This window comes from Haemaphysalis longicornis, unplaced genomic scaffold (assembly GCF_048455015.1).
Source record: "Haemaphysalis longicornis isolate Haplotype H1 unplaced genomic scaffold, Haemaphysalis longicornis Haplotype H1 scaffold_7, whole genome shotgun sequence".
In the NCBI taxonomy this organism is placed as follows: domain Eukaryota; kingdom Metazoa; phylum Arthropoda; class Arachnida; order Ixodida; family Ixodidae; genus Haemaphysalis; species Haemaphysalis longicornis.
The window spans coordinates 146,135,259-146,272,167 of NW_027526422.1; the positions used below are offsets into that span (position 1 = coordinate 146,135,259).

Sequence of the window (136,909 nt, forward strand, 5' to 3'; positions counted from 1 at the left end):
AAAGCCATTGTCACTCTCCCTTTCTTTACCGATGAGGAAACCCCACCACTTCGCCAGCAACCAACAGGCGCATGAGTGCATTGCTAATTATGTTTCCTCGCGGACATTTGTGATGTTCTCGTTAAATAGGTTCTTTGTCTTGTTTTCGGGTCATTTCGCTTCAGACCCGGATAGCTGATGAAAGCTCTGATGTATTGTCTTGCCTGGTTGACCAGTAGCAGGCAAGCTTGTTTTATTGCTTTTTATATTAGCTGTTCGGGAATGTCAGGCTGTATTCTTCTAATCTACGCAGACGCAGGCAACGTAATACATTGCTAGTTCAGTTGAAAGTATAAATTTATTATCAGCGATCAGGTGCTGCTTAGAGATGTTGGCCTTTGAGTGAGCAATGGCGGCCTGCAGCGAGTGTTTTTTATTATGCGGCTTTTTGTTGGCCGCTCTCTGAACGATGCTCCAGACATAGTAGTCGAATGGTGAGTTGGGCTAGTTGGGGAAATTGCATTTCGAAAACTTCAGAAAGCGCAACGCTAAAAAAACACAAACAGAGGGATCACAGGGCGAGCGCTTACTCACAACTAAAGTTTAATTACAAAAGACGAAGAACAAATACCCTCCCAGTCACCAGACCACGCATGCGCCTCCTACAATCCGATTGGAACAACCCAAAAACCACAAACAACCATAAAAAACCACAAAAACCAAACCAAACACCTACATCATCAACGGCCACAGAGTGTACAACTGCCACAGGGTTACCCAAGCAATGTTTTGAGGTGGGCGTATGAAAAAATGATTAGAGAACTAAAAAGAAGGAAGGATTACGTTGGTACGGTTGTAGTATTGGACGGTAGGAATAAGAGGCCGGCAATATTTCCCTATTTGCACAAGATGTCACATGCGTAGAAAAAAGCTGGTTCCAGGTACAATGTGATGGTTCTGTTTACAGCACAAAACAAAGTTGGCAGGCTTTGTTCTTTGGTTGAAAAAAGATTGTCCAGTGATCATCGCGCAGGCAGGAATGAATGCAGTGTGAAACATGAAACGCGGTATGTAAAGTGCAGTGTTGGCTGTGTTCATGTGCTTCTACTGTCTTGCGGTAAGGTGTACGTCGGACAAACGGGCAGATGCGTAAACGTGCGCCTCAGAGAGCATGAACTGTCCCTCAAAGGAGCTATACCGTCACATCTTGTGGAATATTGCAGCAAATGCCGGCACCGCGGTGGTTGCAGGCCGCTTTTTCGTGATACAAAGATTGTGATGAAGCATATGCAGCCGTTGACGACGGAAGTAGCTGAGGCTTTCGAGATAACCCAGAGAGTGGATGATTGTGTCAGTCAAGCATCTGTTGCTTTACACGAGAAAGAGATTCCGTACCTGGGTAGTCATTGAGTTGTACACCCTGTGGCAGTTGAAGATGTAGGTGTTTGGTTTTGATTTTGTGGGTTTTTTATGTTTTTCTGCGGTGTTCGGGTTGTTCCCATCTGATTGCAGGAGACGCATGCGTGTTCTGATGACTGGGGGGGTATTTGTTCTTGGTTTTCTGATTAAACTTTAGTTGTGCGCAAGCGCTCGTCCTGCGTTTCCTTTGTTTGTATCGCGCTTTTTTAGTGTTGCGCTTTCTGAAGGTTTCCAAATATAGTAGTCGAGCGAATTTAAATCTGGAGAACTATGTGGCCGCAAGTCAGCGAGCCACTCTTGGGTGACGCAGGTGATGTGGGCAAGAGCCGAATCTTGCTGAAAGACATAAGGTCTTCCCTTCGAAATACTCTTTTTATTCACGGCTTTACAAAAGTGGGAAGCACATCCACGTACCTGGCAGCATTAACGCAAAGTGCTTCTGCAAAAAAAATTGTGGTGGCATGACGCCCCGTTGCTGATGACGGATAACACCATCACAGTGCTTAAGCACCTCATTAGTGCTTAAGCAAATCCACCTGTTGGTACTGCGGTAAACGTTTTGGTCTTAGGCAAAGTTCTTTTCATCTGGAGAAGAAATCACAGCATTCCAGGCTCCTCGGGTCTTTTCGGTTTGTTTAGCAAGCGCTTAGGCTGCAGCAGACAATTCTCCCGAGATTTATCGGATATGAATTGCCGCCTCTTCATGACATAGTAATGGTAGCTCAAGTCCTCTTTTACAGCGAGCCTTACAGTGGATTCCCCCACATGAAGTTCCTTTGCAATGACCCGCATTGGCTTCCCTGGGTCATCACTCACGATGACTTGCAGCCACCAGAAAAAAATCAGTGGTTCTGACGACGTCTGACCGCTGACTCTGTTTTTCCTTTTCGCCACAGATGCCATGTCGCCGCCCCAGCACATCTGATTGGTCCGCACTTTGTAAACGAAAGACTTTGCTATGTTGAGAAAGGTGGCACTTTCCAAGTCGCTGTGGTGCGTGGCCAGGGCGACGATGACTGCATGGCGCTCCACTTCCTGCTCCAACTTGTACACTTCCATCTTTGAATAAACTGCGTAGTATAAATGACAAGGGGTCGCGAACAAGTAGCAGCACACATACATATGATGGGCATGTTGGAGTGTATGGCGATAAAATATAGCGCTCTAAATTACCTCGCGCATCCTGTCCTTCATAGGCGTCAACATTGATGAGAAAAACGAAAACATTAGGCATATTTGAGACGAAAGATAAATTCATAACGGGCACCAACAGGGTTCTTTTTATTACAGGGGCAATGAAAAAATACTAGTTTGTTTTATTCAAGAGATTGGGTGTTTCATAGTGCCTTTAGCACTTGTCCGGCAGGAAACGGTGTTTTATTCACTTAAAAAATTGAGCAGTTCAAGCAAAAATTTCATTTCTCCTGCTGCATCGTGCATTTCATGACGTCAAATAGGACGTATTCGGTGCAGATACCTAAAACACAGTTTAGTATGTTGACTGAGAAAGCTGCTAATGGGGAAATGTCTTATTACCTTGGTAACAGCCCTCCTAGATGCTGCAGCGACACCACTCAATGATTACTGTGGGTGCTTTTTTTCTTCTCACCGGACTTGTGGCTGGCATATTTTTGTTGGAGTTGATAATAATCGTTTTGTGAAACATTGGGTACGACTTGATGGGCAGAATTGTGTAAGTGGCAGTTTCACATATGTCAGATGGCCAGTGTCGTGTCACACAAACCTAACGAACCCAACGGCTGTGCAGCATCTGCCAGAATACACACCACACACAGCACTTCTATGTTCAAGTGTTCGTTTGTAATTTTGATTGTTTACCCCACCATTCATGCTTCTATAAAAAGAATAGGCCCAGAATCCGAGCACACAAACCTCTTTTTGTGACTTTATAATCCCTCCTAAGTTTGTACTTGTTTTTGTTGGCCTAAGCAAACTGCAAAAAAGCAGCCCTTAATAGGTCATAAATTCAGTGCACAAAAGAAGCGGGTGAGTTGCATGGCCATTCGCTTCTTCCTAATTGCATAGCTAATTTGAGTGAAGTTAGCGTTACAAGTAGTGTCAGTGTTATTATAACGAGTTATTCTTTCAAATGAAGCAACCTCGCATTTTGTATTCATGACCCTTTTAAAATAGATGAGCGCATTGTTTTTTTAGTTCTAATAGTTTTCTCTGCAGCATAAAATGGTGTTGAAAAGTTAGGCTAAACGAACTGGAACAGAGGAAGTCTAAAGGCTCCTGCGATACAGATTAAAAAGCCAGCTTCTGTAGTCAGGCAGCTGGTGGGGGTTTAGCCCCACACTACTTAACACTGCTTGCTGTTGGGAATGCTAGAGAGCGCGGGCAGTCCGCAGAACATGGTGAAGGTCTGCGGTCGGTGCCGATGTGGAGCAAAATGAATGTGTAGGACCGAATGAACCCTGTTGATCTGGGGGCCAGGAGTGGGTGACAGCAGACGTAAGTGTGGCACCGACGCAAATTCTTTGTAGCGCCACCTCCTCGTGGCGGCTGAGCTCACCGGGGTGGTTAGATCTAAACAATGGGATAAGTGCACGGGCGGAGCACTGAGGGTATTTGTCAAAGGTAAACTCTGTAACAGAGTCAAGTAGAAATAAATGTAGTAGACGCATCATAGCAGTATACGTGTTGACACCATCCACACGTCACTGTCCAGGAGTTCACGTCCTCTGTGCCCAAGCAATCTTACCATTGAAGCTAAGCGTTGCAGCCTTTGCGCGAGTGGTTTGGAATATGGGTACTTGGTGGGGTACTTTCTAAGGGTCTTGGACGGCTGGCATTGAGTCTGTGAAAATCACGAAACGTTGTGAATATTCTGGCCTAAAACGCTCTACAGTCGTCATTGCTTCGCAAGTCACTTTTAGCTCAGCGAGTGTTGACAGGGGCCTCTTAGTGGCATAGTAGTGGCGGGTTTGACAAAACTGCATGGCAGGGTTCACAGCTACTGTGGTAACGAGGCTGCCTGAAACACTGGCGTCGACATAAAATGGGTCTCAACTAGCATTGGGTGCAAGTTGTAGAACAACATGGCCAGACCAACCCAGGGGTTTGCAGTCAGTAATATTTGTGTTCAAGAATGGGATTTCGAAGAGAGTCGATGGTGGTGTATTGGATTGGAGGCCATATATTACCTTAAGGCAACCGCAGACGAATACACCTCCATTTTAGGAAAACATGCCTGTCGTCACTGGTGTTAAGGCCAGTTTCTTCCTCTAGTGTAGAAACGGGTGTTAGGTGAAGAAGGCAGGTACTGGTTGTCATCGCTTCTCTATTGATGGTGTCTCAGCGAGCCCACTCTGCCCCAGTCATACAGGCAAATTGAACCGGGTGCGCGAAATGTCATTGCCGGTTCGCATCTATCTTTGTACGAGCTCCTACTGCTTTTTTTGGAAATCCAGCAAACTAATTTAACGATTGAAAGGTGTGCTTGCGGGCTCCTTGGAGCCATGGCATTGCTGAGCCCGAGGGCAGAGCGCAAGAGGTGGGCAGGGAAGAGAAGAGAGTCGTTTACGTGGCAAGAGCGGCTGACCAATATTGTCTTTACCAAATATTTTCGGTGAAGTGAGCACGTACAGTAGAACCTCAAAGATACGTTAAAGAAAACGCAAGGGAAAAACGTTCTATCTGGGCAAACGTATGATCCTCCGCAGTAAAAAAGCCATCGAGAGACTAACATGAGCATTTAATGGCCTTTTTCACTTGTACATGCCTGTCAACATCTTCTGGTGCATGGTGCGGCTGTTTTAGAGCAAGAGCTCCCTTTCTAAACATTCCACTTTTTTGTCCGCACTGAGATTGTCCTTCATGCGAAAGTAACGCCGCACCGCTTCTAAGCCGACTACGACCTGATCATATATATAGCCGTTGGAGACGCCACCTCTTCCGCCCCGCTGTCACCGCGATCTTTCTCGGAGGTTTTGCCCTGTGCCAGTGCTGCTTCATAGCGTGATTACGCTGTGATTTCTTCCAGGGTTAGCGTTTTGCACGTTGGGATGTGGTTATACAGGCAACATTGGGTAAAGGCAGCCGCATTACCAAGTGACTGAGGCAAGCCCAGCACTGCGGGAAAGCAGCCAAGGTGACCCAGGTAGCCCGACCGCCACTCGGCGCCTGCTTATTGCGCCGTGTGCACTGAGGCTCAGTCCGCCCACTTGTCAGCACGTTTTTTGTCCACCGTAAAATGTATCATCCCGTCGTTGTTGGACATTTTTTTTTTAATTTCCAACGTACTTACCGGGAAATTGTGTTATCCAGGAACGTAGTAACCAGGAAAAAACACCGTAATGCTATGGAGCATTTTTAGCGTTCACAATTCACAGCGTAGTAACCGGAAATAGTATGAACTGGGAACGTATAAACAGGGTTCTACTGTACATGGCCAGTTTTATTAATGTACAGAAGGTGATTCCACAGCCGTGAGGGTCCAACACAATTATTTAAGGGGCACTTAATTGTGAAAGTGCAACTGATTCCTTGTGCAATTCGCAGACACCACCATGACTGTCAGCAGGAGGGACAGCAGTGCCTGCTGGGCAGTTTTGGTGGCGACACCCATCATGTGGCGAGCCCAGGCACTGGACGTGGCGTGGGACATCATTTTCATTCACTTGACATCCTCCTGCGACGTGACCAGGTGCACGGTGGTGCCGGTGGCAAGTGGAATCCCCATCATAGTGCTGCTCCACAACGAGCAAAGCACATAGGGTTGCCTAGCAGCCTTAAAGCTGCTAAACGACACCTATCCATTTTCTTGGCTTTGAGAATCAGTGTGCAAGTTGAAAATGTTAAAGACGATTCCATTGTTAATATTTAATGTGACTTTGCTTGTCAGAAATTAGATCAAACAAATTGGTCCATATTTTCTCTATACCATCTGTTTATTGACTGGCGTGCATCTGCATGCTAAGCAGGTGACAAAATCTTATGGCCACTGTTTAAGACTGCAAACTAGCATCTCTATGACGTTATGATGTCATAAAGTGTGCATAAGGGATGTTATGACATTGTTTCAAGCAAGCCGTGGCAGTGTGTAATGCACTTCAGATGAGTGTCCTGCGAAGTCGGTGCTTGGGTTTGACTCCAGAACAATTAAATTTGAATGAAATCTTGCCTTGAAGGCAAACTTGAAGTGTCAATTAATGAATAGAGTGGCGTTGCTCTCAGTTAGTGTCCTAGGCTTCGAAGTAGTATTAGTAGGTTGTCTTCAACAAATGCAAAAATTTTCTATTTGCAAGAAGGAATGGAAATGAAGCATGTATAACCTGCTGTTGTAAGACAGTTGCGTATCCTTCCACATGGCCTGTTATGTGTAATAAGCTGCGATTTACCGTTTTGCAGGCCTACGGGTCTTGATGACTGATAATTCAAGTGCAGAGAAGGCTGCATTACAGCAAGCCTTGCCATCAGCAAGACAGCTGCTGTGTCACTTTCATGTGGCATTGGATGAGTGGCGCTGGTTGACGGCAGCTCAAAACAAGTGTACTGGGACCAAAGGCATCATCTGATGTCACTATTCCAATTGGCAACATATTTTATATTCTGGTAGACCCGGGCATGTTTTCCGTCCGACATTAGCGACACACCAGCTTTATGAGCTGGCAAGGTGGCTACTCGCCATGCAGGGATAGTACAGCACGACTGCCAACGTGGGGAACTCTGCTGTAAAGGGGTGTGGTGGAGCTGTGACGCCATTACTCGGCTTTTGCATTCTTATGCACAACCAGTTTTGATTTGATTGATTGATTGATTCTGGGGTTTAACGCGCCGACGCAACGCAGGCGATGAGGCGCGCCGTAGTGGAGGGCTCCGGATTAATTTTGACCACCTGGGGACCTTTATCGTGCGCCGAAATCTCGTACACACGGGCGTTTTTGCTTTTCGCCTCCATCAGAAAAGCGGCCGCCGCGGCCGGGAATCGAACCCGCGACCTCGTGCTCAGCAGCGCAACGCCTTACCCACTGAGCCACCGCGGCGGGTATGCACAACCAGTCACAAGTGTCTCTGCCAAATTTTTAAACTACCTCGCCTATTTCTACATGCCATCAAGCCTAGGCACGGAGACTAACACCGAGTAGGCGCCTTGCGTTGCATCATGGGTGACAGGCCGATGCCATTTTTAACACATCCGAGCTTGCCGCAGATGCAACAAAACAATTAGGTGTCATGATGGGCCATTTTAAAAAATATTTCATTTCCTACTGAAGCATGATATAGCGGAATCTTGATGATACAAATCTCGTGGGACTGCAAAAAACGTTCGCTGCATCCAAATTCGTATGAACCAACACAGACCAAAAATTCAGCACAAAACAAGGTTTCTGAATATTGATTTTGTTACTTTTATGTGAAGAAATCCCAGATGTATTTCTGCTTTTTCTTAACCTCCATGTCGCAAAGCTGTCCTTTCTGGAGCACGTAAAACTTTGCACTTGTCTCCTGACTCATGATGTCCAAACTCACCGCACACCACAACACATATACGGAATGCAGGGTTTCACTCGCTGACGGTGCTTGTTCATTTTTGCCGCAGTCCTCCTTTCCGTCAATGTTCACTCTAGCCACAGTCACTTCCTTGAACCATGTCAGGAGGACGTCTTCAACCTTGACATGCCTGGCTGTCTTGGCCTGCTTGACGTTCACGCCATCAAAATCATGTCACGTTGCCCAACGATAGCGCACACAATGGCGACGGCGGCAGGCCAGGCTCTCTTGCCAAGTAGCTGCACTTCCTTTTTGATTTGCTGTTGACCTTACTGAGAATCTCCAGCTTCTTCCTGAAACCGCTTTCCTTTTGCGCGACATAGCTGACAGCCTGGTTGATTTGGTTGGGGGAAGCCTGTTCACAGAAAAAAACCTCGCACAGACGTCTCAGCAACCGAACAACCCCCAAGACGAGATGGCGGCAATGGCGAGAATGGGGTCAAAAGTCCCTGCAGTCGGAAGGGGCGGCCACCCACCCATTACCAATGAGATGTCAGAAACAAACTGAAGTTGAGTCGCTAGCTGATTGCATCTTAAGCGCCTGCCTGCCTAAAGCCATCAAGGCACTCTTCTCCCCGGAGTGGCATTGCCCATATCCCGCCTGCACGGCTCCAGTAAACTCGGCGCGCTATGCATGCACGCACACCACAACAGCCCGGCCATCCTCGGAGAAACAGCGACAAAGAGAATGGCGAGACTGTATGACCGTTCCCAGAGAAATACTGATACAGAGGGAAGAGGGAGCCTGTACCTGTACGTTGCCGTTGCTTACTCGGCGGTCACGGCAACTCTCACACGTCAAGCGCCTCACCAGCTCCTTTATATAATCCTCCGGGCCGCAAAGGTCCATTCGTAACAGCCAAAATTTTGCCCATTGCGTACAAGTATTTTTCGAGGACTTCTCAGAAATTCGTATCACACAGAATCAGGGCTGTAGCATGAGGGGGGGTTTGCGGGTACAAAACGCTCCCGAAATCTTTTCCAGGCAGCGCGTGAGCAATACTTACTGTTGCTTTTGGCAAAAACTACCCCCTTCCCAAAACCAATAACCCCCTCCGAAAAAAATTTCTGGCTACGGCCCTGCACAGAATCATATCATCGAAATTTCTTTGAATACGATTGAGCACGCTACAACACACACGTTCAAGAAGAGTCTTCTGAAGACTGTGACATCGCTTCATGCACTGGCCCAGCATTCTACAGCAACCTTCAAGAGAAGCTGGTTGTGAATGATTAGTTGTCGTAATTTATGACAAGATGTCTGCCAGACCACTGCTCAATCACGACCTAACACTTTAAAAGGCTATAGACTCTATACGCCAACCTAAAACAGTAAAGCAGCAGCAAGCAGAGGTTCACCCTGGCTTGGTAGCCATCAACAAGGTGGGATTTACACCTCGTGGAAAATAGGTCTAAAGAAAACCGCAGCAGGATCATTCCGAGTCAAGTGCACAGATAGGTCCTGAGGTAAGAACGGTGGAAATCGGTAACCACGGTCGACCTGTCGAGTGGAAAATACAAAACGCCACTCATGTCACAAAAATGGATGCGTTTTATCAGTCTGCCTCTTTGGACTAGTGGATGGAGTTGTCTGCATCTTTGGAATAGTAGATGGAGTTGAAGGCAGCGACCCTAAACCCAGGCGCATTTCTTGGTGGCATGGGTTCAGGGCCCTTAAGGAAGTGCACTGGTCATTAACCAAAAACGTTTATTTTTGCCATGAACATGATGAAAATTGGGGGAAATATGTAGTTTTTTATTGTGATTGTAGATATAGATTTTGTCTTTATGATCGGTGGAAATCGGCAACCACGGTCGACCTGCCAAGTGGAAAATGTGAAAAGCGGAAAATGCAAAATGCCACTCATGTCACAAAAACGGATGTTTTTTATCAATGTGCCTCTTGGAAACCAATGAACCAAACACAAGTTTGGTTCATTCAAAAGATTGTCTCGTTATAATCATACTGACACCACTTCTAACGTAAACTTCGCTCAAATAAGCTGTATATTTAGGAAAAAAGGGAAAAGCCATGCGGCCAATTCGCTCATTTCTCGCAACAGAACCTATGATGTCATACCAGCCAGCTCTGCGATTGGCCGAGGCCGGCAAAAGCTAACGCAAATTAGGCAGAGCTTATAAGCTTGCCGAACGGGCTATTTGCGCTTAACTTTAGGCCACATTCTTTTTTAAGCAGTAAGAATGGTGAGACCGACAGCGGAAGTTACGAAAGCACACGTAAACATAGAAGTACCGATGCGTCCTGCTGTTGGTACTGCGCGAACTATGCTTGGTTTAGCTTCACAAGAGTGCAGGGCTTTGGGGTAGTTTTAGACGACACTGGCCGATTGACGCAAGCCAAATAGGCGACACAGTGCCTGTGTCGTCAATTTTCTTCTTCGTGTGTTGTTTCCGTTCGCGCAGACCACCATGAATTTTGTGACCATATTTGTCGAGCGAGCACTCTGTTTCACGAAACGATTATTTTCTCCCTGAACAAAAACAAGCCAGGTTCAAATACGGTCAAAAACAAACCCGAGGCAGAAAATGACTTGCCACGGTATCGCAGCGCCATCTAGGTTTACTAACGTTAAACAAGGCTTTCCAATCGGCTGCAGAGCGGTCGGTTCCTGTGATGTCATTGCAGACAACGAAAACACACGATTTAGCGGGAAAGTCAAAATTTTAATGTAACTGGATTAATTCCTCAGTGAATAAAACATCGCTTGCATCCGGACAATTGCAGGGGACACTATAAAACACGAAATATTTAAAATAAAACAAACTTGTATTTTGTCGTCATGGCTCCTTTAGGTTTCATCTTATTGCATGCCGCAGCTGCCAGCCGCTTGTTCAACTCTATACAGGGGTTTTTTATCACTTTTCACTGACCTACACACTGTCAAGTGAAATGGTTCTGTGTATTCATGTACCGTACCTTACAGGGCCAATTACATTGTCCCAGGCTGAGGATAGGCAAACCAAGCAATTCATTTATTGGTATAGGTAGAACGAATTTCTACCCAAGAGCTGAGTACTTGGGTTTAATGTTGATTTAGAAAAGCAACGGTCCTTTGCATACTATTTGCCCTCTGCTTAAAGGGGACGCGGAGAGCAAGAAAAACATGAAGCTAAAGGAATGATCTCAAAGCTTCACCTCGAAACAAGCCTCTGAAATTCAACAGCGGGCATGGCAGTGGTAAGCGCAGCCACTCCCTCAGCAGCATCTAATCAGTCCACAGAGTTAACAGCAGCAGCAAATGCATAAACACTCCTTGCACCACCAAATCAGTACTCAGACTAAGAAGGAGAAGGCCACAAAAAGAAATGAAGTCATCTGCACCTCAAACACTGCCTAGTCCTCCCTCGAAAAAAAAAAAAACGTTACCGGAACCGCGACCATTGTAATAATTTCCCTTAGTAGTTGGTTTCGGAGGCATTTGTTTCAAAGGGATATGTTCCACGGCCATCCTCAAATGAATGCATTATTAACACATTGGGTGAGTGCATATACTAAACTTATAAACACTGCTATGCCTCTGATGACTTGACACATAGATCAGTGGAAGCCTGGTACTCTAGAACTGGTACTCTGGCCTGGTACTCTAGACCTGGATTCTTCTCACGAGATTTGAAAAGATTGCTTCAGAGCTCCGCGGACCTTTCATTGCTGTTGCTTCCCAGCAAGTGCTAAAGTGGTAATTTTTTTAAATGACCTATTGCTTGCTATTTTCATATTTCTTGCAGATTATGTATTAGTGTTGATCATTTGTGATAAAGCTGATATATTGGTTATGTGTGGGAGAGAAGAAACCATCATCAATGCTGTGTTCTTATTTCTCCTCCGGTATTATGTTTCTCTGTAGCTTATACAGTAAAATCTTATTAATTTGTACTCCAAGAGGATGCCATCTCACCTCCAATTAAGGAAAGTTTAAACTAACGAAAGTGAAGCACAAACGCCGCACACTGCAATTGTGGAGCAGTAGAGCATGTCCGCTATTGAATGCTTAAAGGCCACGATTGAAACCTGCCTTTTTATGCTTGAAGGCGAAAAATATAACTTTTTTCTCTAACAAGCGAATGTAGTGGAAGGCCCCCTATTCGCGGACTCTAAAACTGAAGAAGAGATGAGTAGCATTCCATTCGGTCATTTTTTCTACGCCGTGGTCGCACTGCTGCTTCGTCCAACAATTTTTTGAGTCAGAAAAAAAGTGGTGAAAAAATGCCCACCGGGTGAGATCCGAACACACGAGTGGCGTTGGCTACCACCCCCAAGTGCAGGAAACAAAAAATACCTTAACATAAATACCCAAGAAAGTGGCGGGGAAACAGCCCCGCTGGTAGCGTAGTGGTCATCGCACCAGACCGGTATTCTGGAGGTCGTGGGTTCAGATCCCACCCGGAGGGCATTTTTTCACCCCTTTCTTTGTGACTCAAAAAATTCTTCATCTGTTTCTATAACCTCCGCATTCCCCCCATTGCTTTCCGAGGTTTTCTTGACTGCCAACCCTTATTCTGTCTTAATTCACCGAGCCACTCCTTTCCCATTTCTTATTCGCTAAATGCATAGCGAGGGCCCTGTTCTGGCAGTCTTGGTGCCAAAGGTAGCTTAAGAGGGTTCAACGCTGGTCGACCGCTCTCGACATGTCGTAGACACTCGAGCCACGGCCCGGGGGTTAAGAAGGACGTCCCCTTCACCCCGAGTAGTCCGAGTGGTGCTGGCTACCACCCCCAAGTGCAGGAAACAAAAAATACCTTAACATAAATACCCAAGAAAGCGGTGGGGAAGCAGCCCCGCTGGTAGCGTAGTGGTCATCGCACCAGACCGGTATTCTGGAGGTCGTGGGTTCGGATCCCACCCGGCGGGCATTTTCTCACAACCTTCTTTCTGGCTCAAAAAATTCCTCATTTGTTTCTATGACCTACCGCATTCCCCCCTTTGCTTTCCGAGGTTTTCTTGACTGCCAACCCTTATTCTGTCTTAATTCACCGAGTCCCTCATTTCTCATTTCTGATTTGCTATATGCATAGCGAAGGCCTCTGTTCTGGCAGTCTCGGTGCCAAAGGTAGCTTAAGAGGGTTCAACGCTGGTCGACCACTCTCGACATGTCATAGACACTCAAGTCACGGCCACGGGTTAAAAAGAAGGTCCCCTTCACTCGAGTGGTCCGAGTGGCGCTGGCTACCATCCTTTGGTGCAGGAAACAAAAAATACCTTAACATAAATACCAGGAAAGTGTTGGGGAAACAGCCCCGCTGGTAGCGTAGTGGTCATCGCACCAGATCGGTATTCTGGAGGTAGTGGGTTCGGATCCCACCCGGCGGGCATTTTTTCACCACTTACTTACTGAAAAAATTCTTCATCGGTTTTTATGACCTACCGCACTCCCCCCTTTTTTGCTTTCCGAGGTTTTCTTGACTGCCAACCTGTATTCCGTCTTAATCCGCATTTCCCATTTCTGATTCGCTATATATATATATATATATATATATATATATATATATATATATATATATATATATATATATATATATATATATATATATATATATTGTAAGAGGAGAGCAGACTGGAACAAGGGAACGGTAATTCCAAGGCACGTCTCTTTACTCAGCCCGCAGGGAACTCGGTGACTCGGCAGAACGAGCCCAGACGAAGATGATAATCCACAAATGATGACTATAATGGGTATGTACAGATGAGAGATTGGTTCCACTAGCGATTAGCAGATAATTAATTCCATGAGTCTTCTTCATGAGTCAAGACACCAATAAACGCTCACACTTTCCGCGCTCACAAAACGCGCTCCCAAAGTATCGTTCAAATTGAACGATTTTATATAGGCGCGCTCACGAAAGTTATGGCATTCCTCAAGCATAATTCCACGATCTCCCTTTTCACCAGACCTTTGTATTTCCCAGTTGCAAAGGTCACAAACAAACCCTGAAAAACACGAGGCAGGGCAAGATATGCTCACGCCGGAAGATATCGTACACGTTTTCCTTCCACGACAACGGCAACGTCGCGCACCGTTTTTCACCCGCCACAAGCGGCGTATTGTTGAGGCATCGCCACGCAGGAAGCTCTTGTACACGGATGCAGCCTTTGTGGAAGCTTTTATACCGGGCGATCCTGTTTGCTATCACGGAATACAGCTTAGTAGCCGGCACACTATAAAACGAGTCTGCAGCGCTTAAACGCCGTGCAATTTCTAGGTCCTCCAATCGCGTGAAATCAAGATGTCTGCTACGCGCGTCGATAGACTTCCAAGATCCGCTTGAAGCCTCCTAGTCTAGACAGAAGATTTTATGCTCAGCACGCCTGATAAAAACGGGCCGTCGCCACAGGGCGACGAAACTACCACTTTAAATTCGATTCCTTATCACCAAGGGATCGAATGCAACGTGGGAGTTCACGAGGCGCCCTGCGCACTCCCCTCTAACCGCGTCCTCCAAGCTCTATCACAGACTTTCAACACTGCTGCACCCAAGGCCACGTTGCCCTAACTTACCCACCACAAAAAGAAAACATGAACATTGGGAAAAACCGACATAAGAGACCACGTCGAGCCACTATTCCCCAGAACCCAAACCCCCTGCTTCAAGTGCAGCCATCAACTGGGCAGGTCTATCTGCATAGTGTACGTCCTCTTCATCACACCACATGTTTTCGAACGTAGCAAACGTATGCACCAGGGCGAGACGACCAGGTCGTCATTGTTGCTCTGCGTCCGCATAACCACCGCCCCGTAGCCTGCGACCCGTTGACCCACGACAACATTAGAAGCCTTTCAAATACCCCAACTGTCGCTCTTCTACTCTCCCGACCACGTGCAATCCGTAATTGGGTTGGCACGGCCGTTTTTCGATCCGTGATCATGGCCTTTGGATACGTGAGGTGTCGTCCAACGGTACTCATAAAACGTCATCGTAAAATATTTCGTAACTTTAGCTAACTTGACAGCTCTCCTCGGGAGTGCATATACTCCGCTTGCCCATACTTCCTGCTCCTCTTATGAAGCCAACGTGCCTTCCTTTCAGACAAATCACCTAACAAATATTTTAGCAGATTATCTGCGCGCACATTTCTAACAGAGAGTTTAATCATAAAGCACCTTTGTCGCATATTTTATATTGTCTGTACTTGTTTTGTTTTTTTGGCATTGTTAAAAAAGGATGACAAAAACGGCTGCGTTTACTTTCTTCCTGGTGCGCGTCCTTACATAAAGATATTAGAATACTTACAATAATTTTACTCCTTGGCTTATTTACCATTGTATTATGACGGATATTTTGGACAGTGTGCCATGAAGGAAGTATTTATTGCTGCTTACACATACCGGCTACTCACATTCCTTGTTGTTGGGGAGAGATCAACCGGTAATACGTAGTGCCATGTCTGTGGCGAGCCAGGCAACTTTGGCGTCCTCAGCAGCATTCGCGGCACATACCTAAAATCAAAGAAATTCTATATCTCGGGGTCTAGATAAGCCAAAATGGTTCGATGCATCCAGGTTAAGGTAACGTGTTGTCTTCAAATAGAATAATATTGTAGCAAAAAGTGCTTTTAAAACAAAACAGACACGAGTGCCTGGGCGAAGCGAAAATTTGAAGGGGGTATCGGAGGCGTCATTACGTAAACGCTCCAAACAACTTTGCGATAGTTCGGAAGTGCCTTTTGTTAGAAAAAAAAGCTTGAGTGGATTCGGAAATGCGTAAGACATATCGAATGCGCTTACCATCGCTTATGCTAATATGAACTTTTCGAGGAGTGGGTGACTTGTTTACCTCCAATAAGAGCACTCGGAGATTTCTTCAGTAATTCTTTGTTATTAAATACGCCAATACAATTCGATACTCGCCGAAGATCTAAATTTGCGAGTACAGAAATCCTGGTGATTTGAAACGTGAAAGCCCATCGTGCTATATTTAAAAACCGTAGAGATCAGTTGCGGTATGAGACACTTACCATCCCTTTTTCTATTTGTTTTTTTGCCTCTACGTTGTACAGAGGGTGGTCACCCTGCATAAACGCAAGTGAAAGTTGTGAAAGCATGTATAAGCAGCGTGCGACATTTGGTGCAGTAACATGGCCCCAAGCTTTTGGGTGAAGTATTTTTCACTGCGTCATGGCCATTCAGTCACTCTATCCCGCCTTTGAATCAAGGCAGACAAATGTTTGACCCCATCGCACGCAGCCCAGTTGCACGCGGGAGCTGCGCCCGATAACCTCGAGAAATGCCACACTTTTTAAAGTACCAAATGCTGCGTCAGGCATCACAAAATAGGCCGTTATGGTATGGCCGTGTATTCCAGCGCCACCTCTTCAGCAATTTTTTCATTTACCTAGCGACTTTTCGCAGCAACCCCAGCTTCGGAAACTGGCACCTCCGAAAAATTATATCAGGACGCCACTGCATTTGGAGTGCAGAATTGGTACTCTATCCCTTTCGTATGCGGGGACGTAATTATTTCATTCAACTAAGAAGTTCCCGCATAGATTTCATGCTGGTTGATACGTGTACCGCGCGGAGGTATCCTCAGCCCCATGCTCCTTAACCCCTGTCTGGTTTGCCTCAACAGGTCTTGTGCAAAAACCAGTTCTGGCGAAACTCGGCCAGTAAAACAATTCGTATCTCCGGCAGTGAACAAAAATATTCGTTATTTCAGGATGAGTGGTTTTCAGAAATGTACACACCTCTATAATCAGTCTGTGGGACCTACACTTTTCGGCAGTTCTGCCGCTGAGCACACCCACAATCAACGCCAGTATTTCGCCTCCAGCTTTACGTGTGTACACACTATTCAGGTTTCCCAAACTATAAAAATGCCTGCTACGTTTACTAAAAAGGGGCGCAGCTGGCTCTTGTAATCTCACGAAACAAAAGATGCCTAACTTTCCTTCCGAATATACGCATTACTTATACAAATTTCACCTGCCTCTGCAAACAGGGCGACACCCCGTCATGTGCGTTTTCAGGGATCCAGCAGCAGCAATTCGGCAGATTCCACAAGGAACAGGTCTGAGCAGGTTACTTTTTCTCTCTCAAAAGAAATAAAACACGTGGCCCCCCTAAAACCTAATATAGCATATTATACTTAGTCTGTTACTTCAAATTAATTAAGTACACCACTTGACACCGGGTGCTGTTTTTTCTGGTGTGTTGGGCTAAACATACCGCTGTCCTGCGAAAAGGCGTTCTCACTGCTAAGGAGCCCCTCCGCGTTGTTTGTGCGTTTCTGACGGAACAAATTACGCAGTTGCACATTTGGAAATTGATTGATTCAGAGACAATCGTTATCTGTGGTGTGTTCTAGGCACGTGCGCCTAAATCTCGTTCACAGGAACGTTCATTCTTTTCGCCTCCATTAGAAGGGACTGTTAAAAATTGGGAGGAGAGTTTGCCGACTCATGCTGTGAAAAGACGTGCCTTAGTTAGACATAGCACGTGTAGAGATCGTACAACTTAAATTTTGTACTGGACAACGTTGGAGCCCTTAGGCGCGCGATCCAAGGCAAGACATTCTGTGTCAAGAGCCTTCCTTCGCGTCTGTATCATACTCTGGAGTGACATTAGCACAATGTTTATGGCTAGAACACTACCTAGAGATCAGCTGGCAATCCTTCCGCCAAATGTATTCATAGAGCAGTTCATAAAAACAAAATAAAAAAACTGTGTTTTCTGGCCAGGTGCAGGCTTTCTTGTGGTTTTAGTTTTTGAAAGCACTGGCATCCATCTGGTGTCAAAAGCGTGTCACGAACATACTCTTTCCGAATGCTACAAGCACGACGTAAACACGGCAGCAAAAAAAGCCTGAGCACGCGAGCGCGTTGCAAAATGCATCGCCGCGACATCTGACGTTGCGCTACTGGTGTCGAGACATCCACGTGCGCGTGCGCCCCCAACCACTCTCGCTTCCCTGTCTTTTCTTTCACTTCCAGCAGCCAAGCTGACCACATTCAGCGTTTGGCCATAGGTGTCACTTTCTTCGCCAACATGTCTCGTTCGCACACGCTACGGCCAGCTTCGGCGGCGAAGTCTGCCGTGCTCACTCTTCGTCGATCCAACAGATAACATGTCTAGCCCGTATCGGCGACGATTTTGTGCCAATATATCCCATCGCGTCTTTGTATTTTTTGCCTAAAACTTGGAGTTGCTTGGCAATAAAAATGAGCACACCAAAACGGAAAAAACTAAGGCGAGAAATAAATTATTTGAATAAGGTCTGATGATAGGACACTTTGCACAAGTCCTAAAGCAGGTATTGACGAAAACAAACACAAGCTGGAATCGGCGTGGTTATCGGTTTGGCAAAAAAGAACAAAAATAGTAATAGGCTGCAATACGCGTTGAATTGATTGACGCAGACACAGACCAAAAGTTTCGCGTTTACACTGTAATGCAAACGCGATCGCCCTTAAAACTGAGATATTGAAATCTCTTTGCAATGTGCCCTTTATCAGAGCCAGGCAGATAGAGCAAAGTATGCTTCACCCACGCCGTTCGCCGCCGACGAAGCATGTGCGAGCGTGGCGTGTTGAGCATAAAACGTTACCGCTAGGGGACCCGCCGCGGTGGCTCAGTGGCTAAGGCGTTGCGCTGCTGAGCACGAGAAGGCCGGTTAGATTCCCGCCCGCGGCGGCCGCTTTTCTGATGAAGGCGAAAAGCAAAAGCGTCCGTGTGTTCGAGATTTCGCCGCACGTTAAAGATCCCCAGGCGGTCAAAATTAATCCAGAGCCCTAGACTACAGCGCGCCTCATCACCTGCGTTGCGTGGGCGCGTTAAACCCTACAATCAATCAAGCTACTCACCCGCCGCGGTGGCTCAGTGGCTAAGACGTTGCGCTGCTGAGCACGAGGTCGCGGGTTCGATTCCCGGCCGCGGCGGCCGCTTTTCTGATGGAGGCGAAAAGCAAAAACGCCTGTGTGTACGGGATTTCGGCGCACGCTAAAGATCCCCAGGTGGTCAAAATTAATCCGTAGCCCTCCACTACGGCGCGCCTCATCGCCTGCGTTGCGTCGGCGCGTTAAACCCTACAATCAATCAATCAAGCTACTCCTAACGACAAGCGCCCAGTGTTTTCAGCTTTGTTGCTTGAAGCGAAAGAAAATACGGGGCGAGTATACAGGAGTTCCACGTGCACGCGCACATCGGTGTCTCGACACTGCAGAAGTGCAACGTTCGATGTCGCGGCGATGCATTTTGCCATGCGCCGGCGTGTCCTGGCTTGTTTAGCCACCGGGTGTACATCTGAAAAACAGGTTGTTACTTAACATGATGCTTCACTGAGAACCTTATTGGATAAATACATGGTCTGCACCCGGCACGATCCTTACTAGTCCTTACGATTCGCTGTACGCCCGAAGTCTTTCCAAGCATTCCAGTTTTTCTTTCAGCCTTGTATTCAAAACGCTCGTCGAATTCTTGTTGAATTGAAGATGACCATCAAATCCTGCAGAACGTAGCGCTGGGGGTAGCTGGCTGGTTAAATATATTTCCTACTTAACGTGAAATAGCTGCATAAATTTGAAGTCGTAATAGCAGCTTGCCTGCTGCAGGCCGGCTCAAAACCAACACTGTATGAACGTGGTGGGGCACTGAATTTCCCCGTGTATTCTACGTTATTTTGTCACCCTCACCGGCGGCATACGAAAGCAACAGTGTTTTTTCACAGAGTAAAGGCACGTTTGGAAATATGTTTTTTTTTCGAACGTGTTCTCAATTACTCTGGTCTGGCTGATGAGTGGAACTTGTGAACTAGTAACTGTTTTACCGCATGTCAAAAAAGCGAAATGTTTCAAATACACACCAAGGGGTATTTTACTTTTTCTTATATATACACCTGTCTGCGAAACCATTCAACTAACCACAAAGAGGCTGCTGGCTTACGCTTCATAAGATAGCAAACACGTTCAAAAGGCTGAATATGCACGTTACTCACCACCGTAACGAAAATTACATGCACGAATACGGTCACTCACGTACCCACATTTCCCACATCTTGTCCCGTACGCAAGGAGTGATCACCTGCATAAGGACAATAAAAATTTACACTTCTTGGAAAGTAGCGGATGCCCCCTCCATAAACACAGATTGCGTGTAAGTGATAAACATATTGAAATAAATCAAGTGGGATACTGACACTGAAAAACGTTATGTAGCGAGAAACAATAAATATGAGATACGATGCAGTCGAATGTACGAAGCGAGAAGGTTTTCTGCACCTAGGTGATGGAAAATGTTCTTTTTGGCCCTGCAGGCTCATGTAAAGGAATTGCAATCGTGTGCCCTTTCATGTGGGGCCATGCTACCATACATCAGTATAATGTATTAAAGCGGTACATTTATGCCTCAATGACGAGGATGTAGTTATGGATAAGCGCACCGTAGAAAAGCCACATGTATTTATTGGGTTTCTGCAAAGGCGCAACGATTATGCCACATGCGTGAGCAATTGAAGGTAGACGAAAAACACCATACAACATGTCACTGGAAGACAGATTACCGTTGTATTCGAATGGCTAATGATGCTGAACGGTCCATAATCGCATTTCGGTTCCTCAGCCCTTCCTTTGGGTTTGTGAAGTTGAAATAGACTTGGCTTTGGAGTTCAGCAGTTTGGATTTTAGATATTGGAGCGAACACGTTTTCATGAAGAATTCTTTTTTTGTTGTTTCAACATCTTTTTCATGAAAAGGGGCTGTGATTTTATTTTTATAAACAACTAGTGGTATTCTCTTGCGATGACCGGGTGAACCCTTATGTTAACCACACTACTTCGCTTTACATGTGCTGAGTTCTTTCTTACTTGTCATAATTAGTTATTGCACCTTGGAGTTGTACACAGTTAAGAACTCCTGCCTGCTGTCAATACATAGGCTCCTGCTAGAGGCGTATGGTTCGCTGCGGTGAAAGTGCCATGGTCCAACACACAATATGGGGTCAAGCAGGTGGCCCATCCCTTCCTATGAATTCCCTCACCAGTGGATGAAGACGTTGGACCGTTACGACCCCAGGTTCAGAGGGAGGTAGTTACTACAGTGGCTGAAGTTGTCGCGATCCTTAGGCCGGCGTCCACCACGCACCAACCCTACATGTCGAAAAGTATCTGTCTGTCTTTCTCTCTCTCCCATCGGAAGTGTTATCTCGCTAGGTGTGATAGATAATCATCACAGTTTTAAAGTAAAGGACATGGGCTCCTACGGTAGGCATGTTGTTACGGGAAGTCCCAAGAGGTGGCGCGCGGTATTCGAACTTGAAATAATTCAACGCAAGTCCACTCCCTGGGGTATGTATTTTTAAAACTCCCACTAGCCTGTTTATATGCCTCTTAGGGCGAAATCGCGAAGTGAGTGTTCAGAAATTTGTATGGGGAGCATTTGTAATCGTATCAACGGGTGTATTTGTAGAGAGAAATATGTTAAACCGTGTAATTTCTTCCAAATCCTGATTCTCCCTATCACGTAGCTGTTAGGGAGGTATTTTATAAAACAGTATTTGAACATTTGTATCGGTTACCTATATAACACAAAACTTGTTCGATATGTCAACCGGCCTTCAATACAAACGACAATATGTGAAACAATATTTTAGGCCTTTCACTCTTTCAGGGGTGTAACATAAAAAACTAAAGCCTTACTTAGCTCCTTCTCCTTAATAGGAATGTGCATTTCAGTTCTGAAGTTTATGCAACACGCAGTTTTTCCTGCTGTTCACATCAAATGTTGGGGCTTTTTTTTTCCGTCATGAGTGCAGTTTACAAAGAAACATCCTATTCGCCCTTTTAGCGGCGTCTCAGGACGAAATTGTTAAAATTGGTTTCGTGCATTTTTAGAAGTGACATTCATCAGCAAGAAGTAATTAGATGTACCGTGCAGTTAAAAATATATTGGGAGATCTTTAAAAATAACCAACTGTTCCCGAAATGCCAGTTCGGGCCCTTAGTTGTGGTTTGGGCAAAATCGTAAAACTTCACCCTAAAGAATCTCACAGCCTACATATATATTTGCCAAAAACACTTTGAAATTTGAATGTGGGAGCGATGTGATAACAAATTTAGGAAAACACAATTTCCCTCTTTTGTTCTGTTAGGGGTACAAGTTCAAAAGATCCCTCCTATGAGAGCCCCTACCCCATGAGAGAAACACCCTCTGGAAGTTTCAAGTATATCGTCCAGAAGTTGTGTCTGGGGTTGTTGATTTATTAAGTCAGTCAGTCAGTCAGTGAGTAAGCCGGGCCCTTCCTACGGGAGGCGTGGGGTTGCCAAAAGTCCCTAGAGAAGGCGCGTGGTGTCCAAAGTGGGAAAATTCAACTGAATTCTGCTTTCCGAGGGTTGCAGTTCAAAAACTTCCTAGGCCTGTTTATCTGCTTCTTAGGACTAAATTGTGCATTTTTCTTAGGGATATTTGTATAAGCAGCATTTGTAAACAGCGATGTTACTATATCAAGCGGCTAACTATTTAATCGACCAGACTTAGAGAACTCCCCAAGGTGCAGTGTGTTTTGGCGAGAGAAAATTTGACATCCACCTTAATGCAGCCGTACGGCTACAAAAGAAGGCTGTAGAGCTTTGTCAGAAGCTTCGTAGTTGAAACAAAATTCGTCCTCGTCCAGGATTCCAACCCGCGACCAGCGCTTAACTGGAGCAGTCGCTCCACCAACTGAGCTAACCAGGGGGCTGGTCGTGAGTAGAGCGAGAGCAAATTGATCAACAACTCAAAGTGAAAGACACGTGTTAATACACCAGATTTAGAGGAAACCCTCAAGGTGCAGTAAGGTTCTGCGAAGGAAAGTTTGACATCCACCTGAATGCAGCCGTGCGGCTACAAAGGAAAGCTGTAAAGCTATCTCAGAATCTTCGCAGTTGAAGAAAAAATCGTCCCGGTCCAAGATTCGAACCCGGGACCACCGCTTAACCGGTGCAGTCACTCTACCAACCGCAGCAGTCGCTCTACGGAAACTTACAGAACCTTGCGGATTTCCCCTAAATCTGGTCGATTAAAACCCGTCCTTCACTTCGAGTTGTTGATCAATTCGCTCTCGCGGTACAAACGACGACCCCCTGGTTATCTAAGTTGGTAGGCCGACTGCTCCGGTTAACCGATGGTTCCGGGTTCGAATTTATGTGTCTGAGCACGTGTCTTTAAAGCAATGCGCTTTTCAGGCCGATCGGTAATTTTTACATGTTTCAAACCTTGTTTCGCAAGCTCAAGGGGCCCATTCCTTGAGGCATGAACACCCTGCCAACCACACGCGACAGCACCTACACTATAACCACTGGTAATTATACATCTACAATGTAGCTCCTGGGTGAGCCATCTGTGTAACCACAAGTAACTTTAGGTCTTCAACGTAAACGGCGATGTAAGTTATATCTAAAGAATATTACAATGCATATACCTATCCCGGCTGGACTGACTTAGCTGTTCAGGCTACGTATCCATGTTCAACAAACAGCCATCAACGAAACATTGTAATTGCTCGCTGTCGCCCTAAATTTGGTAAGTAGAATAGGTTCTATGTTCTCGAGAGGGTAGGGAGACCCTGGCGTGCGATTTTAAAGGTTTGCAATCACACTGTATTCTGAAATACTTCTAAACAGATACCCGCGGCCTTGGCGAGCAGGAGGCTGAACACTCTAACGTGGGGTGGAAAAAAATTACAGTAACTCGTACAGAGGTATTTTTCCCTGTGAATGTTTCACGCTATGTTCTGTGCCGTATGCACTGTAAATAGAGCTCACGCATAAAGCCGGTCGCGTTCCCAATAAATTTACCTTCATGTCGGTCGTTTGTAGCCTCTCAACGCATTTGTTGCCAGCGTCACAAACACTCTTGAGGAACTAGAAAAAAAAAGAGCAAGCTTCTTCAATGCACCGCAGCAGCAAGAGAAAGTTTTGAAAGGGTATAAATGTATTTGTAAAGCCTTTTTTCTTTAGTGGCAGTACTTGCGCCAAAAATGCAGGCTAGCGCGTGTTGATTCGCCGAAATGCCGCAGTTCCCGTTGTAGAAGGCTGCCAGGTGGCGAAAACGAGTAAACGTGTCTTCACATCGCCCCCGCTTTGTGATCGCCCAAACCCTCAACAAAGCGATTCAGCCACCGAAAATGTGCTACAACATGGCCAGCTGAACGTCCACTATTACCACATGCCATCCAAAGTGAGCTGAGATTAGAGAAACTTGCACAACAAGTGGTTTTCACTCTGCCACCTCAGATCTACAAGCTAATCCTAACGTTCCTCGCCCCCCCCCCCAAATCGAAGACGCCGCCGCCACGCCATAGCTGCGTTCGTCGCTGCCGCTCACTTCGGCAGCAGCGCCTGCTGGTTTCGCCAACCACGCGGGCGCTCGCTCGGCCCAACGAACATCGCCTGCACACAATGCCCTTCGTGACAACCACCACGCCATGGAATGCACCATAGAAGGACAAACAATAGACCCAGCAAGCCTTCATGAACCTGTATCGATTCGCATCCGTCATCAAGCAAAAACACCGGACATCCAAAACGCCGGCAATCAGCTGCTCTCGAACACAAACCCTATGCACAGATCCCCGCCCGGCGAGCACGCCCGCAAGCGCAGACAACAGCCTAAAATGAATCCACCTCCACCTGCAGAGCCTCTGCCAGAACACATCAAAATTGTACTACGACCCCAAGGCAGCCTGGACATCCAAACCATTCCTGCAGCATCCCTCGCAGACCTCGTCCAAAGGCAAGCAAACATCATCCACAACAACGAGGATCAATTCCGAATCAACCAGAAATCTAACTTCATTGTGATCAGCACCCCGTCAGGAGAGCGAGCAAAGCAATACCTCCAACTAACGACCCTTCAATACCAAGAAGCAACATACCTCATCTCCAAGCACATCCCCCGACTGTCCAACACTTGTGTTGGCGTCATATTCAATGCTTCAACAGAGGACGATGCAAGTACCATACTGAGAAGCCTAACTGACAATAACCCAGTGCTTCACATACTGCATGCCAAAAGACTTCACCACTCCTCATTGGTGCAAATACTCTTCAACGGAACAATACCATTCTGGTTACGCTACAGCGCAGCGATCGTACGCTGCTACTCTTTCAAGAGGAAACCAGAAGCCGGCTCTAACAGCTGGTGACCCGGCCACTGAAAGGAAGCCTGCCGCCACATTCCCACTACGCCTCTATGCACCAAGTGCGGCTCCACCACACCGACCGAAAACCACCCGTGCAACCCCAACTGCATACTCTGCGGAGACTCTCATCTCACCTGAGCATCGTGCTGTCCCCGCTGCTTCCAACCACGACGCCCCCCTCAACCAGACATTGTCGCCCTAGACTCCCAGGCTGAAAACCAACCCCAAGCAAGACAAAACTTTACAAAGAAGCAAGACCCCAATCGTGAAGATATTACGTAGAGAGACGTCCTTCAAAATTCCCCCAGCCGATCATCTCAAGGCGAAAACACGCAGGTGACCCTCAAGGCCTCCCCAAACCCTTACTCAGCACGCCTCCGTAAACACAACCCAAAACAACTCAAACCAATAATCACCAGGCACTTATCAAAGAAATACAAGCCCTAAGAGCTGAAATTCTCAAGCTGCGGCAAGAAAACGCCAAGCTCAAAGGACAGAATCTCTTACTGAGAAAACAACATCTACACTCATCCTCTGAAGAAGAGACCTGCAACCAATAATCATCTCATGAACTCTCCCACACAGAATTACCACCATTCAAACGAAGGGAAAAAACAGAGAGTGCTAATTCAGCAGTGTAAGTAGATTTTGCCTAAGAACTACAAACACAATGACAAACGTCCTTACAACGTCACAACTCACTCAAAGCAGCACGAACCGCCATGCAGGCATTTATAAAGGCTCTACACAATGAACTACTCACATGCATGAAAGAGCGTCAACTACAACGACTCTCAATGCCAACAACTGACCGATCCGCTATTACCCCCCTAGCAATAGAAATCGAAGAAGATGCCGACTTATAAAACACACACTGCCTGGCAATGGAATTGTAGAGGCTATCGCGACAAACGCCCCTCAGTCCAAACACACCTGTCAGCCATTTAGAATCCCGCTATGATTATAGCACAGCAAGAAACATGTGCTATTGTGAAACTAACAGGATAGCAGACCTTTCAAACGCCCGGGTACCCCCAAATAGCTACTCTCGTACAACGCAACATAAGTGCAGAACATCGGGCCTTTTGGAACAATATTATTTCACATAATTTCGTCACACTATATCTTCTCCGACCCGACCACACCAAATTACAAGCGCTTATTCTATACAGCTCCCCCCAAAAAACATCCAACACAACTTAAAACACGCCCTCATGGAAGCATTACGAGAAGCCGGCAATCAACCCCTCCTGGTTATGGGGGACTTCAATACCCTACATGTCACATGGGGCTACATGAAAACAACAAAAAGGCGGACTCCCCTGGGAAACAATACAAGAACTACAACTGACTCTATACAACGAACTGGACATGCCCAGGCGCATAGGCAACAGTGGGCACAGAGACACAACATCTGATACCGTATTCTCCCATTCCCGACATGGCATTACCTCGACAGCCACCCTACACACCCTTGGCAATGACCATTACATTCTAGAAACAACCCTCACGTACAAATCTACCCTAATAAAGAAACCGCAACAAAAACACATCACTGATTGGGATGCGTTCAGCCCCTCGATCCTAAACGTTTCACCACTCTCCAACCAAGCGAAAGAAGAGCTAGAACGGTGACTCAACCAAACAATGCAGGCAAGGAAGAGAACGAAAAAATTGTTGATCCCGAAGTGCCAGTTCCCTACGCCGATTTACGAATACACAATTTGAGGGAGGCGTACCGCAGCATAGAACGTCGGTGGAGAACCCACAAACACTGAAAGGCCCTCAAGAAACGCCTTGCGCAATTACACAGGGAGATCATAGAACATGCCGCGCAACTAACGCGAGCACAGTGACTCCAAGTATGCGACGAAAGGAGGGAGGGCTGTCCATGAAACGCACCTGGAACCTCCAGCGCCAACTCATTGACCCCAAAGCTTCTAAATCACGCACTACGCAGCGCATGACCCAAATACTGTACACGCAGGCCACCACGGGAAAACAACACAAGCAGACATTCCAAAACATGTACATCCCCTCAGTAGTGAATACCTCCCCACGCGACCGAGGTGACCCAAACCCAACACTAAACACAGAAATCAAAGCGGCAGCAGTACACAGAGCCCTTTTTTAAAGCAGCGACGCGCAACACGTCCCGGCTTCGACAAACTCACCAATAAGATACTAAGACACCTAGACGATCAAGCCCTCGACGCAATCACGATACTCCTCAACCACCACTGGACGGCAGGGACCCTTCCAACCATCTGAGAACATTCAAACATCTCGCTAATCCGTAAACCTTTGAAATCAATCGACCTAGAAAACCTCTGCCCAATTTCCCTAACGTCCTGCTTAGGAAAACTTCTCGAGCACATAATACACAACAGAATAACGAGACACCTTGAAGAACAAGGCCTCCTCCCACCCAACCTCATAGGGTTCCGCGCAGGACTATCAATTCAAGACGCACACATACAAATTCTCTACGTCATCATTCAAGCTCCTTCCAAAAAAGACAATGCCACCATCCTTGCCTTAGAGGAGGAGGAAGAATCAACTTTTACTGAGCCCAAAACAACATCGGTGGCGCACGCTGGCACCAGATGGGGTGGCTCCCTAGTTACGGGACCCACATCTTACCAGCAGCTCCTGGCCCCTGTCTGTCAGTGCGAGCTGAGTCGGCAGGGCGGGGATGGTCAACAAGGTCTCCCATCGCTCAAGGGATTGGGGATTGGGGGTGTTGTGGGGAAGGAAAGGCGGGGGGGTCTTGGGGTCTTGAGTTCTGCACACTCTGCAAACATGTGCGGCAGGGTGCTCCTCTCTCTTTTGCAAAACGGACAGAGGGTATCGTGCTCCGCAGAGTACATGCGGTTCATCAGTACGGGATGCGCAAGCGATCCCGCCTGCGCTCGACGCAGGATAGTCTGTTGTTGCCGAGTGAGTCTGGGGTGCAGTTCCGGCAGTGTGCACCTCTCCTCTTGGTACAGCCGGGTAATGCCCCGAAAGCTGGTAACCGGGTGCGGTAGCTCTTCCGGCTCGTGCTCGGCCCGGATTGATATTTCTCGGTCATGGTAGTCGGCGATGGTGTTGCCTGCTACCCCCGAGTGAGCCGGGACCCACACGAGCTCTATGGCTCTTCCCGTTGGCTCGCACAATGGATAGAATGGCTCGGGCCGCGGAGGAGATTACCCCCCTGCGGAAGCTTCTGTACGCTGTCATTGAGTGGGTGACCACGGTGTCCACGCACGGCTGTGCGAGTGCCAGGGCCACGGCCACTTCCTCGGCAACTGCGGGGTGCGTTGTCATCAGGGACACGCTGACAATCAGCCGGTCTCTGGACGTAACTACCGCCGCTGCACGGTCACTGTGTTTTCGGAGCGAGGCGGCCGCGTAGAGGACCATGGGGTTCACTTCCAGTTTCCAGGCCATTGGTTTTGCCCGCGTGCTGCGCCTGTTGTCGTCCTTGCCCGGCGTCATGCTCCGGGGAAGGGGTTTGGGCTAAATGCTCATCTTCCAGTCTTCCGAAAGGGCTGCCTTGATGGGTACTGGCTCGATCTGCCAAACTATCTAGCGTAGGACGTCTCGTCCGTGCTCCGTGTGACTGAGCCGGATTCTCTGATTCGAAAGGTGGGCTTCCATGAGCTCCTCCACCGTGTTGTGGGCTCCCATGTCTAGAAGCCTTTGCGTGCACGAGTATATGGGAATGCCGAGTGCATGCTTCGTTGCCTTGCGAAGCATCGGGTTTAGGGTGTCCCTATTCGCCTTCGTCAGCTGGCTGGAGATACGGGGCGGAGTAGGTAACCCGCGACACGACGAACGCGCGTACCAGGCGCATGGCATCGTCTTCTTTCAGGCCTCCGTTTCTGTTAGATACCCTCCGAATCATACTGAGTATCTGTTCGGATGTATACTTCATCTTTTTGACGGCGGCATGTGCCTCCCCGCCGCTCTGAAGTAGTAGGCCGAGAATCCGAATCTGCTGAGTTGGCTTGATGGCCGTTCCGTCGATGGCAATGGTCATTATCGGCAGCGGCTCCTTCTTAGGTTTCCCCAGTTGGATCATGAGCATCTCAGATTTCTGGGGAGAACAGCTCAGTCCGCCCGACTTTGCGTACTCGTGCACGGTCGTTGCCGCCCGCTGCAAGGCTTCCTCCACCCAGGCATCGGACCCGGCTCGGGCCGTCCACACCATAATGTCGTCGGCGTAGAACGCGTGGTCCACGCGTTCGATTTGCTTAAGACGAAAACGTGGCGCAAACAAGACGTAGACGAAAGAAACGAGGTAAGACATATACAGGCGCCAGTATGTCTTACCTCGTTTCTGCCTCGTTTCTTTCGTCTACGTCTTGTCTGCGCCACGTTTTCGTCTTCCTTAAAATATGTACCAACTAGCTCAACAACACGTTTTGTTAAGTCACATTGCTTGAGTAGATCGGTCAGGGGCAGGAGGGCCAGATTGAAGAGCAGAGGTGACAAGACCGACCCCTGAGGGGTGCCCCTATCACCTAGCTCGAGAGGGACCGACTTCTCGTGCCCTATCCTGATGGTAGCCGTTCGGTTGGACAGAAAATCTTTTATGTAGCCGAATGTCTTGCGGCCGCAACTGGTCTTGTTCAGATTCTGCAACACGCTTGCGTGAGACACAATGTCAAACGCTCCTTTCAGGTCGAGGGCGAGTATCCCGCGCGGCGCGTGCCTTATATATATATATGCCTACAGAAGGCTTTTGATCACATCCCCCACGCAGCAATACTACAAGCGAAAACACCCGTCAACCTAGGGCAACGCACACACACGTACGTGATCTCGTTTCTCACTGACAGTATTGCCCGGCTCAGATTAGGCCCACTCATTTTGCCAACTTTCCCAATGCCAGCGAGGGGCACTCCTCGAGGCGATGTCCTCTCACCCCTGCTTTTCAATCTAGCAATGGTACCCACTGCACACAGCCTGGAAATATACCGGAACTCAGATCTACAATATACGCAGACGACAACACACTGTAGGTACCCCGCGGCAGCGACGCCCATCTCGAGGACGTCCTCCAACGGAGAACCACGGCAGTCACACTCATAACACAAGCCGGTCTCACAAGCTCGGTGAACAAATCCGAACTCTTAATCCTACACCCTCTGCGAACAAAATCCCCTGCCAAACAAAACGTCCATATAACAATTCTAATCACCCATACCGCATGTAAGTAGCTCACGCATGTTAGGCCTTATGATCCAAACAAATAGAAGCACAACCGTCACACAACGTGCCCTTCGAAATCATACTCTACAGAGCATCGGGCTCATGAAACAAATACCTGACACTACGGAATATCAGAAATGGAACTCCTCAGACTTGTGCAAAGCTTCATAATAAGCCGGTTCTGCTACCATCTACCATACGCGAATCTAACGAAAGCCAATAGAAGCGACTTGGACGCTCTACTCCGCAAAGCCTACAGTGCCGCGCTGCTACTCCTCCCACAAGCCCAGACTGCAAGACTACTCGCCCTGGGTGAACATAACACCGTACGCACTTGTCGAGGCCCATATAACAGCACAAATAAACAGACTGTCACAATCCCTCCCGAGACGAAAGATCCTCCAACGGATTGAACTCAACCTACCAGTATCCCTCGACCCACCTCAGGTCATCCCAAACGACGTACGTCAACTTCTCATGATCAGGACTATTCCTCCGAACATGCACCCAACCTTCCATGCGGCCCGACGACAAGCTAGAGCAAGACACCACAACGCCCACTACCAACCATTGGACCACACGCTGTACGTGGACGCTGCACCGTGTCACTCCAACGAAGCCTTCACTGCAGTAGTGCTTAACTCACTCGCGGATGCACCAACCAATTGATCCTCACTAACTTCCCGGGGACAGCGGAGGAATCGGCAGTGGCCCTCGCCCTCACACAAACCTCTTCCCTCATGAAAATTCTCATTGATTCCCAACAAGCACTTCGCAACTTTGCAACGGGCACCATCTCTAAAGTAGCACTGCAAATCTTGCGTAAGAAGCCCACCACCCAACCGGTGTCGCTGATGTGGACCCCGGCCCACACTGGCATAGGTGGTAAGGAGGTGGCCCACCATCAAGCTCGAGCGCTGACCACCCAAGCAGGCCTCTCTTTTCCGCCTAACAAGGGTGTCCCAACGGCTTCTCTGTATGCAATTGTAACATATCGAGAAGTCACCAAACACTGCCGACTCGCCTGCAGGCACTATCCCCCTCCGCACCCGTCACTAAGGCACGCTGCCGACCACATATGGCGTATCCTACAAACTCACTGCTTCCCCCACAGAACCATTCTAACACACACGCACCAACACAAGTTTCAACACCCCACTGCCCTCATTGCCACCAACGTAATACCCACTTTCATTAACTCTGTGAGTGTCCACATGGCCCATTTTCCTCCTACCCCACGCCCCGCCACCGGGAACAGGCCTTGGGGAGCTCGCACCTGGCGGTTCAAGAAACTATAACCGCACGGGCCCCTGCGGTCGCCGAAGCCATATAGACTTCGGCCATATTTACCCCCTAAATCCCAGTTGTACAATAAAGTGGTTCTCACTCTCTCTCTCTCTCTGTACGGGGGGAACACAATGCTAACCTTTTAAGGCTAAGGATTTCGTGTATATCTGTCTAAAAGCGGAGCTTTCTTGCCTCACTGACGGCGATGTGGCCACGTTACAACGCACTCCAGTAAAGCCACAGTTACGGAGTGGGTTTCTACAAAGCACGTCAATCATCCCGCACATGCAGACAATGGAATGTCTTTACGTACAAACACATACGGCGTATCACTGGAAAACACAATCACATTGCAACCGAATCGCTGATGATGGTGAGCGCTTAATCACCGCATATGCGTGGACCGCGTATTTCTCTGGGTTGGATGTGCCAGCGTCGGCTTTGGATATGGATTGAGCTGTAGTTTTCAATGGGTTTCTCCTTCGGCAGTTTGGGTTTTCGACTCTCGGAGCGCGTATTTAAGACATTGATTTCACTCAGATTGGACTTTGATTTTACTTAGAATGTCTACAAATTAACGGATATCTTTTTTCAAGGGTATGGTTAACATTTCAAAACTATTCGTAAGGACTAATGCTCAGGAGAGGCGTTTAGGCGTTGAATGGAGCCTTCAAGCTCGCTGTTCGAGTGCTTAGGGCAACAAATACTGGAAGGTCTAATAAGCGCAATGGTAGAGGTCACTTGCGCGAACTAGGAAGCATAGAAAACAAGGGTTAAGCTTGTTGGTGAGCGCAAGGATTATCGATTTTTTATCTAGGATATCCAAGTTACGCGAAGGTCGCCCTCGTTCAGCTCGTATAGACTACTATGAATCTGAGCCAAGTGCTCCAACTCGTATAGGCACGAGCAACTCGTATACGAGCACGAGCACTCGTATAGGCACGAGCACGAGCACGTATAGGCACGCCCCAAATGCCACCTGAAGCAATATGAAGGACAACCTCGGGAGTGATCATATGATACTACAGACGAAAATCCCAGGGGCTCAGTTCCGTAGGGCCATCGGGGTAGCAAAACGTACTGATTGGCAAGCACAACGCTCCCATAGAAGAGGTCAAACAGAAGAAAAGATAGAAGACATCAGTCACTGGGCGAAGACACTCGTGGAAGTAATCACGCACTACACGAAGAAACTCAGCCTCTCCGATGACATTCCAGCGGTCGACCCACACCTGCCTAATTTTTGGGCGGCAAGGCGCAGCCTTCTTCGCAGATGGAAGGTGCAAAGGCACAAGAGACTCCGAAAACAAATAGCTTTGCTCAACAAAGAGGCGTGACCGTATGCGGCCGAGCTCCTTAGGCAGAACTGATTTCAGTTGTGCGATGCTCTTTAAGGAAAACTAAGTACATCTAAGACGTGGAACATTCTCCGCTACCTAATCGATTGTACTAAAAGTCGGAGTGAAACAATTGAGACGATGCAAGCCAACATTCACCAATTTCCTGGCACGCAAAAAGACCTCTTACGGGAGCTAGCAAGATATTTTCCACCTACAGCCAGGGTGCAGTTGCCAGAGTACGGGGGACGCCCCAGTGCAGATCTCCATAGCCCGATAACATCAGCCGAAGTGAGGGCGGCTTTGCTTAAGAGCCACCAGAACACGTCCGCTGGCATGGACCGCTTCTCGAACAAGGCCCTAACAAACCTGGATGACGGCTCCGTGGAGCCTTTGACTGCCTACAAGAACGAGTGTTGGGAGAAGGGGATGGTGCCACCTGCCTGGAAAGAAGCAGAGATTCATCTTCTTTTAAAACCAGGCAAAACACCCTGCGCGAATAATTTTCGCCCCATTTCCCTCCCTTCGTGCATCGTAAAGCTTATTGAACACGTCATTCTTAACAGTATACAAATGTTTCTTGAAACGACGGGCCAAATGCCTCACTCGATGTTCGGGTTCCACCCGCACCTCTCAGCTCAAGCCGTACTACTGCAGCTGAAGACGGACACATTTGAGGCACCCAGTCGCACCACACTCAAAGTGATCCTGGCTTTAGACTTGAAGGGTGTGTTCGACAATGTGCCGCACGAAGCAATCCTCACAAATCTTGGCAACCTGGGTTGCGGGGAAAAGACGTACTCCTTTATCAAGACATTTCTGTCCGATAGGACTGCGATCATTAAGATTGGGGACATCCAGTCGTCCCCCGTAAAGTGTGGCAGTCGTAGTACACCACAAGGGGCAGTGCTATCGCCTCTACTTTTCAACATAGCCATGATAGGCCCTCCCCGACAATTAGAAAAAATCCACAACATTAAGCATGCCCTGTATACGGACGATATAACGATCTTGATTGCCAAAGGCTCTCCCGGCGTTATGCAAGACAGCCTACAAACAGCAGCGGACGTCGTCCGCACCTACGCCAGCCGATGTAGTTGTGGCCCGGAGAAGTGAGAACCTAAAATAGTACAAAAATGCCGCCGGGACATTTGAGACAACATCACAATTTGGCTCCACGGCATACTCAGCAAACCGAAACCCTCAATCAACACATTAGGGATGACGTACCAGAAAAACTACAAAAACACCCTGCTTCTCAACAGGCTTCAAGAAACCACGGCTCAAATTGTTCGGATGCTGCGTATGGTAGCGAACAGGAGCCATGTACTAAAAGAAAACGACATGGTCCGTCTTGTGCAGGCCTTCATCGTCTCCAGAATCGTTTACGTGGCTCCTTATGCGGTTTTGGGGACATCGGAGCACGAAACGCAAGACGTCCTTCTTAGAAAGGCATATAAACTAGCCCTGGAACTTCCTCCAAGCACCTCTATGGCACGACGCACGGCTTTGGGACTGCACAACACCATCGAAGAGCTCATAGAAGCCCACCTAACGGCGCAGAAAGTAAGACTCTGAGCAAGCTCAACGGGTAGGGAAACGCTAGCTACGCTTGGTTACACGGCGCCGCACATCACGGAAAACGCAGTGGACATCCCGCCTGAACAAAAGACCGGAATTCTTGTCTGTCCAACACCCCGGAACATGTCCCTTCAACATCATGAGGGAAGACGCATAGCTAGCAAAACAGTACGGAGGACAAGACCACGTCGTATATACTGACGCGGCGGAATACGCGAGGTACAAGGTAAGATCGGCGGCCGTTACCTCCACATCCGGCCTCCTTTCCAGTCTGACGCTTCGGTCGTCGAACACCCAGCAGGCTGAAGAGACGGATATCGCCCTTTCCCTCTCCAGGACAAAGGTCAAAGTAATTATTGCGGACAGCCAAGCCGCCTGCCGGGCATACCAAGCAGGTAGGGTTTCAAGACAAGCGCTTCGGGTTCTCCTTCAACGGTCACCACAGAAGCAGGTCACAATCATTTGGACCCCGCCCCACTCTGCTCTTTGCGGCAACCAGACGGCACATGTCCTGGCCCGAGTACTCGCCCACGGGGCACTGCAGGAAGAGTCGGAGAAAACCTGGCAACCGCTCCTCACATACGCCGACATCACCCAACATTATCGACTAGCGGAACAACTCTATCCACCAGTCAACGATCAGGCTATGAAAGAACAGGAAGTAATCCTGAGACAACTACGGACTGATACCTACCCCCACCCAACACGACTACACGCCATCCACCCAACTCTTTTAAGATCCCCTATGTACTCACTGCAAAGCACCAGGCACGCTGTACGATATTGTCTGGGAATGTCAACTGAACCGAGATCTTCCCCCCATCCCCAACCCCTCACGCGAGCAGTGGGAGAGTACGCTGGTCAGCTCTTGTCCTGAAACACAGCTTTTGCTAGCGGAAAGGGCGAAGACAGCCAGCCGTACCAAAGGAGTCTTGGACTGAAGACCCCGTCCACAAAAATAGCTGATTTCAACTGTGATTAAATTTTATCCTTCTCTCTCTCCCTCCGTCTCTCTCTCTCTCTCTCTCTCTCTCTCTCTCTCTCTCTCTCTCGGGCTCTTTCGCTCTCCAACCGGACCACGTTTCTCCATTGTTGGGCTGCCCTTCAATAGCTAAAAGCTTTTAAGTTCGCGTCGTAGCCTATTTCAACTCAAAAACAAGAGAAGCACAACCATCGAAGTACTAAAACAACCTGTTAAATGAAGTAGAACAAAAGGGGTATTGTTAAGGTGGCGAAATAAATGCCACATCGGAATTTTCATACGGGTTCGCTAATTTGAAAAGAGCTGAGGACGTAGTACAGTTCGAAATGTTGGTGGATGATCATCAGACCGTGAGTAACACTGGAACAGCGGCACACAGCGTGCTTGCTGCGACGACACATTAGAAAGCATGCATTAGCTTCGCATAACTGGAAACACAGAAGCTTCAAGCACCCCTTTTACCTGGCTGGGCATTGATTAGCACATGTTCTTCGTTTCCGCTGGCGTAGCAAGCCAGGCATCTTAGCTGGGCTGACATCGCCAGTTTTCATTAAAGACTGTTCTCTCTCTCTCTCTCGCACTTTGATGCCGCTCTTGACAGTATGAATGACAGCCCACTTCAAGTCAAAGTAACAGAAAAGCGGTAAAGGCTTAGAGTGGGCAGTGCCTGACCAGAGAAGAAGAAAAAAGGTGCACTCCCGTCGTACTTCGGAAACCGCGGCTTGTCATACGTACGTCCGCAAAGCCACCTTGCAGGGGCAAAATATGCGGTACCAGCTCCGCCACTACGTAATGAAACTTAGTGTCGGCAGGTGCTTTGCGCCAGAGGGGGCCCAAAATTGACTGGGTAGTATTTTATGTGTGTTGAAAGGATATTTCTTCCCAGTAGTGCCTTGTACGTAAGTAACAGCCTCACAGAAAAAAAGATTATTGGTGCTAAAGGTTCTCCATGTCGTAAACATGTGCTACAAATCAGTTGTTGAAAGGAAACTTGAAAGCTGAAACTCCTGCAGCGAGGAACCGCTTGTGCATGTGCTGCATCTTTCTGCGGCCCATCAATATTTACAGTTGCACACGACACCTGTACATGGACTTCCCCCTTAAGGCACTACTAGAATACGAGGCGATAGAATAATCCCGAGTATATGCTGGAACTCTTATGTTTGCTTGTAAAAGAAAACGTTACCGCACATATGCTCACCGTAGTCCTAGTCAGTAACTAAGGACGTAGGGGATTTTGAAAAAAATAACAAAAGCCATTTAACCCTACTGCACACTTTAACGTTTATTTGATTACATGTTCAATACTTTCCTGCGTAATTTTACTTATTTATTTACTAATTTATTTTTGTTATTTATTCACTTTTTATTTATTTATTTATTTATTTATTCGTTTATGCAGGTTACTCCTAAAGGCCGTCTAGAAGAGGGTATTACATAGGTGGGGGGCAATACAACATGGTGTGAAAACAACAAAAAAAGCAGTACAACAAGATAGAATACAACTTGACAACCGCGACAAAACGCGAACCATGAATGCGGGCAGCAATTCCATGGCGTTATGCAATAGTTAAAAAAGAGAAGAAAAAAAACAAAACGGTAAAAGCAAGAAAAGAACAAAAAATTTAGTTATTCACCGTAGTGCGCCTGAGCTCTAAAAACTTAGCTGAGGCTTTCTCGGTGGCGATGTGTGCGGGCAAACTGTTGCACTCAACAATGGTGCGCGGGATGAATCACTGTGCGAAACGAAGTGAGTGAGATAGCGGGTGCTTAACTTTGTTAGGATGATCACGGCGTGGAAAGATGGAACAGGGGGGTTCAAAAAACTGTCATGTAATGACGGGTGATTGTAATGTCGGTGGAAAAGAGATAAGCGCGCATATTTCCGAGGAAGGGCCAAATCCTCTAGCTCAGCACGGTTTTTTAAGTTAGTGACGCTGGAGTAGGAAGAAAAATCTGAGTAAATGAAACGTGCAGCACGGTTTTGCAAGGACTCAATATTTGATACGATGTAGGCTTGATGAGGGCCCGAAATGACACTGCCGTATTCTAATTAAGGGCGAATTAAAGTGGTGAAGGCAAGCTTCTTTAACTACGACGGAGACTGTTTAAGATTTAGTTTCAATAACCCCAGAGACCGGTTAGCTGCTGCAAGAGTGAGTTCTATATGATGGTGCCATGATAGACCCGATTGAAAGTGGAGGCCGAGGTACTCGTAGGTAGATGTTAACTCAAGTGTCATATTATTCAACGAGTATTCACTAGGAAAACGGGTAGTGGCATTAGTAAAGGACATACACTTTGTTTTAGAAACATTTCATGACATAATCCAAGTTCAACACCAGTGATTAATTTTGTTAAGGTGAGATTAAAAAGCTAAGCGATCAGAATCAAAAGAAATGTTACGGTATATTACGGAGTCATCCGCAAAAAGTCGAACGTGTGAAGATAAAGAATTTGGTAAATCAATAATATAAATGAGGAAGAGTAGAGGACCAAGAACACTTCCTTGGGGTACACCGGATGTTACCTGTAAAGAGGAAGGATAAACATTCATAGCAAAGATGAATTTAGACCTGGAGGAAAGAATAGCTTTGATCCAAGCAAGAACGTTAGGGTGAATGTTAAGTTCTTCTCGTTTTAGTAGTAATCTGTGGTGAGAAATGTGGTCAAAAGCTTTTGCAAAATTTAAGAAAATTTCGTCGACCTGGCAACCAGCATCCATAGATTTGTGAAGTTCATGAACAAAACCGGCAAGTTGGGTGTCACATGAAAATCCCTTGCGAAAGCCGTGCTGAAAATTGAAAACGATACTGTGACGTTACAAATAGGTTATGACTTGAGTGTGTAGATATCCTCCATGAGTTTGCAAATGGTACTAGTTAAGGAAATGGCTTTGTAATTCAGTGGTGAGGAACGGACACCCGATTTGAAGAGGGGGACGACTTCAGCTGTTAGCCAATCTTGAAGTAGAAAGCCGGAAGACAAAGGCTGTTAAAACAGAGCGCTTAAGAAAAGGGTGAAGCTCAATGACATAGATTTGAGGATTTTATTATTAAAGCCAATATTATCCGAGGTGGAATAAATTGTTAGTTTCTGTGAAAAGGACAGAATACCCGCCTCACTGATAACAATCTCCGGCATGACTGTAGTGTCGAAGCTATGCAACATGGGAGCGGATGAAACGTCTTCTCTGGTAAAAACCGAAGAAAATGCCTGGTTTAGGAGCTCTGTTCTTAGAAAAGTGTGAAACTGAAACGCCATCATTATTGTTTAGGGCTATATCAGGATAACATTTGGGGTTAACAACGCGCCAGAATCTGCGGGGATTATTTGCAAGTATATATGATAGATCATGACTAAAGAAATGACGGCGAATATATTTTAAGAGCGACTGGTATTCTTTATCGCATTTTTTTTTATTTCGTCAAAGAGTTCGAGGTATCGGTTCGGACGGCCTGTTTATATAAGCGCTTTTTTGTTCAACCGTCGGAGCTGCTGAGTGAACCAAGGAACCATGCTTCGGGTTCTCACGGTGAGGACAGGTATACATTTGTTGAAAAGACCAGTATGTTTATTGTTTAACAACAACCAGTTTTCTTGAATGGTGCGCTGGAGGTTTCCGCGTATATATTCTTAGTAAAAGGCAGATAATTCATAGTTTATGCCATCAAAGTTACCTCGGTTATAGCACCTAATCGTTTTGTTAGTTGCTATTCTTTCGACAAGTGGGCGAATCAGATTACCGGTAATAATGGCATGGTCGGAAATACCATTAAAACAATGATATTCGAGCAAGCATCGGGTTCATTTGTTAAATTAGGTCGATGATGTTCGAAGTTGTTGCTGAGCAGCATGTAGGAAAACAAATTAGTTGAGTTAGACAAAAGTCTAGGCAACTCTGCAAACATTTTTGCCCTTCAACGTCACTTGGTGGAACGGTAAGGTCACTCCAATTAATGGCATGAAAATTAAAATAACCAAAAATTAAAATCACCAAAGATCACAGCATTCGGAAAAGGGGTATGAATATCGCCCAGAACACGAGAAAATTCACCCGAAAACAGGCAACCCATATCGGTGGGACAGCAAAAAACAGCAATTATAACATGATTGCCAGCGCACTTAAAGGAAAGAAAGGCACATTCCAGAAAAGAACATAATGAGTAAGAGGTAACAACAAGATCGTTCTTGATGGCAAGGAGGACACCACCACCCCTTCGGTGCTTTCGATCGCAACGAAAAAAGTTGAATTCAGAAGTGCGAACAAATATATTGTAATCGCTAACAGTGTCATTAACCCGTGTTTCGGTTAACATTACTACTAATGCTAACGACGAGTCTATTAGTGAAGAAAGAGGTACAGTTCTTGAGAGAACACTACGAATATTTGTAAACAAAAATGGAAAATGCTTGACTATGGGGCGGGGTACAAGTGGAGAAGAACACTTAATTATCGGGGGAGAGCTATGTCATTCGCTCGTGTCGCTCACAAGGGTTACCGCCGCGCGTACGTTATCATGAGGATTTAATCGGACAGCGCATTCATCTTCAGTGTCCCACACGTAGATGTCGTCATTCACGAAAAGCTTAGTAAATACCAGGCGGCAGCGGTCACCCTCCTTGGCCACTGATTTTTTGATTTGGGCAAGTTTTGGGCGCTTGTCGCGAAAGGGCACCGAGTAATCGCGCAAGATGCTGAAAGGCGTGTTTTTTACTTTAGGTCAGTTGTTCAAAATTGCTTCGATTTCCCTATCTTTAAAGAACTTCGCTATAATGGGTCTCTTTTTGTCCTGTACAAAACGGCCCAATCTATGAGCTCGAGCAACAAAATCTACTGTTAAGCCTAACTTTGACGCGCAAAACTCCCCAACGAGACGCTCAGTTACATCCCATGGTGCAGATGGTTCATTATCGTCAACCCTAAAGAAAATGACATTGGAACGCCGAGATCGATTTTACAGGTCATCGATTTTATCTTGTAATGCAGAAAAATGTTGGTCATGGCTGGGTAGGGTTACGTTGCTAGCTTTGGATTGTATTTTAGATTCTATAGCCCATACCCGAGTTTTAAGATGATCTACATCGTTTTGAATAGCAATATGTATTAGTAAAACCTATTTACGGATTCCACCACGGTAGCGTTGTTTTCTAGGCGCTTAACAGCGTCGACCACAAGGTTCAATTTTTCTTCCTGGGACTTATTGGTCCATGGTTTTCCTCCACGCACCGTCAAGTAACAAAAGGCGGCTGAGGTACAATGTTGCACTCCGAGCAAATTTCAAAAAAAAAAAACAGAAGGCCACGATAACGCCAAACGGCAAACAACATAATTCCGGTAGGAACAACAGTCGTAATAACTAACCTGCAGATACATGATGGATGAGCGTCGAATCGTAGTGGCAGTGCCGTTATAGTGAACTAGAATAGTTGGGTAGTGGAAAAAATTACGCCCACCTCCTCTCGCGGGAACCCTGGTGTGATGCCACGCTGAAGGGGGTCCGTTGGGTGTTTCCGTTGGGTCGATTAGTCGAATTGCGTGAAACGCGTAGTGAACGTAAATTGCGTTTCAATCACATCGTTGGGTTCCACGCGAGGGGATGCGGGCGTAATTTTGAGCATAATGAGAGACGTTGTTGTTGTTGTCGTTTAGGTGGAGGCTTTATTAAAGGATCCGTCGCATCAAGCAATCGTCGGTACTGCGAGAGAGCAAGCGCAACCGCGGGCGACCGTCGACTGAGAGACCGGCCGAAGCGCTTATATGCGCAGCGCACCCGAAGGAGAGGAGACCGCGGAGAGAGAGAGAGTAGTGCACATGCACACAGCGCGCAGCGCCGCCCACCGGTGGAGTGAGAGTGCGCTGCGCCACGCGCCCGTAGATGTTGGGCGAGAGTGTTCGCTATCGGAGAGAGGAGAGACGCAGCTGTACGGACGCGGACGACAACGACGACGGACGCAGGACAGGGCCGCCGCCAAGAGATGCTCCTCTCAGCGTCGCATCTAAAAGCGGCCGCCTCCGAGCGTGGCCTCCGCGATTTGCTGCCGGCGGCGCGCCGCGACGCGCCGCCGGTAGCCGATCGCGGAGGCCACGCTCCGAGCATGGCCTCAGTGATCGGCTGCCGGCGGCGCGCCGTTGTTCCGGCCGTCCCATTCGGCGCGTCCCCCAGCAAAAACCTGTAATTTGGCTAACTCCGCAACGCGCCGCGAGGTGGCGGTGTTAGCCGATGGTTCGTAAGGTCCCTAAAATTGCACCCACTCCTCTCCACGGCTTTGCGGGGCCTAGGCTGCTCCGTGTCTTCGCTGCCGGAATTCGCGTAACTGTGTTGTCTCAGAAGCTTCGAGGAATAGCACGGAAACCAAGATATGTCACTGTACAGCGAAAAGTTAATCGCGTTTTGCTTGTTGGGCTTGATTTGATCGGTGCAGGACATTTCGGAGCAGGACGTTTCGGTGCGGACATTCCGGTGCGCGGATATTTGGGTGCGGAAACTTTTTGGCGACAGATTTATCGGGTGCTTGCTTGTTGGAACAGCCGTTATATTTTTTTCGCGTAGGGTGGGTTATGGACAACAATCGAGAGCCGTCATTGCATTTTTATATTGACGCCGTGTTTGATTTTTGCCAGTTATTTTTAGAAATTGACCATTTCTATATTTTTGTTTGATACCTCGTTCAGGGTACACCTGCTATGCAGCCTACTGATTATGTTCTTGCGCTCATGCTTTGCTTTTTAAAATTTTCTACAAGATTTTAATTTGTATTCGTTTTGTTGCGACATGCAACTCAACTAAGACAATTAGCCGCCGTTTACGATGGTATGATTCATAATTCTTAATTCAGTTTTCTCTAAATAAAAGGCGCACTGTCACTATCCAAAGAAAGCAGCTTTACAGGCATTCGGTTGCACCCCACAACGCAGAAAATCTTATCAGAAGTGTTATGTAGGTTGTGCTGTCAAACTAAAATGATTTGGCAAACACTGTTGTAGCCAGCATTTTTTTTTCATACGGACAAGTCTACGATATTGTCATGGAGGAAGAACGAGCCTCTTTGAAAACAGCTGCAGCTTCTTTTTATCCTAAATGCTGATAAAGCGCATGCTGCTTGTGCGTACAAAGCAATGATTTTGCCTCATCTAAAACGTTGTCCTCTGTTCACGTGCACAGCAAGGTATGATGAACGTATGCTACCACCACTCTGTCCATAGTGATTGTGAGGTCACTGCTTGCCAATGTTGGTGCAACTGTCACGAACAACGCTGTATTCAGCAAAAAAAATCTGGTTTCCAAGCCCCTGCATCGCAAAGTGCTTCATTTGTGAATTATTCTGTTTGTCAAGACAAGCAGATCAGAAATGTACGCTTTCAAGGGATCGATGCCTTGAAAGCGTACATTTGTGAATATAAGTGCAGTGTAGTTTGTAAATAGACGTTCAATAAACTATGCAGCTCTTGGACGAGCGTTAAGTACAGATTTGGTTCCCAACTTTTAGTGTGTACATATAATTGGATATCGTCCAAAGCAAACATGAAAGCTGTCATCATTGCTAAACACATGGACATGTGCTTCGAAATCAGTAATTGAAAATTTAAATGTCTTGGCTATTCATTCCAAAATAGGCAAAATTGGGCTTGCCTGAGGCCACCGAATTACGCTTAAGAATACAATAAAATCGGGGTACATCTGACTTTAAGTTTTTTATTTGTTGCGACTGAAATTGAAACCATAACTTGCTTAACGCGCATGTGTAAAACAGATTGCCGCATCCTTGAGGCTATCGCTCAGGGTAACACTCCTTAAACGTGTTAATCCTAAAAATAGGATGGGTCCTTCTACTTAACAGCTATTAATTCAAAGGCTAGATAAAAGCACAGCCATTCGTCACGGGTATGACGCTCTAAGGAACTGCATTGACCATGCAGATTATATAAAGTACATTATACGTTATAACGCGTTAAGTACGTTATAAAGCGAACTGAACGTTATTTAAGCGCCAGAAATTTTCTGTTGGCAGCAGCGAATATTGTCCGTGTGTCGAGGGCGTCATGCGGCACATAAAAAGAAGTCGCATAGCTGCAAACCTAGGTAAATAATGCGTTATCAGGGTCTATGAGTCGCTTTGCATCCATGACATCAGGTATGCTTTGTTTTTATTCCGATACAAAGCGCGAAAGCTGACGAAACGCCATTTCGAGGAGCGCTGCAGCATACACGCCTTTCGTTTCAACCATCGGCTCCGCGCGGCGCGGTGCGGCGGAAAACGGCGACACGGCCTCTTCGGAATTACGCTCTCTCCGGGCGATTGAGACGGCCGGAGCAACGGCGCGCCGCCGGAAGCCGATCGCCCCGCCCGAGCGCTTTTTCGCCTCGGGAAGCGGCTAGAGTGAACTAGTATTCTAGTTCACTCTAAAGCGGCGGGCAGGCGTGCGTCGGGCAGTCTTCGAGGAGCTACAGTTCTTTTTTCGGGTCAAAATAGTAGAGAATGCTATTAATGTACCAAGGTTTTTTTATGGGAAAGGTACTTATGTTGTGTATTTACTGTTTGCTCCTTTTTTCATCACATTTCGCCAACCCAGCAGACTGCGTACGCCGTGCTCAATCTAGGCTAGCGGCAGATACTTTTTTCTTCGTTGTTTGATGGTTTTTCTATCGTGTTGTGTCAACTGAGGAATGAGCGGGGTGCTTAAGGCTTTCTGCTTAATGTCATTGTTTCTGCTTTTTCTCTTCATTTTTTTGCTGACTTTTCTATCACGTTCTGCATGCCGAGCAAACAGCGTCGTGCATGCGCAAACAACTACGTTGGTTTTTCCAAATTGTACCAAAGAAGCACATATGACAGATATCTTAAAACTTCAGCCAAGTCAACGGAAAGCGTGCAAATACAGGATTCGCGACCGCAATTCTCAGAAAAGCACGAAGCCACACAGCATCATTTTTCTGCGCGATCATTTTGAAACTGCATACTGTTTCGCACACTCTACACCGATAAACATAAAATAATTACACCTTATTTACGTTGCATTATTTACATCCACGTTAACAACAACTAAAACAAAGAACCAAGAACATTTAAACAAGTGTGGTTCCTGCTAGGCTCCTTTTACAATTTCCCAAACCAAGATCATGTGCAGCGGCTAGCTGGTGTTGTTTTCTTATAAGAATCATGTGCACCGACTCAACAGTGGGGAGGTAATGTTATTGTGTCATCTGTTTATTGTTCGCGTTCCATACTGTAAATAATTACCACATGTGTGCGCTCACCCACGCATGTCCAACGAACGTGTGGAGCGCTTAACTATAGCAGACTATAAGAACACGAAGGGAAAAGCAAAACCGAAACCACATGTGAGTCGAAATGCAAGTGCGAAATAGAAGCTCGGTGCGCTTGAAGCAAGAACAGGTACGAATCAATACCACACGAAAGCGTCAACTCGCCGGAGAGCGCGAGCAACGCCAAACGAGTCCCGGTAATGCGCGCAAACGCAGCGCTTGTGAGAAAACACACAAAACAACGGATAATGGAAGAAAATAAATAACGCAACCCGCAGTGTTCATTTTCGACTGTATTCGAGGGGCATCAGTTCAATTGCAGTGAAAATTCATCCCTGGTGCTTTGAATGCGCGTTGCAATAGCTTTGCGAATGCTACTAGTAAAATAGCAAGGTTCTTATGGGAAAAGTACAGCTATGCCGTGCGCATGTACTATTTGTTCGTTTTTTCAACCCATTTGGCCAACCAAGCAGACCGCGTGTGTCAATGTTTGCTAATGTTTCTGTCGCATTTTGTCAGCCGCGAACCAGCATGGTGCGTTAGGCAGGCCGACTTACGCACATTTCCGTTTTTTTTTAATTTTATCAAGCTAGAGCACTGCGCAAGCCACAATTCCTAGGCCCGGCCCGAACCCGACAAATTTTTAAATATAAGCCCGAGCCCCGCTTGTACCCGGCAAAATTTAATAAAATAAACCTGAGCCCGTCGGACTGTTTTGAAACATTAGCCCGCGTTCGAAATATTATAAACACGAGTCCGAAAAAATTTGGCCTTTTGAACCTGAAAACGTAACCATAGAGCGAGTATGTTGGACTTACAATTTTTAAACTTGGACCGAGCTTTGTAATTATATATCCGGACACAGAAAAAATGAATTTTGGAGAAAATCGACGAAATATATTTTTAACAGAGCATCAGTGACTTCGCGCTTCGATTTTTTTTCATTTAACCTAATTCAATGAGCTGCGTTTTTGGTATCAACAATCACGAATTTGCGGCGCATAACTGCCGGGCTTCAGACACTGCATGCATGCGCCCGGGCCAGCACGGCACGAAAAAAAAATTGTTGAAGGCCGAGCCCTGCTCGGTCCCGAGAAAGTGCGTCCCACCTTGCCCGGGCTATTTCAGAGCACTAATCCACCCAATACACACGAAATGCTTTTAATAACTTCACTCAAGGCAGAGAAAACGATCGCCATGAAAAACTGCAATTCTCAGAAAAGCACCATATGGCGCACTTTATAACGGGATCATTTTAAAACTGCACATTTTAGTGGTACGCTGACCATTCATTAACATAAAACAATTACCATATTACAAATGCACAAGTTCATTAAAAGTGCTGCCCACGTCTTGCGGGCGCAAGATATTATGAAACAGGTAGGAATTCAACAAATAAAAGCAGGGTAAAACAAATTTGCAAATTTAAATCTTTGTAGCAATCACATAAATTTATTAGGGGTATAATCCCACAACACGCTATTGCACTATCCTTTCAAACCGCATGGGCCATGGCCCTTCGGAAATAAGGGACCGCCTCAAGCATATGTCCTCTCTAAATTAAAAACAAAAAATGGGCCCATCTCCCCGCGAGGGGGACTCGAGTAAATGCGCCGCATAGGGGGTGGGTGTATTGCGTTAACGTTTAGTGTTTGGGGGGTTGGTGCTATCACGTGTACACCACGCAGCTATCACGCCGCTAGCACGCCGCTGAGTCGCCAACGCACGCCGCTGACGACGTAGTTTGAATGAGTCAAGGATATAAGGCGCATTCGTAGCCTTTGATTCTGTGTCGGTTTTCTGGCGCAGTGGGAAGAGCACCATGTACCTTGCGTTCCGCCCGCAGGGTCGTGGGATCGAAACCAGGCGCCGGATAGTATTTTCTTTTATATAGTGTAGGGGGAGGCTGGCTGCTGCGGATGCCGACGCACGGGTGACATCGTGAGTTATACAAATGCTCTGCATTTAAAAAAGAGCCAGGAACATTTAAGGATCAGCGTAGTGCAAGCTAGGCTGCTCTTGCAATTACACACACAAAAATATCATGTGCAGTGGCTTTAGAAACATCAAAACCGAGCGTGAACCACTCAACAGCAGCATAGCGGCAAGGCGCGCCGCCTCGGGATCTCCTCGGGCGGCGCACACCAGCGCCACGCGCGGCGGTTAACATGTTCGGCTTCAAGGGCGCTATGGGGAGAAGGCGGCGCTTTTTCCACTACCCAAGTATTCTAGTTCACTATAGTGCCGTGGCCCGAAGTGTCGATGCAGCAGGCGCGGTTTTGAAGGCGTGGGTCAGCTGATGTTGCCGGACGGCCAACACGGTAAAGTTTAGATCTTGCGGCAAAGCATCCGAAGCCCAAACAAAAAAGGCTGTGATGCGGAGAAAAACTGCTCAAAGGTGTACGCGACCACACGCCAGGATCCTCTATGACTGTAGTCCCATCCGATGAGGCAGACGACAGCCGGCCCACGATGGCAAAAAGCAACACCTGCAGATACATGATGGGTGAGCGTTGAATCGTAGTGGCCGTGCCGTGGCCCGAAGTGTCGATGCAGCAGGCGCGCCTTTGAAGATGTGGGTCAGCTGATGTTGCACCGTGTTGCAAGACGGCCAACACGGTAAAGTTCAGATTTGGCGGCAAAGCATCCGAAGACCGAAAACACAGGCTGTGGTGCGCGGAAAAGCTGCTCAAGGGTGTACCCGAGCACACGACAGGATCTTCAATGACTTTATTCCCATCCGATGAGGCAGACGACAGCCGGCCCACGACGGCCGAAAGCAGCTGCAGATACATGATGGATGAGCGTTGAATCGCAGTGGCAGTACCGAGGCCCCACTCTCCACTTGGTTCCACTCTCCCCGTACCTTCATTCAGCAACCACCCGCTCGGTGGCTAGGCCTATAGGACGTCCAGCTGCTGAGCCCAAAGGTGTGGGTTCGATCCCAGCCGCGGTAGCTGTTTTTCAGATGGAGGCGCAAAAAGAAAACGCCCAGGCATCGAGATTGTGGGGTATGTTTACGATCTCCAGTTGGTAAAAATTACTCCGGAGGCTTCCCCTACTGCCTACCTCGTAGCCCAGATGGAGCCTCGGCGGGTTAAACACTACAATCGCAATCCCATAAGCATCTGCATATGTTGCCACCGCGACAGCGCACGAATGTCTGGGTTCTAATAGTAAGGTATTTGCTCATTGAGCCATCGCTACCCAATTTCTATTCGGTTGGAAAAGTCTCAGCAACCTGCACAATCAAGACGCAGCATTAAGTTTTGACAGCAAGTCAATCTTATCCCACTTTTTGTGGAATAAGCAGTTATCAGTTACTCCGTTACTTTTGCAGCGGAAGCTGTAAGTGCGAGTTGGGGGCTGCTGCCTTTGCAGCGTGTGCCATAGACGGTATTGGTAGAAAGCAAATCGAAGACATTTATGTTAGAACAAACAAATGCCCTCGAGGTGGCATTGACCAGAGATTTACAATCGCCGCCAACCAAAACCCTTACTACGAGAAGACCTATTTTGAATTTCAACCGTTCCACCAAATGTCTAAATAGTTTCCAGTGGGAAAAACATCTTCGAAAAAATTATCTTACCATAGCATAAAATCCATACCAAACCACTTGTTACAAATGTAAATGGTTTAGAAAACGACAACGCAGAAACAAAGCGCAGGCGATATGCCCCGAACGTCTTGCCGGAGACATTTTTATCATCGTCCCCCGGATTATGCTAGTCATTCGAAGGTCGAAAATAAACTGCGGATCCTGTAACCGGCGCCTCCTTCTTGGCATTTACCAATTTGGTGGCGTGGCCAGAATGCAAGGATTACAAAGTTGAAGACCCCTAACCATGACGCAAGCCCATTGAAGGGGACACACCGCCCAATGACCACGCATTGCCCCAGCTCCCGCTAGAACGGCATCTCCTCGTACCACGCGCATCATGGACTGTGCCAATTTAAAAAAAGGTTCTCTGCGGGCATTAACTACACGGATAATCGACGATCAGAGCGCAACTACGAAGACAACACGGCTACCGGTCGGTGAGCTAGGTAAACAGCTAACTATGCTCAAGCTAAAGGAAACTTACCTGACAAATATAGACACTGAAATAGAGCGGTGAAGAATTAGACGAGGAGTTGGAAGCCATAGAGCAGTAAACTAACTCTATCGCACGCTCTACTTCCCGCGCTGAAAGAAACCTTGCAGCTGCGTGCACTTCAACGGCGGGTAGTGCAGCACAGGCTGTAACCTCAAATCAAGAACGTGTTCAGTTTCGATTACCCAAGCTTGAAATCAACCCTTTCGAGCGATAATTAATACGGTGGCCGGAATTTTGGGACCAATTTGAGTCGACGATGCAAAAGAACTCATTTCTTAGAGGCGTTCACGAATTGAAGTACTTGCGCAGTTATTTCAGGGGGAAAGCGCAAGGCGTCATAGGCGGACTACAAAACAACCAACGAGAGCTACCCCGTAGCCATCGAACTGCTGCACGAGCCTTTTAGAGACAGTAGCCTGGTCATCAATGACCACATGAGCAAGCTACTAAGCCTCCAGAAAGTAACCTCCTGAGAGGACTTTCACTGCCTTCAAACGCTCCATGAAAGTGTACAGAGACGTCATATCAGTTACGAATCTTGATGTAGACATTGCGTTCGATGGCGTAATATCGAAGGCTGCGCTGTTGCTAATGTTCCCCAATGTGGTCGTCCTCAAGGTCAACCAGCTAACGTTGATGGAAAAATCAGCATGAGTGCCAGAACGGGAACGGTCTGACGATGTCTAAATGCTGCTTGACCAATTGAACTTTGAAGTGAAAAGTCGGGAGATTACCCTTCCGATGACGGAAAACGTAGGCACGGTGTCGTTGGTTTCGGTGCGCCAGGCCCTTCACTGCACTTAAAAATTGCAAGAACGCAAGGAGGCTTTGGTGTAAAACGTGCAAGGGACGCCATATCACTTCGTTGTGGGATCCTACTCGGAAACACCAATCCCGGGAAAACCTGACGGCTGTATCCAGCTGAGCTGCTAAATCAGCGATCTTCCTAAAAAACGGTACCAGCGGTGTTGTGTGTGTGCCTCCTCCTCTTGTCCTGCGTTCTGCTCGCTGGTTTCCCCTTTTCTGAACATTAAAAAACGGGCATGGCAAGCAAACATGTGGGAAGACGGTTAGTTGACGGAGGTAGCCAGCATACGTTTATTACTGAAAGGTCAGGGAGTTCCGCATGAAGGGGCGGAGAAGGAGCTGGCGATCTTCGGCTTTGGAACTTCTTCATTAGCCTTTCACCGCAGCAATACAAAAGAGTTCAACTCACCCTCTACAGTCAGCAGGAGCATCGCAATCTTCAAATAGTGGCTATTGAAGCACCTCAGAGGGGGTATCGACCGTTCGTCCAAAGACAATTCATGACGGGACATTTGGTAATAGGACAATTGGTCGCAAGCAAATTGGTCACGTAGGACAGTTCTTCATAGGGCTATTTGTCAAAAAGAAAGCTTTTAATTAACTTGAAAGCATAACGGGCTATTCAGAGAAGGGCATATAGCTTATTTGCGTAAAATATAAAAGTTTAGACGTCACTAAGGAAAAAGTAATTCACCACAACACAAGGGGCTGCCTGCTCCCGCGCAAATCTTATGACTCAAGCCCGGAAATTAGTGGTTCTTTGAGAGTGCAGCTTCCAGAAGGAACTCTAATGTATAACAAGGTCAAGTTCAGCAGCCAAATGCACTGGTATTACCGTTTTTTTCACAGACTCTACAGAAGACATAAGTACTAAAAGAGGCGGCGAAATGCTGGTTCGTGAATCATTTTTTATATTGTGAAGCAAAGGACTGAGCAAAGCATCTACTGGATATTGCGAAGAAGAGGGACCTCCAAAGCGAATATCGAAACTAAGGTCTGTAATCTGTGCACTGGTAAACTCACAGATAACCACAGCCATGATCATGGCCCAACCGAGGTTAGCGGTATGAACATCCGTTCAGAAACGAAGGCCAGTGCACGTCGGAATGCATGAGTCTTCGTTCGTGTTTTTGTCACAAGAGCACTACAGATAAATGTGTGCAGAGAAAGCACCATTGCATTCGATTCACTGACGATCGCCTGTGTACGTCATTCTGATGACTTCTTACACTCTCGTGTATTTAATGAGTTTTTGATTGATTGATTGATTGATTGATTGATTGATTGATTGATTGATTGACTGATTGATTGATTGATTGATTGATTGATTGATTGATTGATTGATTGATTGATTGATTGATTGATTGATTGGTTGATTGATTGATTGATTGATTGATTGATTGATTGATTGATTGATTGATTGATTGATTGATTGATTGATTGATTGATTGTAGGGTTTAACGCGTCGACGCAACGCAGACTATGAATTGAGCTGTAGTGGAAGGCTCCGGATTAATTTTTACCAACTGGGGATCTTTAACGGGTCCCGAAATCTCGTACACAGGGGCGTTTTTGCTTTTCGCCTTCATCAGAAAAGCGGCAGCCCCGGCAGGGTATCGTACCCGCAACCTCGAAGTCTTCTGCGACACGCCTTAGCCGCTGAACCACCGCGGTAGGGTCTTTACGTTTTTGCGGAGCACTTGTTCGCTCTAATAAATTTCGTTCCTTGAAGAACCCTGCGTCCTCCTTGACTACGTGGCAGTACACACGATAGCAGCGGTATAGCTCTTCTTGATTTTGGATCACTGGAATAAGAGTGTCTCGTCAGGTACAGTCGGCCATATATTTAACTAGCGCGCGAGCAACGAATTTTCATGACTGAGCGCCGTATGACGGAAGCCAAGTTGCAAACAGGTCGAGATTAGGTGCAGGCTCGGAAACAGCGTTCTGCTCAGCCCATCGTCTGCTAGCCTGTTCCTTTGTAAGAGCGCCATGAGACCGAAAAATTGTCTCTCGCGCAGGCTGGTTAAAGATTTGCCCGACTGTACGTGCGTCGAAACATGATGAATGCCGTTTGCGTCACTTGTCACGTTCATTAAAACGCATGACGCGTTAATTCTGGGTATTCTTTTTACTTTTTTTGCGAAATATTATATTCACCGCAGAAAAATTTCGTACTCGCAGGTATTACAGTCTTAGGGGTCTAGAAATTAGAAATAAAGGTGCCGCCTGCCTACATAGTTATGCAAATGACGTCGCGTCCTCCCATTTATTTATTTATTTTATTTATTTATTATACCTCAAATACCCCAGTACGGGGTGTTACATGAGGGGTGGGCTGTGGTTCCGATTTCTTTCGATGTGGGTTTTGAACAGAATGGGGCTTGAGTGGTGCACTACTGTCGGGTGGAAGATCATTCCAATCCTTTGCTCTTTGAACAAAAAACGAGTGAATGTGGGCTGTTGAGCGGACATGCGCAGGATAAACGGTGTTGCGGTGGCCAGTTCGAGAAGTGATTCGATGTGCGGACATGATACTGGATGCGTCAGACAATGAATGAAAGGATTAGTGAAAAAACGGTTACTTTAGCGGCCTTGCGTCGCAATTCCAAGTTCTGAAGTTGGGCTTCGTTTTTCACAGTAGTGACATTTGAGTGATGTGAATATTAAGAGCAAATAAACCTGGCTGCGCTATTCTTAATATATTCAAACATTTTAGATAGATTAGATTGGTACGGGTCCCAGACGGCGCAAGCGTATTCGAGTTTCGGGCGTACCAATGTTAGGTAAGCTAAACGTTTTACAGGAGGAGGGGCAAGGCGTAAGTTTCGTCTGCGGTAGCCAAGAACTTTATTTGCTTCGTTACAGATAGTTATTATGTGGGGTGCCCAATTAAGATCGGGTGTTATGGTTATGCCTAAATACTTATACGAATCCACGGGGGATAACTTAGAGCCAAAAATAAAGTATGTTGGAGCCGGGTAATATTTCCTACGATGAAAAGAAGCGAAGGACCTTTTGTTGATGTTTCGAGTGATTAGCCAATTTATGCACCATGTTTCAAGTGTTAATAGATCGTTTTGAAGAATGCAAAAGTCGATAGGGTCATGATTCAAGCGATAAATGACGTAGTCATCAGCAAATAAACGGATACTTGACGATATATTATTAAGCAGGTCGTTTATATGAATTAAGAATAAGAGGAGACCGAGGGCCATACCCTGGGGGCACACCTGAGACTACTTGACAGCGCGATGATGATGTCTGGTTGGCATAAACGAACTGTTCACGGTTTGACAGAAAATTTTGGATCTAGTTGAAAACGGCAGGATCAAAGTTTGAGCACGAAAGTTTTAGAAATAGATGTTTATAGGGTACCTTATCAAAAGATTTTTCGAAGTCTAGAAAGAGAGCGTCTACACGAATATTGTGATCAATACAAGAGCTGATATCATTATAAAAAGCGCTAGTTGCGTGTCACATGAGGGGCCTTTCTGAAACCTGTGCTGACTGGGGTGGAAAAAATTCATAGGCGCAAGAAATTTGACGGTTTGAGAGTAAATAATATGTTTCATAAGTTTACAGCATATGCATATATATGTGTTATTGTACGGTAGCTGGAAGGTGAGGATGACGGACCTTTCTTGGGTATTGGAATGATCTTGCCGACCTTCCAGTCTCATTGCACCACTCCAGATGACATTGATTGCTCGAAGATATGAAACAGTATAACAGCAGAAAAAATGTTTAATGTTTTTCAGAACTTTAGAATTTATACAGTCAATTCCAGCTGATGACGTCACTTCTAATGCCTCGATCACTTTAATGATACCGTGAGGTTCGAAGATGACGTAAGCCATAACAGGGAAATCATGGGGGGAAGCACAAGGAAATATATGTTAGGGTTCATCGGCAAAGACAGAGCAAAACGCAGAGTTTAGTGTTTCTACGACATAGGGCTCCGGTATTGTAACATTTTGTTAACCGCATAACCAGACGGATTATGTGATCACATAATAAGATAGAGACGTCATGACTCAATGCAGCTTCTTTCTATAAAAAATAAGAATACCCTGAGCTAGTTTACAACAAGGAGGGGAAATAATAAGAAAGGGAAATAATAACACGTGTTTTAAGCGTTTATGAATGATTGATGCCACAGTAAACAAGAACTTGGGACGGCACGTCACCAGACCTGCCATAAAACGTGGTGGTGTCCATTTCGAAACGATGGTTATGGTGCTGTTCCGCGGTCGACATAAGATCGCGCTACCTTCCCCTTTCGTAGGTTTCGAACATTAGCCACACCATTCTGCAGCATGAACTCTTGTCGTTTGCGTGAGAAAAACGACGAAGAAAGTCCCGCAGTGACCTAAAGGGTTATAGATTGTTCGCTGTCTGAATAAAACTGTGCAGTTAGTCCGCAATGTGGCCAAGATGTGTCTTTCCCGCAGCCGGTTCTTTCTCGCAGTAGTAGAATGAACCAGTAACAACTAGTCCAGTTTGCAGCCGCTTTAACACCTTCGTCGAAGTGAGTAATCGTCACTTCGAGAAGTTGCCCTATTACGAATTGCCCTATGCGACGAACTGCAATACTTCCGATAACACCTCTACTATTTTCTTCGTGTCTGGAAGCATTGTGAATGCTATGGTTTTGATTTGGTTGCCACCGCAGATACGCCTTCCGTTTCATCCTTGCTTTTCTGGCTTTTTTTAAGCGGGATATCGAATCGGTTTATTCCTGCAACTGAGAGGAATCCGGGCAATAGCCGGTACACCACTGCATGTAATGACGTAATTTGCGCTGTCGAACAACGCCAACACCGGGAAAGACAGAAAAATCTATCCGTCGTGTTTCTAAGTTTTCTAATGGCCGCTTAGCGGTTATTTCTGGCTGAGCTACTTTGTGACTTCCTATTCCAACTACTGGATGGGTTTGTTGACTGCGTTCTGAAAGCACTTCGGATTTAAACGGAAGTTTAAAACAAGAAGGGTTGGATGGTCCCTTTAGAAGCTTCCGTTGCAACAAAATTTAGAAGACGTGAACGCTACCCTGTTGACGTTTTAGGCGTGGAATCATCATAAGCCCGGGTATGACGACGGCATCGGCTAAATCAGTTATTTGAAACCCGACGAACGTATGGACAACACAAGCGATGAAAGTGCGCTTACATCAGCCAAATGTAAAATCCGACAAAGTGGTTTCCTCCATATCAAAGGAACACCAACATCCGAATTGTACTACACCCAGTGAATGCAAGTAGACGCATTTTGAGTGACAGATGGCGGAACGGTTTTACATCGATCAGGTTTTAACGCCTATTTCGGCGATAAAGGAATAGTGAGCGTAGGAGGGCACTTTTACATCAAGACGATCAACGGAAGGATCGCGCTTGCCCGAATGAAAGAGTTTTCCTTCCCCGTTGCCAAAGTGTTTCCCCTAAAGTTTATGCGTCACTTTAGCGCCTGAAGCCCCATCAGCAGAAACCATTTGTACGCGATGGAAGCATGGACTGAAATAACCGCTGAAGAGACGGCGGCGGCGCTAATATTTGCACATTTTGCGCTGCGCCCACGTGACACCAAATGAATTTTCATCCCTTTATACCCCCGAGACACCTCTCATGTTAGGCAGATAAGTGCTCATGGACAAACAGTCTAATTGTTAGAGTGACACAAGTTTTGAGGGAAAAGTAGGGTAAAGTTCATGTGAAGGGTGTACGCCTCCCGAAATCAGTTCTCGGCGCGCGAGTTAGCTACTGCATCGTCTTGAGGTTCCTGACCTATTCGCAAAGCCCATTCCGGGTTTAAGAAATGATGCAACGAGATTCCTACTTTTGGCTGGCCCGGAACCTGTTATAAAATGTGAACGATATGGAAGACGACGACGCAGAAACATGTCGGCAGCCACGGCACGGGCATTACGCATGAGGCATATTCATCATCATCCACAAAATTAGGCTAGTCTTTCAATGGTCGCAAGCAAACTGTGGCTCTTTTAACTTGCGCCTGATTCCTGGTCTTCAACACCTCTGAAGCATTTCGAAACGGTCTGTTGTCGTTGCACTATAGACATGGAAATCACTACAACTGTCTATTTGACCAGGTATTTGTTATTGCCGTCCGTAATTACCTATAATCATTTTATTTGGCTAGTCTATGTTTGGCCGTTGTACTACACTGCCATTGTGCATTTTCTCTAGAACGCACCACAAATAAAAAAAAGTTGCAACACAATCACGGCACTTACCCTGGAAGCCAGGTCGTTGGGGGGCTGCGGCTTAACTTGAACGAGCAATTTAACGCAGTCTCTGACAATTATTTGCGTAGCTCGTCCGACTCGGGTTGCGTAGAGTAAGGCTAAAACGTGCAAAGATGGGGTTAAAAAGTTTAAAGTGACTTCAGTAAAGTTTCAAGCCCTGCTGGTAGGCTGACTGCAGTATGGCAACAGTAACCGACACGTCACTCAGTACGCTGGTAACACTTTAGCGAGAGCATACTTCTATGGTGTTATTAATAAACCAATATGAAGTGGACCATTTCCTTGTAGTCTTTGTATGGACTGTCAGAAGTCTTTGGCGTTTTGGGAAAGAGAGCGGCGCAGGCAAGGCGACTGCCGCTCCGTACCTCCGTACCTCAAAATCCTTACCTGAAAGCGTCCACCCCCAGAATCGAAAAAAAAAGATCGCGCAAATAAACTGACCTAACTCATTTTAGCCCTTTTCTGCACTAGCGCACGCCGTTTTATAGAACGCAGCGCTAGTGAACCACTCCATATTGAGGGTAAACTGGTCGTTTTGGTGATTAGAATTTTCGCGTCAATTTCTTAGTTGTTCCTCCGATTACAAGAACGCCGTTGATTTCGTTAAGTAGCTATCTCGATCTATGATTACAATCATTGTTGGCCTTATGGGGATGCTACTATGAATAAAAACCTCCAGAAACCCGAAAGCGTGGTTTATATTGCCACGTCAGGGTCATGCGGAGCCGTCACACTGAGCCGGCTAGTCCCGTCAATTAGAAGTCCTACTGCATCATGGTGACGTAAGAATTATATCAACATGTGTTTGAAACCGAGCCGAAAACATGACATGGGGGGCTAGACAACTACACAAACACGCCCCTTCGTGCGAACTGGCAATAGCATAGACCGCTGGCCGAAACTTTTCAAGGCGGCTCCTTTGGTATTAAGATGACACATTTACATGAATTGTAAAGGAAGTATCCAATCCTAAGCCGTCGTCTTGCGTTGACGAGATTGGAAGTCTCGCACTACGCCGTGATTTTGGGTACATGGTTGGCTGCCTGCAATCACCAACGGAAAGACAGACTATTTTGCTTAACCGGTTGTGCGTGGTAGAAAATATTTCGGGAGATATTTTACCGGCATTTCTAAATATCAAATCATTTTGTGTTTTTACACCAAAGTTATTTAATAGTGGATGGGCAACAGTTTATACTAATGTGTAATTTATGCCCCTAATGTGTAATTTGTGTAATTTATATTTCAGTACATATCACTTCATGGGAAACGGACTACTAACCGAATAATGTGTCTGAGTCTCTATCTGATATTTCACTGTAGCTCCTTGGTATATTTTAAGCTTATTATAGTGCACACGTTTTTTCTTCACAAAAAGTATCTAAAGAGTGCAAGTTGTCCTAAAATATAATATGGCCAAGAAACAAGTCGTAACAAAGATATACCCACATTTATCACAATTCTCTTCGAAACCACTGCAGAAGCTTACGGAAGCCAGATTTTTTTATTACACTCTCATAACTAATCGCTTTCCAACAAAGCTTTGCCAAGGCTGGCTTAACAAAACCTCACTGGCACAACAGATAGGGTATTTGCTTGAGAACATTTAACAGTATGACATGCTTTACATTCACATGGACCTATATAAGGTGTAACTGAAAAGAAATATGAAACCCGGCTGGACAAGCTTTTTTCTCGTAGAAAAGATGACGTTGCTGATACCTAATTGTATTCAACGTTTGACCAAAGATAGAGCCCCAAAAGCCGTCCGAAATTGCTAAGGTTGTGCTGCTTGGTTTTTCAAAATGAACGAAACTGATTTTGCTGCGACTATTTCCAGAAAATAGGGTCGAAGTTCTTTAAGCTGGAAAACAATAAAAACTCGTTTCCTGAGAGGAAATGGTTGGTACACGCTGTACACATTTACTGGAAACTTTGAAGGAGTTAGGAATTCACTTCATTGCGAGTTTGATCATAATGATTCCAAGTAGCAAACGTTACACCGAGCGATCGGACGAATTACGCATTGACACAGTTGCCATTTGAGAGCACAAAACTAACACTTTTGGTTTTCGACTTATTTAGATTTTTTTCTAAGAATTTATAAACGCATTTTTTCTATTAGATAAAAACTAAACGGGAACAACGACGAATATGTCGTTTAACATCAATAAATTTCCTTAGTTTTTTTGAGAACAGATAAAATTAATGTTACAAATTTCGACTGCAGAATTTTATCTGTAATTGGAGTGAAAATAAAATTGAATTTTCTGCAGACACTTCTTATTTACTGAAAAGATAATTATTCGCCATGAACAATTTCTTGCCGAATTGGAACACACGAACACTCGCAACAGTTATGGCAAACAATTCTAAGTATGTACTTTCCAGGTGCTTTCAGACATCTCTGGAGCAGATTTCGTTCACACATGTTGCGTTGAATATAAATGGCGGAAATATGTTTATTACAGCGAAGCTTTGGTGTTCCCACTGATGGCGTCTGAACACGAAAACACCCCGCCGTGACGCGTATAGGCAAATCCTAGTCAGCACAGCCTAGCGACGCATGGCGGCATCTGGGGGCATGTTTGAAGCTATGTCCACGTGCATGTGCCCTCAATTTAATCGCTTAGAACCGGTTGGTCTCGTATTGTAGTAGTTCCGCTCCTGCGAAGAAGACATCCTACCCCAGGTTCAAGTCCCGTTACCGCTTCGTTTTTTTTTCTCATTTTGCCGGGTTTGTCACAATTGAATAATAAAATTTGTTATTACGCGTATAATCTATTTATGACGTTATGCATTATAAATGGGATTTCGGGTATTTTCGTTGCTTTGCTAAATTTCAGCTCGTGCTTCTTGTACGTTTTTGCGGGTTTACCCCTTTTGGATCAGTTTCGGCTATTTCTGTTTAATATTTTTCTACACCGTGGTTTTCAACCATTGCAGGTACCTTTTGGCTGTTATTTATTTCAGTTCTGGTGGTTTTGTATGCTTTAGGTACGTTTACGCTGTGATAAAAGCAAGCTGTGCCCCATATGCTGTGCCCCATAAGCAAGCTCAGGCGACGTCCGGCTGTGCTGACTAGGAAACGCATATAAGCCAGCAGCCAGCAATGAAAGCCGACTTTCTCTGAGGAGTATGATAAATGATCGTCAGTGCCGTGGAAGAAACAAACGCTTTCCAGTGACCGGATTGAACCTGCATCCCTCGCGTTATGAAGCCGGCGTCTATGCGATTGCACCTTTTTGACATGGTCCAATCGGTTTGGATTTGGAGAGGAGTGGCGGGACGTACAAAATTAGGCAGAAAAATTGTGCACTTCACCGTGTAAATTCAAAGAAAACGCCTCGATCACAGCCTCCACGTACGCGAAAAGACACTCTTGCACAGAAACCGACAGTCTGTACCTAGCAAATAGGGCTGAAGCTGTGTTTAGCGATCAGTTACGCGGGCTACGCTGCTCGGTAGACTGCGTGTGGTTTGTTGAGAGGAAGAGCAGGGTGCTTTTAAGCATTGTCAGAGCGAGCCTGCACGCGCGTGTGCCCGTGCTCGGCAAGTTAAATAATCAACTACCCTTCCTTATAGCGACAACGATGGGAAAACACGAAACTTTAGCGCAGGTGTCGTTGAGGTCGTTCAGTTTGATCGTTGGGTTGTCGAGTTGGGTTGTTGAGTTTGTCGTTTGGTCATGAAGTTTGATTATCTGTTTTTCTCGGATGTGGCTGTGGTTCGGTGGGTTCGATGCGGGTAGGGCACAAAAGATTCGCGGTTTCCCATCGTTGTCGTTAGACACATGCGTAGTTTTTTTTACTAAAGCACGCGCCAATGAATGCCCGCTTTCTTTTCCTTGGAGAACTGGAACTTACAGCGTAACATAAATATTTACTACAAATAACTTATAAGAAAAATAGACATCAAAAGGCACCGAATTCTTGGACCAAAATAAAAGTTAGAGCCATTTCACAGCTCGGAATTTATCGACAATATAATTTGTGTAGTAAATGCCAAGCTTTGTCTCGCCATCGGAATAACAACTTCAATAAAAATGTTTTAAATACTACCTTTTCTCAACAGTTTTGGACATTTATTAACAGGGTGACCCCGCGTAACACTTCTGAGCTTCTAGTTGTTCAGCTTCTATATTCCTTTAGATTCCTGAGCTTCTCGCTCTTTAGTTCGACTGACCACCATGATTGCTTGATCGCTCAAAATACATATCAGTAATATCTGTTGTCGTAAAAGTAAGGCTGTCCACACGTTTTATGACCTATAAAAACGTTTCGACTTATACTGCGAGAAATAGAAATAATAAAGACTAATCTCTGCTAAATTATCAACTTCGAAGATGGGTGCATCAGTCTGTACATCAATGCAAATTTCTTGATATATTACCTTACTAGGAAAGCCAAAAACGCGGTTGCCTATTCTACTCTGCGTGTGTAACAGGGGCTACCAACAGTCTTTATAGCTTACCTTCCCTGTCATCCAACTTGCAAGACCAGTTTAGGGATAGGGTGCAAAAGAAGACCACAATTGCGAAAGCCATCTTCTACGCGACCTAACAGGTCGAGCTCCCGTGATAGTTGTAATAGCCCCTCAGTGGACCATCCTCAGTTTTCCGGGTGAACCCTTGCGATGCAGCTGCCTGCTGTGTGCCAAAGGTTTATTCATGAGCTTTTTGGCTTGTCAGCCCCGAGAAATACCAGCCCTCAAACATAGAATGGCGGGCCGCCCAGCCCTCCCTCTCATTTTGATTTATGTTTCCCATCTGAGTGCCGGTACGCAGCTTGCTTACCATGCAAATGTTTTCTCCCTATCTGACCTGGTCCTTGAAATATGATTGAAGATTCTATGAGACAGATTGCTCCGTATTCTATCGTGGACTTTCCTGGTCACAGAAAAATGTATTATCAAAGACCGGGAACATTTGTAATTGGGTGTATAGAATGCCTGTGCTCTAGATGACTAAATTAAGAAAGTGGACACAAAACACAAAGATCATAACCAATTGTTGGTGCACTTATAAATTAGTTAACTAGCGTTCCCGTTGTTACCGTCCTATATTCCTTGCTAGCATGCCATGCAGGAGAACTGAACATATGTTGTTTTCCAATGCTGTTAGTTTTATTAAGTAACTTTTTTAACGAGCTCAGACCATGGTTTCCGTCAGAATTACGCATCTAAAGTACAAATGGTATCGCTGACGCATTAACCTAATATCATCAATAGATGCCTGCTTATTTCTGCATGTTTCAAGGAATTTTGATTACGTTTCTCATAATTTATTGTTATCTACACTTCAACAAGCAATTCGTCACCTGAAGCCTCCTACTTGGCCCTGTCTTTCTGAACAGTATTTTCCACTGTGAATTAGCTAACAATAATTGCTCACAGCAAACTCCCGTTTGGTCTGGTGTGCCGCACGGCTCCGTGCTTGGTACTTTTCTTTTTTATCTGTATAAACCACCTACCTTGTGACATTTCCTCTAACATGCATTCGTTTACTGACTATAGCGCTATTTTTGTTTAAATAACCTCAAAAGATGATTTTCCGCCCTCCAAGCATATCTACTACGATCTCTATCTTGTCTACGAATTGGCAAATGCAACTAAGCAGAAACAAATTTAAATTTACTCGAGTATCAAGGACTTGGAACTCTCTGCTATCATATTTTTTTAATAATGTTGCTTTAGATACTGTTGTCCTGGGGTGTACACATTGTTTGTTTAACAGATAATTCTAACAGAATTTGGGGTTATGGGCGTCGCAATTTTGATAAAGCGCCTTCTTTATAAAAACCATTTTTAATACCACTCCAACTTTGGGTAGGATATGCTGCCCCTATTTTGGCCCTAGCAAATTATTCCACATTCACAAGATATGATTCAAAACAACTTTGTTCGTTTTTACTTTCCCCTTTGTTTCTTCCTCCTCAGCCTGTTTTATGAAATATTTCACCCTTCATTCCTGAGTGATGTGCTCTTATTGCCTCCGCAGCATACACCACTTGTTTAAATTATGGTCACAAAGTAGGCGGGCCATCACGCCGAACTTATGCATTTTTCAGTCGTATGTACCGTATACATTCATTGAATACAGCCCTGTTCCCGATGTGACGGTGACCATCCGAGATAACCAACCATTTTAAAACACCTCAGCTAATATTGTATAATAAGGATTAATTGTTTCGATCGTATAAAGAACTACTGCTGTTTTCTTTGTTCGTTACCACTCTCCTGCAAATTTTCATATGGCTGTGGGGGTATCAATAAAAAATAAGTAAATTAGCAAATAATAAATACATAGTGATAGATGTAACTTTATTACGGAAAGGGCTGGCTCAGTGGCCTATAGGAATGGTACGGCGGAAAAGGAGGGAGTAAAATTAAGTCCGGCTCAGAATGTCAGCCTCGCGTGCGACATCCCAGAGGGAACGCAGCACTCGGGCTGCGTGCGTGTGCTGTGGTGGCGAGATCCAGTACTGGTACGTCGGAACTTGGTGGCGATGGCGCGCGCGAATAGCCTCAAGACCGGGACACTCCCATACAAGATGCTGCATAGTGGGGCGGACCGCCAGGTCGCCAGGTGACGTCGGGATGGGAGGGCTCAGCGTCTTCAGGTTGCTGGCGTCGACAACGAGGGATGTAGGCTCGCCATTTAGCAATGACGTCATCGGTGAGTGCCGCTCGAGCTCGAGCCTTATGGATAAAAACCCGGCAGCACGCGGCCGTCGGCTCGGCAATGGATGGGGGTCAAGAGGTACCGATGCGAGGAGCACTTGCCGTCCGCGTTGCTTCAGGAAGTCCCGCTGGTCGTCGTGGTCCTGGAGTGGACGGGCGGTAGTGAACCCGTGTTCCAGCGACGGCGAGCGGGAGTTGAGAAGCGCGCTCGCCAAAGCGTGAGCGGACTCATTTCCGAAGCCGCCCGCGTGTCCGGGAACCCAGGTCACATGCACGTCCACATTGTTTAGTACGTAAAGTGCACGGCAACTGCTCTCAATTTGATGAGTTAGGCAGCCGTTCCGTGGGATCTGCTGTAGTTTTTTGATGGCCTGAAGGGAACCTGTGTAAATGGTGAGGCGCGTCCCTGGGGGAAAGGCGCCTTGAGACTCATGTTGCGATAAAAAGCCCAGGGCCATGTGAATAGCGCGCAACTCCAGTTCACAAGACGTGGGGCACTCCTGATCATTGTACTGGAGCACCAGGCCACGGCGCACGTCACATTGAGGGTGGTAGAAAGCAATGCCTGCGCGGTGGGTAGTAGAATCCCAGGAGGCGCCTGTGAAAATGGCCCCAGGATCGGCATCGGCACGGGCAGCCTGAGCGGATCGCTGGAAAGTGTGGGACGCTTTGGTAATCTTTCGAGTAATAGGATTGAGCCGGCAGACATTTTCATCCTCCCATGGTGGAATCTTTGGAGGAATGTTTGGCAAGTCGGTATGGTGCACGGGGGAGTCCAGCAATAGTAAACGTTGACCAGAGAGAGTCCATGTACGGCGCCTTGAGTGATTACGCCTCCACTCTTCGATAGTCGCAGCTATTGCAGGAAGACGAGAGAAACAATGGAGCTCTTCTACCCGCGCGTGCCGAGGAAGGCCCGTAATAACACGCATGGCTGCTCGGTGCAACACCTCTAGTTGTTTGGTTTGAGCCTGAGTTAGGTCAAACACGAGGCTCGGTAGCAGGCGCGGGAAGTTAGAAGTGGTACTACTAACATGCGGGCGACCTTCGTACCCGCACCCCCACTGCGATGGGAAATCCTCTTAATGAGGTGCAGGATCTTCATCCATGTAAGCGCGAGCTCTTTAGGCCATGCGTCGGCACCCCCATTCTCTTGAAACGGTACGCCCAAGATGCGAACCTGGCGAGTAGGGGATCTGATGATTATTTGATCCCCGAGATTCAGACTCACTTTGTCTCTTTGTTCCTCTGACCCTCCTAGGAGGATGTACTGAGTTTTCTCAGCCGATGGGTACATGCCAGTCTGTGGAAGGTAAGCGAATAAAGCATCCAGGGCAGTTTGAACGGCAGTTACTGCTTGTTCTGTTGTGGCATGCTGCCCTGGGTTAGTCCAGAAAGTGACATCATCGGCATACATAGTAAAACGAATGCCCGTAGCATGGTCGTGAAGGCAATTTGCAAGCCCTCTCATCACTAGGTTGGATAGGGTTGGTGAGAGGATTGCCCCTTGGGGCACTCCTACCCTATTTGTGTAGTGACGTGGTTGGCTACGCCCGCCACATATTTCGAATGTGCGCTCATGCAAGAACGCTTTTACCATGTTGACGATTCATGTGCCGTGACGAGCTTCTTCCAGTGCTTGAATGATGGCTTCGTGAGAGATTGTGTCAAACGCTTTGCGAAGGTCTACGGTGACCAGGATGCTCGGCACGCCGGTTCGCCGGCCGCGGCGCTTGTTTGCCAGACGTCTCAGGAGGTAGAGTGTGTCGTGTGTGCAAAGGTTTGGACGGAATCCCGTTTGCGCTGGATGGAAATGAGCGCATTGTTCCTCGAGGTGGTAATTGAGACGTGCAAGAACCATTCTCTCGAGAAGCTTGCAAAGGGTCAAAGTCAGTGAAATTGGCCGCATGTTGCTCAGCTGTGTTGGGGACTTGCCAGGCTTAGGAATAGGTATTACGAGGGAGTGCTTCCATTAGGGCGGAAGGGTACCTGACATCCAAGCGTGATTTAAGTTATCGAGTAATTGCTGCTTGCCAGTGTGGTCTAAATTTCCGAGCATCTGCCAGGTGATGCGATAATTTCCAGGCGCACTGCGCTCATTCACGGACTGCAAAGCGTGCAGCAATTCTTGTAGCGTAAATGGGGACTCTACCCCGTCATCGCAAGCTGGAGTACGTTTTTGGTATAGGTGAGGTACCGGTGGTGTACGAGGCTGGGGGAAAAACGTAGATGCAGCCAAATCCTCAAATTTAGCACTGGTGATGCCTTCCTTAAGAAGGATTGCTTGCACGGGGTTTCCGTGTTTGCGCTCACCGTTGATGGCTCGAAACGTTTGCCATAGTTTTCGAGGGCCCGTTCTTTCTCCAAAGGAGGCGCAGTGGTCGAGCCATCGTTTGCGAGCAAGTTGCTTTGCGTAACGTCGAGCTTGCGCCGTCTTGTCGCGCACCTTGAGAAGGTCCGCGTACCGCCTTCAACCGGCGAGGTAAGCATGGTGCAGCTGCTGCCTAGTATTCCACAGGTTCAGTAGATGTTGATCGGGCGTGGGCAGGTTCCCATTGACAGAGATATGCCGGATTGAGTCTTCCTCTGCGCGCAAAATTTTGACGTGGAATGGCATGTTCATTTCGTAACGCTTAAAGTTAGCGCGAAATTCGTCCCAATTGACAGCATTGGTGTGGCGCGTATGCTTTTTTGCGTTTGCAATATTAAGCTCCAACCAAATTGGGTAATGGTCGCTACCCATGGTATCGAGCCCGCATCGCCACTCACGCACAAGACCAGGTGTGCTCCAGGTTAAGTCAGGGGATGTGTCCGGCTGGCCCGCGTGAAGCCCATGTAGAGTTGTGTAAGCGGTGTCCTTCGCCAGTACAAGGCCAGCAGCCCCAGTTTCGTCGCTAAGGCGCTGCCCACGAACGGAGTCCCGAGCATATCCCCAGTCACGATTCTGGGCGTTGAAGTCCCCACACATGAGTATGGCGTCACGTGGATACTGCGCCCGAAGATCCCGTAGCCACGCGAAATTTGGTCGTCTGCGCACACTTGTGTCTCGACGTATGTACACCGATATTGCTAGCATTGTCTTGCGTGGTGTCAGTTTGCATCTTACTGCTACCACCTCCTGGTAATCTGTACAAAATGCAGCTGTGTTCAGTGGCGTGTGAGGTACGACACGACGAACAAACACTGCGGCTTGTGCCTGAACCAATCTTTCCGAACTGCCGTGTCTCGCGGTGTGCACGATAGCAGGTTGAAAGTAACCGTCGTAGCCTGTAATTCCCGGTTGAGTACCCCTTGTCTCTTGCAGTAGGGGAGCGGGGTGCCCGATATGGCCAAACAGCAGGTTCAGTTCATTGGCGCATGTCCCCAGGCTGTGGCAGTTCCAATGGAGGGCGTCCGGACATCTTGACATAGTGGTTGAAGCCACATTAGAGGTAGAGGTATTGCTGAGGTCGATGTTTTGGCTCATTTAAACTACGTTTGAGTGGCTGAAGCGTGCTGTGGCAACCGATCAAGTATCTGCTGCATGAATTGCTGCATTGTGTGCTGTTGTTGCTCCATAAGCTGCTGTATTGTTAGTTGTTGCTTACTCTACATGGCTAGCAGAAATTGCTCCAAGTGAATGGTGGAATGAACACTTCCTTCTTTGGCGGTGCTGGATACACTGTCCACACAGTTCAGTTTTCTGGCAGCATTTTCAGATTGGGAAAGTGGGGTGGTACTGTCACGGGATCGTGGCTGGAGTCGGTCATGCGTCTCGATGTGGTCCCGCTCTTTCCGCAATTGTTCCTCTCTGCGTTGCCACACCAAGCGGCGCTCTTTACGTTCCTTGGCTTGTTTGCCAAACTGGGACTTCACAGTTTCAAGAGATTTTTGGAGTTCTGAAATTTGTTTTTGCAAGTGCCTGATCGTCGACGCATAGTCCCGCTCAGCTTGAGTTTCTTCTAGCGCCAATTCCTGCAATGCCTGGTCAATCTCATCTTGGCACGGCGTGATAGTGTTAGAAGGCATGTGTGAAATCGTTGCTTTGCGAGCGGCAGAGGCGTATGTACCATCCTGTGAGACCTCAGTAGTTTCTTTTAACGACGCCGACCTGGCAAGTGAGGATGATCTGCAAGAACTCTTGCCAGTCCTCTGGAGCGACTTTGTTGCTGTGAGCCGCCAATCAGAGTTGCGGATACGGGACCTACCCTTGCTGGTGGTGTTTGCTTGCCTGTTAAAAGCTTCTCGTCTCGGACACCTTGGGTCTGTGGCGAGGTGTCCTCCTTCATTGCAGTATGTGCAGAAGGGCTTTCCTTTGTTGGGACACTCATCTGGACTTTCAGGGTGAACAGTGCCACACGTGGGGCAGACGGGTACAGCTTTTGGGCATATGTCCTGCTTGTGCCCGGGACCATGGCATCGGAAGCACACAAATGAAGTAATCATGAAGGGGATCACTTTCCTGAGAGTTCCCCAATATTTGATAACGCGAGGAAGTCGAGAAGACTCAAACGTGATTAGGGCAGAGCCACATTTGCCCATCGGCCTCGCCGCTAAAATTTTCACACTTTCCGTGGTAAGTGCATTCATGAGAGATGCACTAGTTTCTCCCTTGTCGCAGCCATGCATGACTCCACGAGACATACCACGTCCCGGTGCCTGGTTCACCGTGACTGGAAGTGGAAGGGCACGTCCGGGAATGGGCAGTACCTTTAGTCGCAATAGTTTGCCTGCCTGTGCTGAATCACAAGTGTGTACGATGACCGTGTTAGCCTGGTCGCTAACCTTGATTGTCAAGTGCTTTTGTAGGTCGAGGTTTTCACATAAAGCAGCAATAGACTTGTATAGCAGTTGCGCGCTGAGGGTCTTGACGTCAAATCGCTCCTTGGGTCGAATATACAGTTCGTGGCTCCCGATGTCCATACGCTCTTGGGCTTGCACAGGGCGGGGGCGTCGCTTGCGACGGTGACCAACTTTTCCCCACAAGTTGGGGTTGTTATCATCCTCTGGCTTTATCACCGCTGATGACCAATGCGCTTGGAGATCCGCGGCGATGCGAACACGCGGGTCCTCATGCAAATGCGAGGGTTCCTCCGTTCGCTTGCGTTTTGCGAGGGCCGGAGAGTTTAGTTGCTTTGGGTTGAGCGCAGCCGAAGCCTCAGACGGAAGTGGTGTACCGTTCATTGCACGGCCTTTCACTACCATCTATGCACAAGAGGGGAAGTCGCTTACTCGGGATGAATTTTTGAGCATTTAGGAGTATACTTAAATCCGCCACTCACGTGATAAGGCGCATAATTTTGTCAAATTCAGAATGTTTCAAGGAGCTATCGCGATGGCAGAGCGATGACTCTTCTTCTTCCTTCTCGTTCCCTAAATAAATAAATAAATAAATAAATAAATAAATAAATAAATAAATAAATAAATAAATAAATAAATAAATAAATAAATAAATAAATAAATAAATAAATAGGTAAATAAATAAAATACAGTTGAAGCATTTTGTAGCAGCGTTCTGTTAAACAGGTTTTCTCTCTTGCTGTTGCCACCGCCTCGATGCATTGCGCGAATACACGAAGGAAGGAAAATCGTCTTGGCTGCGACATCGCCTCAACCGTATAACGGCAGAGGCACGCGATTATGCGGCTAAGCTTGCCTCGGCGAGGTGGCGTGACCCATGCTCGCGTTTTAATAGTATTATGAGTGGGCCCCAAATATGGCACCCTTTTTCGTAGCTGGTAACGAAAATCGAAGAAACGCACTGCTGCCCAAGCAGTCGCCCTTCGACAGCAAATATCCGAAGCTCAGCTGGCCCTCCAGGCAGCAGATGTATTTTTCCCCCAGCCAGCGACTTTGCCTGATCCGAAAATATACTCTCCGAACTCAGTACCAGAGAATTCCGACGATCACCTGTCCACAATTCTGAAAGACATAGATCAGCCATTCTCTATGGCCGAGCTTTACGCAGCTGTGGCAAGGGCAAATCCTTGTAGCGCCCCAAGCCCGGACAACGTCACCGCCGCAGAACTCCGGAACCTCCCAGAATCTTCCTTACTACTTAAGTTGGACGGGAATAACCTGGTTTGGAGGAGCGGCACCTTTCTCGATTCCTGGTGCGACTCAATTCAATTCAATTCATTTCAATTTATTCACCAGATACTACTGGTTGGTTGCCTGGGCTATAAGCTGTGGGGACAGCTTGACAAGTGCCCAGACAGCCAGTACAAGGCAGCAAAGAACGATACATCAATCAGCACTGCGTGTGCAATTGACAATTGGCTTGCATGTTATACGTAGGAGAAATGTAAAAACGCTACAAGCATGTATGCCATTGTAACAACAAAAGCGACTCCAGACGAGAAAAGAACCCATTCCAAAGCCCGGAAAACCACCGAATGACCTTGCCAATCTCAGACTCATATCCCTCAGGAGTAACCACTGTAACCTAGTTGAACGCATGGTTCTAGAGCGCCTAAACTGGCAGCTTGAGAAAATTGCTACGTTTCATTCGCAGCAAATCGGCTTCCGTCAAGGCCTAAGCACGCAGGATATTCTGCTCATGCTGCATCACCAGGTTCTCAGTGCTCACTCAGCGGTACAGACACGAACTGTGGTGGCAGTGGATGTCCGTAAAGCCTACGACTCCGTCCCACACAAAGCTGGGATAGAAAGCGCAGAAGTGGCTGGAGTACGTGGTCATATGCTTTCATTAATTGAGAATTTCCTGTACAATCGAACCTACAGAGTGCGAGTGGGAGAATACATCGGACTATCCTGCCCAAGCAGGGTTGGAGTACTCCAGGGTGCAGTCCTTTCGCCTATTCTCTTCAATCTAGTAATTGAACGCCTCCCACCCTTGCTTGAGGAAATTCCGTCATTAAATTTCGCCATCTACGCTGATGACATCACCATTTGGACTACGACTGGAGCACCTGGCGAACAGGAACAAATATTACAGCTTGGCTTAGATGTCCTTAACACTTACCTTCAGGCAATGGGAATGGCTGCATCTGCTGCAAAAAATTGAATCCGTGGTAGTTCTCAATGGCCCATTCAGAAAAACTGAGGCTATCCGGAACTATTTTTCTCTCTCCATGGCAGGCCAACGGGTAGATACTCAGGAAACCTTCGATTAGGGTTCTAGGAGCATACATTGACCAAGATGGTAAAAGCACGACATGGGTAAAGAAAGTCACCACGCAGTGCAAGTCCTTGATGCATCTCATTAGCCAAGTCACAAATACAATTGGGGTACAAAAAAAAAGAAGACGCGGAAGCTGGTAGAAGCTATAATCAATTCGCGCATTCTCTACGCTTACAACTACCGTGTCCTTACGCGCCGGCAGCAAGAGAACTCGAGAAGATTAACCGTGAGGCCATACGGATTCTTACCGGGTTGCCGAAATACACCCCCCTAAGTGAGGTTTATGCGCATGGTGGGATGAATTTGCTGTCGGAATTAGCCGAGCAAGCCCTCTCAGCCCAGACGGACCGCCTTAGCAGCACTAACTCAGGACTTTCCATCTTAGACAAGCTTGGGATATTACCCATCATGGTTGTTCGTATACCCTCCTCACCCCCTCCATGGGCTGTGAGCATTCCCTTGACGGATGGCAAGCCGCTTCCTCGGGGCATGACGCCTGCCTCGGAATTCAGCAAGACAGTGCCGGTTTGCCATGGCGCGCAATGTCAGCGTTATGAACAAATCGCCCGTCACTCACACCATCGTATACACCGGCATGGTGGTGACTTCGGTGCCCCGACGAAATGATGCTGGTGAGAAGAACGAAAGTGACCTACTACACGTTTGCGCGGTGGCCTGGGTTGACACCACACACTGCGTCGCTAATGCGGGTCTCCTTACAAGTACCGCCAGCGCTGACACAACACACATTAATTTACTTGCCCTCCTCCATGCTGCACAGTGGGTGAGAAATACTTTCGAACCAAGGGACATACCACATCAGCTTTTGCTCTGCACTGATTCGGCTCGCGCCTACAACATCCGCAACCGAGTCATCGGAGCATCGTCATCATATCCAGAAATCCTCGGCACCTTGGTCGCACGTTTCCTGGATTGACATTCTTACCTGAACATAACCGCCTCCATTGCTTGGGTACACCCCCATTCGGGTATTGAGGGCGATGAGTTGGCTCGCTGCGAGGAGCGAGCTGCGGCTAGACAATGAACCTCGGTGGTAGCATTTCCCATCAGAAATGCGAGCCCGCCCGATGCCACTGTCAGGAAAGCAGTCGCACAACAGACACGCCGACAGATACTCCGGCGCCTTCGTGAGGATAGGGAGGACCGCACCGAACGGCATGAGCACCCTGTTCTTCCAATGCCGGAGCGCTTACCGCGAGCCACACAGACATTGGTTCGCCCCCTCGCCACCAACACCGCATTCTCCCTTGCGCTTCGCCACATATTCTACGGCAATGACCCCGCCGAAAGACTCTGCAGTGTCGCGTGCCTCCAACGGCCGCACATTTGGTCTGGGACGGTCAGCGTTACGCTCCACTCCGTGCTCGCAAGCTCCATACGCTTTCCGAAGACATTTGCCCCACGTCCTACTTCGACTGGGTGCTACCTTTAACGCGGGACATCACCACGCTCACTTTGTTATGGACCTTTCTCGCCGCGTTTGTCTATGGCGACGAGGGTCCAGGGGGCGTATAGGGTAACTACCGCAGACACTCCCACCATTCCACCCGCCCTCCCTGACGACCCAACCACCCTCACAGGCCAGCACTGATGCTGACAGCAAGAGTGCTCTCGTACAGGTCTGCAGTAAAGCACGTATTTTTCTCTCTCTCTTTCTCTCTCTCTCTCTTGCTATTGCGAAGAGTTTTACTGACATGGACTCGGCAGTAATTTTCTGTTCGTAAATGGGCCTTCCTAGATGTTGAGCGATATACAAAACTGCTTGATTGCGGTTTGCTCAGTTTCAAAGTGCGGATACACGCATGCGCTCATTTCTCGTCATTCAAAACAGCCTGTAAATAAATATGTCGTAGTATGTTTATGTGTAATGGCGCAAGGGTACCTGCGACCAAAGAACGCCAAGACTCCTTTAGGTGGTCTTTAAATGACAGGTTTGCCCATAAAAGGCCTTTGAGTTTAGCTTGTACTGCCCAAAAAGCTGTACATGGGTGTAGAGGGCCCGTGGACTTAAAAATAAAAATGCTTATCGTGGCGCATGAAGGCAAGTATGGTTGAGACATGACAGCGCATGTTGCCTATAAACGTTCTGTCCCTGCTTATCAGACCCTGCCTGAATAATGGGTGGGCCTACGATCATGCCCTGTACAAAATGACTATTAAGAACTTCATACATTCAAAACAATATAAAACACATTTGTAAGGGGATATTTGTTGATCTCCTCAAAATAGGGAAGGGTGTAGTGGAGTGTTCTATGTGTAGATTTTAGGGAAGTGTCCTTTTCTGGCAGCATTGCAGGATGTGCACTAAATTAATACTACAAGAATGGAGAGGTGTTCCCCACACTTGTCACAGCCTTGTAGGAGTTTGCCATTCAAAAGACACGCGTGTGTGGCGTGAGTGTTGCCTGTTTGCCATCTACAAATAGATACCTCTGTTAACCTATACTATTTCTCAGTGAGCCATTGAAATATGTATAATCTTATGGTGTGTAATTTGTTGTAGCGTTCGTTTTTTCTTCCAGCTGCTACATTTTACCAAGTCTCCGTCGTATAGCTGGTTTCATGTCCAGGCACCGAAGCAGAGGTTCATCCACGCCAGTGTGAAGAGCATATTGGGCTGTGATTTCGTTCCCCGTATGCTGCTGTGCACCGCCACCCAGCACACTACCATCGTCATATTTGAAGCATAAGCCGACATTACCTTTCTAATGAGGTAGTTTAATTCGGTTTTTTTTAAGTTGTTTACCCAAGTGTAATACCATCACGATGCTGCGAGAATCTGTAAAAAGAATAGACTGCTGTGTGTTCGTTTCTGTGATGTGCTCAACTGTCAGTAAAATTCTGCCCGCTTTATCTGTAAAAATACTAGGGTTTGCGTTCACTGTCTTTGAACTAGTGATGTTTGGGCCATTTGCAGCGCGTGAAACAGCAGAAGTGAACCTCGAAGAGTCTCTGTAATAGGTTGTGTATGACTACGTGTGTTGTAAATGTAGAACCTGCTTCTCTCGGTGCGTTTCTTTTGTCGATTTGTCAACAAGATATATCACAATGCACTGGACTGATATCCCAAGGATCAAAGTGGTCGGTGGGAGGAGTTTTGTATAAGTCATTAAATGAGACCCCGAGTTCCTGTGCCTGCCATCCCGTTCTGAAGGCGGATGGCCTAGTTTGAAAGAGAATGCTAGACGATGTGCCAGTGATGATACAATTACATGGATGATTAGTCAACGATGTCAAAGAAATATGCAAGGCCGCGCAGTTGAGGCTGTGCTAAGGAACACGGAATTTTTATTAAAATAGGGTTGGTACTAGATGTCGGTGTATCCACAGCGCCGGGGCTTTTAGGGACTCCCACGTTTGGTACTTCCACCTATTGTCCTGAAAACGTATTTCACAGACCTTTCTATGGGGTAAATCACAGACTTATTCAACCGCCCCCGTTGAAAACAAATAAAAAAGACCGTGAAGCCGCCTCTTGTTTTCGTGCGCCTTGAATTTATACAGGGTAAGTTGATGTTGGTGAACCGGAGGGGAGTGAGGAATGTTACTTTTTTATTTTTTACTTATTTAATTTTACTTTTTTTTTGAAAAATAACTAGCTCATGCAAATATAATAGATGCGTGGTTTCTCCTGAAATCATTTATGCTGCTGCAATTTTATTGTAGGTCCTATAAATAGCGATGTTTTAAACGAACAGATATTTTCTACAATGTTTTGTTCATATTAGGTGTTTTTTAAACTCAACGTTGATTACGAGAGGTACTTGCATGCTACCGTTCTGTCGATCTCATGTCCAGTACTTCAGGATGGACTTTGGATACATTGTGCAAATAGGAGAACAGTGAAATGGCAATATAAAATGCGGGCTAGCAACACTCGTTGCAGTTCGAGAGGAGTAGCCGGTGATTCGCACTACAAGTCGGGCAGAAGCCAGGAAAACTTTGCCCTTCCAGAAGTGTTTGCAGCGCATAATTAAAATGCAGAAAAGTTCAAATATAAACGTCTCGTTAACGTATACAGAGGTGGGATATGTACCCTTAGTTCACGTTATTAACCCACAAACGCAATGAACATAATAGTACAAATACCCATTTAAGTTCGAACAGACCGGAAGATTATCTAACGAAAAATCTTTTTAAAGGGCGTGGAATAAAAAATACATTATTTGTTCCTTCAAGAGGGTGTTTGTTTCTATTAACAACGAAAATATTACGGATGAAGAAATATGCAGCTCACTAGATACTTTCTCGCAGGATTTCGTCACGCCTAATGCGTCAGCTAGTACGACTAGCTGACGCATACCAAAACCAAGGACGAGGCTACGTTTTCATGTTCCGGATCTATTATCGCGCACTGAGAGGTAGCTGCCATGGGGATACACTCCTCCTCTCTTTTTTTCTCACCGCTTCTGCCCGGCGTGACTGGGGGGGGGGGGGGGGTAGGGGGCGCTGCCGCACGGCGAGGCCGACGCGCGTCTCATGTAGTGGGAGATGGCGGTGCGTGGCCATGGCAATGGCGGTGCGTAGCCATGGCAATAAAAACGAAATTGTGTTGCTTTGGGCAGAACATGGGGCTAGTACTGGAATTAGCCCGGAAGCTTGGTTCAAGGCTATGACGCTATCTCCTGCCGAAACCAACACCAAAATCCATAACTGTGGGAATCTTGTGGCGCGTACTTCTCCGCTTGAATGTATCAATTAAACGTCCGAAAAAGGTTGTTTATTCAAAATAAATTTAGTTGCATTTTGTCTTTATGGCCCCCTTAATATGTTTGCAACAGAAAAACGCGACACCCTCAGTTCATCCAAAGTATGTTTTATCCAGATCACTCTTGATATGGTTTAAAAAAACCTTGTCACTTTGACGAACAGTCTAAAGCTGTTTAAAAACGATTACTTCGGACGATCTACAGGCATAAAGCGGAGGTTAACATTGATAGCAAAAATATTGTTTTTATAAATGGCAAAGCAGCTTTTCAGCGCAATTCTCATTGGCTCACCTTCTCTTTCTCGTTGACGTTGCACAAATATTCAGCAAAACGCACCGGCTTGTTCTTTGTGGACCTATCAGCTTTACACAGTGCACGCCAATCGCAAGCGAATGCACCACTGCCGAAATTAGAATAATTTACACTTGTTTACCTACGAACACTGCTAATACTAAAGCGCAGTAGCAGCGCTTCATGGGCTTCCAGCCGCTTTCTGGTTATCACATTGTATGCATCACTTCTGGCTGTTGCTTTGAGGTGTTCAACGGTATAATAGTAGAACACCGTAAACATCTGCAATCAGTCTACCCCCCAGTGACAATTCCACTGCTGCCACTTTGGAGGGTTAGGCAGCCTGAAGTGTACGCTAGGTTGTGGTTGCCAAGACGGACAATCTATTCAGGTTGTGGGCTCCTTTGTTTCAGTCTGATTTACACTGACGACGCGTTGCAGCCTAATGAACATTACGGCCGTTTGACACTATCTCACAACGACTCTGTAACACTTAAAAAGGGCAGAAAAATATTAGCGCCTCCGTTTTTAACATCCCTTTTTAGTGCCTAATTGTAGTGCTTCTTCATCACGACAAATAATTGCCACCAGGAGCCGGGTAGAGTACACAGAACTGTTTCTGGCGATGTTACCGTAAACTTAGCTGCTTCTTCTGACGCTCTTGTTATATCGCTAATGTAAATTTACGGAAATCAAGATAAGCAACCTAACCGATTCCACAGTTGCAGAGCTTACTCTATCGTAAAACCCAGCGGAGCGGCACTGGAGCCCCGAGCCCAGCTTTTGCCTAATTGATCGACCAGCAAACTGTGGACGCTCAAACACGCAGGACCCAAAAGCTTTGTATTCCAGCGCGGTTTGGAACGCGCGGTGCCCGGAAGCATTGCGGTTAACATAAAACACAGACCCCCTTCCTTCACAAAAACAAACGCAGCGCTAGAAAATTTATCCAGAATCAGTTTTGCGCTATTCAGCTGATTTTGTACTGCTGACTACACTGTGTCATTAGTGCGCTCCGTCAATGCACCTTAATCGGCTCGTGAAAGCGAATATATTTGCCTGGATAGAAAACAAACACGTCGAATTAGAATTCATGTGCAAGGGTTTGAACATTGTCTTGGTTATATTCATTAGGACAATAAAAACACAAGTTCAGAAATATTTCCTCAAAATGATGTATTGAAAAAAGAAGAACTTGAAAAGTAAAAGGGAAAGTCAATTTTTAGCTGGATTCCTTGCCTTGTTGAACCTTCATCCGTTCACAAAACGTCCGTACTCTAAAACCTGGGGCCGAATTCCCCAAAAATGGGCGCCGTTTTGAAGCAACGCGGCAAGGCTATGCGTGTTTGTGGATTTTCCGGTTGTGAAGTACCTTTGAGGGAAAAGGAAGGGTAACATGAGATGGAGAGTGCCGAGAAGGAGCAGGGTAACAAGGGCGCAAAGCGACGCGCAAAACGACAGGGGGCTTTGCTCTCTTGTCACAGTGCTCCTTCTCGTGATTCTCCACCTCTTTTTCTCCTTTTCCAGAACCTGGAATGGGCGCCGTAACCCAATAATACACGCAAACGCATGGCGCTACGGCGTCGCTTCGAGACGACGCCCCTTTTTCGGAGGTATCGGCCCCTAGAAGGGTATAATGTGGCGAAAAAGCGCACGTCTGTATGACGCAGCACATCATCAAAGAGTACGAACGCATGGTACCTGCTGACATAAAGCGGGCGTCAGCAAGTTGTCGAAGCAGATCGCACGTATTCCAAACCACACTGACGACGATATTCCTGGTATTAACTAGCTTCGACTTCAAACTATTCTGAGGCACCGTGATTTGTCGTCATTCGAGGAGTCGTCCCCTCCAAATGACGGGAATCCGGGCTCCTCTTTTTGCTTTTATCACAGATTTCGAAACTTCAAACATTGCTGCAGACGCTTCCCGGAGGTGTATCACGCACGTTGATTGCGAAAAACGTTCCCCGTAAAATACGCACAGCGCAAATGCGAGTTGTGGATGAGAAACTTAGTCACGCTCTCGCCGACAAGTTTTCACTGAAAAATGGAAAAGCGGATGGAGGGAAGTGCTCCCGGGAAGGTTACCAGAACGTGTCCTGCGACCCCCCCCCCCCCCCCCCCCCCGTTTTCTTTTCTCCGTATTGTGGTGTCCGCGACACCGTGATACTCTCGCGCGCTACAGTTTTCGCTAGTTGCAGTGACATCCGCTACTTTCCTCTGGCGACGCTCCTTCTGCGTGACTTTGCACTGGGCTCATTTCCGCATTGCTTTCTTCATTCACATGTAGTGACGCTGGTTAACTGGTTTTAGAGAATCATTTGAAGCAATTCCGCTGGATTGGAACCATTGTTCGCGTTAAAATAAAATGGATGCCTGCAAGAAAAAAAACAAAGAAAACAAGCACACACATATCGACGCAGAGGGCGCTCGAAGGCCCGTAAAAATGCATGTTGAAATGTAGACTGCATAAATAAAGGACGTGCTCAAAAAACACGTCTTGCTAGCCCCTTATTTGCGTTTTTTTCCCCACGAAAAAGTCTTATTGCCTGATTCTCTTATTCACGATTGTCCAGGGAACATTATATGCAACTGTAGTTCCCTCACACAACACCTAGAATTTGTGAAATGATTTATTACATTCACTCATTTAGTTAGCGAGATGCGTTGACGTATTCTAACATTAGCGTGATTTGCGCTTAGATGCCTTAATCTCAAATCCATAGCCACGGTTTTTCAAACGCGTTCGGAATGCTAGCAGTGGAAACTTTCCTTGAAACAGACACTATCAATGGAACTGAACGAGGTAATGATGACTCGTACACACCTATTTATATTATTCTTTCCTTGAAACGCACCATAAAAAAGTGGGATATCTGGGCCCACAGACCGCGAACATCTAAAAGGTATCGGAGCATCTGCGTCGATCTGGGCACAGTAGCACACCATCCGAGTCTTACTTCTAGCACACCATCCGAGTCTAATGCGTTTCTACAATGTTGTCTTGATTTCAACCTCACCCAATTAGTTACAAGCCCAACACGACGTTCAACCCACTGTTCGAATATTCTTGACTTGGTACTGACTAACAACGCAGATATATGCTCTGATATAACACATCTTAATGGTTTATCCGATCATGACGTGCTAACCGGTCGCATAGTTCCTCCTCTTATCAAGCGGCAAACATTTAGCAAGCTCATTCGATGTTACAAGAAAGCCAATTTCGATCGTATTAACCACGAACTATCACTTTTTGCCATTGACTTTCTAACAGATAACTTGTCGCGGACCGTCGAAGAAAACTGGTTACTACTGAAAAACGCCCTCACTAATCTGATAGATAAGTACATCCCGGTCATCTCTATTAAATCCGATAATACTGCCCCTTGGTTCTCACAGAAACTTCGCCGCCTAAACAACAAGAAGAAAAGATTATTCAGACAAGCTGACAAAAGTAAATTAGCTGTTTCCTGGCAACGGTATAAGGAATGTGATAGAGAATATCAAAAATTGCTCAAAACCACGCGCTTACAGTTTTTTCAACGTGATTTATCATCCATGCTAACAAATAATCCTCGGCGTTTCTGGCGTGTCATCAATCCCAAGCATAATCCCGACATCGTCTTTACTGATCAGAACGGCGTAATAATAACTGGCAGTGACTGTTCGGAACTACTGAACAAAACATTTTCCTTGGTATTTACAGTCGAATCTTCCCTCCCACAGGCAACCATGCGCAGTAGCACTAATGCATTTATGCCTGAAATAACCATAACCGATGCTGGCATATTTTCTCTTCTGACTAATCTCAAGACTTCTTCTTCGACTGACAACACTGGTTTAAATAAAACTATTCTAAAAAATATAGCACAAAGCATATTCCCAATATTATCCGCTCTATTCCAACAGTCTCTAACCACCGGCGTTATACCCCATGACTGGAAGGTGGCGAAGGTTGTTCCGTTTTTCAAATCTGGTGATCGTACCTCACCCCTAAACTATCGCCCTATTTCACTAACCAGTACCATATGCAAACTCATGGAGCATATTATTCACTCCCAGATCATTAACTACCTCGAAAAACATAACCTTATTTTTCGGCATCAGCACGGTTTCCGTGAAGGCTATTCATGTGACACCCAACTAGCTGGCTTCATTCACGAAATACATTCATCGGTAGACGCTGGAATTATAGTCGACGCAATTTTCCTAGACTTTTCAAAAGCATTTGATCGTGTTCCTCACCATCGACTTTTTCACAAGCTTACGCTACTGAACATCGACTCTGCTGTTATAACATGGATAAAAGACTTTCTTTCTAACAGGATGCAATTTACATCAGTTAACAATCACAACTCCTCTCTAGTCCCTGTAACATCTGGTGTTCCTCAGGGAAGTGTACTCGGGCCCTTGCTTTTTCTAGTTTATATTAATGATCTACCAGACTGCGTTAAATCTAACATAAGGTTATTTGCGGATGACTGCGTATTATACCGTAAAATTCAATCTAACCATGACCACGATATTCTACAATCTGACCTTAATGCTATAAACACATGGTGCTCAACCTGGCTAATGCCTCTAAACCTTGCTAAAACAAAACTAGTGTCCTTTACTAATAACGCCTCCCAAAATTCAGCATCCTACATATTAAACGACAGCCTCGTGGACAGAACTTCCAGCTATAAATACCTTGGTGTACATCTAACCAGTAACTTGACATGGAATAATCACATTAACCATATCCTCGCGTCTGCTAACCGTTCGCTTGGTTTCCTTAAACGTAACCTCAGACATGCACCCGCCCGTTTACGAAAGTTAGCATATATTACACTAATACTCCCTAAACTAGAATACGCGTCAGCCATTTGGGACCCTCATCAGGCATATCTAATAAATGACTTAGAAGCTTTACAAAACTGTGCTGTCCGTTTCATCTTTTCTGATTACTCACCCTATACCAGCGTAACCGAATTAAAAAATCGTGCTGAACTTGTAACCTTATCGCATCGTCGCAACATATCTCGCTTAACTTTATTTCATAAACTGTACTACCATGCATGCCTTCATAACGAATTTATGTGTGAACCCGCCGCCATTTTTCCGCGTCGAGATCACTCATGCAAAATCAAACGCATCACATGTCATACCGTTGCTTTTGCCGAATCATTTGCTCCTCGTACCACAATAGACTGGAATAATCTACCATCAAACATTGTTACTGAACCTAATACCATGAAATTTACTAATGCTTTGAGCAAAAATATCAATGTATAATATGTATCATTTCATGCGTCATTTCATTCAGTTCTTGCCTTGTCAGATGACATGTTGTAATATACCATGTGGTTATAATCGATGTAGTTTGTTCTAGTTCCTGTACCAATAGCTGTTCTTATTATTCTACCTAATTTTTGTATTTGTTTTCACTCTAGCAATGTTAATGATTTGTACCATTTTTTTGTTCTTGTGTTTATTTTGTTCTTGTTCTAGTTTATGTGACACCTTTGTAACCCCCCTACCCTATGTAATACCCTCCCCAGAGGGCCTTTAGGGTTTTTTTTGAAATAAATATTTTTGAAATAAATATAGCGAGTCCGCCTCAGCGCTGGAACACAGTGCTGGCACGCGGCATTCCCCTGTATCCAGTGCAGTAGCGGCGTCATGACACTGGACTACAGCGAAGACACGCAGTATCCCGCGTGCTCAGTCACCACGGGCCCTGTTCATGTGTTCTTCAGATCTTCGCAGCAACCTCCGCGAACCGCTGTCCGCCTGCTCGGCGGTTTCCAGTACTTTTTGTTCTCTCCATCGTATTCCACCTCTCCCGTAACTCCGGGAAACTCGGGGTTTTCTAACAGGGTAGGGTTCTTTCCGGGACTCTTCCGTCCACTTAACCGTGATATGGCGAAGAGATGTAATAAACATGAATGAAAGCCGGCTCAAAAGTCGCTCCAGTCCGTTCTGCCCGAGTGCAGTGATGCAAAGCCGACTCCATAGTCTGGGTACTGCTCCAGGCATTCTCCTCCTTCTATCTTTCCGGACGTTTTTTGCACCTCGGTACCACAAAATATTTTAGATGCAAAGCATCTCTTAGTCGACCCTCCGTCGTCCCTCGGCGTCCGGCGTCCGCACCTCTCCTCCTCGTCCACCTCTCCACGCCAGCTGTGATAACGCCGCTCTCCTCCTCGCCGCTCTGCACGTCTCGTGCCGGCCTAAGAAGACACCGGCAACACTGTCGCTCCAGGAGCCCTTGGTGGTGGTGGTGGTGGTGATTTATTAACAAAAGAGGGAAGAGAAAAGGCCTGGGGATATTGTTGAACTCAACGGGGAGTTCACCCTCATACGACCCAGTCCAGGGAAGGGGATTGGGGCTTCAAAGGATAGGAAGAGAGAAGGGGAAAGAGGAGAGCGTTAGGAGAGTGGGAGATAGTCTATATCGCGTTCGTTTAGTCCATGACTCGATGGCTACAAACGCAGTGCTAGTCCTGTTGTAACCAGGAAGTTGACTAGGTGCTGGAAGACCTCCCGTCGGATGGCGTCCGGTGCAGATGCCCGAGTAGTCAGTGGGCAGGCCCCACGGGTCTTGCCCGGACGCATTAGCAGAGACGCCCGGTCGCTCCTTCTTCGCCTGCGGCTCAATTGCTGCAACGTGGGAGCGCGCTTGCACCACCAAGGCCGCCGAGCATCCCCCACCTGCGCCGACTGCCCAGAGCCCGAGACGCTAGAGCACTTGCTGTGCTCTTGCCCGCAGCACGACACCGCAAGGACACAACTCCGGGCCGAACTCCAGCGACTCGGTGCCCCAAGCCACAAGCTAGAAGACTTCCTGTTCCAGGAGCCCTTACCAGCTGTGATAACGCCGCTCTCCTCGCCGCTCGGCTCGTCTCGTGTCGGCTCAGGAAGACACCGGCAACACTGTCGCGGCAGGAGCCCTTAAAGGGGAAGCGTGCTCGTCTCGTGCGGGCCCAGGAAGATACCGCCGACACTGTCGCTCCAGGAGCCATCTCATGGTCGGGGATATGTCCCTCTCTTGTTGTTGCGCCGTCCACACCCCCACTGCGCATGCGCGTCTCTCCTCCATTCTCCTCTCCTCCAGCTGTATAAAAACAGGAGCGCGCGCTGCGCGGCGTTCCGTCTGCTCCGAGACATCGCCTGCACCGGTTCTGCTCCGGTGTGGAACCTACACGGAACCCCCATGCTTTGCATCACCACATAGTTCCCTTCGGGGAGATGGTGTAATTTTTTTTTACTAAATATAAAAAAGGGGACCTCACAATTCAAACAAATTTATCTTAATTAATAGCCGGACACATTTAAAGACTCATCCAAGTGGATGTTTATGTTTAGACTAAGGACCAGATGGGCCTTGTATAGGCGATAAGGACAGAGAGAGGGAAAAGAGGGATCGCCGTACAGGAAGATAGGACTACCGCGCGGTCTCGCCCTTGGCTGCAGTCTCTTTATAGGTCAATTTGGGATGCCTGCGCCGAGCGCAAAATGTCTAAACGCATGTAGGGTGCGGTTTGCGTGGTGAGGTGGACAACCCATTCTTGCGATGTGGCAACTCGAAAAGGTTGCCGCCTTCGGCATTTGGCCAACTCGCGTGCCAGGAGCTTGATTACTTCGTCCATCGCCGGCATCGGTAAGAACTTCTTAGTTCTGCCAAGGTTACTTGCTTACAACGGCATGAACGTTTCTCAACAACGAGAGGCGAACAGCTTGGCTGTAATAAGGTTCTCAATGAGTTGGATAAAGAGCGGTAGATTCGCGGATGTTGAGGTACCTGTCTCCGTTGCTCCGAGAGCGGTAAGGTATTTTGCAGCCACGCGGGCAACGTTTGCACGTAAAGCAAATGAGAAAGTGCGGGACGTACGTTGACCACGCCAGTCTAAATGTTTAGACTGCATTTTACAGCGAAGCAATTAGCCTCTAGATGGTCCGAAAATTTTGTGTCGTAAACAAAAACCCAGGCTGGACCCAGCAATTCTCGCCTCAGACACCAAGCTTATGCATCAGGCTAACCGGGCATACAGCATACAGCTCACCGTTTCTTAAAAAAACCGAAAACAAGCATCGAAACCGCATCATGGATAATAAGGCGCTTGTGAACAATGTGACTCTACCCCAACCCTACCATGTGTTCCTGATAAATATTATGTTTGCAGAATATGTTTGAAGGCTAATAAGACTAGTGGTCACTAAACAGAGCAGTGTTTGCCCAAGACGCTGTGCGCATGCGTCATGGTAGGAAAGACCCAGCATTTTCCAACAGTGAAGCGGTGCGGAAGCGACACGGCCGTCGAGCCGACGAGGAACATTTCATACCCTCCCCCATCAGTATTTCTAGTGGTTTACAACAGCTTCACTGGACATCCAGTTTCGCAGGCGGCATGGCGACCGCTTCCTTTATCCCATCAGACGGACAATATGTCGCATGCGTTGCATGAAGTTCCGAAATCATTTCCGCGGACCTTTTCTTTGTGGCACTTGTTGCGTGCGGGCTTCGGTTGTTGTTTTTCACGACGGTCATCGACACAAATAATGTTACCATTGTACATCTTATCGCGTTTTGCATGAGCTTTTATTTCGTACAATGAGCCTTATCATCCCGGTAACATTCGGTATATACGACGTATGTGCCTCCTTTTTGGTGATCGTGCAAGTGTTCTTTTCGTTTCCCCTCAATTTTGGCATCAGGCGCTTGTATTTCTCGCGATTTTAACGCGTAGTGGGTCGACCTCGCTACAAAACCTCATTTCCTCTCATCTCCGTTGGGCAATGTTGGTTGCCACCATGGCACGTTGTTCCTTCTTCCGTGGTTTCATTCGCTGCCCACACTCTGGCAAACACTCGATGTTTCTGCGCAACCCCTTCTTATCAGTTAGCCTACACTAATGTCAGACCTAGCGAGGGGTGAAGAATGCAGTACAAAGTGTCTCCTTGGCGCCTTGGCGTTCTTGCCCACGGTGATGAAACCGTTTGGGGGTAGATGTACACAGTTTTTTAAAGACGATAGTCTATTTTGGGCTACTTAAACCCAGAAATTTTGGTCTGTCTGTCCGTCTGTCTGTCTGTCTGTCCGTCTGTCTGTCTGTGACTCGATTCAGCCACCCGGCCAAAGCAAAACAATGCCTGTGCAATAGTCTTATATAGTCACAGCTAAATCTACCCGTCTTGGTCCGGTATAATGTTCATACTTATCAACATTGTTGAAGAAGAACAAGACATTGCGCAAATATGAGACAACAAATCAATACAGAAGTGATATTTGCAGTGTTCCTTTATAAAAATTGAAACATGCTTGACTTTTGCAAAATTAAATACTTCATCAACTGCAGAAAAAGAATTCACTCCGCCGTCGCCTGCTGTCGCCCGCGCCACTATAGCTTCTGGCGCCATTTTAAGAAATCAACCGACAACAGTTACGCAAGGTTCCACTAGATAGTTTCCACGTTCTGCTTGCAACGCACGTGGAGTAGGGAAACGCGGTTCTATAAACGTTGAAGTAGGGTGCCTCGATTAGCGCGCGTCTTCGCCGTACGGCAGCGTTCGCATCGAGACACCCGGTTTGGAGCAGTGGCACGCGGGAAATTTAAAATGATTTAAGCAAACATTTGGCGTCTTTACCTTGGGAGGAGCGCGACGCAAGAGGAACAACATGAGAGGTGAACGGTAAAGCGAAGGGAGGCATTTACTTCGCAGAACCCGATAAAGACTATCGTCTTTTGACGTCATTTGCAACGAAAGGAGCAGATACGCGGCCAATTTTTTCTTGAAGCACGAAGTGTTGGAAAACGAGCGCCCCGGTAACGTGTCTAGTCTTGTAACGCGTCATTTCGGCGTTCAGCTGTCATAGCCTTCTTTGATGTCAAATCAATCCGAAGGCTTCGTTGTATTTATACCGGATACTCTGACATCGAGTCAATACAGCCATCACATAATTCCTCAGAGTCGCTATACCCTCCTGAAACGTCCGGTATAAACAGAATTGTAGGAATGCTGCAAAGGGCGTAGCGAATATTGTAGTACTGGGCTTCCCTGACTTAAGGCTGCAATAAAAATTCCCTTGCACTTCCCCGAGGGGGAGAGTGTTTAAGTGCGAATGCACGAGTTGAATTTGCGCGGGTCGGTAACGTTCGCGAAAGAGAGATCACACACACACACACAACTACAAAGAAAAAAAGATGCATTTATTCACAGACACCTATTTGTGTTGTCCTTGTACTTGATTGCTAGAGCGGATCTCAGCTTTGAAATTTCGTGTCAGTACTCCTTTAAGCGGGTGCATTAGCCCTTCTCACGCCCGATTCCTGGCCAATCCCCCACGTGGGTATGTGCCATGCACAGACACCTATTTGTGTTGTCGTTGTACTTGATTGCTAGAGCGGATCTCAGCTTTGAAATTTCGTGTCAGTACTCCTTTAAGCGGGTGCATTAGCCCTTCTCACGCCCGATTCCTGGCCAATCCCCCACGTGGGTATGTGCCAAGTAAGTGGGAATGCACGGGTGATGCGAAAAAATTCTTCTTGGCCAATCGCCCTAAGTGGGTATGTGCTAAAGAAATTAGGAACTCTTCTTGGCCAATCGCCCTAAGTGGGTATGTGGTGCGGATGGACGGACGGCGGTGGACGCGTGATTCAGGGTCGCTTAAGAGCACTTAAAAAGAGGGATAGGTGCGAGAAACATAAGGTAATCGAATGGTATAAGCCAATTAGGGAAATCTCTCGGCGTTTTTTCTTTCATAGTGGCGCCAAAAACGCCAAATTATGGTCCCCATGTATGCCGTATCTCATGGGTGTCTCAGCTATCATGCACCAAGATTTAAAAAAACAGTAATGAAGTAAGTCGAAGAAAACCTAGTGCATAATGTTTGCAGTACTGCGGAGAAGCGGCCAGCGTTCATTTCGTTAAGGAGGCTTCACTAATTAATTGTAATTAATTATCTAACTCGAGAAGTACTGCCCTGATCACTAAAGGTTCAATGAGGCACTTCTAGGTACCGACGAGGGGCATCTAACTGCGGTATTTTCAGCAACGAATTAATTGCGTACACGTTTATTCGGACTGATAAAGAAAACCCGCAAAATATGAAAAATACCACGCGATGGCGCCTCCGCGCGCGTTGTAAAGCAATACCCTCAAACAGGCTGCCTCTGAGTTAGCCAGAATAAAATAAACAAAAGAAAGAAAGTAGAAATCGCGACCGAGTTTGTGCCTTATCTGCACACGCGCCCAGGAAATCTTGCTGTTGCTGCTCCTTCCATGCATGCCATTATCAAGGTGATGCGCTGTCTCTTCGGGCGCGTGACAGGCGAAGCAGTTCCTTTCAATCAGCTTGTATGGGGACGCTGCTTTACAATGCCCGCGGAAGCCCCGTCACGTGGTGTTTTTCCAATTTCCTGGTTTTTCTTCAACAGTCAGAAGAAATGAGTACGCAATTAGTTCGTCGCTGAAAATACCGCCGTTAGATGCCCTTCATGGGTACCTACAAGTGCCTCATTGACATTTAGGGATTAGGGCAGTACTTCTCGAGTTAGATAATTAATTACAATTAATTAGTAAAGCCTCATTAACTAACAAAATGCTGCCCGCTTCTCCACAGTACTGCAAACATTATGCACTAGGTTGTCTTCGACTTTCGTCATTAATCTTTTTTTCAAATCTTAGTGCGTGATAGCTGGTACACCCTGTATACGTGGTCGACAGAAAACATACTGGGCCTGATCTTGCGCTTAATTCAAGAGAGAAACACAAAAAGTGTGCCAAAAGTTTGCTTCCTCGAAATAACGCGATTTCGCTCTCTTTGCATGCAATAGCTGCTTTAGTTACGCTTCGGTACTTCAATTTCCGTTGTGAATTCCGCACTCTCATGATTCCAGTAAACAGAATGTTTCACTTTGGTGCTCCCGATTTATTTGTTCTTGAGCAGTTTCCTCATATAAATGTGTATGTTATTCTTTTTTTTTCAGTCGCTTCGCCAGCACCATTACAAGAGTTAAATCAATTTGTAAGACGCTAGTAAATTGCAGGAATATGTAAAAAACATTTTCGCAGGAATATTTAACAAAAAAAATTCCCCCGCATTTCCCCGAAGGGGAGTATGAGGAAGTGCGAAGCACGGGGTGATGCTATGAGGGGGAGTTTGTTGAAGTTTGGTGGCATTTTGCCCGTTAGTTACATTAACAACCCCTCGTGATCACGTTCGGCTTAACACGCCTCGTTTGTCCCTCTGCGGAAATCTTGGTGAATTAACGTGTATGTTCGAGAGATGTTCGAGAGGGAATGTAATCACTCACACACACACACACACGCAAAGTAAAGTGAAACGACAGTATTTATTTCAGCACTTGTTTGTGTTGTCGTTGTATGCGACGGTCATTACGACCGCCTTGTGGTCGCTAAAGTGGACCGTTAAGGGTTGTTGCAGCCGCTATAACGCCGCTGAGTCGCCAACGCACGCCGCTGACGACCTAGTTTGAATGCGTTAAAGATATAAGGCGCGTTACTAACACTGATATCAGCGTCGCGTCCTCCTGTCTTGCCTTTGTAGGCAGTATACACGTGTGAAAGCGGAAGAAAAAGTCCTTCGAGCCGGTCGGGATAGGGAGCTTCCGTACTCGCCGCAGGACGTCACTTTTCGGCAGACCAAGGGGTGGCAGGCGGTACATGGGCGGTGGGAGGGTCTGCTCTACGAGATCCCAATACAGCTTCCCTGGTTTCACTGAGCAGAGGTATTCCCACGAGAAGCGCTCCTGTAAGAGGGCTACCGCCCCCGCCACTTCTCTGTAAAAACCTGTTGCACGGGCACCACTTAGGAGCTCCGCTGTTGTTGCGAGCCAAGGGGCGAGGTGCAACGCGCCTACATTTTGCACTGCCGCCTGGAGGAAGTCATCTCGGTGATCTCGGAAGTACAAAAATCGTTGCACGGTTAGTTTAAGCTCTACATTAACGAGCCCAAGCCCCCCGGCTTCAGCGTTCCAGAAAACGTTGGTGCGGCGCATGGGCTCATACGTGGATCGCCAGACAAAAACAGCGAACAACCGATGTAACTTGGCCACTGAGCCTGCGTCAATTGTCGAGACTCGGGCCGCGTACAAGATGGCTGGGTATACCACGGCGTTGCAGACATGTGCCCTAGAGAAGAGGGCAAAATGTCGCGCTCTCCAGGGTTCCAAGTTCCTTCCAGCAGCTGCCAGTTTCGTCTGCCACCTGGGGGCGGTGGCTGTGCGGTTTTCTAGGTTTACCCCGAGGTAGCGGGTGATGGCCTCCCTCCATCGAACTCCGTACAGTTGTTGTGGTTTGGTGGGCCATTCCCCTAGCCATGCGCCCTCGGACTTCAAAAGACTGAGTTGGGCCCCCGAGAATCGACAAAATTCCTCAGCCAGTGCGACGACCTCCCCTGCCTGCTCTCTCGAGGAGCACACAAACGCAAGATCGTCCGCATAGGCCAACACCTTGAGCTCTTCGTCACCGAGAACCAAGCCTTTGGTTGACTTGGACGCTATTGCCATCCTGCAAAGTGGTTCAATATACAATGCGAAAAGGATCGGGGACATAGGGCAGCCCTGCCTGACTGACCTTCCGATGTCGATGAGCGCCCCCACCTCCCCGTTTATGATGATGCTGGTGGTGATGGCGGTGTAGCAGATTTTTATCCACTCGACCATTGTATCCCCTACCCCACATTGACCGAGGAGCGTGAACAGGAAGGCGTGGTCAACCTGGTCGAAGGCCTTTTTAAGGTCGAGTTGTAGGACAGCTAAGGGGTGAATGCCTGATTCCGCCACCTCACAGATGGTCCGCATGCGGTGCAGGTTGGTGTTGATGGAGCGTCCCTTAAACCCGCATGTCTGGTGAGGACCCACAACACTACTGAGGGCTGTCTCGAGGCGTTGGGCCAGGATGCGGGCTAGGATTTTATAGTCGGTGGAAAGAAGACTGATAGGCCTGAAGTCTTCCACGTTGGGTGGCGTGTTATGGTAGGTTTTTTGGGAATGAGTACTAATTTACTACTCCGCATGGAGGGTGGTAGCAGTTTTGTGCTTTGGATGTTTTCAAAGACCGCCGCCAATACCGGGCTGATCTCTTCACGAAAAACCTGATAGAATTCCGAGATTATGCCGTCAAGCCCCGGTGACTTATTCTTTGAGAGTTTCTTGATCGCGCGCTTGACCTCTTCTACCGATATGGGTTCGTTTATTGTGGCCTTTACATCCTCTGCAACCGTTGGCAGCGCGCCTGTGACTTCCGGTGGAGGAGCCTCAAGATGAGCGTGCGGGGAAAACAGCCTTGCGTAGTATTCACTAAAGGCCGTCTCCACCTCCTCGCTCCCACTAGCAAGACCACCGGCGTGGTTCACCTCGGGAATCCTTTTAGTGGCGGTCTTTGCTCGTTCGAAGGCGCCGAAAAGCTTCGATGGCTGTGCCTCGGACTCCACTCGTTGCTCCCTGCTCCGCACAAGAGCCCCCCAATACCGTTTTTCGAGCTCAGCGCGGATGTCGTCTTTCACGTTACGGATGTCTTCAGAGAATTCCCCCGGCCTCTCCTCGTCCGCTTCTACGAGGGAGCGCAGGCACTCCACCAGTCGATTTACTTTCGCCCTTCTGTCTCTCGCCTCCTGTCGCCCGATTGTGATTGCTGCATCTTTGACATGCTGTTTGAAGCGCTCTCACGCAGCTCCATCAATGGGCGCAGTGCTCATTGTTTCAATTTCACCTCTTACGCGATCGACGAAGGACGCGTGTTCGAGGACCGTGGAGTTCGTCAGCCAACGGCTGCCGGCTTTTTTTCTGATTTCACGCTCAGCTCGGATGGTACATGTCACCAAGCCGTGGTCCGAGAACGCGACAGGAGTGACGGCGTAATCGATCACTAATGGCAACGCGTCCCCCGTCAAGTAAACCCGGTCGAGGCGGGCCTGTGACGTGCCTCGCCATCTAGTGAAGCGGGTGGTTGACCACCCACGCTGAAGAGCCACGTCGGCCAGGTCGCCCTCTCGAAGGACCGCTTTCAAAATCCGCGCCGACGCATCCACTACACCCTTAGCACCTGCTCTGTCGCTGGCGTTTACAACGCAGTTAAAGTCACCCGCTAGGACAACACGGCCCGGAACCACTAGGATGTCCCGAATAGAAGAGAAGAAGTCGGTCCGCGCCTGCGTATCGTTAGGCGCATAGACGCACACAAAGCGAGTAAGCTCCCCTCCCACCAGGACGTCGACGGAGCAAAAGCGTCCGTCCTTCGCCAGCTCGCAGTCGATTACTGTTAAGAATTCGTGTTTCCGGATTAGAATTGCGGTACCACCCGCTCGGGTGGGTGTGAGGGTGTAAAAACACCAAAACTGGTGGCCGAAAAATCGTACAAAATTTTGAGCGTCCTCTCGAGAGGCAATTTTGGTTTCCTGTAAAAAGGCCACATCTATTTTTTTTTTCATTCAGGAGGTCGACTAGCCAATGTTTCCTTTTCTGTGAGGTTAGACTTACCACATTTAAAGTGGCAAGCCTGACTGCGTTCTGGTGTGGTGCGCCCTCGACGGGGATGAGGCAGACTCCGAACTACGCGACGCACTGGATCGGGGAACGCGAGCACTCATGGATTTCAAGTCACAACAGCAGAGGAGATGGGACGCAATTTGAGGGCTAGCCCCGGGTAACGCTGGTGCCCAGTTATACCAAGAAATGGCTTTACCCAAGAGCTCTATTTTCTCCCTTCCCTCTATCCCGTTCACTTCAAACTTTGTGCAATGACACAGTAGCCCTGTTGGCAATCTCTCTTGCTTAAGTTTCAACAAACGCTCTGTGACTTCGCGGGCAATACTCCCCGATTGGCTTACAGTTACGTGGCAAAGCATTCTGACCCTCTCTTCGCATGATAGCCGATCGCCTCACTTTTATGTTTAAGTGAAGCCATGTTCTGAGGTGCTCGGAAACCACTGTAATCACTGCATACGGCTCTGTATATATTTGTAAATAAAGTTATTGTTACCAAAAAAAAAAAGCGTCGCGTCCGTGGCTTAGTCGGTAGAGCGTCGCGCTGCGGCCGCAAAGTCCTCGGATCGAAACCTGGCGCCGGATGCTGTTTTTTTTATATATAGTGTAGTGGCCTGGCTGGCGCGCCGAGAGAGGGTGTTGCGAGCTGGAGAGTAGTAAAGGGGCTTTAGGAGAGTAGGCGAGGGGGGATAGGAGGCGCTATGCGAGCGCCCTCACGCGTCGGAAATCCGGCGCCGTTGCTAGGCACGGTAGCTAGCTCCGTTGCTAGGCTGCGGACGGAGGACGGCGGTGGAAGCAGGAGTAGGCCCGCCTAAGAAGTGCTTCGCACTTAAAAAACTTTCACTCTCGTTAACAAATACCATTACTGCGGGTTCGGGCGCGAGGCAGAAAATGCTTTCTGCTTCCTTGGAGATGGCAGGTATTATTTGGTAATACAAAAATGCAGCGATTTCTTTTCCCGTACCCAAAGTTATAACTTGCAATTTCTGCTTTACTAAAAAGGGCTCTATTTTCACAGCGTAAGAATAGGAACAAATTTTTTCGGGTTTTATTATGATGGCGTAATAATCGGAGCTAGTTCTTGTGACACTCCGAGTGCTTTCAGATTACAGCACGGCTTCGCACGGTAAAATGCACTCAATTTTTTGCCACCTGGTGAACCGTGCAGAGTCAACAAATAAACTTAACAGCATGCGCAAATATGACGTCGTGAAAGGGTCGATAACTAAAAAAAGACATCACCTCATATTATTCACCATTGATCACAATATTGCTCGTGATGTTCTACACGTCATGATTCAGAAAGTGAATATTGCGGCTTGCCAGGCGGTAAGCTCCTCACGGATGTTTCATGCTTTGTTGTTGAACTATACCTGAAGGCATTTACGCTTCTGACGATTTATCTATAAGGGTATAGGACGCAAAAAATGGGGTCGAGAGATTGGCTTTCGAGTGAACCAAAACAAACATGTCGGTAGTTTAAAGAGGCTAATATGATATCCAAAAAGGTCGTTTGCGAAAGCGCTTTGTAGCAGGCCACCCCATCTTAAAAGTCATTGCAGGCTGCCGGTTACGTTATCGGCACGCAACACTGCGGGAAAGCGCTGCAGAGAGAGAGAGAGAGAGAGAAAGAAAGACTTTATTCAATGCCAGCAGAGGGGAGGTCCGGGCTACGCAGAGCCGCTCCCTCCCCCCGACGCGTTTACGTCGCCCTCGGGACTAGGCCCCGCCGGCGTCGCAACGCTCTTGAACATGTGATATGACCACTATTGGCTAGGCATGAGCTGAGCACCGGCTCCCTCCCTTACAGGGTGTTTTCGCGACCTCAGAAAGTTAAAGTATTGGATAAGTATCATGGCCGAAACAAACTTTCGAGTTTATCTGCCTGAAGGTAAGAAGAGGGTAGATATTTCCTAACATCTTCAATCCCGGCAGTAGTTTATTGGTATTTACATCAACAATTAATAGCTTCCGATGTTGAAGCACTGGAGAGTAGTAGAAGTGGACATCTTATGGAAAAGTGTCAGCATCAGGTGTGCTTTAAAAAGCAATAATATATTTACCATCACACGCATCCACCTTGCAAAACCAGTACAAAATAATGTGGCGAAGAATAAAAAAATTGCAATAAACGTTCTTTACGAAAGATATACGGTAGATTGCTCACAGTACTGGTATCAGTCTAATATACCTGATGCGCCATTTGAACAGCGAACTTTCTTGGTGCAGCACCCTTCTGTGCACACATGTTCTATTTTATGAGCTTTATGTGTGCCTACATCAAGAAAATCGGCTCCACAAACACCTGCGAGTCCCCCCCAAACATGTTATATTTATTCTTTACTTTTTGTGCCGGAGTTCATTTTTCACTCAGAGATCACTTTTTATTCTTTTATTGGTCTTTGTCGCTTTTTGCTCTTGTTTTGTTTTAGTCGGCCACATATCTTCGAAAGGCTGCATGATACCGCTTGTTTCAAACGGAGTTACGGACTTTCCTCGTGGAGCAGGAAAATGATTTTATCAAAGAGAGTGATCACTCGTCGTTGGTATAGATAAGGTGGCAAAGCTGGAAATAACTGCAGAAAAAATCTGCTGATCTTGAGCGAATTTTTTCCTAATGCGTAGCATTCTTATGCCACTTGATTAGTGGGTAATTTCTGTACAGCCAAATATGGCTGAGTAGAGAAAGACGTCAGATAATTTTATTCTTTTAAGTATTCCTTTCGTTTAGCTTCTCTAATGATATAAATTTCTGCCATCAAAGCAATGAAGTGCCTTTGCATCGTAAATTTCTCTTCAAAGATGCATATCTTTGATTTGGTCAGATTATTTGTGAAACGTTTATTTTTATTTTTATTTTTGGGCGGGGGTTTTAATATTCTGTCCTAGTAATTATCTGCATTAAATCATTGTTAACGACAAAAGGTATTACTTCCTCCAAATCTGCATAAGGCAGATCAGGCAGGGCGTTACACTTTTCGCCATTATCGCTATTTTTAGTAATATTTTGAACTATGTTTAGCCGACTTCTTTCGTTTATTCATCGGTTTTGGGGGGAGGTATATAAGACGCATATGTGTTTAGGCTGGACGACGAAGAAGAAGAAGCCCGACACTTCGGTTTCGACTGATCTTGATGCTTTCCATGTTGCTTTTACGGTTATTCGTTCAGCATCTCCCTAAAATGGAACCAGTGTGACCACGAAGTGACCCTACATCGGACAATACTCATTGTGTCGTTTCGTGCATAGCACCAAATATGCCACGCCGGTGCACTGGAGGCAAATACCCTCCTTTATTGCACACGTGCTGCATTAATAGTATTAAAAAGGAAGTGTCTTTCTGCTGCTAACAGATATGCTGTTTAGTAGCAGTATTGAACACGTGGCTTTTGCTGCTAAAGAAACTGCGCGTGCGGACCACGTTAGTGCCTTGGGCCCAAGATAAGACACATCTTATCTGTTCGAAAATCAAAGAATGACAACGAAACTACCGAAACAACGAAACAACGAAACTATCGATGGAAATTTTCAGGCGCTAGTTCGAGGCAGCTGCATGAAGTTCTGGTCGTAGGCCAAATGTACAGGCGGTCGACGATGTCTCAGAGCCCTTCTCGCTGCAGGTGTAGACGAGGCACATGTTGGGGCAGCAGGGTCTGCTAGAGTTGTCGCGGCTGGGAGCCCTCCCCGGATGTCATCTTCATTGTCATCCTGGTCGTCACGCCGGAAGGGATCCCGAGTTAGTAGCGGGTGCTGACGGTTGCGCCTCAACACCGCGTCGTTTTCTGCGACGACGGTGTACGACCTGGAGTGACCGGAGTGTCCGGAGCTTTCGCTTTTGTCGCCCATGCACCCTTCTTAATCCGTACCGACTCTCCCGGCTTCCGGGGCACCATTTATCTTCTATAATGGTCCGCCTTAAAGCTGCTCAGTACCTCGTGAATGGGGTGCCATGAACGTCGGCAATTGCTGTGCGGAACCGTCGCGCATCAGCAGCTCACCAGACGATGTGCCTGACTCAGGTTTAGTGCTCCTGACAGAAATAAGTCCCAACCAGAAATCGGGTTCGCCTTGTTGGTTTTCTTCAGGATACGTTTAGTTATTTGAACGCCCTTTTCAGCCATTTTGTTAGAACATGGGTATTCCGGACTTGGCATGCCTGAAATCGTACAGTCATTACAACAATACGAAATCACGAATTGAAAACCGTATGCCATTGTCAGAACAAACTTCTATGGGTATTACCTCGCAAAGACTGAACTTGCTACGTGTACTACCGTTTTGGCCGAGGTTTCATTGAGCAGCTCAACTTCGGGAACATTTGACCGGGCGTAGTAAAAACACAGGTACGACCTCCCATCGTATTCGAAAATGTTCATTCCGACGCGATACCATGGTTGGTCGGACACACGGCACATCCGTAAAGGCTCTCGAGGGTGGCTTTATGAATACATTAAATAGCACACGTCTGGACGAACAATTATATGTCCGAGTATATTCCCTGCCCAAACGCAGGGCCTCGTGTTCTCGTTTTGCTCTTGTTAATTCTAAGGTGCTCTTAGTGAATCCTTCCCAGTGACTCACGTTTTATGCTTGCAGAAATAACCAATTTGCAGTCTTCCAGCAGGACTGCTTTCACCTGCGATAGCTCTCCCTCGAAAGGTTCCCATCGCCTCTCCAACTGTTTTCCGGATTCTTGATCACTTAGCACATTTTTCAGCTGTGTCACCGTTTCTGTCACCATCCGCCACCATGTGTATTCACCAAAAAGGTAAGAAACTATACTCACAGAATGTACCTCTACATCGTGGCTTTCGAGGTCGCACGCTGTAATCTCAGTTTTGTCACGTGACAACATGTCGGCCAGGAGCAGCAGCGTACGTGGAATAAATTTTAGTTCGACGTCATAACGCAGCAATCTCAGAAAAACTCTTTTCAGCTTCGGAAGCATGTCGCCAATTGCTTCCTGGGAGATAGCGTTCAAGGGGCGGTGATCTGTTTCAGCCCTACACTGTAGGCCGTAAACAAAGTTATTAAATGTTTCGAAGTCGAAGACCATGGCCATCACCTCCTTTCAATTAGAGAGAATTGCTGCTGTGTGTCGGTACGTTCTCGCGTCGGAAATGCCGCGGGATTCCATTTGTCATTGTGACACTGCAAAACGCGGCACTGGTCCCGTCTCGTGACGCATCAGAAGACACTTTTATTGCGTTGGCAGGTTAGAATAGCGACAGCAACGGCTGTTTTCTTCGGCAGTCACTAAGTTCTTTCCATTCTTTCGCATGCTTATAGCTCCATTCGAAAACGGCATCTTGCCTAGTCAAGCTCTTCGGAAGAGCTGTACCCTTAGCAGACCAAGCCACTTACCGGCTTCTTGCCAACCTGGACGGCGGCTTGCTGGATCACCTTCTATACCACATCAATTCGCACTGGAGCTCAGGTCACCTCCCTCCCCAGTGGAAGACGGCTGAAATACGATTCATCCCCAAGCCAAATGAGTCCCCTCATCTTGATAACCTAAGACCGATCTCTCTGACCTCCTGCGTGGTCAAGTTAGTGGAAAGAATGATACTGAAGCGCCTCCAACCCTTCCTTGAAGAAAAAGGCCTTATACCGGACACCATGTATGGCTTCAGGAAGCATCTCAGCACACAAGATGTTCTCCTTCGAATTAAAGAAGAAGTCCTTGCTCCAGCGACTCGTTGCTCCCCTCGGGCCATTCGTGCCTTGGACTTAAAAGGGGCATTTGATCATGTTTGGCATTCCTCCATTTTATCCCGCCTCAATCAAACAGGCTGCGGCCACCGTGCGTACTCATACATTGCAGATTTTCTTACTCATCGGGAAGCTATTATTCGTGTAGGTGACGTTAAATCCCAGCCTAGTGCTTTGGGGGACCAGGGCACACCTCAAGGTTCAGTTCTTTCGGCACTCCTTTTCAATCTCGCCCTCCTGGATTTGCCCGAGAAACTTGACGCCATCCCTCACATACATCACACACTTTACGCAGACGACATCACCATTTGGACAGACACAGACTCCATGGGAAACATCCAAGACTACCTTCAACAGGCTACCGACGTCCTTCACAACTATGCGTTCTCCGTGGGACTTCAATGCTCCCCCAAAAAATCTGAGCTTGTCATAATCCGTAAACATCCACCTGCTCGACAGAATGAACCAGTCTGCATCCACCTCGACGGCCATACTGTATGGCCCGGCTCCTCCCTTAAGATTTTAGGCCTCACCATCCAGGCCAATACACGCAGCAATGAAACTTTGTCTAAGCTCTCCAAGGCTTTTAACCAAGTCTCCCACATGCTTCGACGTGTTTCTAACCGCCGCCGTGGCATGAAGGAAAAAGACATGGTCCGACTGGTCCAGTCTCTCCTTATTTCACGTGTCACGTATGTCGCATCGTGCCTTATCCTCACCAAAAGTGACACGGACACCATTGACCGGCTTATACGGAAAGCATTCAAACAAGTGCTAAATCTTCCTATGAACACCTCCACAGCCCGTCTTTTACAACTGGGCCTCCACAACACGGTGTCAGAACTTATTGAAGGCCATTTATCTAGTCAACGTCTCCGTCTCACCCAAACACCTGCGGGCTTAGCCCTCCTGAAAAGTCTTCACGTCCCATGACAATCCACTGCCTCTCAGCCCCTCCCTCATAACTGGAGAAGTGCTATCCGGGTTCGCCCCTTGCCAAAAATATGCACCCGGACCTACAACCCGGCCGCCGAAAAGCGCGAAGTCAAGTGCACGAGACCATCTATGGAAAGCGTGAAGATGTCTCTTACACGGACGTTAGCACCTACCTCAACGGACACTATAAAGTAGCCGTAGTCACCACCAAGACCGCCCTCGTAGCTTCAGCAACAATCGAGACGTCGTCAACATCGATTGCCGAAGAGTTCGACATCGCATTAGCCCTTATTCATACGAAGAACCCCGTAATCATCACAAATTCTCAAGCAGCATGCAGAAGCTTTCTAGCCGGAAGGGTGGCCCGCTCAACTTTAAAACTACTGTCTTTGCATCAACCCTGCCGGAAACTCACCCTCGCTTTGACTCCTGGCCATTCCTCACTGACGGGCAATAACTTTGCTCACCAGCAAGCCTGCGCCCTGTCCCTCCAGGCTACTGAGGATACCGAACCGTCCGTCCCTCTACTGTCTTTTCAAGACATCACTCAATATTACCGGTTCGAACGGCAGCAGTTCCCTCCTCCGCATCCTAAACACTCAAAAGAAGAAGAATCCCTACTTCGCCGACTGCAGAGCAATACCTTCTCTCACCGAGTCCGCCTCCATCGCATGTTTCCCACGCAATTCCCGGCAACATGCAAGTTCTGCTTACAACCCAGTACTCTTCCCCACATCATATTAGAGCGCAAGCACAACCCCAACCTCCCCCCTCTTCCATCCCCCTTCCCACCCCTGAGCTGTAGGAGAACCTGGTGACCAGCAGCGATCTGGACGTCCAGACACGTTTGGCCTCCAGAGCGAAGGCTGCCGGCTCATCGCATGGCTTCCTGGAACAAGGAACCACTCCCACTTCACCGGCTCAATAAAATGTTTCTCACTCACTCACTTAGCTAATGAAGGGAGGAACTTGCTGAAATATTTGATGGCGCCTAAACTCCTTTGCACCGCGCGCTTGTCCTCTAGGGTCGTTATGTGCAGCGTGCAGTTTATCAGTGCCGAGTGCACCCTGATGCGTCCTTTATCGACCATATCTTCAAGAAACTCAAACTCTGCACGCCGATAATGCACTTATCCGGGTGGAAGGTAATCAAACACGTTCTCCTGCTAGCAACCCAGATTTAGGACGCTCATTGTGCTGTTCAACTGACGAATATCATGCCAGAATGCTGTCTACGTATATCTTCCCGCTAGAAAGACCTTCAAAAATTTCATTCAGCGTTTTTTGGATGACCCCCTAGGCGGACGATATGCCGAAGGGCAATCTTAAAAAGCTGAAACTCATCAGACGATCCTGTGGAATCCAATCCATGGAATCAGACTACAACAGCAGCCGTACGATCACCCCAGGAGGACTGCAGATAAAGAACCTGCGGGCCCGCAAACGACCAAACACTCAAGTAACGCAAGCCGAAATTCTAAAACAGTGCACCTCAAGCCCTACTCAACCTAACGTTCGTCTCCAGACAAAAAACCAATGCCTAACCAGATCTCTGAACCTTTTGATGAGTCCATAAAGGCATCAACAGAGAACCAATTGTGCCGACATATCAACCTAAGCTTCCTCACAACGAATACAAAATTATCTACCGCTCACTCACGGGGCTTTGCCTGTCACAAAGGTCAGACAAAAAATCAACGCTAATAACGGACAACAGCGAAAAGGTGATGCGAAAACAAATTCCAGGTGTTCGAGGTTATCGGCTTTGGCGATTCCCGGTAATCGTATCTAAGAAGACGGTACAATTTTTGTGTAAATTTGCCGAACGCTCAAAAGAATTCCATTGAATCACTCTACGTGGTCATGGCATAAGCATATGCGGACGACACAAAAGATGGGGCGCAAAAAATGTAGGTTGGGTTCCAAGAAACCTACTGCGTGTATACGTGCCTGCTCGTTTTACGCCATGCTTCTAACCAGTATGCGGGTTTACTGAGCAAAACGTTAGCCATTGAGCACGATGCCAATAACGTGTACGGTTCAAGTTCGGAGGCTGTGCTTGTATCTCTTTACGACCCAGCCCACACACACGTGTGGGTAAAGAAATTCGTTTACTCAGTGGCAACAGTTTTGTTTTCGGTTTTACAGCCCTTGGTTGTCGCAGCGAACGTTTTTGAAAATTTATTGGTTTCGGTAGTTCACAGATCTCGCTACCAGGGGGCGAAGGATCACACATTTAAAACGGTGCCCCAGCCGGCGCAAACACGCTAGCCGCCTTCAAGAGGAAAAATAATATTTCCACTTGCTATTCTCGCATTTTCTCGATAACACGCGTAAGAAACGAATTGCAGGACTTGGAAAAAAATACGATAGGCTAAAAATTTCACCCGTTGTCTTCGTGCGCGTTCCGTCATCATGCTTGAAAATTACACCCACACGTTTGTGTGGGCTGGGCTTTTCTAGTCATGAAAATTTTGCTGGGTAGTACAGGGCGGCGGGCTGGTGCGCTTTAGTGCTAGTGATAAATAAATATTTCCTGCTTTCTTCGTGCACATTTATTCACGATTATGTGGTGGCTCGCTGGTGATGTTTTCGTATGCTATAAGGTTGAACTATCTCCGTAATTACTTATGATAATAATAATATTTTAATCAAGATATATAATAATAAAACCTAATTATTATTAATCACGTCGAAATCCAATTGCTAACATATGTACTCCCGAAACCAGTACACCACTAATAAATAGTATGTGAAAATGCCATTTTTCTGCGAGTGATTACGCCTTTAAGGAATTTTTTCTACCCGCAGATCATACGAATAGAAACCCAGTCCACACATGAGTGTGGGTTGGTGTTAAGTGTGAAATACTCTGAGCTTTCTATTTTAACTTGTCGAAGCATTATTAGGAAGGGGTAAATGCACACAATTTAATGACATGTGGGCATTTTTTGGAAAATATATTTGTTGTCCGAGAAAGGGAGCGGCGCAATAACCCTTCATGGTGGTTTTAACCTCGTCTGATATGATTAGGTGTAAAGCAAATCATAGAGACTTAGCAACGAACGCCGATATTATATTACTGAATTTCTGTGCTTAAAATATGAAGGAAAGCTAGTGCCAGTCGGTGCGACGCCATAACATGTTTCCGCCATAACACCACACATGCACTCACATGCACGCACGCACACACGCATACACACGTGGGCACGCTCGCACGCACACACACACACACACACACACACACACACACACACACACACACACACACACACACACACACACACATTCTACTCATTTCTGCGTTAAAAATATAGTAACATTACGTTTGTTATGACTTGGATGGATATTTACGGCACATTTCGCTCAGACTTGTCTTCCCCATACTCAGATTTGCGTTATACTAAAACTGCACCCATGATTGAAAGAGTAATTTTTTTATTCGTGGAACGTCATCCCGATTAGGCCAGAATTTTTTTGTTACGCCTAAAGTGATTGGAAAAGAATAAAGAGTTGCTTGGACATACTCATTGGTATCGGTTCTTTTTGTACTCGAAACCGACAGGCATACTTTTAATTTGTTCGTTAGGGAGTACATCAAGCCTTAAACCTTGTAATCGTTTCATGACTGTTCGAGTTGAGAGTAAGTTCGTTCTGATGACAATGGTTACGATTGAAATTAGGTGCACAAAAGCCGCCTTCGAGTACTATGGACAACATTGTCTTCACCGTTTCGCAATGGCGCAGCACAAACCTTCTCATTATGTTTTCATGTGAATAAAGAACCCACGCTTTTGATGTTCACCTTTCTGGACGCAGCCTTAACGAAAGATATTTTTTTGAAGAAGGCAATGTATGCTATGCCGCCTGAAGTAGATGTCGTCGCGAACTTTGGCAGCCTCCCCGACATCCCAAAGCCGTTTAATAAGACGTTTGTGACGCGCAAAAAATCTAAAGCGATGGACACACGAGAAAACATTCATATGATACAAGTCAACAACAATGGAAGAAATCGAAGAAAGCCGTTTTATTTCCTGCAGTGCGATGCGCCTGTAGGGGTCCGCTGCATGGTGCGTAGCACTAAAGTCTGTTAAGTATTCTAAGAACATTTCAAATATACTTTGGGGAAGGCTGCGCATTTTCAACACTTATCGAAGAGCTCTGGGCACTGAACCTTGCAATTAAGCTAGAAAGGAGGAGTTACACACGATCGATGGACACACAAGAAAACATTGATATGATACAAGTCAACAACAACGCAAGAAATCGAAGACAGCCGTTTTATTTCCTGCAGTGCGATGCGCCTGTAGGTGTCAGCTGCATGGTGCGTAGCACTAAAGTCTGTTAAGTATTCTAAGAACATTTCAAATATACTTTGCGGAAGGCTGCGCATTTTCAACACTTATCGAAGAGCTCTGGGCACTGAACCTTGCAATTAAGCTAGAAAGGAGGAGTTACACACGATCATCTGATCGATGCTCTTCAGAAAGTTGTTCTAATCTTTATCCTAATGTGTTTCAAACTTGTGCAGGATACAGCTTGAAATTATTCAGAGGTGTCAGAAGGTGGCAAAATAAGTGACTGAAGGTACGCTGCGTATTGCACTGAACTAAAACATCAATCCTGGTGATGGCAGTGCGCCAGCACTCCGGAGTGCGCAGGCACTCCGGCTTCTCACAAGCGCAGTGCAGCAGAACGCAGCGGCGCGAGTACCAAAGTCAGGAGCCAGGGGGCCCCAATAAAACGTGTCACCGCCAATAGTCGAGCCGCACGAGTTACATTTCACCTCTCCCTCTTCTTCGTGATTGGTGAAGACAAAATAATGAGGTTCTTTTGATGCTCGAGCCGAGATCACCCCAATGACTGGCGTCCGATGCTTGAAGAAGTTGAGTTATGAGGACGGCCTTTCTTGCTTGATATTAGGTTTATTTACACTATTTACATTACTCCAAGTACTTACACCAGGACAGAATGACGGTTACTTTGCCACTCTGCCCGCAGCATCCTGTTCGGCCAAGATCTTTAGTGAACTAGATTCCCTCGACCAACCCCGGACAAAATCCGACACTCTGGTTTTGATCCGAAAAACCACGTCTCCAAAGGTGGTGTTGAAGAAAGGGAGAAAACCCTTTGTAACATGATTCATATGGACAACATATTGGCCACAAGAACCAACCATTACTAACAATGCCCCCACCTGCGGTCACATGACCCAACACTCTCATGCACTCATAGTGCGTTTCCCTGGTACGTTATTGCAACTGACAAGCAAATACAAGACATCTGCCTCCTAAAGTCAATGACCGCGCGGAGTGGTCGAACCATTACGTTAAGCGGTCGACACCAGCGCAAACCCAAAGCCGGGTGCTTAGAGTGGTCTTCGCGCGGCTAATATCCTACAGTGTCCTCGCCTTGCCGCTTCTCCTTTGTCCCCGCGCGCGCTTGCACAATGAGGGAATCGGGGGCTAATCCCTCCCCCAGACTAAGTGATGCCGATGCCCGCCGCGTGACTGGCGAGAAGAGCTGCTCCAAACCGAGGCGAGCATTCTCGAGGCGAATGACCCATAAACGCCGGCTTCATAAAATCCTCAAAGTCTACGCCGCGCACCTGTTCGACACTAAGAAACGGCATCCTTTCGCTTCCCTTCAGCTGTCAACCTTGACGAATGACCGAGCCACCTCCCAACGTCGGCTGGCCATAATAGCGGCGTGCGCGCTGTCCGAGAGAGAACAACTCGCCAAGACTGTTTTCACTTCTGTGCACCCATCCGCCTTCCTCTGAGATCGCCCGGTCGAGCTGACCGCAAAGCAACACAACAAAAGTACTCGGGCTAAGCACCCCCCGTCTATTGCCACACAAAAAGAACAAACACAAGCAACGCTCTCAGCGGCCGTCAAATTCGCGTCCCTGCGGCTGCATGAACGGACCGGAGCATGGCAGCTACAAGCGGTGACAACGCCAATACCTTAGCTCCAGGCGGCTTTCATTAATTAAATGAGGGGCCTGAACTTAGTAGCACGGGACCATCAACTTGATGTTCTCATTAAGGGAAAAGGTAGTGGCAAAAATCACCGCGGTATATTTGACGGTAACACGCGAGGTCAGTGTGTTTTCGGACATTAGAGAGATGGTGCCGGTGCTTTGCACACTGATGGACAGCTTGGTTTCCCAGACCAATTATTTACTCTTGGGAGAGACGCGGAAACGCCTTATGGCTTCAGGTGAGATGAGGAATTCTGTTATGTGCACCCCGAAGAGACATTGCGGAGCACACGGAGGGTGAACTAGCAAGGCTTGCAAAGGACAAGCGCACCGCTGGCGGGCCGGTTCAGGTTGCTATCAGTCAGGTTACCACGCAGGCAAACAGTAGTCGGGACGCGGAAAGTGAATAGCAGTGCAGTGAAACAGGTCACGAGGAGAAAGGCAACAAGCACTCGTGAGATACACTTCAGGCGGGACAGCAGAGTGATGCGGGTGGTGCACGAAAACCCACGATGTCAAATGACCCGTCTCAATTGCCCCTCACTAGTAGCCGCGCTCCTTTTAAGACGGGAGAAGAAAACTAAAGAAACGATAACCTTGACCGAAGTTGCTGGCTCGTCTAGTGCTGAATGTGTTGGCCCTCTGAATTCATGTCTTGCAGCTATGAATTGGAGTAATTATGTTCTCATACATGATGGCATGACATTCTTGTAGCCGTATATGAAGAGGGCATCCAGCCCTTTTCGGGCTTGAATGACTTAGAGTGCAAAGTGGTCGCGCTCACTCGACCAGGCTGTGGCCTGGCAGAGGTGGCACCCCACCCCTCCCCCCGAGACATTGGAGAGTCACTGCGGTTCGCCACGCATATGAAATAAAGAAGTTCGCTGCGCAGCTTCACTTCAGCAGCAGCGGGCGCGAAACCAATCCTACTTAGACCAGGCATGATAATACGCGCTGCTAAGGGTCGAAGGCATGCGATCCCAGTGCTACAGCTCCCTTCCTTCCTCTTATCTTCTAAGTTCACTTGCCCATACCTCTTTCTTCAAATAGTCGTCGAACATTACCTATTTCTAAAGCTCCCTTCCTTCCTGTTCTCTTCTAAGCTCTTTGCTCATACCTCTTTCTTCAAATATTCGTCGAACATAAGCATTTGGCACCAAAAATGACGCTTCTTCGTACCGCCAGGGAAGAATGGTTGCCACACTGCTCGCCAGGGGGGGTCCCTGCTTCCCGCCACCTGAGGCCCTTCGAAGCCGCACTGCCAATCCTGGCGTAAGAGGTAGAGACGATGCACCCGACCCCAGAGCAATCAGCGGCCAATCTCCACAGGTCGTGCCTGGTCGCATCAACAGGGACGCCCGCTCCATACTCCTCCACATGCGGTTCGATTGCTGCAGTGTGGCAGCCCGCTTACACCGACAACGCCGTCGGTCGTCGCCCACATCTACTGACTGCCCAAAGCCCGAGACTCCTAAGCCCCTGCTGTGCTCCTGCCGCCAGCCCGATACCCCGAGACTGGCCTTCGGGCCTCAGTCCAGCGTGTCAAGCAGCCCTGCCACATCATAATGAACCAGCTTTTCCCATCTGGCCCCAACCCAACGCCCCTGCGGGTACACTTTCGACTTGTCCTGGCCTTCCTCGAGAAGGCCGACCTCATCAAACGACTTTAGTCCAATGCCTACGCACTCCTTATCTTTCTTTCTTTTTTTCTGTCCCAATTTGTTCTCACCTATCCCTTTTCATTCCCCTCTCCTCTTCCCCCAGACTGGGTTGTATGCTGGTGAACTCCCAAATGAGTCCAAAATATCCTCAGTCCAATTCTCTTCCACTTTCTAATTCAATAAAGCACTCACTCACTTGCTCACTCAGTTTTTTGTGCGTAGATATGCGTGAGGAAGCTTTCACAATAACCTCTATTCAGTTATTGAACGGGTTGTTTACGTTTGTATCTATCGGAATAGCCATGAGGAGGGACATGGTGGAGAGCACAATCAGTGCTGTAATTTTCAGCAAATGTTCCTCATGCGTTCGTAGTGACGATGACAAAAACGAACGTTTGGAGTGTTTGAGGCAGTTTAAAAGCTGAAAGAAATGGAAGTTACGTTTGTGTAAATACATGCCCCCGTACGTAGTTGTGCTAAAGCAGTTCTCTGTGCCAGTAGAATGTTTTTCGCAACAAGCTCCCCTTGTACTCATTTCCCTCAATCTGCTATGGCAGTAATTCAACACCACAAGTTGCAACAGCACCGCATGCTCAAGATATCTGAAGGTTATTTCAATGAAACTGTATATGTGAGAACAAATTGTAGCCGCTGTGTACATCGAAGTTTTTTTTTGGTGTGGTGGCGAAGCACCAACAATTAACGTAGCTTCTGTTCTTTTAAAGTAGTCTTTAAAACATTTGCCGCACGACTACTGTTGTATAGCAAGAGTTCAATAATTTGACACTGGTGGTAGCTCGAAAAATTATAACATCATCCCATTTTCAAAATATCGAATAAACAACAAAAATGCCAAGTTATCCCCAACATGACGTGCCTTCATTGGCCAAAGAAGCGTGTAATCTTCGTCTGTTTTCTTTTGGGGGAGTGAATTTGAGCTGTGACAATAGCTCTAATAGATGCCAGATGCTCCGTGGCACACGTACCAGCCGGCATTTGCTCAGAAATGTCCTCCAGTACGAACAAGGCTTCTGCGGCTTCCCCTACAGTGCGTTTCGGTGGTTGGGGCAGTTGGTCGTAATAGTCACCTGATGACGAATCGTCGCTGTCGGTGCCTATCACGTCCTGAATTATTGCTTCCTCGCAAAATGACGATACACGGCAAAATGAAACTTGCTGAAGATAAGGATATCTGCGGCGCGACTGCACAAAGGCCGCAAGGAGCACAGGCTTCGATAGCTGCGGCTGCCAATCAGCAGCCACTAACCTCGCTTTCCTCGTGGATGGATGCCTAGACCGTAGTGGCTTAACCTTTTGTATCGGGCGACAGCTTGCGCCACCTATACCCGCTTCGGATTATGCCGATGACCATGCGATAGGATTATCAGGAATTTTTTCAGCTGTACAGTAGCGTTGCTCATTATCATCATCATCATCACCACCACCAGCCTATCTACGCCCACTGCAGGGCAAAGCCTCTCCCATTATTCTCCAATTACCCCGGTCCTGTGCTAACTGCGACCAATTTAACCCCGCAAACGTCTTGATCTCATCTGCCCATCTAACTTTCTGCCTCCCCCTGCAACGGTTGCCTTCTCTAGGGATACACTCTGTTACCCTCAATGACCAACGGTTATCTTACCTTCGCATTACATGTCCTGCCCACGTCCATTTCTTCTGCTTTTTCCCTACTAATATGTCCTTAACACGCGTTTGTTCCTAGACCCCCTCCACTCTCTTCTTGTCCCTTAATGTTACACCTATCATCTTCCGTTCCTTAATTTAAGTTGAACCCTCTTAGTGAGCCTCCAAGTTTCTGCCTCGTAGGTGAGTACCGGTAAGATGTCGCTGTCATACACGTCCTTCTTAAGGGGCAATGATAGGCTGCCATTCATTATCTGAGAACGCTGAGCGTTGCTCTTAGCAGTGGTTTTTTTTCTCTCTTCGCATCAACTGCGCGCCCTGGCACGCGGCGACTCAGGTGGTATTAGCTGGTGCGCGCTAAAAGTTTGCCAAATGGACGACAGATACACACCATCAACTCCTGTATGTAACTGTAACGACAACGCACGCAGATTGAATAAACAGACTTTCTTAACTAACGTGCGGAAGGAATTACCGAGCTTTCACTGTATATCCTTACTTATCCCGACCCCGGAAGGCTATTTAAAGAACTACAAACATGAACACTCGTTCCGTTGTTTTCTTCAATACACGGCCTTTTTTCTGCAGTGGTCGGACGCCCAGTATGATGCTGATGCGCAAATTCACCTATTGTACAGGGCGTTTCTTTTTTTCTGGGGGTACTGTGCGCTCTGTGCGCTGTAGTCGTAAACAGCTGATCAGTTCAGTTCAGAGAGATCTGTGACCCGCGTAGGGATCATTTACCTTCTCCATCCCAGGGAAGTCTTTTTTGGTCGATCGAAGCAGCTTTCTGGCACACATATAGCCACACCGACAATAATTTGTCTTCTTGTAAGTACATGGGCTCGCGGTTTTCTTCTGTTTATTATTATCAATAAGGCTGTATAAAACGGCTCCAGTGGAGATCTCTCATAGCCGCCAACGCAGGGACCTGAATCCGGGAAAGTTGGTTGGCGGTTACATTGGTTTGGGCAGAAAGTGCACTGAGCTGGCAGGGACGCAGAAGTGCTATCGTATTATTTTTTTTTGTGGGGGTGGAGGGGTGCCGTTTAAAAAAAAACGATAACTATGTTGTCTTTGTCGGTGCGGATATTTGACAGCAGCCTTAATTTTGCCTTTCCCCTAAGCTCTTGACATAATCCGAGCAGCCAGTTTGTGTTCGCCCCTCTTCGGGTGGAAAAGACACCCATCGCCGCGGGAAATAGCCTAGTTCTGGGCTAATCACACCACTCCTGATTTCATTTCAGTAAACAATTATGCGGTGTCTGTAAGGTTATAGGCTGCGCCTTAAGTAGTCAACTTATGTCATGTTGCACGCGATAGTACGAGATGGCACCTAAAAATAGCTACTAATACACGGAATTTCGCGCTAAAAGCAGGACACCTATGTTTGAGCGTGATTAGTTGACGCTTGCTTCTTTTAGAAGGAGTGCTGAAATTATGACTGTTTCTTACGCGACTCTGACACACAAGCAGGCTCTGTCAGAAAGGTACTGTATCAAGCCGACTTGTTTTTAGGCAGTGCTGAAATGAGGATATTGCAGTTTTTACATATTTTGTACATGCCAATTTTTCTACATCCCCACTGATTGCGCATGCACAAGAGCAAATTAAGCAACACGCTGAAATACCAAGCAGCCCAAACTTTACAATTTCCTGTTTCAGTTCATCTCTGCCATTTCTAGCTTTTCCTTGTCTTTTACAAAGGTATATCACGCATACTGACATCGTTAAAGCAGTTTGTTTATTCAGGGTACACAGTCAATACCGTCGTGGGGCTTCTAAGGGGCTGAAACTGGCGATAGATGTCGCTGTCGTAACGGTGCTGCACGGGCTTTCAGGAACTACAACCTACTTCAACTTGTCGCCTTCCAAAAGTTTCGCACGGACCTCCCTTTCGCTTACCTCCACAAAGTTATCTCGTTCAAACAAAAATGAAGGGATAAAAGCCCAAATATGCCACTTGTTTTTTTGTGACCCTACAATGCAATTAACAAACCTTAACGGTAGTGAAATTGATTAGACTCTAAGAAATATTTAAAAGTCTAAAAATTTTAGTTTCAATAAAAGATAACCCCCTCAAGCAAATATAGTTCCGTGTTCTCTAATAAAAACTTTATGCGGCTACAGTTTTATTCCAGGTGCTTCTAAATGGTGATATTTTAAACGAAGAGGCATTTCCTACATTGTTTTCTTTGTAGTAGGCTTTTTTAGGCAACAATGCTAACCACGAGAGGAACTTGCACGCTACCATGTCATCAGATTCACGATAATTATTTATGTCGGAATTTCCATACATTGTGCCGAGAGGAGAGAAAGAAAATAGACATCAAATATGTGGGCTAGGCAAGCAACATAGCTTCAGTTCCACAAGATTAGCCGGTGATACGCAGTGCCACGTCTGTCACAAGCCAGGCAATCTTGGTGCTTCCAGAGGCGTTTGCAGAGCATAACTAAGATCGAAAAAAGTTAATATATTAGCGTGTATTTAACGCATACAAAAGTGAGACGTATGTCATTGCTTAACATCATAAACCTACAAACAGAATGACCATAATAACAAAACACCTTCGAAGAGAGGATGAATATGTGGATAACAAAGATTTTTGCACGGGCCCTCAATACAAAATACATAATTTGCTCGTTTTATTAACAACGGAAAATAACGCAAATGAAGAAATGTGCAGCGTACTAGCTCTCACGGTTTTTTGGTAAGCCTCATGGCTTGCTAGTCAGGCCAGCGGACGCATACCAAAAACAACACTAATATTTATCACGGTGCGATTCTAGCGATCGTCTTCTTCTGTTTGAATGCACCTATCAAATGTAAACATGAGGCTAGTTCTGTCAAAATAAACGTAGTGCTTTTTTCTGTATGGTCCTTTTAAGATGCTTAGAAAAGGTAAATGCGGTTACAGTACTGTTACCCAAAGAACATTTTATCCAAAACACTGTTGACGTGCTTTAAAAAGAAAGCTTTCTTACTAGGGCAAACAGTCTAAAACAGTGTAAAAACGATTACTTGGGTCTTTTTAAAAGCCTAAAGGGGAGGTTAACATTGCTGTTACAAACAATATTTTCATACTCCCTCCCTCAATATATTCATACTCCCTATTTTCAAACTCCCTCTCGCCAAAGAGATCAGTAAGAAAATGTCAGGTCCTCTTTGATCGAGGTCTTCCTTGGCCAGGAATAAGCATCCCATAATTCCGCTCACCCACCAACAACTTAAATATGTCTTTAGAAACAGGGCGGTGGTATTTGGAAATCTTGACACATGCAGGTATATACACAAAAACCACAGGAGATGAGGAATCTTTCTGTCACTTACCATAATTTTTTCCATTTGTTTCTTTGCCTCCAAACTGTACAGAGGGTGATCACCCTGCAAAACACAAAATATTTCCAAGCGAATACCTGCTACCAGATCCTATTCCCTTAATCTAAAATTCTTTCTTGATATGCTGAATTGTGTTCGTACATGCGAAACAGAAACCGAAATATTTTTTTCCGCTTGGGTACGACGGATATTCTAAACTTGACCTCACAGCCTACCTAGCAGCTGAAATTCGCCGCCCCGACAAAGAACTGAATGAATAAAAGATGCTTCCACTTAAATACTTGCTTCTAGAACATCACTACCTCCACAATGTTTCTGGCTCTCTCCTACGTAACTGCGTCATTTGTCTCTCTGTCATTTCACCAATACAGAATAACCGAAGGAATATATTGATGTCGTTTCTCTTAAAGTACCTCACGCTAAGTGGATGAGCCGATTATTGATAAACCGCAAAAGGAGGTGTGTCTTTCATGCCGTTGCTTTATGTAAAAAAGAAACAACGCGCCGTTTATGGTTTGTTATGCGTGAAAATTGCGACACATGAGTCAACTATGCCAAAGAAGGTGTACCGTAAAAAAGATCCTATGTTCCACGATGTTGAACCTTTTAGTGCTTAGCCTCCCAACCTTCCAACATGACGGGTCATCTAGCTGTGTACCAAAACAACGTAGTTTAAAAAGCGACGTGTCTCACTGACATAAGCGAGCGAACTGCTAGAAGACTCACCCTTTACGTGCCTCAACGCGTATGCGCTGATTGTAGACATGTGGCTTCGAACGAAAAATGTTTCTATATTTTCTCACGTAACGCATATTACACGTGTCTATTGATGACAGCTCAGTCTCTTATGCGAATAATGACGTTGTTGTTACGACCACACGGGTTCTTTCAGGAGGTGGCCTTCTCCTGAGCCATATTCTTTTCAGCACTGAAAATAGGCCGTCACATGGGCGTGAAATCACAGCGGTGGCTTTACGACAGACTTTGCTTGGGCTTATATCTTGTTTCTGGGCGGTAAATTTCAACAAAGCGCAGAGGCTCAAGCCTTGGTGACCTGTGAGCCTTATACAGTGCACGCTAAAGGCCACAGAAATGACAACTTCGTGAATCAATCTTCTGCAAACTTCTCTAGCTACTGGCACTGCTAAGACTCATATTAAGCGCTTTCAATAATCACATTGCGCGTATCACTTCTGGTTGTCCCTTCCAGGTGGTGCGTATTCGAATAGTTGGACATAATACCAAGCGACAATTAAATTACACAGCAGTGACGAAGCCACGACTCCCACTTTGAGCGTTATTAGGCCCAAAGTACACCTTTAGGCTCTGATTGTAAAGACTAAAAATATTTTACGTTAGCTACTCATCACCATCATCATCATAATCACCAGCCTACTCAGGCCCACTGCAGGGTGAAGTCCTCTCCAATTGGTCTCCAACAGTTCCTGTCCTTGCGCCGCTCGAGTCCACTGTTGGCCACACAATTTGTGCATTTCATCACTCTATCCTGGTATTGGTCCCCCTCTGCTTCGAGACCCATTTCTGGGTATCCACTCTGTTACCTTAATTGCCGACCGGTTGTCGCTTGGTCTCACTACATGTGCAGTCTAAGTAAGTTCCTTCTTCTTTATCAGAACTAAGATATCATCTACTCGAGTTTGTTCCAAAATTTCTGAAGCTCATTTTCTGTCCCTAAGTGTTAGTCCTATCATTATTTGTTCCATGGCCCATTCGGCGGATCTAAGTTTGGTTTCTAGCTGACCAGTAGGCCATCAAGTTTCAGCTCTGCATGTCATCGCCAGCAGTATGCAATGGGTGCAGATTTTGCTTTTTAGTGGGCGAGGTAGCTTACGTTGCGGGTAATTATGACTTCAACTGACGATGTTTAGCCCCCTTATGAACCATTATGCTGATTAGAAATGGGTCACCTCAGGTAACAGCACCCAAAACCAACATAGAAATATTAGTGACCCGGAGTCCACATCCTTTTTCTACCTAGTCACAGCACTATTTTACAACGACAAACAATTGCCATCGGGAGGACACATAATTGGCTTCTGCCTTTACACGTTCACCCTAGGTGCTTTGGCTGCTGCTTTTGTTATGCTGATATGTGAATTTATGGAATTTAAAATTAACAACCGGAACAATTCCACGTGTGCATATCTTACAGCTCTTTAGACGCCATTCTATCCGCCAGCCACTCTATCACGTAGATACGGAATCGACAGTGAGTGAGAGCCAACATTAAAGGCGCTCCAGTAAACCCTGCCCGCGTTATGTAAATTACGGTAGTTAGTCTGTATTCTCCTGAACGCTGTTGCGTTTCCTTCCGTCTTTCCTTCCAGATGTTCGTTGCACCTCAGTACTAGGGGTGTGCGAATATCAAATTTTTTGGATGCGAATCGAATACAAATATCTAGCTTCGAATATCGAATCTAATATCGAATACTTGAGGGGGGATGTGGCTACCGAAATGAACCTTTGGATTTCTTTGGAAATTTTGATGAAAATTAGCACAGCAACAGGAAATGGTTTTGTGGTAACATCACAAAAATTTTAAAGTAATATTTTGAAAACTTTTTAGTTGTACAATTTCATTCCTCTCCACGTTGTGCCGAACTTGAGCGGCCTATAAAACATGATAGAAAACTTGTTCAAAGTACTTTGCATTCCCAAAGGAATGTACGAGGTCGTGACAGTGTTAGATTTTTTTTACTAGAACACAATTTGTTTTAGTTTTCAGTTCTTTAGAGGTGAATGTACAACAGGCATATAGGCAACTAATGACCATTTCAATAAAAAATTCACAAAAAGTAAACCCGATAAACCAAGAGTGTCCCTACCTGAACTGTTCATCAAGGAATGTAACGCAAAAAGCGGAATCAAAAATAGACCTACAGGACACAAAGAAATCACTAAAACAAGAGACGTAGCTGGCAAAAAAAAGCTGTTTTGAGAACACTGATTCTGAAGTTGAAAACGTATTTCGTTGATGAAAAGTCGCTAGGTTTGTGTTTTTTTTAACACGGGGCTTCTGGAATTTCTTGCTTTGAAATTGGAGTGCCTTTTGCAGCCGCTTTCTTTCCATAAAACATAAATTTCAGCTTCTCTGTCAAGAGTACAAAGCCCAGTTTGCGGACCAAGGGGGGGAGATGGCTTTCAATGCAAAGTAGGTTAGCTGGTTGCTTGTATTGCACTGCTCAACGTCCCTCTGCAGTGATCATGGCAACAAATTAAGCACTCTTTTTTTGCTTAAATCTGAAAATTGAGCTTTCAATACTTGTATGCTTTATGTCCTTGCCTGGAGCAGAAGCCTACGTCCAGGCGTTCATTGCCAAAACTTTACATACCAGAAGGGTGCAAATGAGCTACTTTGAAGCTTGGTATAATATTCTGGAGAACTCAAACTTCAATACATGGAATTTTTTGGTACTCCTATAATTCAGGGCATCCAATATGCACTAAACTATAGATGTATGGACTGGTGTTAATAATTTCCCTAAATCAATTTGTTAAATTCAACAAATGTAAGGGACATTTTTAACGCTGTCAACGCGTTCTTATTCCTAACTCAGACCTGTTTGCATGATTATTCGAAGTGCACGGGAAACGTTGCGCCAGAAAGCGATATGGCTCACCCGCATCGCGGCGCTCGTATGCCGTAACATGACATACTTTGTTTACCCCGGACATGGCTCGTCAAGTCGCTCTTGAGAATAAATATGAAGTCACAGGCAATAATTACAACTACTGGCGTTAAATTGTACTAGGTTGCGTTGTCAGGCGATGCTCCAACGCGCAGCAGCTACGCCGTACGCGCCGAACATTTTGACGCGTCGCACGTTTCTTTCCCAAGGCTAGCGAGCATACTGCCAAGCTTAACAATAACTAAGCGTCTAAGCATCGCAAATAATGCGAAAAGTTCATTGCGGGAACCGCTATCACACGCGCGCACACCGCGTTTCCACCTCAAGGGTAAAGTCACGCGTACAACAAAAAGCGTTCGGTGAACGACCCGCCTTTCGAGCTACGGAACTTTCCGTATTTTGGCTTGTGATCTCAGTGATTGCAATCGCGATAATGCCTTTGTTGAATACCAGAGCAGATAACATCATTGCACAGAAACTTGGCCGCCATCTTGAAATGCTTTTGCGACGCCCAATCACATCGCGATAATGTCTTTGTTGAATATCAGAGCAGATAAAACGATTGAACAGAAACTTGGCCGTAATCTTGAAATACTTTGGCGACGTCCAATCAGGAGGGCTGTTTCAACACGCACCGGCAGAAAGGCCAACACGCTTCCGCGTCTGTATCTCAATTCGTTTGTGCGCCTTTCTTTTTCTGCTATTCGTGTGTTTGTGAATGAACGAAGATAAAAGAAAAGGTTAGGACCGGAAAGAGGATCGCTCCACCGATCCAATGGTACCAAAATGGCCGCGAGCGGTGGCGCTGTTGCGGAGATACAGAGCTACGAAAATTGCCGTCTTTTCGCCCATTTGCGCTGACATTGTGCCACTTTGCGACGGTTTTCGGCGTAAAAACTTTGCAACTGCACAGGATAGAAAACATAGAAGCGGAATATGTGGCTTTCAAAAAAACGATGTTGTGGTCCTTTTTCCGAAGTTGAAAAGCGCGTCCCCCCTGAAACTAATCAACCCAAATATTCGATAACAGCCGATTATTCGAACCCGTTCGAATACTCGAAACAGTTCCAATACATAGATTCCGAAGGGAATACGATTATATCATATTTATTATTCGTGTAATATTCCAAATTTTCGAATATTCGCAGACTCCTACTCAGAACTGTAAAATATGTTTGTTCAATTTATTCAGCCAGTAAGTCAGATTTCAATTCAAAATTTACTCAATATTCAAAAGAACTTCCTCAAAAACTCCATAGTATATATATATATATATATATATATATATATATATATATATATATATATATATATATATATATATATATATATATATATATATATATATATATATATATATATATATATATATATATATATATATATATATATTGCCGCGAACCATGCATTGGGTTTGTTTATTTGTGTTTTGCTTTTACCGCCCGGCTGCGCCGGTCTGTGTTATCTCCGTGCCAAGGGAAGCGCGTGTTCCATTCTTTCTTTCTGTGCCGCATGTGTTATCTGTTCAGATAGGGAGAGCATTCCGATCTAACGTGAACATCCCGGAATAATCTTCTTGCATCTACAATGTTCTCGATGCGAATCGACGGTTCCAGAACCACGCGCGCCGAAAGATAAAAAGCCTGCAGAGCAGACGCCGGGGAATTCGATTCTGCGACGCTCGCCGACGCACGTACGTCACTTTGTTGACCACTGCTTCGCCGCCTCTGTATTCTTTTCAGTTGTTAGGGGAGCACAAGTTCGCTCCAATAAACTTGTTTCTTTTCCAAACAACTGCTTCGTCCTTGGCTACGTGACAATATATATATATATGTGTGTGTGTGTGTGTGTGTGTGTGTGTGTGTGTGTGTGTGTGTGTGTGTGTGTGTGTGTGTGTGTGTGTGTGTGTGTGTGTGTGTGTGTGTGGTTTCGAAGTATAAAAACGCACACAGAACGCGAGAAAATAACGTAAGTAGAGACAGCGACCCACGAGAAAAACAAAACATAAAAGTTTATTCTCGCTCCAGGAAGGGGACTTCCATGGGCAGTCCTCTTCTGGAAACGTCAGTAAACTTTTATTTTTTGTTTTTGGGAAGTCCTCTTTCTAGAACGTCAGTAAAGTTTTATTTTTTGTCTTTGGGAAGTGCTCTCCCAGAAACGTCAGTAAATGTTTATTTTTTTGTTTTTGGGAAGTCGTCTTCCTGGGACGTCAGTAAACTCTTATTTTTGGTTTTTATCGTGTGTCGCTGTCTCTACTTACGTTATATTGGTTATATCTATATATATATATATATATATATATGTATATACACGGTGTTTTGTTTGGGTGGTGATGTTCCGACAGCGGACTCAGCATTCATTGAAATCGATTGCCCCCTCCGTGCCAAAGCAATGCGGATCACAGTCGAAATTATCCCACACGAAGCATTTTTTGTCATATTCTGCCTGTTCATAAAACACTAAATCTACGGTTTCCATTTAAACATATGGGAGTTCGTCTGTGATGTGGCTTATGGCTAAGCTGCAGAACTACACTTCCCGATGTGGCATGTTCAATTTGCGGCCACAGCACCCATTTCATGTATCGTAATCATCATTAGGCTACTCAGATCTACTAGACGATGAAGGGGTGTCCCTTCTACCTCGAATCGCTCCTGTCCTGGGCCGCTCGAGTCTGCAGTTTACCCCCAATTTCTCTACTTCTTCCCATCATCGGGGTAATGGCCTTCCTCTTTTTCAAGACCCATCTCTTGCTGTCCACATGACCGCCCAATTTCATTTCTTTTTCCTGATTTGAACTATGGCACCTTCTACTCTAGTTTGTTCTGGGATACAGGTAGCTCGTTTCGTGTCATTTAGTGTTACTCCTACCATTACTCAATTCGTGGCACATTTAGCCGACCTATGTTTGATTTCTACTTGCTTAGTAAAATGTCAAGTTTCAGCTCCGTATGTCATCACCGGCAGTATGCAGTCATTACCGGCTGTAACAGTATAGCGGTGCAAACATACAACATTACGGAGTGGTAGCGAACTTTACACATTAACAGGTGATCTAAATCACTCCGGTGACGTTCATAATCCACGTGTCTTGGGCGTAGCACAGCAATTTCATTTTTTGTGCTTGTACAAGACTCCCTCTCGATTTCAAAGTCTGATTTTCACTAAACTATGTTTCAAAGTCTCATTATTGGCCCATGATGTTTGACAGTATCTTTCCCCAAACGATCAAGCCTCAACATTGTGTGCTTGGGCTGAGTGCCTACATCGTATACTCATGGATCTGTGCTTGCCGATCGTATTGTAGATGAAATTCATCGAACCACACTGGGCATTCCCTGAAATACATTGCGAAAAATAGTAAAACTTTCCTACAGCAATTTTCATTTGTATTTCAAAAGCGGTTAAAGTGTGCAACGGTATATTTATTACATACCCACACTTTCCACATCTTGTCCTTTGTGCAAGTGACGACCGGCTGCGGAAGAACATCATAAGTTTATACTTTTTGAAAGAGTTCGACATGCCACAAAAAGTGCTTGGGCATATAGGTCCTCATTTTTGTTTCTGTTCAATACCCTAATATCAATAACAGCAGAACCTGAAGCAATAATTAGGGCCATTATTCTGGCGAAAGGTTAGGGCCACAAGTCAATTGTAAGAACGGTTCCTGTGTAAAGTGCAGCTTCCTGTCTTCGTAGCTTCGTCTATGCGAGGCTTCGCAACAGTGGTCGTGGAGCCCCACACATACGGTTATGTGACCAGAATTAGATATTGATGCTATTTTTCGTGGTTTGTGGAAAAAAAAAACATTGCACTTCCTTGTCTATAGCGTCCTACCCTTCCACGCTTAATCCGGGCGGGGTTATTTTATCGGGATAAAGTGCTTGAACAGTGAGCCAGCCTTTCACTATGAAGTAAAAAACTCTCATAACTGAACGTTTGTCCCCTAAGGCACAAGACCATGTGCGAAACATTTTACAGAAAAATTGAAATATTGTTTGCAAGATATTCATCGCATGTAGAATTCCATTTTATGTACGCGGTTTTGTTATTAATGCGTATCCGTAAAACCGACTATGTAAAAACCTCTCAACGTAATGACTGCAACGAACATATATTACCCCATAATCCAATAAACATAACTTCATCTTCAGTGTACGAAACATCGAGAAACTGTTTTATCTGCAGCGAAGTTATTTTGAGGCAATTCGTCATTTATTTTTTGTCACATTTTTTTTTATCAGGTCGCGTGGCATAAATTACAGGCACCAGCGCCAAGCTGTTGCGGACCCTGAAAGGCAGGATTCCAGTACAGAGCTATTTCCAGTTTCTCAATACAAATTGTGACGAAGGCTCCTTTGTCGCTCAGGCTGTCTTCAAGTTACTGATGGGATTATTATACAAAGCCCACTCAAGAGATGTTACAAACAGCCCGGTTTGTATTTCGCGCGTTCGTTTTTCGCACTGCCATGATAGTAGTTCGCGTAGCGTCTGACAGATGGCGCCACCAGTCTACGGCGCACGCACCGCTCGTGGGACCTTGCTCTCGGTGGTTGCACTCAATCTCTGCAAGAGGTAGCGTAAACATCCCCCTCGCGAGGGGCACGATCAAATGCAGAGCATTTCCGGGGCGCACGACGTTAAGTAGTTTGCGTTACGTTAATGTTGTTGCACTTGTGGCAACTGCTGACGAGAGAGCGCTCGTCAGCAGTAATTTGAATGAGTCAAGGATATAAGGCGCGTCCGTAGCCTCCCAATCTGTGTCGGCTTTGTGGCGCAGTGGGTTAAGCACAATGTACATTGCGTTCCACCCGCAGGGTCGAGGGATCGAAACCTGGCGCCGGATGGTACTTTTTTTGTATATAGTAGGGAGGGGTGCGGTGCGGACTACGGACGCCAACACGGGTGACATCGTGAGTTACTGAAATGCTGTGCATTTAATATATATCGGCTGGATACTTGAACAGCCATACATGCATTCACGGTCCCCGAAGCTAGTTTGGCGACGTGATAAGCATGCTGAGCAGAGCAATGTTCCCCCGAATGCTCAAAGAGCTCCCTGTGCTGCTCGAGTCTTGTAGTTCGTTTTAAAGTTCACGCATTTTTCTACTTTTACGTTTAAGGTTAAGAATGTGTGTGACTACTCCGGCCTGCCTTATATTGTCGATGTTTGCATTATTTATATTTTATCTATAGATGAGTTTTTACACGGTAATTCTGGGTTCTCTCACTAACGTATTCGCGGCTCCATACTGCACTAAAGAGGATAGTCTTTTCTAGCTGTGTTACTGCAACACGAATGTTTCTCTCTGTTTGCGTATTTCTTTATCTGTCACTTCCTTAATTCAACCACCCCTTCCAGCTGTAAAAGCATTCTCAATGAAGACGCTTATATACTATAAGCAAAATATTTCCAAACTATTTAATCAGGTGTGGCACTTCATACCCGTAAACATCGACCGACAAGAAGAAATATTATGCAAAATTAAAATATTTCAAGCAAAAATAAAATACATAACTTGTGCTAGCAGTGTTCTTTGATTTAAAAATAAATATGTCCAATATTTTTCAGGTCGCAAACAAAAAAATGCGTTGTAAACACCTTTGGAACCAAAAAATACAAAAAGGCCTCGTGCTGGGGCCTTAAGTTCGTGGCTCGCAACAGTCACAAAAGCTCCCAACAGAGGGGGCGGCAGAACTGCGAACGCGGTGCTGCCGCCCCCTTTTATTTGGCAAAGCTTTATTTCATTTCTCGTGGTAGGACCGAGAAAGAGTGGAACAGCGCGTGAGATGGACGGTGGGAGGAGGAGAGGACGTAACATGGCAGGGGCGGCCCAAGACTCTCACATTATGATAATACAGTAAACGCTTGTCTAGTCGACTAGAAAGGCACCATAAAATTGCTCGAATTGATCGCAGTTAGAATTAGCGGGCGGTTGGTAGAATAAATGAACTTCGCTCCGCAATGCGCGGGCAGAACACCAAGAAGCCACCTCTGGACTTGCTTTCGCGAATTAGGCGCTACTGCACGTTTGCGGTAGGTGCATTCGTAAAAAATTTACCTGGGGCTCGAGCAGCAACGAAATTAATTTATTAGTCTGCCATATGCCAGAAACAGGTCCCGACGTGACAGCGAGTACTAATGTCGAACTAATGACGCTGAATATGCTCGAAAACACGTTTATCATGCTCGAAAACATGCTCAAAAGTATGTTCCAAAACACATTATCATCACTCTTGGCGTTCTGCTCTGCGAGGAGTGAGCAAACCATGCGATCCAATTCGAATAGGCTGTTCTTGATACCGGCGCGTTTTGCCCCACTGAAATGTACAAGGATGGGCCGGAACCAGGGCGTCAGTTCGAAATAATTCTAATTTCGAATTAACCGAGCTCGGACGAACGAGCTTTTACTGTATTTTCAGCGAACTGAGCAGATACATAGTCAAGGTTTTACTCAAATATGTTCCGCCCACGTAAAGAACAGCGTTCGTGAGTCGAAATGTGTACCAATATTTCTAGCCAAGTTCTATACCCTGTGGCGGGAATTTAACCGCTAAATGAGTGGCTATCTTGTTACCTGGGCAAAGATAGCATACCTGCAGGTCAGTAGTCTTCAGCGTCACTTCGCATTCTTGACCAAAATCACAAACGTTCTTGAGAAACTGAAAAAAATAGGCTTGCTGAATAAACGGCGTATGCTTTACTGATTTTTCACGCCCAATAGCATATTTTAAGGATGCTGTTAGTTACTTTGTTTCTAGCGCTTTTGACTCAGTCGCACTGCCACGCTTTTGAGCCCCCGAATCGTGTTCTTTCTTCTGAGGTGCGTCAGCCTTTGTATTCGGTATGTTGCTTCGCCGAGCATGCCACTGAATATTTAGACCTTAGGAACGTAGCTTAATTCGTTACTCGGTAGCCCTTTTTGGATCATCTAAAGCGTCGTTACGTTGAGTGCATTGCACGGTCTCTGGATAAAAGCAGGCGTGTAGACAGCACTCCAGAATGAGCAAACAAAGCTATAAACATTGAGGTATTTCATCTGGTGTCTGCGCTTAAGAGCGCGCGCCAACACTGAGTTTTATTGAACAAGCGAGGCCAATAAACATAGGTATTACATTTGTCTCTGAATCTGAGAACGTGCGTCAACACTATTTCGCAGTTACCAAACGACACCTCTAAACATTCAGGTACATCAGTTTGCACCCAGCTCCTTGTTTAGGATATAAGAGTTTTGTGCCTAAAACAATTAGTAAAATACCTTCTGTGGTAAACAAATTTAATCATGCACGATACAACGTACACCTTATTTCAATGGTGGTGCGGCATTCTGGATTGGGTTGCCTTTGTAAATGATGCTTTAAGCCTAATTTTAAGTAGAAGCATCGTTAACAAATTAAGTACTGCATTGTTGCTCAGTATTCGACTAGTTTGCCGCACCATTACCTCAAGTATCTTTTACGCGCAATCGTCCGCTAAAGGGGCACTGACACAAAATTTTGAAGGCGAGATAACTTCGGAGGTAGATTGGTGTGAACACATATACATCATCTGCAAAATATCAGCGGCGAATACAGCCTAGAACATGTTTAAAGTCAATTTTAAAGTGTGCGAAACGCAACCGAGCAGCCAGCAGAGGACCACGCGCAATCGACATTCCGCGGATATTTTGTAAATAAACAACATCCAAACACGTCACGAGTTTGTGTTTGCCGCTTGAGTTCTGCCGGCGTTTTTCGCCGGCTCGCCCGGCTCGCCGCTCCAATCGGAGGGCCGGAGGGTGGAGCTTCTGCTGCTTCTGTGGAGCGGAGGCGCTGTGATTTCGTCAGCTCATCGGGCAGCTGGCCGCGACCAAAGTTCTACGGCGGTCCCAGGCACTCTGTTTCTATTACTTGTTATTTACATTGGACGCAAAAACGCGCTGGAGACACGGAAAGCCCAGTGAGCGAGCCGCTCGGTCACTGTGCAGGCGGCGGCCACGGCTGCGAAGTGGCCAAGGCCGGCGCAGGTAGCTCGAGTGATAGCTTGTTACCGCTGCACGAAATGGTACCCAAGTGGCAGGTTATGAGAAAGGAGTTAATGATGCGATGGTGGGTTGCATTAAAAATTGTCATCTACATTGCTTATGAGAGCGGCAATGGAATATCCGCCGCAGTGCTAAGCCGAAGACATCTGTAGGCGGACCTGTAGGCAGACCGCCCGCCTGCTCCCAGCGCGCGTCTTGCCACCAACTGTCTGGAGCGTCGCGCGTCCTTCTTTAGCCGCGGTAGCATTTGCACTCGCAGCACCTGCGTCACGTCCACGGTCGCTTTTTAACTAAGCGGCTCACGAGATCAGTAAGTGGGGACATTCGCAGAAACTGCCGGCGATGCGGATTCGACAGTGCTACGGCAGCTCTGCTCTGTGATATCCCTCCGACGGTCACATGGTCAGCTTTGTTCACATAAAATCCATCGGTTCGCGGTACCCGCTGAAACCGAAACTGCGACTGGCCGCATTGAAAATGCCTCTGATTAAACAACCGTCTCACGCTGAAGCAAATGAGGTTTCTACAGGTGATAAGTAGGTCACTACCGACTTATCGCAACAAAAAAAAAAACAAGATGCAAAATTTTTGTGTCAGTGCCCATTTAAGGAAGCGAACATACAAGGATGCCCCACGAATTGGATAAAACAGAAATTGATTTTCGGGCATTGACAGACGCGAGTGAACAATCACTTTTTCGGTGTTCAGTGCACGATAAAAGCGCAGGTTATCTTATACAAAAAAAGTCGTACAAATCTGTGACTGGATATTTTCTTTTTTAATTGCACACAAGTTAGGGCAATTCTTTCTCAAAAGAAAAGGCGCCGGCATTTATTACAAATTAGGATAAACACATGATATTCTGAATGGCGAGGGTTTCGGGAATGACCACTGTCCATTGGCAAACACACAAGGTTACACACACACCACACACACATACATATTTTATGTCTACATGTATGTATGTATGTATGTATGTATGTATGTATGTATGCATGCATGCATGCATGTATGTATATGCATGAACGCATGTATGTATGCACGCATGCATGCATATCCTGTTGGCATAACGGTACGAGCCTGGGATTTACTAGGAGGACACAGCGCCGTGTACGGCTTGGCTTGGATAGCCAACCATGCCAAATGGTTTAGTGAGGTCACTATGAAAGACCAAACCTGCACAGCACCATCGAACACCCGCTCCAGTACTCACCGAGCAATATGAATGCTCATCTGAAGGCTCCGTACCTGAATCCCGCAAGTCGAGCGCCAACCTAACAGCATTGTTTTTTTATCTGTAACCTGCACACCAGTACCCTCCTGAGTATCTTGTAATCCACGGTACACAAGGATGTCCACTGTAGCCGTTTTCTGCGTTGTCACTGTTGGCGATTAGTACGGTATAACCCTTGCAAAACGTAATGGGCAGAACGCCGAGTTCCTACGCTTTTGTATTTACTTTATACAGGGGATGTTCAAGGATACTTTGGTAGAACTTTGGTAGAATCTTTGGTAGAACTTCAGTGTGAGGCCATCAGGACCGGGTGATTTATAATTTTTTAAGGTTTAGTACCTCAGCTTTTCCTTCTTTATGCGTGATTGTTCCTTCTACAAGAGCTCGCTCATCTGAGCTCGCTGACCTGCGAAAAAACTAAGCTTTGGCTCCCCTGACTCCATAACTAAGGAGGGATTGTCATATGTGCCAAAGGATATACTGAGAATTTTCAAGTGCAAGTCAAGCGAGTTTGGCTCCGCTATTTGCGGTATGCATGTATTTGCCGCATTGGGGTCGAGTGCAAACGATGATTGACAGGTTTTTCTTGAAAACTTTTTATCAGTTACGCGATCCCTATAATGCATCTAGGTTTACAACAGCGTCGCCACATCAGCAGACCCTGCAATGGTGGATGTGCCTGAAAATCAATTTGAAACACAAGGTGTCGTTGGCTCGTTGTAACGCCGTCGTAGCGTAATTGCTGCAATCCTACATCACGAAAGATTCCGCTGCCCTTGATGCATCGCAGATTCACCGAAACTACACTACATTGTATTTATCAATGCTACTCGTACATGCGCTTACAAATTTATATAAACTTCAAAAAGATGTTTTGCACGAAGCATGTGTACGCCGTTCTAATAAACCTGTGCCGGAATTCTTAATTGTCTCGAGTTCAACAACATTCATTTCGAGTTCATATTGATCGGGACGTAGTTGCACGAATGCAGCCTCAGGATATGACATGCACAGAAACCTGTGCTTGTGCTACGTCACAGCTGGGTATTCCCCTTTGAGTAAATGAGGGCTCGCACTCTACCTGAACACGTTGAAACAGAAATTAATTACCAAGAGTAAAAATTCTGTCCTGATCACTTGCAAAGCAAATTGAGTGGAAACCTGTCCATCGCCCTAGCTTGTACAAATGACGAACGTCACCAAGACCGTCCAGGAGTTTAGAAAAGGGGTGCAAGTATAACATTTCTTGAAAATACAAATATCCTGAATAACGTCTTTGCCTTGGTCAGCAGAAAAAAATTTTTTTTCAGTCGTCACTCTCCAAATGCAGGCGTTCTGGCACAATTGCGACGTGGGATTTGGGGCTGATAACAAGCAAATATTTCCACTGTGACACTCGGAGCTGTACCCCACTTTCTGGTTTAAAATAACATATCACGACCGCCCAGAAAACGGCGCTCTTGGAGCACTAATGGTCTCTGCCAAAATTTCATTAAGGCAAAGCTGGTCTCAGGGCCGAGTTCGAGGCATTTGCTTTATATGCGCTTGAGCGTTGTCCCAAAGACCCCTTCTGAGCCTGCGCTGCCTGCAGCCTGCTGCGCCTGCGTGGTTCTGGTAACCACGAATGGGGTTCTTAAAGGCGCGTCCATGGTAACTCCGGCTTCATTTGGCAGCAGCCTTTGCGGCTACTGGACTGCTTCTCTGAATCACGTCTGCTCTGTTTGTAGGTTGGTCGTGACAATATTCAATCTGTTTCTTCTTGCCTAGCCGCAACTGCTGCTGCCAAGAGTTTTTTTGGCGTTCTTCTGTTTCATATACTGTCTAGCAATCGCTAAAACTGCTGAGCTAGCTAAGAAGATTGCAGCCCTGGAGGCGTTGCTCGATGATAAACTGGAAGTCTAAAACTAAGTTGAAAAACTCCGGGCTTGGTGAACAGGCTGAGCTCACTGAGAGTGTTAGCTTCTTCGGCGAAGAGTACGACACAATAAAGGCCCAACAGGTTGAACTGATAGCGTCCAACAACAAGCTTTCGGCACGAAACGCAACCCTTTAAAAAGAATGCCAAGCTACAAAATTACTTCAGACTCAACAACATCGATATTAAGGCACTTCCTGTGACGTAGGGCGAAGACTGCCATGATATCTTGTAGTGCATGGCGCACGCTATCCAGTGCCCTGTTGAGGCTACTGACATCAACGTCGTACATCGCCTCCCCACCATGTAAAAAAACCACACTAAAATAAACATAATCGTTCGCTTTTGCTCGCGTGTAAAGAAGAGCGACTTCCTTCTCAAGGCGCGGAAAGCAAAGCTGTGCACAAGCAACATCGGGTTCTCCGGGAAGACAGAAGCACCTGTCTTTGTCAATGAGCATCTGACTTTCGAAAACAACAAATTGTTTTCAAAGGCTTTAGCGCTCAAGAAAAAACACCACTGGCAATTTCTGTGGACGGATAACTGTCGCATCAGGCCGCAAAACGGAGGACAGCAAACGTTTTCGCATAGCGACTGAGCGTGACTTGACGGTTTTCACATAACCCAGGGTTCTGTACCCTCTCAGTAACTGCCCCCACATTGCAACCGATAGTTTTGCTGTCCCCCGAAGAAGCCAAAATCCGTCTTTCTGTCAATAGGCACTCCCTAATTCGCTTTAATGCACGAAGCCTTAAGAAAAACCTCTACACTATTGAAAGTTTTATAGATACACTCAACCACTCATTTTCCTTCATATTTATATCTGAAACATACCTAGTCGAATCTGACAATAATATGTACGGTTTCCCGTCGTATCAAACAGAGTATTGTCATAGAATTTCGGATAGTCATGGAGGTACTGCGGTTTTCATTTCACCTGATATTTTGGTATACGCGCAGGCATGACCCTTTGTGAATTGGTCAATTTTTGTGAATTGGTGTGGATTAAAGCAGATCTGTCTATCCTTCCAATTGGTAAAAATTTGGTCTTTGGCTGCATTTATCGTTCCCCGTCATCTCCTTTCAATGAATTTGTGCTCAACCAATATACAATCGTATGCCAGCTATCACTTGAAAATAAAGACGCTCTGTTAGTAGGTGACATAAACATTGACTTACTGGACACCGAATCTAACTTGTACGCTGCTTACACAGACTGCTTTTCTGCATTTAGATTTGAATCTCTAATACATGCAGCTACAAGATGCGTGCGCAATGGTCCCCGCGCATTAATAGACGATGCACTATCTGACATATCACCCCAACCATTTTCAGCTGTTCTTGAAACAGATATCACGGATCATTTTCCTGTTTTGCTTACTTTTTGACGCTGCAGTAACGAGAGTACGCTACTCCCGCGTTGATTCTGTGTTTGACACAGTTAGATTTAAAGACGCTATCGTGGCGACCAACTGGTCTATTATAAATCCGATATATAATGCTGAGAAAGCACTGCAACGCTTTTCGTGGGAATTCTTAGAACCCGTTTCATGAAGTACCACAACGGTTAAATGTAAAGAAAGAATCAGTTGTCCGCACAATCCATGGATGACTAAGGGCTGTTAGTAAGCATACAAAAAAAGATAATCTGTACAAGAAAGCGAAGAGACAGCCCTTTAATTCCAATCTAGCTAAGCGGTACAAGAAATACTGCGGCCTCTTAAACATTCTTTTACAACGGGCAAAAAAAATGGCACTATGAAAATGATATTTATAAACACAAAAACAACCCCAAAAAACAATGGTATCTGTTGAATACCTTCCTTAAAACGGCTACAGTTTATGCCTCAATACCATAAATTACACATAACGGAATAATCTTGACGGAACCCACTCACATTGCTACTGCCTTTTGCGATTATTTTTCTTCCGTTTATAACGGTACCCTCCAGTCATTGAACGCACAACTTGGTTTCCGCCGTGCTAGCCAATCATTCCTTTTATTTCCAGTTACAGCAGAAGAAGTGATCTCTACGCTTTGTACGCTGAAAAACACTAGCCCAGGTCTGGATAATATTTCTATTCGTCATTTGAAGCTTGTTTCCGATTTAGTCGTTAATACACTCACTCACATAATAAATCTTGTCTTTAAGTCTGGCACTTTTTCATCTTTTGTGAAGAAAGCAAAGTCGTACCTGTTTTCAAAAAAGGTGATCGGTTATCAATACCCAATTACCTTCCTATTTCTCTACTTTCTTGTCTAAGCAAACTAATCGAACAGATACTTGCCAAACGTGTGAACAGCCACCTCAATGTATTTATTCTACTGAATCCATGTCAATTCGGTGTCCGGTCTGGACGTTCGACGAACCTAGCAATACTTTTTCTAACGTATATCAATAAAAAATCTATTGCCTCTGGCAGTTTTGTGGGTTCAGTTTTTTTTTTACTTTACAAAAGCGTTTGACACGATTAATGATAGTATCTTGATTAAAAAATTGGAAGCTTATGTCATACCAGGACAACCACTAATATTTTGTAAAACTATTTACTTGACAATACTCTGTATATGTGGCTAACGCTTTTTCTGAAACTAGAACATTTAACCAAGGTGTGCCTCAGGGGTCAATTTTAGGTCCTTTACTCTTTATTTTGTATAATAATGACCTTTCGAATTTCATTAGTTCTTCCCATTGCGTCTTGTATGCGGATGATACAACCATTTCTTCATCTGATGAATCATTAATTTGTGTCACGTTACAGTTTTATGCAGTACTAATTACGTTGTAAAATGGTGGCGCGACAACTATTTAGTGATTAACCCTGAAAAAAACTTAATTCTTGGTCTTTACGTCTTATCAGAAACCAATCACGTTTTTTTCCAGAATTAAACCCTGGACCTCATTTAATCACAACTTGCGACGACGTTACATTCCTTGGTCTTCACCTTGACCTTCACCTTACATTTTGTTGTCGTTTTTCTGATCTCAAGCAGAAAACGGCTTTTGGCATACGAGCTTTAATTAAGGCTGGCCGCTTTTTTCCTCATACAGCTGTGCGTTTGTTCTCAGCCATTTTCAGCACGGCATTGTCTCATGGGGCAAACGTACTGTTCTCACGTTACATTTGTGCAACATATTCAAAACCAATGTATTCGCATTATAATATTTAGTTCCTGTCGCTCCGCTGCCTCAGGGCTGCTGCGTCAGAATGCCCACAGGCGCTGGTTGAGACCGAAGTTGGACAAGAGCGTGTAATAAAAACGATCAAACTGCGAATTGAAACCTATCCTAAGTTTTATTCAATTCGTTAGTATGCACAATCATTTCCAAGCAAAGACTTTTTGTCCAACAATATTTTCACTTCTAAAAAATACTAGCAACCCGTGTGACCAACCCGTATGACCAGCAGCCTGAGTGACCACCAAATCTGTTGTTCTTTATCTTGTTCACTGTTTATGTGGATCATGTACCCTTATTACCTTAATTTTGTTGGTCTACTGCAATTTTTAGAACCTTCGCTATTTTATTACACAACCACAATTGTTTTTCGCTAATACACAGAAATCGGACCCACCTCCACGGTGGCTCAGTCGCTAAGCCAGCGTGCTGTTGAGCCAGAGGGAGTGCGTTCCATCACAACGACGGTGGCCACTTTTGTTATAATAAATGAGAAGGACGAAAACGGACCTGTGTCGGGATTTCGTCGCCAGGCAAAGATCGCCTGTAGCCAAACCCTTTCCGGAGTCCTCCTCCATGGCGCGCCTCACAGCCCAGGTGTAGCTTGGACGCGTTCTAACCCACTATCAATAAACCACAAATTAGACCCACATTAACATCAAAAGTTTGGCACTTACCCTGAAGGCGAGGTCGTTCGTGGGTGGGGGTTTTACTTTGGCTAGCAAGGGAACACAGTCACGCACAACTTTATGCGTAGCTCGTCCAACTGCAGTCCCATGGAGCACGGCTAAACGTGGCGAAACCGAAAGATGCAGATGTTCAGCGTGATTACGTGATGCTGCTTGAAAGAAAGAGACCGTTACGAAGACCTGATTCTAAAATAATTAGAAGAAGATGGAAATCATTAGGCATGCTGTACACGCATAGTACCGCACAATACCTTTTACTCTTCAAAGAAAAGATGGCAGGTTGATGTGCCATTCACATCCCGATTTTTCTTGAATAGGCCGAATGCACTGGCATCTCCGAAAGAAAATGGAAAGAAAACCGTGCCATCATGTCCTTCTTACGAGGTCCGCGTCAAATTCTGTCACGTTTTCGATCAAAAAGAGCACATCATATCTCCATCATATGTTAATAAGTTTGATTTCTGCTCAGTTAGCGCACACCCTCTTGAAGATTGAGGGTTTTTTAATGTTGCTAATATAGGCTGCAGTACCAAATTGTTTGTGTGAAAGTTAGGGGGTTTTCAATACCAGAGCGCTATTTGTCGTTGTTGGCGATACCACAAGCCTATCTCCCGTCCACGAAATGCGTCCACACGAGCCGTGTTTGAAAAACCTCTCCAACTCGAGTAGACGCCCGAGCTCGCAAATCGCGCAGATAAATTTCACTATTTCAAAATCCTCCGCCAGGTGGGAATCGAACCCTGAGACACCCAACGACAGGCAATGTACACAACCACTGTACCCTGACACCACTCGAAACATGGCGTTCCACGTACCTTCAGTACGAAGAAAATAGTGGCCAAAGGAACACACTACAGACGGTATGTTCATTTGGTGTTCATATTAAGGACATCATAAAAAAATAATTCGCAAAGGGGCCTTCTTTGTACTGTGCAAACGTTTGCTTTCCTTGTCCGGCCCACTGCGTGGGAACTAAGTCACCATCTAGCTCGCGTCGACTGGAACTCCCGCTATGTGGCACTCCATCAACAATTGGGCATCGTACATTATCAGTTTTGTTAGTGTGTAGGAAATTCAGGGAGAAATGAAGCAATCGCTGTATTCGGTCAACAGAGGGAGAGGAGGGAGCCCAAGTGTAGTGGAACCCATTTGTCCGCGACGGACAGGATATTTTGCCGTCACGCGGGGAGCGTTTCAATTACGAGCACAGTAAAAAGCTTGGAACATAGCTAGAGTAGCGGGAGTGTATGTCTCGACTGAATTTTTACATGTCAGACCGAAATATCCCTAAGCCGCCGACGTAACACAACATCCCAAAATCACCCTTCAAGGACCTTTCTCTCTACTACTTGTCATGAGGATTTTCCGGCTGTTGCTTCCGGTAACAGTCGTCCAGATGCTTCTGGCGATGCCATTCAGCGTCTTTTTCGCGGTTTCCCTAACTTGTACATCCTACACCGAACCCTTCGCTCCAGGTGACGTTCTTTCGGAGCTTGCGCATCTCGTCCCTTGTGAGCGTCCGCGTATCCTAGCTCTTTTATTCCACTCACTCTCTACATCACAGAATATTGCTCCTCCTGCTTATTCTTCATTGTGGCTTTGCAATATTGGATGCATTGCAACACCGCCTTTGCTGTCCTTTGTCTTTGTTGGGGTAAAAGCTGCCGCGGCATTTTGTGTCTCCTTTGCTTGTTTCTTCTGCATCTGGCACTCATGCAATCACTCGTTGTTCCTGTGTCATCTTTCCTAATTGTTGAGTGGTTTCTGTGGCCTGAACTGTCAGATGTGACAGTTACATTGTCACTCAACGGCCTCAAGGGTATACAAAACGCTGTGTATTTGAACTATCAAAGCATGGTCCCTACTTTACTACAAAATATGAGCAGCTTTGTATGGGTTTCAGAATTGCTACTCACTTAGGCGTCGCGTTTTTGTATTTTGTTCTTTTGCTGCTTACAGTACGTCTTTAGTTGTTTTGCGTCTTTCAATGTGTCTCGGCTTTCAGTGGACATTCGGATTACGTGTCACGTATCGTGTAGGTGGGAACAAGCGCTTTAGAAATAAATTCCTTGAGACGGCCTTTTGCGACTTCTATCCCTTGAATTAAGGTATTTTCTCTCTTGCGAGGCATGTGAAAACATTACAAACGTTTTTTTCTGTTCTTTACGTTTCTTGGAACGTAGCCGCAACCGAAGCGCAACTATCAATTCATTCCAACTGGTGTGTTTACGTTACCCGTGCCCTAGCTTCTCTACTTGTTGTCTGCCTTCTATTTAGGTTCATCACCATGCAAAATAGAATAGGGAAAATAGCGACCTAAGGTGACCTTTAACACACGCATGCAGTTTTCTCGGAGTTCTGTTTAAAGAAGGGATATTCTTGAGCGTTATATGCTTTCACGGCAGCTGTGTTGTAGAAACTTTATTTATGTCATCATTTGTGCACCGATGAGATCATCATCATCGGGGCCCGTATCCGCGCGAGCAGCTATAGCACGAGCTGCTTCGTCTTCCTCTCATCCCCATCCTTGTAAAATAGAACCGCCATCGCATCACCCGGACGTCTCGGCCCCTGGTCTTTCCTCTTATTCTGTATGGGGCCGAAACCCGGGATTCAGACTTATCTGAAGTTTGGCCTCATAGAAGGAGCAACACCCCTCTATGCCGACGACAGACTGTTGTGATGCACAAAACGACGGTGGCGCTACAAAAGCCGATCTACAGGATGTGAGGAGAGACGACGATGTACCCTCCCCTCCGACTATGCCCAATGGTTCCAGGCAAGAGTTTCGTAAAGGCTGAGTAGAATACCGTAGAGCATCGCGCAACGAAAGACGTGCTACCTTTTCTGCATGAACAGAGTGGAAATCCGTCTATCATGCGCCATCATGAACTGAAGAGCAAAAGAGAACAAGAGAGGGTCATCGCTCGAACGCTGTGCAGAGGCAGAAAAGCAGCACTAAAGCTGCCCGTAGTGACTGATGATGTGTGCAGCGTGTTCAAGAGTTGTCGCCGGAAGCTGCGAAGAATCCAATTTGGATTGAAATTGTTTAATGAGCAAAAGGAACACTTCATCGACATCGACCACTTTGACGAGGAATTCCACCAACGTGGAATATCAAGACGAAATTGTTCACGTTAAGATCCAAATATACTATTAAGTAAAACCCAAAATATGACACCACAGGGTCTAGCCACGTCATCACAAAATTGAATTCGTCTGGAAGTTTCGGATACTTTTTTGCGCTTTCAGAGCAATGCTACGACCCACGGGATTTCCAAACTTCAGATGAAGATTAAATTTTGGCATAAACGTCGGTTCAATCACATTTCCTACTGCAAGCAGCACGGGAAAATGCGACTCCCTTACTGGCTGCGCTTGATCTTCAAACGGAAGATGTCTTACTCTCGTGTGTCTTTCAAGAATCCAGCGACGCTACCTCGGGCGAGAAAGGCTACTCGTTGAGTGCAATACCACCAGCACAGGCTACGTATTAGGAATGTATCGAGCGGGAGGCCATGACTGTGTTAATTCGAGAACATCAAGGGCAAGACGAGACACAGAACGAAAAAGCGATGCACGACACAAAAGACCGCGATACTGACATTTTCGAGAGATACCTTAAGAGGACTGTTGCGGAGCCTACCAGACAACCCAGTGTTAGAAAAAGAGTTCGCGGACAGTACGCTTTAGAGGAACAGGAAACATCTGATATCCGCAGCCGACTTGTGAATTCACACAACTATAGAAAGAAGCAGAAGCCTCTGAGAAACTGTTTTCGGATCACGAAATCTCCATTTGAAGAACTTACACTTCAGTACAAAAGCGTGGAAGACAGTTTACGAACTTCTACCTGGCTGTGTCGACTGGCGCCCAAACTCCCAGCGAGGGCGCAAAAGACAGCACCTCCGGCCAGCAGTTTCCCCTTGCGACTGTCTCACCGGATTGACAGGGATGAACTTTCTGAACCTGCTGAACGCAAACTGAAAATGGCTTATGTGTGGCTGGGGAAGATGTAGAAACTTTACAGGTGTCATCATTGCTGCACCGATGAGATCATCATCATCGGTGCCCGTATCCGCGCGAGCAGCTATGCCACGAGCCGCTTCATCTTCCTCTTATCGCTATCTTTGTAAAATAGAACCATTATCGCATCGTCCGGACGTCTCGGCCCTTGGGTTTTCCTCCTATGTTATATGTATAAAACATTGTTTTCCAACGATCTATGATTTACTTTAAATTCGCGCCACAGACGGCTTGCTGCCTTCTACCTGCCTTTTCCACCACCCCAACTGTTGGCAGAAGGAACTATGAAGGAGTAAGAACAAAGTTATTCTCTGGTTGTGTGCGCTTTAAAAGGATGACTTTTGTAATAATGTTATATATTTGACCGTAATGGCTTTTTCTCCTTGATTTTGCGCTGCTAAGATGGAAGACGCGGATTCGATCCCCATCAGTACACCGTTTTTTCCAGTCGACAACAGAAAAACACACTATTGCAATGCACCGTCCATAATGACGACGATGGTTGAACGAGAACCTTTCTCGAGATGGATTCTCTGGTTGGACAATCCCACAGTGCCAGTATGTGCTACTCTGAAGGTACGTACCCCTTTACTAAAATACGCATAGCAACTCTCGGGTCGGAACGCCGTAGACCTAACCTTGGGGAATAAGGTAGACGGCGCCAATCGATGCCTGCTGCTTCGCGTTCGCTTCGCCCGTGTCGAAATGGAGCAATCGGATAGACGCCGGCTTCAGAACGCGACGGACACAAGTTCGATTTCACCTACAGGACGTGGTTTGTTTCTTTCTTTTCACCCACGCTCATTCCTTTCCATCGTCCGAGAAAGTTGGCTTTCCCCGGGAGTGTTAAAAACACTAAAACTCAGTGAAGACACAAAAATTTGTCTTAAAACTCTCATGTGTGGGTTTTCGGCCCAAGCTGAAGATACCCTAGTAGTTTAAAACATTCCGTCATTCTCTACAATAGAGCTCTTCAAAGCCTAAGCGCAACTTTGGCACGAACACCCATAAAAATTTGATAAATCAATCGTCCGTCCAATCCTGAGGCCAGAATGTTCTCGTTCTCAAGCTTTTCTAAAAATATCTATGATTGCAACGCCCAGATTTCGCGTGCAGCTTCCGCAACCGTCTTGAATCAGCTCAGCGCCCAGAGGCCTTCGTGGGATTGCCAGCGAGTGTCATGATATCGCCCAGATAGAAACAGCAGTTACGCCGAAGCTGCTGTGTCGGAGGCAATTTAATTATTTTCGAAGAACCTCCGCCCTCGAGGCTGCACATAATAGTGTTTCCTTCTTTCGATGTTTCAGCACTTCTGCCAGTGTTTTACCATTCGGGCAGAACTCGGTGTATGTGGAGATTGTTTCAAAGCAAACATAAAACCCAGTTCTCAGATAATTTTACTGCCTGTATATGTGCGTGCGAAGGTTATTTTCGCAATCAGTGAAGCTGACAGCGTTACTTCTGGCTAGCATAGTTAAAAGTTGGCGACATCTTTTCGGGCAGCAAAATGTCAAATTTAAATATTTGTATTGTATGCGCGTAAGTGCGCTTGGTTATCATGGCGTGTAATCGGCTCAAAACCTTTTGGAAGTGTCACTGCTTTCCGATATGGGCTTCTTTTTACGCGATTAAATGCACTAATTATAGCCACCAGGGAAACTCTGCGGATATTTCAAATAATGTTAACAGGGTACTTTAACATACCGGTTGAAACATGCTTAGTAACAATAAGACTTCACCAAGAATTACATACAATTGTTCATACAATAGCGAATCTAGCAATCGCACAGAAATTTTTTAGGTTGCATTGAAAACGTAAACGTTGCGGACTGCTTGGCGCAAGATACCCACAGATTTTTGGTACCTTTGCCAAAATCATGCCTTCATGTATAGTTATGAGAAGATTTGTCATAAGATTTCAGTACTACAGTCCGGCCTAGCAGTGACCAAACATTGATTAATAGGTTTAACGCTAGCAATTTTATATTTAAAATAGGCTTTTGTCGACGCACTTTCTCGCTTGCGGCCTTACATTTAACTCGAAATAACATCATGTTTGCATTACATGTTATCATGTAATGTAGGAGCATGCGCCCATACGAGGGCTTGCAGTTGTGACAATTACTAAATTGAATAGATATGCCCTGAGAGCACGCTCTGTCATTTCTGGGAATGTGGTTGTGTTGCTAGAATGAGGTTGGGTACGCATTGCATGTTTTGTAAAAACAAAACTTTTAAGTTTTACAAACATAAAAACAAAATCCGCAGACGTTTTTTGACATTTAGCTGCATAAACAATCGCAAGTAGACGGATATTCACCTAATTCAGCAAGCTTGGCCTAATGTATATATATACACTCACAGTTATTTGGGGCTGGGTAAACACGTTGAAAAGCCACAATATTCCAACTCCTATGGCACACTGCCAGTGCAACATGCTTTACACGAAGATAAAAACTTTACCATCTCGCGGATCAGTTTTGCAGGACCAGATTGAGGGTATGGTGATGCAGAATACCAGAACCATTGCGATAATCATAGCTTTCGCAGCGCACCTAGTCTATTGTTCACAGCGTCCGCGTCCAACTGGGTTCCCAATCGTCAGTATGGATGGCGAAATGCCACCGCGTTCAAGCCTTCTGTGCTCACAAATCCTGATTTATGTTCGTTTTGGATGTCGGCCCCTGAAACAAATGGCTCCAGATACACAAACTGCCGCGTCCCGTGTCCCTCATATTTCAAATTATTGTATACGTTTTCGTACGGGGGCCCATTATTTACTCAGTGAACACTTTTTTTGCTTTTGTTTTATTTGCAGTCATTGCAATATGTTCAGTGAAAACATGGGACAGCTGTTTCCAAGTGCGGTCGTAGTGTAGGAAGAAAATGGCTTTAACAAAGTGAAGGTTCACCTGCGTTTCGTATAGATAGGGTGGCAGAACTGAACATGACTGCCCAAGGTGTGCGAGGTAAAACATGAGCACCATGCACCAAGCAGTGGGAATGTTACTTAGCATCTTTGGCGCAGAGATACTTTAAATATTCGTGCCCCCGACAGAATTAAATTGGGCTCCTTGGTCAGCAGGGATACGTATGCGTGTTCAGGCGTAGGGCAGAATGAGCGAAATAAAAAAAAATGTTGCTACAAGTCCACTCTCGACGCTAGAGCTACATTCTGTCGCAGCATAGCGAGAAAAATTCAGGCTGACAAGCTTGAGTGTTCCAAGCAGGTAGGTGGTACGAAAAGCGGCAGCTTGGAGGCAATGAAGTATAGGTAACTAGAGGAGATTCTGAAGGGCTAAGATATAGAGTAGTTGCTTTTTGCGATTTTGGAGAAATCGGAGCTTGCAAAGGAGGATCCCACCGCTGGCAACGGGAAGACCTCTGTAAAACGAGTGAATACACCACTTCTATATTCGCGTACACATATTCCAAGCAATAAATGTCGCGATTATATGCGGGCGCTGTCCAGAATAAAAGCTGGCAGACAGGAAACAGTCTGCAAAATTAGGCTAATATGACATAGTCTACAAAAATGAATGTCGGCAAGGAGATAACATCATCTTGAGAGTATCGTCTCAACTGCACGCCTCCTTTGAAATGCCGTGGCCATTCACGGCCAATATGATTACAGTTAACGTTATAAATTAGTGCCCTGTGAGGAATAAAGGCTGCAGAAGAGATTTAAGAGCGGAAGATAGTTATTTTGCCGCGGGCACCAGCTTTAGACAGCCAAAGAAAATTACAAGAATTCTCCCGGCCACACTGTGGAAGGTAAGCTCCCCACCACAACATAGTTGAAAAAAAACACCGTCTCTGCTTTGCGGAGGTAGACTATTCATACAACTTACAATTCTAAAACGATTTCTGCCAATCAATACACCCTTACAATCTTACAATCTGCCAATCAATACAGCGTGATAGCTTTACAGCCGCTTGAAGCCATTCACGCTTGCTCTGTTTTTCTCTGCTTACTGCGCTTATTCCTTTCTTCTGCATATCGAGACCTTCATGAATATGGCATTCTCGAAAACATTTCCTCCTAAATGCTAGTTTTGCTGTACATTACAGACGGCTTACTGAAACAAACAAGCAGCAACAGAAGCTAAAGCGCCGATATTGTCAAATACATTCAATGCATAATGCTAGGTAATATGATCTCGGGTGCTGAAAGTAGATACCACGAGATGACCGAATACTTCTGTGGAATGCTTACCCAAATCTATGTGGGTTTACCCTCACGATAAGGTTGTACTGTCTCTTGATTGGGCCTTTGGTGGTCGCCGTAGTGAGCGTATTAGAAACAAATTGCTGAAAATTCCTAGATAAATCTTTCGTCCTAACGATAACCATGAGCAGGTGACACGGCGCTGTTCCTTTTCACATTACAGAGTTGTTATTCTTCTGCAAACATTTTTAGGGGAAGCGACTTCAGTGAGACTAAAATGACCACACCAACTATAACGACGTACGGGTATGCGCCTCCTGAATCCGTCGTTCGTTTCGTGGGGGTGAAGAATGGCGAACAGCGGTTTTACTTCCGTGAGTAGAGGGTAGGATTCGTCACGTCAAGAAAAAAAAACATAATAGTGGGGGTTCGGATAACTGCCCTTTTCAACTGCGGGTTGCGTTCCTGTAGTCTTTAGTAGAATATTTGTGGGCTTTGCAGTACTATCGTTGTCTTATAAACACATGCGGCACAGTGACATTTTTTCTGTCTAATGTCTG

The 136,909-nt window shown here is 46.3% G+C and overlaps 2 protein-coding genes and 1 pseudogene across 3 annotated transcripts; all 3 read right to left on the reverse strand.

The window, feature by feature from the left end:
* Positions 1-15,247: 15,247 nt before the first annotated feature.
* LOC144145261 (uncharacterized) lies at positions 15,248-60,458 on the reverse strand. 2 transcript variants are annotated; one of them, XM_077676805.1, is made up of 6 exons: positions 60,336-60,458; positions 55,851-55,960; positions 23,695-23,760; positions 19,905-19,946; positions 15,887-15,940; positions 15,248-15,368 (listed from the first exon to the last, which is right to left on the reverse strand). In XM_077676805.1, exons 1-6 carry the CDS (start codon positions 60,406-60,408, stop codon positions 15,291-15,293), a joined length of 423 nt encoding a protein of 140 aa, XP_077532931.1. In that variant the 5' UTR covers positions 60,409-60,458; the 3' UTR covers positions 15,248-15,290. The 2 variants fall into 2 exon arrangements, with proteins under 2 accessions (XP_077532931.1, XP_077532932.1); XM_077676806.1 differs by lacking the exon at positions 15,887-15,940.
* LOC144144803 (uncharacterized) lies at positions 46,924-47,490 on the reverse strand (annotated as a pseudogene).
* A 47,812-nt stretch (positions 60,459-108,270) lies between the features above and the next one.
* Positions 108,271-134,767, reverse strand: LOC144145263 (uncharacterized). The gene is made up of 6 exons (XM_077676807.1): positions 134,645-134,767; positions 128,144-128,253; positions 119,712-119,777; positions 116,548-116,589; positions 109,453-109,506; positions 108,271-108,574 (listed from the first exon to the last, which is right to left on the reverse strand). Exons 1-6 carry the CDS (start codon positions 134,718-134,720, stop codon positions 108,497-108,499), a joined length of 426 nt encoding a protein of 141 aa, XP_077532933.1. The 5' UTR covers positions 134,721-134,767; the 3' UTR covers positions 108,271-108,496.
* Between the last annotated feature and the right edge of the window lie 2,142 nt (positions 134,768-136,909).

Coding starts and splice junctions, on each gene's coding strand:
- LOC144145261 (XM_077676805.1), bottom strand. CDS start 60,408: ATGGCTTTCGCAATTGTGGTCTTCTTTTGCACCCTATCCCTAAACTGG. Junction 55,961..60,335: donor CAAGTTGGATGACAGGGAAG/GTAAGCTATAAA, acceptor TGCACGTTTTAG/CCTTACTCTACGCAACCCGA. Junction 15,941..19,904: donor ACAAGATGTGGGAAATGTGG/GTACGTGAGTGA, acceptor GCGTTTATGCAG/GGTGACCACCCTCTGTACAA.
- LOC144145263 (XM_077676807.1), bottom strand. CDS start 134,720: ATGATTATCGCAATGGTTCTGGTATTCTGCATCACCATACCCTCAATC. Junction 116,590..119,711: donor TGAAGACTACTGACCTGCAG/GTATGCTATCTT, acceptor GTTCTTCCGCAG/CCGGTCGTCACTTGCACAAA. Junction 109,507..116,547: donor ACAAGATGTGGAAAGTGTGG/GTATGTAATAAA, acceptor TGTGTTTTGCAG/GGTGATCACCCTCTGTACAG.